At 36.0% G+C, this 117232-nt stretch overlaps 13 protein-coding genes and 1 long non-coding RNA gene across 22 annotated transcripts; 6 read left to right on the forward strand and 8 right to left on the reverse strand.

Annotated features, from left to right (window-relative positions):
* The first annotated feature begins 8105 nt into the window (after nt 1-8105).
* LOC119067941 (allatostatin-A) lies at nt 8106-33010 on the forward strand. Of its 2 annotated transcripts, none has more exons than XM_037171257.1 (4): nt 8106-8321; nt 30659-30949; nt 32033-32148; nt 32225-33010. In XM_037171257.1, the coding sequence occupies exons 2-4, from the start codon at nt 30690-30692 to the stop codon at nt 32344-32346; spliced, it is 498 nt and encodes a 165-aa protein (XP_037027152.1). In that variant the 5' UTR covers nt 8106-8321; nt 30659-30689; the 3' UTR covers nt 32347-33010. The 2 variants fall into 2 exon arrangements, with proteins under 2 accessions (XP_037027152.1, XP_037027153.1); XM_037171258.1 differs by lacking the exon at nt 8106-8321 and adding an exon at nt 19916-19957 and having other exon boundaries at nt 30654-30949.
* A 2774-nt stretch (nt 33011-35784) lies between these two features.
* On the reverse strand, nt 35785-36998 carry LOC119067838 (lazarillo protein-like). 2 transcript variants are annotated; one of them, XM_037171013.1, is made up of 6 exons: nt 36949-36998; nt 36585-36699; nt 36369-36511; nt 36223-36296; nt 36071-36166; nt 35785-36009 (listed from the first exon to the last, which is right to left on the reverse strand). In XM_037171013.1, exons 2-6 carry the CDS (start codon nt 36591-36593, stop codon nt 35873-35875), a joined length of 459 nt encoding a protein of 152 aa, XP_037026908.1. In that variant the 5' UTR covers nt 36594-36699; nt 36949-36998; the 3' UTR covers nt 35785-35872. The 2 variants fall into 2 exon arrangements, with proteins under 2 accessions (XP_037026908.1, XP_037026907.1); XM_037171012.1 differs by lacking the exon at nt 36949-36998 and adding an exon at nt 36847-36915.
* Nucleotides 36999-37483: 485 nt separating this feature from the next.
* On the reverse strand, nt 37484-61196 carry LOC119067957. Its single transcript, XR_005086066.1, has 4 exons — nt 61064-61196; nt 50981-50994; nt 42134-42141; nt 37484-37494 (listed from the first exon to the last, which is right to left on the reverse strand). It is a non-coding gene; the product is annotated as an uncharacterized LOC119067957 (long non-coding RNA).
* Nucleotides 40070-41881, forward strand: LOC119067953 (m7GpppN-mRNA hydrolase). Its single transcript, XM_037171277.1, has 4 exons — nt 40070-40484; nt 40553-40690; nt 40752-40924; nt 40983-41881. The coding sequence occupies exons 1-4, from the start codon at nt 40342-40344 to the stop codon at nt 41828-41830; spliced, it is 1302 nt and encodes a 433-aa protein (XP_037027172.1). The 5' UTR covers nt 40070-40341; the 3' UTR covers nt 41831-41881.
* On the reverse strand, nt 44740-45935 carry LOC119067956 (transcription factor BTF3 homolog 4). Its single transcript, XM_037171280.1, has 2 exons — nt 45537-45935; nt 44740-45292 (listed from the first exon to the last, which is right to left on the reverse strand). The coding sequence occupies exons 1-2, from the start codon at nt 45612-45614 to the stop codon at nt 44885-44887; spliced, it is 486 nt and encodes a 161-aa protein (XP_037027175.1). The 5' UTR covers nt 45615-45935; the 3' UTR covers nt 44740-44884.
* LOC119067952 (cell death abnormality protein 1-like) lies at nt 47961-59838 on the reverse strand. Of its 2 annotated transcripts, XM_037171276.1 has the most exons (5): nt 59823-59838; nt 50658-50908; nt 50533-50585; nt 49998-50475; nt 47961-49924 (listed from the first exon to the last, which is right to left on the reverse strand). In XM_037171276.1, exons 2-5 carry the CDS (start codon nt 50848-50850, stop codon nt 48927-48929), a joined length of 1722 nt encoding a protein of 573 aa, XP_037027171.1. In that variant the 5' UTR covers nt 50851-50908; nt 59823-59838; the 3' UTR covers nt 47961-48926. The 2 variants fall into 2 exon arrangements, with proteins under 2 accessions (XP_037027171.1, XP_037027170.1); XM_037171275.1 differs by lacking the exon at nt 59823-59838 and having other exon boundaries at nt 47963-49924; nt 50658-51163.
* On the forward strand, nt 54656-58451 carry LOC119067948 (sarcosine dehydrogenase, mitochondrial-like). The gene is made up of 11 exons (XM_037171267.1): nt 54656-54955; nt 55016-55166; nt 55227-55329; nt 55500-56190; nt 56252-56751; nt 56816-56958; nt 57020-57125; nt 57381-57520; nt 57596-57696; nt 57778-57951; nt 58012-58451. Exons 1-11 carry the CDS (start codon nt 54847-54849, stop codon nt 58410-58412), a joined length of 2619 nt encoding a protein of 872 aa, XP_037027162.1. The 5' UTR covers nt 54656-54846; the 3' UTR covers nt 58413-58451.
* Nucleotides 59794-64136, forward strand: LOC119067949 (peroxisomal carnitine O-octanoyltransferase). Of its 3 annotated transcripts, none has more exons than XM_037171269.1 (11): nt 59794-59995; nt 61122-61419; nt 61479-61607; nt 61666-62055; nt 62118-62333; nt 62401-62592; nt 62654-62784; nt 63236-63359; nt 63421-63593; nt 63654-63773; nt 63843-64136. In XM_037171269.1, exons 2-11 carry the CDS (start codon nt 61168-61170, stop codon nt 63970-63972), a joined length of 1857 nt encoding a protein of 618 aa, XP_037027164.1. In that variant the 5' UTR covers nt 59794-59995; nt 61122-61167; the 3' UTR covers nt 63973-64136. The 3 variants fall into 3 exon arrangements, with proteins under 3 accessions (XP_037027164.1, XP_037027165.1, XP_037027163.1); XM_037171268.1 differs by lacking the exon at nt 59794-59995 and adding an exon at nt 60760-60906; XM_037171270.1 differs by lacking the exons at nt 59794-59995; nt 63236-63359; nt 63421-63593; nt 63654-63773; nt 63843-64136 and adding exons at nt 60746-60906; nt 63051-63155.
* Nucleotides 64001-65244, reverse strand: LOC119067954 (probable pseudouridine-5'-phosphatase). Its single transcript, XM_037171278.1, has one exon. The coding sequence runs from the start codon at nt 65010-65012 to the stop codon at nt 64251-64253; it is 762 nt and encodes a 253-aa protein (XP_037027173.1). The 5' UTR covers nt 65013-65244; the 3' UTR covers nt 64001-64250.
* Nucleotides 65245-67544: 2300 nt separating this feature from the next.
* LOC119067955 (60S ribosome subunit biogenesis protein NIP7 homolog) lies at nt 67545-68363 on the reverse strand. The gene is made up of 2 exons (XM_037171279.1): nt 68175-68363; nt 67545-68117 (listed from the first exon to the last, which is right to left on the reverse strand). Exons 1-2 carry the CDS (start codon nt 68228-68230, stop codon nt 67619-67621), a joined length of 555 nt encoding a protein of 184 aa, XP_037027174.1. The 5' UTR covers nt 68231-68363; the 3' UTR covers nt 67545-67618.
* Nucleotides 68364-74352: 5989 nt separating this feature from the next.
* Nucleotides 74353-90288, forward strand: LOC119067951 (sodium-independent sulfate anion transporter). 3 transcript variants are annotated; one of them, XM_037171271.1, is made up of 8 exons: nt 74353-74679; nt 85303-85480; nt 87880-88124; nt 88188-88601; nt 88672-89040; nt 89149-89281; nt 89344-89484; nt 89550-90288. In XM_037171271.1, the coding sequence occupies exons 2-8, from the start codon at nt 85354-85356 to the stop codon at nt 90050-90052; spliced, it is 1932 nt and encodes a 643-aa protein (XP_037027166.1). In that variant the 5' UTR covers nt 74353-74679; nt 85303-85353; the 3' UTR covers nt 90053-90288. The 3 variants fall into 3 exon arrangements, with proteins under 3 accessions (XP_037027166.1, XP_037027167.1, XP_037027168.1); XM_037171272.1 differs by lacking the exon at nt 74353-74679 and adding an exon at nt 77441-77528; XM_037171273.1 differs by lacking the exon at nt 74353-74679 and adding an exon at nt 85028-85102.
* Nucleotides 90289-103162: 12874 nt separating this feature from the next.
* LOC119067837 (histone RNA hairpin-binding protein-like) lies at nt 103163-105033 on the forward strand. Its single transcript, XM_037171011.1, has 4 exons — nt 103163-103348; nt 103439-103594; nt 103726-104363; nt 104739-105033. Exons 1-4 carry the CDS (start codon nt 103340-103342, stop codon nt 104899-104901), a joined length of 966 nt encoding a protein of 321 aa, XP_037026906.1. The 5' UTR covers nt 103163-103339; the 3' UTR covers nt 104902-105033.
* Nucleotides 105013-107724, reverse strand: LOC119067836 (dynein regulatory complex protein 1 homolog). The gene is made up of 6 exons (XM_037171010.1): nt 107525-107724; nt 107289-107461; nt 106645-107146; nt 106187-106562; nt 105745-106122; nt 105013-105684 (listed from the first exon to the last, which is right to left on the reverse strand). Exons 1-6 carry the CDS (start codon nt 107668-107670, stop codon nt 105040-105042), a joined length of 2220 nt encoding a protein of 739 aa, XP_037026905.1. The 5' UTR covers nt 107671-107724; the 3' UTR covers nt 105013-105039.
* A 3579-nt stretch (nt 107725-111303) lies between these two features.
* LOC119067964 (peptidyl-prolyl cis-trans isomerase FKBP8) lies at nt 111304-114864 on the reverse strand. 2 transcript variants are annotated; one of them, XM_037171296.1, is made up of 10 exons: nt 114686-114861; nt 114401-114575; nt 114053-114331; nt 113915-113997; nt 113721-113853; nt 113527-113651; nt 112717-112759; nt 112564-112653; nt 112343-112486; nt 111304-111437 (listed from the first exon to the last, which is right to left on the reverse strand). In XM_037171296.1, exons 2-10 carry the CDS (start codon nt 114560-114562, stop codon nt 111357-111359), a joined length of 1140 nt encoding a protein of 379 aa, XP_037027191.1. In that variant the 5' UTR covers nt 114563-114575; nt 114686-114861; the 3' UTR covers nt 111304-111356. The 2 variants fall into 2 exon arrangements, with proteins under 2 accessions (XP_037027191.1, XP_037027190.1); XM_037171295.1 differs by having other exon boundaries at nt 114401-114864.
* Between the last annotated feature and the right edge of the window lie 2368 nt (nt 114865-117232).

Consider the following 117232-nt stretch of genomic DNA (forward strand, 5'->3'; position numbering starts at 1 on the left):
AAAAGAGAGAGGATTGGTCGGATGATTGTAGCATGTAGCAAATCCTGCTAAAGACAATGCATGATTACATGGTAAACCGTGTGAGCCATCCTTTTGAATCATAACACCGCAAATGTCTCACATAAATCAAAATTCAAACGAAGACCAACAGCAATTCAAGCAGAATTATTATGATGTAAATTCATCATGAGACCGGTAGTGATAAGAGAAAGTAGTTCTTTTGATGTTGTCCTTGCGTTTCACCGAAATAGTCAAATTTCTACTCTTTTATACTCCGAAAGTAAATGCAGCTACCTTTCTAACGACACCCCACACTACCTTTACCTCCCACTAAACACCCTAGTATCGAAGTATTCTTTTGATAGTAGTTTTGGCTTCTACGGACCAATACCTTTCTAATGCCACTGGAGGCAGTGTGGTGTCGGGGAATCTCGCACACGCGATCATAGTATGCGTCCTTTTACGACATGTAACGAAAAGTCATGACTGTGCGAGATTCACCACTTAGATGTGAATCTCGCACACCATGAATTTGTGTGGTGTGCGAGATTACCCTACCCCGGCAGTGTTTCACCTAGATCATCCTTAACAATTTTAAATAAAGTTCGTAATAAATTGAAGCTTGTTTGGTCGTTTCGGGAGCATTCTAAGACTAATAAATCATAGAATAAAGGACTTTAGTGAATTTATTTTATGTTCCATTGCAATTCGATATGATTATTTGAAAGTGATCACTTTTCCCCAGGGATTTTGTAAAGATTATATTATGTCAAAGCTTGCATGCGTTTACTCTACTTCTAGAGTAGGTGGTTAAATTTAGCATAAGTTTCATCATTATCTATCCTTTGTCAACTAAATACGTGGTATTTGATGGCAAAAAAAATTGTTAGAATTTTTACAATTCATTTCGTTGCTATTGACGCCACAGATAAATGCAGCACGTATGCACTTAAGTACACCATTATACTGTGTTCAACGCTTTCGGTCACAATACACACATATGCTATCATTTTTCAAGTCAATGTTAGCATTTCAAATTATAGCAGAGCTTTTGTACATCGTAACAAGTTAGTAACTAATCCTTCTATTAGAGTATGAAAGCCTGACTTATTTTATTTTTAACGACAACAAGCCTGTTGGCAACAGAACTCAAAATTATCGTCATAATTTAGATGGAGAAAAAAAAACTTCATTGCGGTCCAATGTCAGTTCCAAGTTTCTGTTTTGCAAATCTAAACCTGACTCCTCGGAAAGCTTGGCCAGGCTACGTGAACCACTGAACCACTGAACCTGAGTATTACAAAAAGATCCTTCTCAATTTCAGTTAGTTCCAATTCTTACCACACTGCACCAAAATGTAAAAAAAAACAACATTTAAGTACATTCTATTCGAAATCGTTAGACGTGCTACAGACACACATTTCCTTTTATAAACCTGATTCGAAACAAATTTATTCCGATCTTGCTATACGTTCTTCTTACCCTAAAATGTCATAAATAAGCAAATGAAGTCAATATTTTTGTCTCAGGCGTGTCACCAAACACATTTGTAAGATAAAAGGAGAAAGTTTTGTGTTTCAGATAGGGTTGCGTTGAGTAATTTTCAGCTCAATTTTCTTTGAATACGTTGAGAAACTTCTTAAAAATTACCAAAATCTTATTGAAAGGTTAAACTACTGTTTGGTGGTGTTAAAACGAAAAATGCAGGGTTGAGTTGTCTCTTGGAATCTGGGTGAAATCTAACTGAATTTCTAAACAATTTGTGAAGCACAGCCCCAACAAAGTTGTTCAAATACGATGCCTGTCCAATTATGTATATTTGTTGGCACATACATAAATTCATAAAGAAGTAAATATACAATTTTGTCGCATAATCTTTGGATAATATTCAAGTATATTTCGAATTCAATAGTTCAAAAGAATTCAAACAATTAAAGTATCAACCGCATTTCATTTGGATTTCAATTCAATTGGACTTAGACTCATTTTCCACATTTCATTCATGTCGATGCGATGGCTATGTGGTTGAATTCTGTAATATTCAAGGATATAATATCAGCATTATGCACTAAAAGGATATATGAAAAATATGATGTCAAAGACTGGATATAAAAATGGTAAACATCATTATAATAGGAACTACTTTTCGAAGTACCATTGAGATCCATGTAATGAATATTTCTCAATTTAGTGACTAGCTATTTTGCTAGCTAGTCAGTAAATGGGTTTTCTTTGCACAATAGACGTGAGCCGAAGGCGAGTTCGGCAACACATCGTATGCATAAAACCTTAATTTACTAACGTGTAAGCAACAAGATTTTATGGATAGCAGTGAGATCATCATTTTTTACAAACGTCAGTTTGCGCACTAGTGCCTAAATATATACATGAAAATTTATTTATCTACTTTGATCGCACTGATGTACACAAAGTAACATTTCGTTGGCGTTTTAGAGAAAAACGTTTCATCTGTACTTTTAGACACGACATATAATTTTTATACGTATGTGTGCATTAGCTCGGATAGGGAGTTTAGGTTTATCTTTGCATCACATTACTTATCAGGCAAATAATGGAAATGGTACTTCTTGTGTGAAATTGGCCGATCGAGGTGTAGCCGAGGTCGGTAAAGCGGAACATGCACAAACAACAGTATATTTTATCCAGAAAGGGAAGAGTAAGTTCTCCTGCCCATTTCAATAATGTTCGCTTATGATTCGTTCGATAATAACATTGAGGAAAAATCATCGCGCGTAGGCCTTGAATAAACGGTTAATCACATGTTATTGGCAACGGCGTCAATATCAACAGCTAGAGTTCTCTTCTAATAGCAAAAATTGTAGTAAAATCACGGCAGAGTAAAATAAACCAGGCAGGAGCGGTTCATTTTTGAAATAAAAATGAACTCAAATAAACACTGACATCACGACCGAGTAAAGTTAACCAGGCAGGAGCGCTGATTTGACTACTTACCTGAATAATCTAGTAGCCCTATATTTTTTGCGAATAAAATTTTTCAATTTATGTCAGTGTTCATTTGAGTTCATTTTCATCCCGTGTATTAGGTCCCTTATTTGACGTTTCGAAAATGAACCGCTCCTGCCTGGTTTATTTTACTCTGCCGTGCTGACATAATAAGTTGAATTAATTTGATTCGCAAAATATAAGGTTACTAGTGAATTCAGGGCCCTAGTCAAATCAAGAGCTCCCTGCCTGGTTTACTTTACTCTGCCGGAGTAAAACTTAAGAAGAGTAATAATTAAACATTACGCGATGATTTAAACCAATGAAATAACAGATTGATTCTTTATGTTGCAATACGCTTGCCGTTTCTAAAGGGCTACAAATTGGATGTATATAACAGCTCTAAGTATAATCCAGATATTGGTGGAAATTGAGTGATATAACGGCAGAAGGCTTAAAATATTTACGTAAATAAGCCATCGGTTTATAGAATGATAAACGTGTGTGTCAGTCATTTTTTCTTCAAAAAAATGAGTGACGTGATTATCCATAAAAGACATTAGACAAACAGTGGATTCATATCTTCAATATGTTATCAGAGTAGAATTACAATAATGATGTAATAGGAATAGGTGAAACTTAGTTGACGAGTCATGCAAAGTACTTTTCCTCTGATTCATCCATCACCTAGATTTAACAATTTTCGCTGTCGAGATAGCAAAACTCGATTCGACTAAAGAAATGTACACATACGGAATTTTGAAAACGGACAGGTTTTTTGTTTCTGAGCTTTATTTGAGTTTATGATGTCTCTATTTCGAAATTGCGAGATTCACAAAAAAAAACAGTAAACCACGAAACAGAAAATGTGTCGGTTTTCAAAATTCCGCGAGTGTATGCGAAATCACATTAAAACCACACTTACAATAAATTATCCAATTATCATATTGCGCTCTTCCCCCGTCTATAGTATATGCAATTGGTATTTTTCCTATCCTTTTTTTGTAGGTACAATAATAATTCCAAACAAAGCGTGACGTTTATTTATTCCTTTCCATGGCACTTTTTTTTCGAAACATCCATCTGCCCACGACAACGGCACCATTAAGCTGTGTGAACGCAACGCAACATTTTATATTTGAAATATTTTTTGGGTAGGTAGTTTCATGCAATGGTTTCACGTTTGAAAGGGTTTATGAGAAATGGCGAAGCTTTTTTACGATTTTCATATTTGTTTTATTTGTTTGTCATTCTCCATTGTACACTTATCCGAGACAGCAATAATGTGAAATCAATTTTGCATTTTTACATGGGTGCATGTGTATGTCATGTATATATATTATGTGTATCGCTTCTGTAGTTGCATCGTGTCGATTCATTGCTATTTTTGTGCAAAATAGAACAAATATGCGACATCGACACAGGGAACTCCTCATCAGTTAATAAAACGTTAGATGAAAAACGCTTTAAAGTTAAGAGATCTTTAAAATTGCACGTATAATCGGGTGAGCAATTGCTTAACAGCATTCTTGTGGAATGGAATGCACTTTTCGTAAATTGATGACTTTTCTTCGACAATTTTCTTATCCTGATCTGGCTCATTGACTTCGTATGTTTCGCTAAATCTTGATTTTGTGACCGTGTCTATTTCAAGATATTCTTAAAAAGATTGTAGACCGACGGTTACCACTGTAACCTGACAACATTCCGACTCGCATAGTCATAGCTTATTTTAAGAATTAAATTCGATACAGTCAGGGGCTGTGGAATTTCAGCGTGAATTTGCTTCAGCTATTTTTCAGCTGATCATGCTCAAATTTCACGGTAAATATTTTGAAAATTCTCAAATTATTAAATTTAAGAATTTGCACATTTAAGTTCCAACAATACTCAAAATTCTTTCACCTGTCACAGACGGCTATCATCTGCTATCGACAACGATAGCAATAATAAACGACAAGCTCCGACAAATGAAGTCTTATATAGCAAAAAGCGTGGTCAAAACAAATGAAGTAAAAGATTTCTGAAATCAAACTTTGAAAATCTTCGATCAAATGAAGTAATAGATCAGATTGTAAAACTGTTAATATGCTTGCCGTCTGTGACAGGTTAAAATTCCTATAATTTAGGTAAAATTCTAAATGATAAGGAAATTTTTGAAAACATTCACTATAAAATAGGCCAAGACAACGCACTTCAAGCAAAAGTGATCATAGTCCACAGCTGCAAAATAGATTACTTTTTTGTATAAAACTGTTTTTTACAGTGTTTTACAGTTGTATGACACACTGTCCAGTTTCAGTACCCTATTTAGAGTACCACTCATGCTTGAAGTGCGTTGGCCAAGCGGTTACACATAGACATTCAATTTCTGTGACTTTTAGTGCTCCAACCTACTGACATCGTAAATGCTTCCATACCTTTAAAGCATACAAAAAATATGACGGAAGATATTTGAAAGCCCTTAATGGTGCTTGTCAATGTTGAGATCAGTTTTGCTGACAGTTATGTCATGTCTTCTTCAAAATAGAATGGCTTTAATTATTTGACAAGAATCACTATTTGAGTGCGCAGTAAATTTATATAGTTGTCGTTCAGCTAATGCAGTCAGTACGTGCACATGTACGTACATTGGAATAATTACTAATATGCAAATAATTTCTGCATGAGCTAGAGATATGAAATTTTGAACTCACTGACTGAGTCTCAGTCATATTTGATGTGTACACACTAAATAATTGCATAGATGTTTTGCACCCAAAAAGTTAGTAATCTTTGAACTTTCTGAACCATTAAATTTAACTGTTGACTTACAGTGTATTATGGAATGATTTTGTCACGCAACAACAAATTTAGCTTATTGTAATGTAAGAACATATTTTGTGTGGTATACTCAGTCATATGTTGCAGTTTGTGTAATACATGAATTGTTCAAGCCAAAGATGTGTGAGCGAATGGTATTTTTGTCCTTAAAATTAAAAGTGTAAGAGAATAAAGTGGCCGTGATTATTAAGTTAAACGTAAAAGCTATTCTAATTAGCTTATACACTTGGCTTATGCAACGACAAAGTTTTTTTTTTAAATATTCAAAGAAGAGAATATAATCAGTCTGGTGCAACAAATTATTTATGTGATTTTGATACATTGTACTTAAATGGAACAGCGGCATTTCCCATCAGCAAAACATGGAACTCATTTTAATTCGTGAAAATGATAATTTTATCAATCTCGTTAACAATGTGGGTTGTTGTTTTTGTCTATGTTACAATTTTTTAATTATCGTCAATTGAGACCATTTACACAAACAACAAGGGTATAGGAAGAATCCCATTCAATAATAGATTGATTCACTTCGGCGACTATGTAAATTTTTATTTATAATTCAGTTGATTGATTCTGTATCTGATCTGAATTTCAAAAACCTATCAGTTCAGATTTCAAGTTGATTTGAAATTTTCAGAAATTTTTGTACAGTGAACGTCACACGATTTTATACACGATTTTGTTTCAGCTGTTTTATAGTCAAACAAACAAAAGTTCTTGTATACTTGCAAAAATATGGACAAAATTTCAGGTAAGCCTGATTTTAATTAATAATAATTACTTTAATTTCAGATTTCAGATCATGTTGCTTCAGTACAAAATTTATTGAATTAGGTTTCGGTCAATCAGGTAAAAAAAATCTTACATACAGTGGACGTCAGTGATATTTAGACATAATATTTACTGATCAAAAACTCTTTTTGAATCGATTTTTATTTCGCCTTTGAGTTGAGTACTAAACGTACGGCAAATTAAACTAAAAATTTTTAAAACCGGCGATAAGGAAGCGCTTTGACCTGATGGAAGTGTTTTGTTTCCTCAGATTATGTGATGAAGATAGTTAGCGCACCAGTCTGAGATCCTGGGCAATAAGTTTTGGTGGCGGCTCAAATCCAAAACCCAAAATGGTAAAAAAAAAGTTTCTTTGAAAAAAATGTAGAGCTTCAACTTCTGACCAAAATTTGTGGACAACACAAAAAAGGCCATCACCGTCCATACTTCAGTTCGTTTATTTTTTTAAAGTGTAATATTTTCTATAACAGCTTACACTGCATATTTTTATCAAAATTAGTTTGTTTACTAGAGAGAGCATACATTCATTCGTTCATTCTAAAAATCCATGTCTAAGAACTCGCAGTCAAAAAAGGATTTTATCGAAAGATAACTCGCTGCGTTCCTATTGAGGTTCTTCAAGGTCAATGATCCCATTCCTGTCAATGTTTTTTGTCCCTAGCTTTGTAAATTAATATCACATTAAACTGTTGAAAACACTTCAATCAAGACAAGTACATACTGTACCCGTTGCTCTGGTGCACAGAATTAAGATTCGAAAGGACACTAAGCAGTGCAAAGTCAATTTGATACAGTGATTATCACTCTCGGCGAAGAAACCAAGTACATCAAAGACAAATTAATTTCATGTCCATTCCGAAATATAATCAAAAATAATGGCTAGCCGCTGTTGGCGATGCGATGGTGTAACGTCATAGGGTACATTTTTAGAATAAGAGCGGAAAAGAAATGTTTTAAAAATAAAACTGATTCCGCAATTATTTCATTAGAACAACTTTAAGAATTCTCAAAAAAAAAGCAATTATCTTATATTTCAAGCATTTACACTCAAATCCCCAATCATTAACTTCGGTCAATATAATTTAACGATAGCTATTATAGCTAATTAAGTGCGAAACTTGCAAACAACTTACGTCTTCCCATTTTCACGTAATAAATTTTTATTTAACAAAAACAACGAAACAAAAACGGAAAATCATAAATACATCATCCAGTGCAGAAATTTTAGCAGAAATTTATAAAGACTCTTTATCATTTTTTGACTGTCGCCGTTCGTACAAACAGCGAATTCGAAAATCGTCATAAAATCAATTAATAATGTAAATCTCAATAATAGCAATAACCATTTAAAACAAAATGTTAATAACAATGTCCAATAAATTTTCTTTTTCCATATTCTCGATGACTATCCACATTATAAGAATTTTTCGAAACGCATGCGTTACATTTTCCGTTACGTTTTTGCGTCTCGATATGGATGAATATAAAGGGATTTTCTATGAGATATGTTTTAAATGTACGCAAACCACAGCACCTAAAACAAGTTACAAAAAAAAACACAAGAACTGAACTAATTAGTTTGCCGATACAGGATTTCTGAAGTGTGTTTTGTTGAACGGTAAAAATTGTGTGCGGACTAAAAGCGTTTTGAAAATTGTTCTTTTTGAAATTTGAAAAATAAAAGCGAAAACGATTGTTAAGTGCAAACTGTACAGAAACCGGACTAATATTTAAATTAATATGTAAGTAATGAAAATGATGACAACAAAATAGTCTCGAATTACAACTATCCTTACATTCTCAACTTCATAATAAGGATCAGTGACTAAGAATTCTTTTAATTTTAATTTAACAAAAAATGTTGAAATTACACTTGCCAAAATCTTTGTAATTTATGACTGAACAAATGTTAGCGGAATTATTAAATTTGACCACGATTAACAAATTATAATGAACAATTTTAATTAATCGTTTGTATAACCGAATATACTGTATATGTGTTGTCACATCTAGTATAGAACCTATTTTTTTTTAAATAAATAATCTCTAGACATTCTGCAAAATTTTATGAAAAGACTCCAAATATTTCTGCGATTCGCTGATTATTATTTTTAGAATTTTCTACTGTTTTGAAAAAACACGAAAAAAATCCCACTTTTGTGGGAGTTAAACTGTTCTCCTTGGTTTCGCCGATTTTTCTTACTTTCCATTCGAAATAACATACGAAATTAGTGAAATCAGAGAAACGGAGATGAACAGCAGTAACAGTTTGGATTCAAAAGTGGGATTTTTACATTGGCAAAACTGTAGAAATTTTGTAAATTTTTTTGATTTTTTTAAAAATTGACACCAAACTAGTAACAAAATGTATAATCGAGTTGCTCGTAACGTGTTTCACAATAAAGGCAACAAATATATTTACTCGTTGAGTTTTAAGAAGATCATTTTTGAAAGCTTTACAGCATTTTAGAGCAATTTCCGTAGTTTGGAGATACGGGTGGTAGTCACTAGTCTTTAGTCTTTTTAAAATTTCCACAGACTCACTCATTCTAAGCCGATGCATTATTTTTAGTCGGATAATAATAGCTGACTCTACGCCAAAATTATATTTATCTGTGCCCCAGAACGGGACAAGTTGAAAAATCACTCTAACTGTTTTGCTGAGTGTGTGCTTTTCGATAATTTGGATAAAGTCATAAAACCGATTCGCCATTCTGATATTCCAGGACATTTGATCTATGAAAATATCAGAAAAATAAATAAAAGTGTTTGCTGATGCACACTTCAAAACTTGAACATCTAATATTGGAGGCGGCTACATGGTGAATGGAACGAAATTTCCTAGATTATTCTTTTGCAACAGAAGAATATCTCAATTAATCAGTATAATTGCACAACAGCCGCAACAGTCCACGTTAGACACTTGCACCCGCTGGCCACTATTGGCAAAATTCACTTTCTTCCCGGTAGCAAAATAATTCTGAAAAATTTCCGCGTTTTAAGAAAATTTTGGTCGCCTTGTGAGAATCCAAATTTCCTACAAGCATTGCTCTTGTGTGGATGGCGACTGTTGGTAGATTTAAAGAAATCTGAAGAAATCGGTCCGTCATATCATATCAAAATAATTATGAACACTTGAGAACATCGTAACGCCTTTCACCCATTAAATATCAATTTAATGAAAACGCCACTAATGATATTTGCCGAGTCTCAACCTTTTGATTCGAAACAAATTAGTTAGGTTAAATTTTAACTTTTAAATTAATTAAAGTTTTACGGCTGATGCCTTTGCACGGAAACGCAAAAGACTCGAGTCTACAACACGTATATTGGTGTACCATCAAAATCTTCTGTTAAAGTTTTACCACAAATTCTTAGTGCGTGGGTTGATTGGCATGAAGACAGGGAATATTTATTACTTTAGCCTACACTATCCTTTTGCAAATTTTTTAAACGATGAATAAAATTAGATAGAAAATTTTAAGGAAAAATATAAATTTTGACAGATTAAGTGAACTCAGTTCATGTAAATAATGGCACGAATAAACAGTAAAAAGATCAAAATTGTGTGAATGGATGTTTGTATAAGTTAGGACAAATTAGTTGTATCACCGAACCGAAAAAGTCAATTTTTTTGAAGATAATTTCAGAAATAATTAAAAATGAACGTTGACGGGACGTGGGAGTTGACTTAATTCATTTCACATTACTTTATCACACTTAATTTTTCGGATATAATATTTGGGTCATTTATTTCTGTTACGTCTTTCATTCCTGCTTTTTAAATGTGGAACGTAGAATATTTTAGGTGTTCCACATTATGTCAATTAACGAAATAAAGTAAATAAAAAAATGTAATAAACTCCTGCCATCATGTTAATAATTTTATGTTCCTTGGTATTACAAATTAGAGGGATGGTTTTACAGTTATGCATCTGTTCCAATTAACATCCCACCACCCAGATTAGATTTCATGGATCTATTTTATAAAATCGTACAAAATCTCAACAGAAAGGTAATTTTAACTTTAATTAGAAACAATTTGGCCCCATATAATGAGACTAACTTATCGCCATAAAATATAATTTTCTTACGATTATTTTCCCACACAAGAAAAAACGGATTGTATTTGAAGAAAAAATGTAAAAAAAAAATTGAAAGAAAGACACCAGACTCTCCACTCCACTCATTAATGTTAAATATGTACAAACAAAATTCACTTGAGATTCTTTTACAAAATTTCATTTGATACCAGATCTTACAACAATAAATTGTTTTCGTTTTCATCTGACTTCTCACCTCATTATATGTTGAAAATATGCTTCACCAGGAATTATTTTATACGAGAATTTATCGTTATTGTGTTTCCTTTCCTCTCATCGTGTCGTACCGGAATGCTAAAAGCATTTTATAGCCAAGAAGAATATAAACGAAAATTTGGAAATAAAGAAAAACGAAAAACCGCATCTCTCGCAAAATACAAATGTTTGAATTAAAACCGATTTTCTGTTTGCCCTTCCCTGCATCATGGGTGTACCACTTTACCATAAAAATTGTCGTAAATTACCATCGATTGCCGAAGACAATTAAAAGTTACTATTACAGAAAATCGTTGTTGCCCGAAAACTATAACATTCAGAAAATTAAAAAACGAGTCCGATCATTTTCAACGACAGACATTCAACAGGGCTGATACAAAAATCAAAAATGTACTAAGCAGCGACAATAAAAATTGTTCTAAGTTACACCCTGTGCCCTTCTTGCATCACTGTTCATGCTTTTCTTGGTATAAAAAAAAACGAAAAGAAAATTTACCTGTTGATTAACATTCATGACCGTGAGGATGTTGGTTACAAAAAAAAATAAAAGGTTACACCGGTTACAAGCGTTCATTTTTTTGTGTGTTTGGTTATTATGACATAATTTACGATACTCATTTTCATTACACACTCAACATTTGAGTGAACAACAAGTAAATGCGTAGGATTAACTGAACCAATTTTACGAGAACACGGCCGTAACAAGGCATTATATTATGGTTTTGTTCGGCCGTATATTTAACCCTTTATAATGTTAATTTTTTAATCTACCCATCATATTTGCACTTACCATGTCATACGGAATTAGTCACGTTTGTGTATATGTTACCATCATAGAAATTTTCATTTCATAAACCAGTAAATAGACCGAGCGAGTTCTGTTGATTGATGTTGATGATTTGGAGCCATTTGGGAACAGAACAGAATATATAGAAATTTCTTATCATTTAATTTTGTACTGAAATGAAAGAGAGTTTATACTCTCTTCACCGCACCGCAAATCGTTCATGTATATCACTAAAACAATTTGAAATAACATCACTTGAGTCCGAACTTTTTCATTGAAAAACTTTAAACGTCCTCGATTATGTTAACCATATTCTTTTGCGTCTTTAACATAAACATTTGCCTGAACTGCAAGACATATTATTCAATCTATGATGAATAGCAAAACACTTTTTTTTTCTTATTAAAAGAAAAACCTTAAAAGTTACACTTTCGTATGATCATGAAAGTGCACCACAAACTTAATTATCATAAAATTTGCAATCTCCTCTCATCATCTAATGCGAATAACGAGACGATGGCATTTAAAGAGACGTCCATCTCCGTGCAATTCATTTAAAAAACAAACCGCATATTCTGTAAAAAGGAAGCCATTTTACGCGCTATTTTAAGTTTACTGGTGCTGGAAGAAGTTGTTTTATCTAATTTTCATTTCTCTTTCGTCTTTTTTCCATTTTCTTTTCTTTTCTTTTTTGCTACGACAAAAAAAACAAAGACTGATACGTCTGAAAGTGTTACCATCATCGGAATAATGTGGAAAGATTTCCATTTAAGCATGACAAAATGAAAACAAAAGTCAGTAAAAAAAAGTCTGTTACAGTAATACACACACACGTATTTACACAAACATTCGACATTTGACAAAAGGATTCCAAGGAATACAATTACTTCTGAATTCAGGAATTTACCATATTAAAAAACCAAACCGATATACACTACATCACACTTGACATCCAGATATTTTTTGTTTTGTTTTTTTTTTTTTTTTTGGTGGGTGGTTAAAAGTGATGTTAATTTGAGCGCTTAACACTGTAAAGTAATAGCAGTCAGTTGTAATAACAAAAAAAAAAAATGCAAAAAAATGTGTGATGTATACTGTGTGTAACAAAGGAACAAATGAACGAAAAAAGGGGATGATCATTTCGGTTCGATTTCCTTGAACGAATTAACCGTCAGCGTAAAACCATTATATTGTAATACTTCATAAACTTATACAGCATATTGAGTCGCGCGATGAGTTTTCAAAAATTTTCTATATTATTGTTTCATTTCATGGAAAATTGACTCATAATGGGATTATCTACAAATGGAATGATTTATATTTAATTGGACTGCTGACATTAAATCTATTTCAAGTTTTTGTTATCATTCGGATAGGTACTGTTACATATATGTGTACAGTACACATTTCGTGCATTACTATAAAAGTATTGGGACATAGTTCGTAAATTTTCGTTTTAATTTTAACGACATTTACCCAGCTTCCACTTGCATTTAATGGTAAATTTTCAGCACCAGTACGGTCTCCCACACAAAATAATTTAACATTTTTCGATTCACTTGCGTTCCAAAAGGTTCATTGTAAATGTTGGACCATATATTGTTAATACCCCAATTTACTTTTAAATGTACTTGAACGAAAGAACATGTAGAATATTGCTCTATCTCTCTCTATTATAATCAGAAGATTTGTGGAAGGTTATTCATAATAACGAATTCAATTTTATTTGAAAAGCATAGCTCTTAAAGTACTTTTTCGTTATAATTCAACGAATTTGAGATGAACGTAACCTTTTTTGCTATAAACATATTATATGTGCATTGTATATGGATGAAGGGGTCCTTTACCCAATGAATAATTTTTAGTTTTTAAATCGAAAACCTTCATAACTTCACCACAATTTTTGATTAGGAATCCTAAATTAAGAGTATAATGGAAAGTATCTGCAACCAAATTGAAAATAAGAAGTCAGAGCAGCAAGGGAATTTCGTGTATGCATTACCTTTTTGAGACTTATTTGTCTATACCGATTATATTTTGTAGCTTTTTCTATCAATATTCAGGTCCCTGTAATTGGATTTTACAACGAAATATTATTGGCACAAATTTCTTAGCTTCTTGAAGGATTTTTTTGTTTTTGAAAGAAATTTATTTCGAGTTACATTATTTCTCGATGGCCTATCATCAGGCCCGGACTGGCCATATGAGGTGACTTGAACAGGTGGTAATTTTATTGAATTTTCAATGTTATAGAGCTTTTTCTTCACTTTAAGCGCATTCTCCTACATTTCACAGGAGAGCCTTTTGGGAGCCAGTCCGGTCCTGCCTATCATGTCTTAAAAACATATTTTTTATTGAAATTATAATAATCAGTTCCTGAGTAGAAGCATATTCGATTCACCAAAATATTTGTTTGACTTTCTGTCAACACTTTCTTCTACTTTTGAAATGGTAAATAGGGGTAAATAAATCGAAATATGTCACGCTAAGCCCAACGTTTTTTATAATAGTCATCACGAGCAAGACAATGAATATCGTCAGAAAAAAGAAGGAAAAGTATTGAAAAATTGCTAATAAATTGAAATAGCTGGAGACCCAAGAATACCCAAGAACTTTCGCTTGTTTTTTTTTGACAAAATAAAATCTTACCAAAAACAAGCAAAATTAACCTAAAATTAATTTGTATGAAAATGTCTTCCAAACAATCCACGCCATTAGTCGTATAAATTTATACGTCAGAGAGAGCGTTTTTCTCTTTTGTTACGATCTGTCAGTTTTTCTATTTTGCGATTTAGTATGGAAATGAAAACTAAAATTGAGATATCTTTGCTGTTTCAAGTGGTTTTTCATATTTTTTTGGACCAAAATGTTTTAAAATGTGTTTGGAATCGATTGTCATTAACAGATTGTGTGAAAATATTTTTTTCTATTTTATCATTTTGTTAATGTTAATCGATTCCAAACACATTTTAAAACATAAATATGAAAAACCACTTAAAACAGTAAAGATATCTCAATTTTAGTTTTCATTTCCATACAAAATCGCAAAATAATCGCAAAGGAGAAAAAAGCTCTCTCTGACGTATAAATTTATACGACTAATGGCGTGGATAGCCCCTGCCTCTAAACTGCCGTGTTAAGTCAAAATAACGTATCACTTTGGCGAGCTTTCGAAAGCTTTGAACTTTTTTTGGAAGATTTTCAAATGGAATGAAAAGTGTAAGATTTCAGTGGAATACAAAAGGAGCTCAAAGCTCTCCATAAGTGAGAACCTCAATCTCCGTAACAACAGTAGGTCCGACAATTTTTGAGATAAATGTTTAGGGACATATTATAAGGTATATGAGAAGTGAGGACAAGGTAGGGAGGGTCTAAAAATCTGAAAAAGAGATAGTGTTGAATAGGTTAAAGACGTTCAAGAGGAGTCATTCTTCGGCATAATGTTGAAAAACGCATTGCCATTTCATTTCTCTGCGGGAAGTATAGCTTAAACCGTATTGCAAAACTTTCAAACTCCATTTCTTTTACTTTGAATACAACAGAACCATGTTCCTACACATCTGCGATAGTAATTATTGTATTAAATTTTTATTATATTGTCAATTAATATGTAAAGTGGAAAAGTTTTTCGTTCCACATTCCCTACTTAGTACTTACCGAGTGGTGAGAAATTAGAGTAAACATTTGTTAATTAATTATTCAAACGAAACAAGAATTCCGTTCCCACACTGTGTTTTTTTTTAGTTTATCCATTCTCGTTAGTGTTTTTGTTTACGAATAATCCTAGCAATAAATAAAGTTTGTTGTAACGAAAAGACAATCACGCATCATGTAACTTTTTCCGATTTAGGTACACACTTGACAATAAATTGTGTCTTGAAAATCGATTTCCAAACAACATAAATCCATTAAGCGGTGGAAAACTTTTCAGTGCACATTTCAAATTATTTTCAATTATGGTTTTAAAAGATTATTCCATAAATAGCATTGATTGATTAATCAAATTACGGCACCTATAACATGGAAAAATGTTAAATTAGGAAGTTGATTTATGAATGAAGAATGTAGCAAAGTTTTAACGGATTGGATGTATCGCTGTTGACTTATATAATTATATTACACTTACACTTCAAAGTTAGAGCATGTTTTGGTTTTGGAAAAGTAAGTTCATAATTTCGATGTACACTCGTTACTCAAACATCGAAATGTGTTATGCTTTTTTCTCCCTGCAGAGAAATATGAACCAACCCCTGATGTATCCGTGAAAATTCGTTAATTCGGTAATAAATATTTCTCAGAATTTCGGTGTTTAGACATTGTCTAACCAATTTCATAGGCAAACACTAGTCACTTTATTTTCGCTCATATTTGGCGCATTTCGCACACATTTAGCGGTTTTTGCTCACATTTAATATCTTTCGCTTACACTTACCTCTTCGCTCATATGTTTAGCCCATTAAGATCAATACCCGTTCATTGACCAGACTCAATACTTTTTCCCTAAATTATCATTCTCCATTTTATTGATCAAAAATTTAACTTTTTGTTCGAACGACATACTATGCAGTAATTAACCACAATATATTCAATTAAGTACGAAAAACTATTTTTAGAATTTAATTTCGCTTACGTTATGCAACTACATTTTATTAAACATGTAAATATTAGTGAAAGGTGAAATGCAGCCGGTATGTTTAAGGGTAGATCATGTCCGGTCCATGTCCACTTTCAGATAGAATAAAATGCAGTAAATTTGTTCGTAATTGTTTTGAAATTGTGTTGTTTTAATTGGTATCATTGCTTGGCACATCCCACTCATCGAATATCAGCAATATGAAAGTATTTTTCCATGTGTGCGTGATTAGCCCTATTTTCTCCACTCGAATTGTCATGAGAGCTGATTGTTGAAGTTTTGTCTGATGACAATTCAAATGAGAGAATTTCTGCTTATCCGTAGGTAGAAAACCGAATTTTTGTCATGTGAACTGTAGTTTTATTTTGATTTTCAAAAATGTTATATGAATCGATGTTCTCATTTCGTGGGGGAAAACGATAAGTCACTATAAACTTTGTGTTGAATGAACACGGTTCAACTCGAAAAGAATTAGGAAATTTCAGTTTGAACGACGAACCTCGCTACGCTCATGTTAGAATTGTCTGTTTTCTCTCCTCGATAAACAAATAACTGTTTCCACATTGAAATATATGTGTCCATATTTTGCATGCGTAATACCTTTATAAAATGTGCAAAGCATTTTAATACAAGCCGCAGAAAATCGTTCCCCCCTTTTTTTGGAAAAGTAAATATTGTTATTTTAATTGAATTTAAAACTTTTTGAAGTTATTGGAGAAAATATTGCGACTCGAATCTCATAAAAATAAGTTTCCATCGCAAAGGCACGAAAAAAGTTTCATTCCTTCCCGTGAAGTCTTTAGCATTTTCTTTTTTTATTTTTATATATTGTAAACGAGGATATTCGTGTATAGTTTAACGGTTACATTCACCACAAAAAGGGCACACACATAATATTTCGAAGTTACTTTCTTCTTTCGCATAAAAAATTCTGTGGCATCTTCTCACAATCTTTTTTCTCCTTCACAAATATGCTAAACGACTCGTTTTATTAGATTCCATGGTCTTCTTCCTTATTACACTGAATATGCAAAGCGTTGTATTGAGATTTATTCAATCAGATATGTAGGCGAATCGGTAAAAATGGGTGATGACGATCTTTATATGGTTTCTAAATACGGTTTTGACCATTTTTCACTTACAAATTTGGATTGAAAAGTTTAATAATAAAAAAAATGGAAAATTATGTTAACTTGTTAACGTACAATGTAAATGAAATTGGTAAAAATGGGCATTTTGACACTAGAAAAACGGAAATTGCAAAAATCTTCGAAAATATTTGTTCTGCGTTATTTTCACCTTGGTACACAGAACGAAATGGAATGTTGATTTATAGGGTGTTTCAATTTTTTCATAATATTTTCCCGGACCGTAAAATCTGAATTTGAGTAAGTTTATGTCAGAATGCTTGGTGCGAACAGATTGTATCTTTTGATTTTTTGTATCGATAGAATCATAAACTTGAATGACTCAAAGTCATGTCCATATATATATTCGCGGGTGGCAGACATAACCTCTTTTTCGTTAAATGTTTCGTTCATTCATTCATTTGTATGCATTTTTTTAAACGTGGATGGCATCTCAAACGTCCTTGAAGATGATCTTTATCAAAAATCTGAAGTAGAAGTGAACTTTTTTTGTGTGTGATAAGTCGTGTGATCTGTGTGACCTCCCTAAGGCTTACAGCTTTGGAGTGACTTGTACTGTCAAACTTGACTGGATGGAAAACATAAGAAAAATTTGAATTCGGGCTTTTTCGAGTCGCTAGGTGTAGTTTCAGTTATTTTCGGCTATGATGACGAAAAACGGAGGAGACAACGTTATCTACGTTTTTCTTTATTTGGCCGAAAATTGACCCTCACGGTCGATTTCAGTTTTACATTCAAAGCAAAATATTTTTGTTTCAGATCTAGAAAAGTCATCGTTTCAGATCGTTTTCTAGAAAAATAGACATATCCTAGCATGTGCTACATGTTCTATCAGCCATCGAAAATTATCTAAACTTTAAATTGACACAGTCATTAAGGAAGCTTTTTTTGGGGGGGAATTATACGCACCGTTTATTTATTCTCAGCACATTTCACAAGCAAATTCGAAAGCTAATATTTCGTTCAATAATGAAAAATGTAAAGCATGCACGTCTCATTGACTTCAAGTATTCAATTTAAAAGGGGTTGTATCGCTTCGTGGAAATGGGTTAAGCATCAACCGTCTTACAATAATATGACAATTTATTACGTTTGACATTCTTCGCTTAAATGATTCAGAGTGACGAAAGGTTAGGTCAAGTTGGGCTATAACATTTGTTTGTATAAAGATAGGTACGATGCATAAAGGAAGGAGTGTATAATATTTATGTTATCTGGCCGATTCGTGGCATATGATTTATTGAGTGACATTCAACAAGTGTGTTTATCAAAATGAGTATAAAAAAACAAAACAAAATCATAATAAAATGTGGTGACGAAAAGGCGACAATTTAATTTTATTTAAACCGACAATGATGTGTCGAAGATAACAAAATAATAGTGTTTCGTTTCGAACACTTTTATTTCCCTCATGCAATAAACACCATTTAATATCAAAATGATTTATCATAGTTATGTGTCATTTTGGATTCATATTTGTGCCGTCTGCCATATAAATGCGTGCATATACACACATATACCAGTTATATATCAGTAAATGAATATATAATGATAAAATCTTAAATGGAAGTGTTGCTTGTATTTACAGGATGGTTCCTTTTGTGTGAATTTGCATTTATAATTAACGCGAACGAAATGTTTATTCAAAGTTCAGTAGGGTCACATTTTTTGTGTGTTGGGTTAGTTGTGGGTAATGGACCGCTAAATAGTTTTAACACTTTATCTCGGTTATTAAAAATTGATCTTCAATCAATCAAATGATGAAGAGGAGATACACTGACAAAAGAGAGTTGAAAATCTTACATGTTGCAGGTAACTTTGTCTCCAGGTAATCTATTTTATCTGCTACAGCTGTATTTGTCATATGGGGAGCTACAGCTGTGGCAGCTATTGTAGATTACCTGGAGACAAAGTTACCTGCAACATGTAAGACTTTCAATTATTTTTTGTCAGTGTCAGTGGTAAACTTAAAACAATCTGTTTTTCATAGCTGTGATGTGGGCAGCTTTTTGAGCTGGTTGAACAAAAATAGTATTTTACAAACAAAAAATCGATAAGTTTCCTTCCTCTTTCCTATCACCATACAAACTGCAAAGTCAAAAAGGAAATTTCCGCTACGACTAAATTGATTCGCTCCAGCAGCAGACTACTGGCATCAGTGAACTATTGCACGACTGGAAGATATGTAGGACAATTAATTAAAAAAAGTCTAAAATCATTATGAATTTTGCATCTCAATATCTAACGATTTAAGTAAATTGATGACTTAGAAATGACTTGCTATTTGCGATGAGTTGTTGTGTACTATTCCAGAAAGGAGATAGTTTTATGCTTAACTTGATGTCAACGAAGTTAAGAGGTGTAGTGGCTTTGCTGAAAGTCATACATTTAGGCGTCTTTTATTTTCTGAATTTTATGTACATTTTGGATAAACTGAGCAGCTGGTCACAGTGCTACAACCAAATCTGTTTTTTTATTGAGATCGAACCCATTTGTGGTCGGTATTGTCGTCGTAAATTTTTCAAAAAAGATTCCGGTGAAAAGATAAGTAAATGAAAAACACGAATGCAGGCTACAGTTTTCGCTAAGCAACCGTGCCTCTTCAATCATCAAATGTTAATGAGAATTGATTACCTTCTTGTCACGGCAGAGAAAAGCAAACCAGGGAGGAGCGGTTCATTTTTGAAACGTCAAATAATGCACCTGATACACCTAGTGGAACAAGTGCTCATGCCTGGGTTACTTTACTCTGCCGTACTTCTTATTTATATCTTATTATCGTCTTCCCGGATGGATAACTTTCGATATTTTAATTAGTTTCCAAACTTTTATTGATCTCATTTCGATCTTCGACAAATGTTTGATTAGCTTCGAAAAATAGGAATAGAGTGATATGATGAAAGAGAAGAAGATATTCTGTCAAGTACCCCAAGGCACGTTAAAATAAGCTGGTCTTCTGTCCTCTCGCTCTCAACGCACGACGTTGAAAGAGAAGCAAATACTTTGAAAAGTACTCTAAGGCAAGTTATAATAACTAGTCTTCGGTTTTCTCGCTCTGATCATAACAGTCTATAAAAAAGTGACTCAAAATTCGCATACAATTCGAATGAATTCCTGTTTCTTTTGTGAACAGCCGACAATTCGGTTGTCCCAATAATTCCAAACATTCCAGTACAAGTGTTGTAACCCCTTAAGTTAATATTCCTAACAAATCCATCCACCTATTTTATAATATTCAAATCCCTTAAATTAATGTACAAAAGTAACACATTCTGGGATGTGGCGGCAATTTAATTTAATATATAACTGAAGTTTCAATTGTTTCGCACATCATCGACTATTTAAAGTGATTTCAATCCGTTTATGCCAACTGTTCTTTCTGCTGACAAGAGTTCAATACACGAACCTCATCGGATCCATTATTGTAATGGTACACATCATTGTATTGTCTGTGGCATCTTCTACAATCGAAAAGCGACGAGAAACACCAAAGTTCAATGATAATCTAAATTAATTTGGTTCAATGAAAGCTAAACAGGACACTCTTCAATGCCATTGTTTTACCAAAGAAAAAAAAAACATTACAAACGGTAGAATCCCACGCACGAATGCAAAACCTCTGGGTGTTGTTACGTAGGGATATATACATGATTTGAACTATGAAGTGAAAACACAAATATTTACTCTAAAAATCGATTAGACGACTAAAATTTAAATTTCATACCTTCAATTAAAACTTAAGTTTTACATCAAACGTAATGAATTTGGATTCCTTCTACACCATAGCAACATATACTGGAAATTCAACCGAAATTATTTCGTGCTATATAAATGCTTTATATACATCGAAAGCCTCTCAGCCTCGGTATTATAACTACAACGAAACATGATTAACAGTGGTTCATTGTACGACATTTAAGTATAAGATTTCCAATTAACAGGAGCGATATTAACCTAATAAATTTCCTTTCCGTCATAACGGCTTGGCATCTGAAGTCTCACTAGTTGCAGTGCTGCCTTCTCCGTGCGGATACTGTGATGAACATTTGGACGGCCAAAATAAACATTTAGCTCTCAGAATAAACACTTGTGGCGCCCAGAATGAATCTTTATGGAACTGATACCAAGTTTTTCCACCCTGTGTCCTGAATATTATCGTCAAAATGCTCGTATTTAAAATATAAAATATTTTTCATTGGTTTTTCGTCATCGTATAAAATAGAAGCCCCGTGCATGGACGTAAAAACACATTCGCGCTGACATTATTTATATTATAAATATTGCGGGAAATGTTCTAAGACGTTTGTCGCGTATCCACAGTTATTATGAAAGCTTTCGCACACGTCACAGAAACAATTTAGATTTCCATAGTTTATTACTTTGGTGTTCTAGATTTATGATTATTGCGAAACGACGATGAATAACATTCAATACAATCTCCACTCTAATCTTATATATACATTTATGTATGGTAGAGATACGGTCGAATATAATTGCAGCACACTGACGAAATAAAGCAAAAGAAGAAAACACCGTATAGTGACGTCGCAGACATAATCTATGTGAGGAAAAAATATTATTTTTTTTTTGAATAATCTTTACATAAAGGATATCCCATCCATCCACCTAGTGACACATAAATTGGGTCATCTCTGTGAAAAACGACACCGTTGAAGGGAAATTCTTCAAAAATTTGGTAATATCAAACGAATTTTGTTGCTGCGTTCCGGTATTTGAAAGTACACGACACCGTAAATTCTGTTTCAAATTTTCCAGTTAACGGAGAACATGCAAAATATGTGTTTTAGGGTAATTCTTCGATGTTAAATTAAGCATTTTGAGAACATAGTCAGCACGAATGACCTCTAGACCGTTTTTTTGCCTATCTAGAGTATATATATCTAACGATTTCACAGAGTATTTCTTTAACGATACTGTACTTAATAGAATTAAATTCTTTTCCGCGAACTTATGATTTCACCACGAAGGTAAAATGTGTTTAAAATTCTCAGAAAATGTGTCTCAATCCGTAGACCAATGAAAGTTGGAGAAGTATTTGGGCTCATTGTCTTTGTGTTTCTGCAGAATGTTAGCAGGTTAAAATATTTTTGGAAGAAGTATCTGTTCCGCTTTACGCTAGTTACACTTAACGAAACAACTAAGATCCATAGAACTTAGTAGACTTAGTTCGACGTATTTTTTGGCGGAAACATACTGGACATCTTTTTGGTTCTTTGGACCGTTGTCAAAGAGAAATGTTATAAAACGCCAGAAACACCACTTCAAGCACTTAAGGTCGAGACAGCATATTTCATCCTATTTATTCAATTAACATGAACCATAAAAGGAAAGGGAATTGCAACAAAATGCTCTGTTTGATTTTCTCTTAGGAAGTCATTTAAATCAATGAAAGTAGAAACCAGGTATGGTCTATCCATAAAAACTCACCTTTCACTCAATATTCACCAAGCACATACAAAATATGCGAAATCGCTACGTCCTCCGCTTCATACAAATTTTGACATTAGACCATACCTATAGAGTATATTTTAATTGATGTAGGTTCCCCTGTTACGTGATCCGAGTCCCGAGTCCCGCGTCGAGGACGATTTTCTTTTAGTCACATTCAGTCTGTTGTCAAAGCGTATTTTGACGAGTGGTGACGTCATAGCCCGACCCGAAGGGGAGTAAAAAAAAATCTGGTTCGAAAATGAGCACAAAAAAATGCATTTACCGACCAGAAGCATGTAATAGTACATTACTGTATCGCTGGGACAATTGTCGAGGTGTGTGGGAAGTTTGCCGATGGCGAGGATTCCACCCGTCGAATCGATAAAAATCCCAGTGTGCCACTATGGTATGTTGTCTTGCAGCCAGAAAACGTGAAAAACTGGTTTTTGTTTCCTGGCCGCAAGACAACAAAATGATTTGTCCTATGGAACTTTCAAAAGTTCGTTACCGAAAATGATGAATTTGAGACCAAGAATGTACGGACAATTTTTTGAAAATATATGAAGCTCATACTTTCTGCTGACCTCTCACTGACCACCAGACCACTCAGCTACCAAAGTTAAGCAAAGAGGTTGTTTTTAACTCGAATACATCTGTGTCATTGTGCGTGGAAGTATATTAAATTCAAGCGGCTGATCAATTCAATGCAACAACTATAAAACTATAATAGTTTTTGTTATGGTTGCATCGATTAATTGTATGCGTTTATTGCATTTTATGATGCTCCGCAATGAGTGTTATGGGATTATACTTAAGAAAGTGTATCAAATAACTACAACGAATATCGAGTTTCCGGAGGGTTTTGTCGTCAACCCAACGATTTGAGTTCGTTATACGATATGCTTATTGGCGTCAAATAATTGCAAGTTAATTTAATTGTTTATTCATGAAATGGAGTAGCATATCAAATTATGCTTTGACCTTGACGGTATACAAACATAAACTTGATTTAACAAGCAACAACGAGTGATACAGTCCGTATAGGCATTATAAATTATCACTTACTGTATTTGGTGTACATTTTAAAATAACAAGACACACTCACCTCTCGCCTTTGTTGTCCTGAACCTTTGTAGCTAAAAGCTAAATCATGTCACGTTAAACCAACAAACATTATTATGACTTCAAAAAAAAGTGCTGAAATATAATACCACATCTGAAACCTACTATCTACCATCATGTAAATATAATAAAAATGGATGTTTTAATCTCAACTCGGATATCCTTTGGGATAAAATATTAGATTGATGCAAAGGGATCGAATTCATCTACTTCCCTTTTCGCGTTTCTACCTCAGTGTGACGTTATTTCCACCATCATATATATATATACCCTCTGACTCTCCCCATGATTAACTCTACTTACCTTTTACACGTAATTAAACGCCTTTTTTGGCTCTTCCTATCAAATTTTTAAAGAATTTCGACAGCACTCGTACGTACCGACCACAATTTGGAGAATACATGACGTTCCAAAACGTCTCTGTGGGAGTCTGGGGAGTCGTTTTCAGAAAAATATTTCACATCATTATTTCCTACCGGTTGTGTCTAACCGTATACGGTTATGAGTAAATTAAACAGCATTGTAATTGGAATGTTAGCTTGTTGGAGTCGGGTTGGTCTTGAGGATACAGGAGACCGAAATTTTGACGGAATTGATAATCAATAAAACAAAATCAATTCATATTCTGTCATTGATCCGGAATACTTAACCTAAATCCAATCTAATCTTCTTGTAAAATGATCGTTTGAAATTACTTGTTTCACTATGCAAAGAAAAGAAATGGTTGGCAATTATTTGAAGAAAATATGCGGTGTTGAGCTGGGCCACAGCCCTGCTTCTAGCATGAACATAGAAAACATTCGGAGGCTGATGAAATCACAGTAAGCCCTGTGTTACTGTTGTACAGATAGATGACTTGCTTTCGTTGTATGAGTTCAAACATACAATACAAACATTCCTAAGCGGTAGCTCGTATCACTAAAGCCTCCAAATTTGTCACTTGTCAATTCAGTGTTCATGCTAGTAGCAGTGCTGTGGCTGGGCGCATTCCAATGTTTATTGAACTCATAAAATAAAACTGTAGAAAATGTTTCAAAAAAAGTGGTGTTTTGACCAAGCATAGAATGTACAGTGCACCCGTGGAATTGTAATATCAAAATTACGTTGCCCCACGTGTTGTTAACACGACAGCTGGAGTAATTCTCAACCGATTTAAGTTCTAAGATATATTATGTTGGTCTAACGAACAAGCTGATGTTGCTAACAGAATTTTTGTATCTATTTCAATAGTATTTTTCTTGTTAAGTGACTTTGCCTTGTAAACAAAACCGAATAAACAGAACACTTGGTAGTGTGAAGTTTGCGGCCAGGGCGAAGCGAGGGCCTAAATTCACACGAGTTAAAATTTTATTGAAAACATACGTCATTTTTTACCGGGGCATTTTATATACAAAGTTTCGAAGATTTTTAGTGAAACTATAAACAGAATTAAATCATCAATGAGAGATTTATTAGACCGTTCTAGTAGTTCTTCTTCTAAATGCGTTTTTGCGGCCATCAACATACAAAATTACATTTCATTGAAATAAATCAATAAATCATTGCCAATAAAAATACCAATGAGAAGCGCAAATAACCAGTCAAGGGATCTGTCCACCCAACAGGTGGGACCTAGTTTTATATCAATTGAAAATGACACTGTTCCGCTATGAATGCAAAACTGCTGGAAATAACAAGGTAAAAATTAGTTAAAACTGTGTGAAATTTCGTTGAAAAGTTCTTTTGTTAACTGGAGAGGAGCAAGTAAACTTTTTTCTTTCAAAAACATTTTTCCCCGTCAAACATTAACCCAATAGTCATTTGTGTACCTGTTTTGGACTATTGATTTTAGGCAATTTCGCGGATTGTAGGCCGAACGAAGTGAGGTCTACAAGCGAAAGTGCCTTAAATCAACCGTCCCAAACAGGTGCACATGTGAGTTTTCATGCAGAGGGCCGGAAACCCGAGAAAATTCGAAAAATTGCCCTCATTTTCGGCCCCGAAGCATGAAAATAGTTATTTTCATAACACATGCTGACAGTCTTTTTTTTAGCGAATGAGAGGTTTCCAGCACGAATCAGAGGCGAGCATGCGTTAGGAAGAACATTCTTCCCAAGCGATTTGCCCATTTAGAAAATGATCGATTACATTATGGAGAATTTTCGATTATTTTTTTTAAATTTTCCTATGTCGACATCAACTTTTGCATGGTGCAGGTAGTAAACCAGAATACATTAAATGTCGCTACGTACTTCACTACTTCGAAAACAACTTTGTGATCCTCACAAACTCACTTGTGTGTTCTTGAGCAACCTGCCTCGGCAACTGTTTTTCGTCAAGTGTAGTTGTATACCTCGCCTTCGACTCGTCAAATAACGAAAAAAAAAAAAATTTAGCGTTTTCTTCCTTAGCAGTCGTTATCCCAGGTTTCAAATCTTTTCCCCGAGAATTATTTGGATTGAAGCTGTTGAATCTTAAAGTTCTGATTCTGTCTTTCGATCAAATTTACAATAATCATATAGAGCCAACTTTCTGGAACAAATCACAACGAGAACTATCACAGACGGTAACCAAATTGCAATACTTCTCTTGTCGTTCCTTTGGAGAATATATTCGTATAGCTTCGTTCGGAAACCTCATTACTTGGAAGAGTTATTTTGAATTGCATTTTTGTATTAAAACGGGAGCAATAACTTGAAATGACATTTCTCATAACTTTTGTATATTAACCTTTTTCGCTGTTGTGCTGAACTGAGGAATTCATTTTCCTCTTAATCTGACATTTAGTAATTTGGCTCTATAGTAATACCCTGTGTGCGTATAATACACTTAAATAAAATTGCCCCTAATATTTTGACAACAGTTATTATTTTAAGTGGATGCACCAGTTAATGGAATAAATTGTAGATGGTAAGCGTTATTCTTCCGTAATTCGCACAAGAGACATAGTGAAAATTTTAAACAAAAGTACGAATTGTTAAAATTCTAACTCAAATATTTAAGCGACAATAATTGTATGGTTGTTAGAGATACACCTGACATCGCACACAAAAAAGAGAAATATTTGATCGGAAGTATTTAATCCGACTTGATTCATTCTTTCTAGTATCAAAGCAAATTTATATAACTCCGGTAAACCTAGTTTGATACATGAATGAATATAGTATTTGGTTATTTGTCCCCACAATGTTTAAAATCTTTCCACAAACTATACGTCGTCGTATTGCGCTTAGAGTAAAACTCGTCCTATTTGTATAGCATTTCACTGATAACAAATTATTTCCCTTGCAATTACTTCAACCATCTCTAGTTTAGATATTTTACAATGACGGTACAGCTGCTGAGGTTTCACCAACATCTCGCTCTAGTCTAGTTCATTTATGTGTTACTAACAACTCGTTACATTACAATTGTTATTTTAAATTACATTTACGGATATTTCATAAATTATTGATTTCGTTTCAAACATTAGCCGATACTTTAAACAAAAGAAGTAGCAGATTCAACAATGACTACTCGAATAAGCAGAGGAAAAACACTAACAATAATATAATCGACCTTAACAACCCACGAATGATTACCGGCTATAGATTACTATTAACTAGTTTCACTGATTTCGTTGTTCCACTTTGAGATCCTTTGATTATATAATGGAAATGAGGAAAAACACTACACCTAGCAAAACTATATGTTACAAACGTTTTTCCTTTCCAACAAATTCCGAAAGATCAACCCACATTTACTTGTATTCCATAAACTTTGAAGTGCTACGTTTGGCATTTACGTACCAAACGCGAGCATCGTGAATATTTATTATACTTTGGGCTTTGTTGCCTGCACAAAGAAATCCTACGTATAAAATGCCTAGCAGAGTCGCATTTTTACATTGTCTAATGTCTATTGGAAAAATTAATAATTAAAGGCAATCAAGAGTTCTAAAAATAAATTCCCATGCGAAATCAAAAATATCCATTCCGCATACACCATCCATCCTTTCTCGGTATAAATATAATGCATGACGACTTTCTAGTGACGCAGCAGATGAAACAAATTTCGGTAAAGTTAAATACAAGGAAAAAAAGTCATCGAACTTTTTTTCTTGCTGTAATAAAAGTAAACATCATTAATTCGGCACCCTTTAAATGTTAACAAATCGGTTTCTGAATTCCACAGTAACTATATGGATGGTAATATCATATCGACATTTTCGCAAAGCACTCCTCTAGATTGTGGTATTTGTTTATTATAATATATGAGCTTATCGCTGACAATCTTTTTTTTTTCGTCGATAGCCATGTTTAATTCAGAATGCTTGATAAACTTTGGTGAATTATATAACTAACTGTCTGTTAATTTAGATTTTTAGCAAACATTCCTTTCAGCCAAACTGAAAAAGAAAAACTGAATTTTCCGTTTTCTTCTTAAAATGTTTCTGAGAAATGAGAAACTTGAAACTCTCCATTCTTCTTGTATGTACCAATACCGAACCGATACACAAAAAAATTCTTAGAACAATTACAGCTTACTTTCCACCGTGACTTTTATTTAACTTTGTGATCTATATTGACCTTTTGTATCTAACTGAATTCTGTGACGAAAAATAGTCGCTTTTGCAGTCAGTTACCCACTAATTTTTTGCTTCTAAAAAGGAAGCACATCAGGGAATCGTTTTATCTTCCGGCATCTTTCAAATGGGTCAACGGAATCATAAATAATTAATTTCTTAAATGGAACTACTGCTCTTCCATTACCTTATCATTCTCAAATTGTGACAGAAGATACTATGGAGACGACGACCCTGTGTCGGCCTGAAAATTCAGCAAGATCTTTAATTCTTTCATTAGAGAATTCTTGAATCTATCTTCTGAAGGGAGCTATAAAAATCAGCTGATGAAGATGGAGCCGCTGTAAAATCCTGAGACTGAAAGATCACCTTTGTCTTGACATCAGTCTTCCAGAAGCCTGTTGATAAGATGAAAATAACATAAATAACTGATAGACTTCTTCTAGCAGTTATTTGAGTTCTTTATTGGTCAGATCCCACATTGACTTCAGAAACTTACTTGGTTTATTCAACTTAAACTTTATAGCTTATTCTTGTTTTTTACGGGTAAAACAGTTCAACGCGTACACATAGTATTGGTAAAACCTTATAAAGACATGTAGGCAGTTGCTGAAAAACAGCTGACGCAAATTAATGCATAAATTTCACTGACGGCAAGTGAACTTATCCTATGCGTCAGTTGAACCATTTGGTACAAGGACACAATGATGTACTTAAGGTGGCCTCACAGTCATCCGTTTTCATTCCGTGTTGCCTCCGTGTACGCGACAGTTGTCATTTCAAACAATGGGTTCTATAGTATGAAATGACAACTGTCGTGTAACGGAGGCAAAACGGAATGAAAACGGATGACTGTGAATTCAGACTTTTTTTTATGCATGACAAAAATGCCCATTTTTTCAGGTCATTAAAAAACTCTCCCATGTTTGACAGAAATAGGAACAATCAAACTAAATCGTAGAATAACGTTTTAGTTTTCTTATGTTTAGTTTTCTTAAGTTTATAAATAAATGTACCGTGAACAGCCACTTAAGATTTAAACCCTTCATCGAAATTGCAAGGTCAGCTTTGAAACAATATAGCCTCGTGTCGAAGTAATACATTTCTTCTATAAAAAAGGAAAATTAAACGTTTTACTGTCTCCTAAAACAACAAAACAATCGAGTGAAGGAAGTAAAGTCAACAAGATTGTATTTTTTATGTGAAATCACAAAAAAATAAGAATTCAGAAAGAGACATGGTGCGTTCAATTCTTAAGACAGAAATTGTACACCACACACAATTCGGTGTATATATATATATATAATGCTAGTTTATATATGAAGTCTTTCTCAGTTTTTCATTTCCATTTTCCATCAATGATTTGATAAGCACATGCATGGACGTAGAGCTATTTCTTTCCATATTAATTCAACGAAAATTCAAGCAAATTTTGAATGAGGTCAAGCAGTTACGTAACAAAATAATTCTTAACTTAATTAATTCTCAAACGTAGGAGCAAGTAATTATGTTTGCTTACGCTTCTAGGCTGCAAATATTAGTAATTGATAAACAGCTTTTGTAACGAAATATGTAAGTAGGAAGTATAGAAGAATTAACTTCATTTTTTTTTCACCTGAGAAAGAAATTTTCCCTTTACAAAACTTTCCTTCCGCCGATGTGTATACACCTCACGACTAACAACGGAATCGAAAAACGATTAAGTTTATTTACTTTTTTGTTGAAAACGGACGACAAGACGTTATCTGCTGGTTATATCTTTATGAAATTTAATCGTAAAAGTTAAATCTGTTTTTAATTTGTTCAAAGTGGTTAAAACAGAAAACTTTTTGACGATTTTAAATGTTAGCAATCATCTTTTGGGTGGGATAAAAAGTAATTAATGTGGATGTAAAACATGGGCTATTCATTACGCGTTAATTTCACGATTAAGTCGTTATCATGTCAAGCACATAATCGTATACGACCGATAAACAACCGATATTTTATATATATTTACATGCAATAGAATAAATATAAGCTTACCATAAAACCGTCAAACAACGGTACAATAAATTTTCTTTGACAACTTTTCAGATTAGGAAAAATACCCGACACATTCACAAAAATGAAAAGCATCGCTGTGCCGATTATATTGTTGGGATACGTATTTACAATATCGTGTGAGACACAGCAATCATTACCTGATTACGGTCACAAAAGCTCATCCGTATTGTCGGGGATCGATGACATGACATATAACCTAATAGAAAAACGTCCAGAGAGGTATGCATTCGGTCTGGGTCGGAGAGCATACACGTACACTTCCGGTGGATCAGGAGTGAAGCGGCTGCCAGTGTATAATTTTGGTTTAGGGAAAAGAGCCAGGTAAGTTGAGCGAATTGGTTGGAGAGGAGATTGAGAAAAGGACGGCAACTTTCTTATGGGAAACCATTTTTCCGTTTTTTCCCAATTTTTTTAAATATTCTTAAATTTTTCCAATTTTATTTTTTTTAAATTAGGGAAAATTAGACAAAATGTGGGAAAACTTAAGGAAAGTGTAAAAAGTGAATGAAATTGAATTTGAAAAGAAAAATTTGGTTCACGGGTGGGGACCGAACCCACAATATTCAACTTGCCGGGCTGATGCTCTAACAATTGAGCTACCGTGGACATTTTCTTTTCAAATCCAATTGTGAACCGTTCTTTCATGTTCTACGTCACAACTCGTATCGTGTGTTGCACACAAAGCTGATCAATTGTCGAACTTTCTTCAACACACACATACTCAACATGTAACGCTGTCGTTTTCCGTACATACGAACATTTACTGTCTCCTGCATTAATTCAAATCAGACATGAGAATAACTCCAACTAGATATCAAATTTTGACAAATGGTTAGTTAAAGTAACTAGAACTGGTACAATAATTATTTTACCAGTTCTAGTTACTTTAACTAACCATTAGAGGCTTAATTTCCTTAAATATACAAAGGAAACCATACTCGTTTTGCGCCAGAAACGAAATCATTATTAATTTTCTGTCACTTCAATATGACTTGTGGCTTGAAATGTCACAAGCTTATTTTAAACCAATTTTTTCGGTACACAGTCAATGTCAACCAAATTTGTGTCTAAGATTTCGTCAGCTGTTTTACAGAGTCCACTCACGCATGACTGATTATTAATTATACATAGTCACATACCCACTCGGAAAACCTTATAAGCACGCATAAGCAGTGCAATTTTCATTTTATGAGTGGACCGACTGTCTGTTATACCTATACTTGATGTTTCGATTGAAGCCTAGAGTCGAATAGCTGCAACATTTCAGACTGAAGATATCAAATTACTTTGTTCAATCTATGTTTCCCAACGACTTGTTTCATTTATATCGGGTTTATTGTATCTTTAAGAAAAAATGTTGTTGTCCCGCAATTTAACATTTGTTTATTTTTTACTGTCACTCAGACCTTACGGATTTGGATTAGGCAAACGTACCCAAGACGACGATCCAGACTCCTATCAGAACTATGACATTCCCATGGATTTATCGTATTTCGATAACCATAATAAAAATTCTGAAGGTAAAAACACAAATGGAAGGAAACATTTCTAATTTCGTTCCAATGTTCACTGTTTGCCTTTATCTCAATATTATAGCATCCGAAAAACGTGCCAGACCATACAGTTTCGGGCTTGGTAAGCGATTATATTCGTCAGACGACAATGAAGTGGATCGAAGACAAGAGAGATTGTACAACTTTGGGCTAGGAAGGCGTTAAAAATTTTTTGGGAAGAAAATTAAATAAAATTAAAATTAAAAGCTGTAAATAAGAACCATACCATTTACACTGTTTGCTGGAATAAAAATATAAATTTAAAATGGCGTCGAAAGGTTTTTCGTATCTACACTGCAAAACAAAAATTATTGACAACAGAATAGATAAACCCAACAGATGCAATCACTTCGAACAAGTTATTTCTTTAAGATGTAAAATGTTGTAAAGAACGATACAATTAACTAATTTAAACAAACAGTTTTTAATAAAATTGAAGAACTTTCATCTTTGTCTTATATTGGATATTGGAAAAATGAAATGGAAATGTAAACGAATTTTTCGCATAGAACGTGAACATAAATAACAAAAAAAAAAATTGAAATCAATAAATTTACTAAATTGTCTATCCAATCCATCTAAAACTTACTTATAATATCTATAAAAAAAAATAAAACTCAATGTAAAAGCATAAAAAATTTATTTTTTAATTAAAAGAAAATCATTTCTTTACGAATATAAAAACAAAACAAAAAAAAAATTAACAAAAAAAACTATTTATTCAACATTCCAGTGAAATGCCCTAGATATAACAAATTATCACTTAAAACTTAAATATATTTTTCGGATTGTACTTGTGTCAATAAAATGAGGTAAATTTAACAAAAAAGAAAGAAAAAAAAACTCTAAATCAAAACGTTTCTTTAAATATACTTTTTATTACCACACGTTGATACAGGCGGCTATATACGCTATATACCATCTGTTATCTACGGCAATGGCAAAAGTAAGTGATGCGCTCTCTGAGGCGACCAAAAGTTATGTATATTATGCACCTCTGTCCAAATGTCCATTATGACAAGTGGGTGGGTGATTGTGATCCTAAGTCGAAGCCGCGGATCATGATCACACTCTTCAAAATGAATATTTGGACAGAGGTGCATATTATATTTTATGTGTCGATCCAAAGATCAACACAAACTCCCTCTCCGAGCTGATGCATAATGTTAGTCTTACCACACAGAGACATATAAACTATTTGTATCGTATCTGCCTAGAACGGTAATCTAGATTTAGATCTCTGTCTAAATGGTAATTTCTGCACCTGCGCGCTGCAAAGACTGAACTTTTTGATTACGTGATTTGGGTGGCGATCGAATGGTCTCTTTTTCTCTGGTTTTTTATGTTTTACTTTTCGATACTAGTGGTGAAATGGATTTTCATAATATCCTTTTCATCACTAGTGGTGAAATTGATCTACTTTTCACCATTCCTTCTGAACATCTGAACCATAAACCGTAAATAAAAATTCTGCCCTGACCAAATCTCGAACCACCGACACCAAAACCTATAAATACAATGCACTTCAAGCATGAGTGGTAGTCCTAATAGGGTACTGAAACTGGACAGTGTATTGAACAAATTTTGGAACTGTAAAAAAATTCCGACACTTTTTTCATACAAAGTAGTACTCTATTTGACAGCTGTCACTAATAGCACTTTTGCTTGAAGTGCGTTGGTAAATAGAAAAATTCAATATCGCGTTACTTTTGTATTAATGCGCACAGTTTTGGTGATAATCTGTTAAGTAATTTTTTTTTTCGATTAATTAAGTTAGTGCATCTCCGCAATCAATTCGGTTCGGTTGAGTTGAATTTTTTTAAACGATGCTAACCGTTCAGTAGATTATATTTACTTGGCTTTAGTGATGAAATGTAGTTGCTTTTTCACTTGCCACAAGTGACGAAAAGTAACTACACCAGCGAAAAACGACCATGCATACGTACGTCACCCAAATCAGGCATGAGAAAATTCACTTTTCGCAACACCGTTGCAGAAATGATTATTATTAAAAGCCTTTGGCTCGGTATATAATTTCTTTAAATCGTCAAAATAAACATTTTAGACAGAGGTGCATAATCTACAATCAAAGCTATGGGATAAAACATTTAGCTCGCTGAAGACCATAAAACGCATTTTTCCCATCTCGGCAGTAATAGCTTGGAAACAGAAAATCGTTCAGTGAAAAAAGTCTGTCTAAAACTAGAAAACGCGTCAAAGCTGTGATATTCGGTAAAAGTTTCGTTCCTGAAAAAAATACAGGGGACGTCAGCGAAATTTACACATGAATTTCCTTCAGCTCGAAAAATAAATAAAAAAAAGTTTGGTATCGTCTTGTAAATACAATATTTTGTGTCGCGTGTTGAATCGACATTTGAACATACATTTTTTTCATACAAACTAGAATCACACTAACGCACTTAGCAGTGGTTGTATAATCATGTAACTAACCACAGCTCTGCTTCTAGCATGAACATAGTAGGCACTGCGTTTCTGTTGTACAGATAGATGACTTGCTTTCGTTGTATGAGTTAAAACATACAATACAAACAATCCTAAGCTGTAGCTCGCTTCCAAATTTGACACTTGTCAATTCATGCTAGTAGGAGTGCTGTGAACTAACCAATTTATTCTAATAACAATGCTCAATAGAATAATTCATTCAAACTGTGTTGAGAAAAAAAAAAACAGTTCTGTTTGTATGGGTGGACCAGCAGAAGTATGTGAAAATTTCATAGACGTCCGCTATATTTGTCGAATGAAAAGGATTCGGCTTTTCTGAGGTGTATTTGTTAGACAAGTCCCTCAAGAATTAATTGAACTCATATTGCTGGCCATCGACCTAGTCAGAAACACTTTTATAATGAGACTACTTAGTCTACTCAACAAAATTATCTTGCCTGCAAGCAACATGTTCCAATTCTTTCAACAAAAAAATTAATGCTTTTCTACTGAGTGTACACTTTCTAGGAGAGTTTTACCGTTTGCAAACAATTTGGGAGCGTATAAAAATGCAGACTGTGACCCTCCAGGAGAGCAACTTTAATTTTTTTTTTCGAGCATAGATGTGAGCTGTGATATTTACACTCCAAATGTGGGGTTGTATTGTCACTATAGATACGTGTAGGGCATGATTAAAAGAAATAATCAAAAATGCGTAAAAATTCGGCTTCGCAAGCTGCAATAAGTAAAGGACGTTGACATTAAAATCGGCTCACCCTAATCAAACAATTTTAATTTTCTTAAATTAAATGCTACGAGTTTGCATAAAATTGAAATCAAAGGTTGTCAAAAACTAACCTATTACAGACGGCTGTCATCTGTTATCGACAACGACAGCAATAATTAACGACAATGTCTGACTAAAAAGGCACTTTATAGCAAAAACCATGTTCAAAACAAATGAAGTAAAAGATTTCTAAAAAACTTCTATCAAATGAAGTAATAGTTTTATTAGTAAAACTGTGGATATGCTTGCCGGCTAATATACTGTTACTTCTTTGTATTTTTTATATTTCGTATTTTTGGTGCGAAATCTACTACTTCATTTATTTTAATTTATTGGAACGAATTAGCTAGAGCAACAAAAACCACAAATTTCCACAGATTTTTTATTAGCACAAAAACATTTTGGTGATGACTCTCGAAGGACTTGCCATGGAAAAATATTCATCGCGTCAACCAAATAATTTTAACTACAAAGCGCCTGATTTTGATTTATTTTCCGAATAGATGATTCGTCAATGTTATGACTTCTTAGAATTTTACTAATTCGAGCGTTGAACAGATTATCTACGTACCGTAATCTACTCAGCACCCATATGTAAGCTGAAAAAAAAATCAATAACGAAATCGAAATCAACCTACATCCGCTTAACATCACACTCACTGTCAACCGAAGTTCCGTTAGGAAAGCAACTCCATTCGATTGAGTAACTTATATAGTCAGTTGACAATATATTAACTGGCCAGTCAGCAACATTATCTAAAAATTTGAGGAGAAATTAAGTTATTCAATCGCTCGAAAAATGACCCATTAACCTGATGGAATTTCGTATGTGTAATGTCCTCTTGTTGGATTATCAAATATCATCAGACTGTTGATTTGATGTGGCCTACCAAAAGGAATTTAAAAGGATGAATGTATTCCTTGCACTTAAGATAGGTAAGTTGCTCGTTTAACTTACGTGTTTGTCGTCAGAATTTTGCTACGTTCAGTAATGTCAGCATGTCCCCAGGATGTCTTTCTATAAACAGATGTCATGCAGTCAGCAAGTTCGGGTGTACTTGCATAGTCATATCTTCCTTGTATAAACCATAGTCCCATATACTGTAAATTAAAAGAAACGAAAATATCTCTACGCTGTCTGTCCGTGATAAGTCATAATGCTATATTGTCATACCGAGAACATATTAAATACTGGTAACTGAGTTCTTCCAAATTGAGTACATGTTCCGGTTACTGATTTTTGACCCGAAACTGTCCAAGTGTTTGTGATGTATAGCACTACAAAAAGCCTAAAATAGAATAGATAGCCGAAGAATGTCAAAAGCATGTTAGCAGCGACAGAAAATATATATTTAAACAAAAAAAATCACTTGAAGTTAGTCGGAAAAATGAATAGTGGCAGAGACTTTATGCTCACAAAAATTAATTTGTCTCACCCAACGAAAACTTTCATCATTTTAGGGTCAGTTTGTGTTCAGTGTTGTCTATCAACTGTGACACAAAAAATTGAATCATTGACTAAGAAAGAGAATAAGTACCTATCTTAAGACCGGTACGACGTGTAAAATCGTGTGTGTTTACTATATCACGATAACTATTATAACTGATACTGATCACATTAGCACGACGTTTATATTACAATGTTACTCGATACAACACGACGTATTGAAGTTTTTGGACATTATGAGGGGTCAAGCTTTACAGAGTAGTGCAGCAAATAAGTCTGTTTTCTTTATGCGCCGAGCCTGTTACAGACGACCAGTCGGGTCTATTACTTCCATCGCTCAAAGTATTTTAAATCTGTTGATTTCAAATCTTGTACTTCAATTTTGTTAACATGCATTTTACTATATAAAAGACCATATTACCCATAGCTTGTCATTATTTTGGTCGTTGTTATCGATAACAGATGAATAGCCGTTTGCGACAGTTTAGTGCCCGATGTTTTCTTTCACAATGTAACGGACTGGCCAATATTTTCGGGACAAATGATGTACAATCACGAAAACTTTTCAGGCTTCGAGCGGGCGATCATTATTTTTATAATTCTGAGCCTAGGCTTATACGTAGGTCCGCTAGCAGAGCTCTATTTTCAACTTTATAAAAACTCATCTACTCGTTTTATTCCCTTTTATGTTTCACGTTAATCAGTTTGTACGGTTCTCACAAACTCAGCAACGACAACTACTTTTCCTTTTTATCATTTTATGACTTACACGTTTCAACTAATTTTTGAAGAAACAAAACCGGTACATCTTTAAAATTAAGACAAGATAATAGGTCAATCGCCTATTTTGTTAGTGCGGTTGACATTGATGAAATAAATACCTTTTTACAAACGGTTATATCATTTGTTAATGGCAACAATGATCAAAATAGCTAATTTACTCAGGATGATGCCGCCTCTATTGACATAAGACTCGTACAAAGTACTGGGGTCTTATACGTTTAAGCTCAGCTGTTGTAACACGTCGAGATTCAAAGTATATGAACGGTGTTTCTATACTTTGGTCGAGGTTGACCTTCTGCGAAACAACAAGCGCAGGCCTCTCACTCTAAATTTGGACTCCTTATTAAGGAATTAAGGAGGTTTTAGCACAAAAATAAGAAGAAATAACGAAATTGTTAGTTAAAATTAAGGAAAATTGATAAGTCTTTTCTCCCGGTTTGTCATTGCCAAAAAGACTGCACGAAATCGCTCGAGGAAGGCCAGAGATAGGGTCGGAAAAGTGCTATTTTATCAAGATCTTTTGTATTTAAAATCACATGCTGAGTGCCAGTCTGGCTACTCGGCCTTACAGTGAAGGTAGTGTTTTTTGCTACTATCTCGAGTAAATTTCCATCGTTTTCACTATTTTCAGTTTCCTAACAAAATGGTTGACATCTGCCATATTGGATTTTACAGTGGAAGAATTATAAGAAGCTCCATTTTCAACAATTACAATCCAATCGACGTTATTCATTCCACATGCGATTTACCGTGGATTTACATAGCAACGTAAAAGTGACAGATGCAATGTTTTTTAAATACTGCAACCCGAAATTTCATTCATAAAATTAAAATTATGAATGAAATTTCGAGTTGCCGTATGAGAAAATTTTTGCATCTGTCACTTTTACGTTGCTATGTAAATCCACGGTTACACGTTATAATACATATACATACGTAAATGTCGTAACGTTGGCAATGTATGTGGATTGAATTATGAGAATTGGATTGTAATAACTTCATTATAACTGTAGGAAAAATGAAATATTTTGGTAAAAGGGAGTAGGGAGTTGCTGCCAAGAATGAAGTGACTGGTTAGCATAGGGATAAGTTTAAATATTGAGACTTAAAGGTGCAGTCCAGTTTCATTATATAGGACTTCAATGAAAAAGTAACAATATTACGTATACTATTCGTACGGGTCCCTTTTTATTTTTAGTTTTTTGTCGCTTCGACAATACCTTTGTCTATATCAAGATACTTATATATACCAAGCTATGTAGACGATGTTAACTTAGACAAGCTAAAGGCTTGATTTCCACTTACAAAAATACCACTCCGTTTAGCTAAGGTAGCATGTTAACACATTGTGAAACTGCTTTCTTCTCCTCAAATCATATTAATAAAGAGGGTGCCGCAGCCGCACTTCTCCAACTGAATTAACTAAATCGGAATAAATCTTTCTAAGTTTAAATCGTATGGTAATTAAGTGAACTAAATTTACTAAATTGAAGTAAGGAATCCCCGAGGAAGGCTAATCCCGTTTAGTCCAAGAAGTGTGGCAATTGTAATAACACAGTTGAAAGGGGTAAATTAATGGCTTTCATAACTAACCTGGAACTTTGCGCATACGATTTATGTACAGTAGTTGGATCCCCAATTTTACAAACGTCACTATTACGCACTGGTGCGTAAATATGTATATGAAAATTCATTTACATTCTACTTTGATCTCACGACGGTAATTCCTTAAGTATTTTCATTCTTAATGTAGAAAATCGCGGTTCGACAAAATTTTGAAGATCTGAGTTTGAACTCAATTTTTTTCTGTTTCTCTGAAGTAGTATGTCCAGGGCGTGTTCGGAATCATAGGAACAACTAATTCTCTACTAAAATAGCCTAATTACGTTACGTTTAATGTTAACTTCAGTTAATTATTAAAGTTTTAATCCATACCTACCCAAAAAAAATGGAAAATCAGCATGGATTTTTCGGCTTCGGAAACTCTTGGACAGCAGCAACCAAAAAAGTTTGTCAATGGATGGTGAAGAGTAGTCTACCAGGAGTCCAACGATACTACGGGAGTCGTTGGTCGTTGCTGTCCAAGGTGGTGACAAGAAGTTCAGAAAATTTGACTACGTCGGAGAACTTTTAAGGGCTGCCCTGCAGCCACAAAGCCACTAAAAAACGAAAAATCTATCAAACATCGTCACTACGGGTCTCTACTTTCCAATCAATACCAAACACGCGTGGGTAGAGACTCGACGAATGTATTTTTATGAGGAATAATCATGGAGGAATTGAAATGCCGAAAATTCAATTAGGCAGCCTCAATCTTATTTTAGTGTACCTAAATACAAATTTCAAATTTCCACCCAATTTTAAAGCGCCACCTGAATGAAAGAAAAGAAAACTTGTCAACGATAAACACGTTCCACACATAAACACAATTCTGACATTTAGGTTGGTAAAAACTTTAGGAGTAGAGTAAAAAAAAACCTATTGTTCGACTCGAAATCCTTATATTGGAATTGAGTAGTGCGACGATCTGGGGACGAGAAAAAAATATTTTTGTAAAAGAAAAGGTGGAAGCAATGCAGCAGTTCATCCAATGCTCCATCCAGCCATGAATTCGTAATAATTATTCCCGGTCGCGACAGAAAAGGATTTACTTTTGTTATTATACTCAATTTTCAACAATTGTTTTTAAAATATCGACATCATGGATAGTGTAAACAAATACAAAGACAATTACAAAATACAGAAGGATATTTTAGACGACTTGGCCAGCCGTTTCATAATTAATGTACCGGAAGAACGGTCCGATCATATTCGGATATGCTTTCAAATGGAACTGGCCCATTGGTATGTACACAATGGAACCATTTCTATTCTGTTGTTGCGTATTATAAAACCATTTTTGCCTATTGCAGGTTCTACCTCGATTTCTATTGTGTTGACAAGGCCATGAGATGCAACATAACGAGCTTCGCGAAACAACTATTCGAACATATTCCGTTTTTGTCGACACAGGCGGACAAAGTGAATGATATTTTAAATCAGTTCAAACAGTAAGTGTCAGTAGATAATGCGATTGATCCGACTGAACTAATCATTACCATTCATGTGTAGATACAAGAAAAACGTTCCAACTTACGGTGCTATCTTGATGAATAGTGATCTGGACAAAGTTCTATTGGTACAATCATATTTTGCGAAGAGTTCATGGGGCTTCCCAAAAGGCAAGGTCAACGAAGATGAAGATCCACTACATTGCGCTATACGTGAGGTCTACGAAGAAACTGGTACGTAATTTGAGCATACGAGACCATTTTCATCAAATAACGAAACATTTTCTTTCAGGCTACGATATTTCGGACCTAATAAGACCGGACGTATTCATTGAGGGCCAAAGTCGACCGGAAGATCATCAGACCACACGACTGTACATCGTGCAAAATGTTCCAACCGATACGGTGTTCGTTCCGCGCACTCGAATGGAAATAAAGTCGTGTGAATGGTTCAGCTTGGAACATTTGCCGACGCACAAAAACGACACCGTTTGCAAAATACATTTAGGAATCAATGCAAATTCGTTCTTCATGATCATGCCATATGTGAAGCGATTGAAGCGATTTTTACTGGATGGCAGTACTACGCAAATCGTGGATGTTATGGTCGACAATCAATTGCAGAAAAGCAAGAAATTTTCAAACGGTGTGAACAGCAACGGAAATGGTTCGACAGACGTGACCAAGAAGCGACAGCGCCACAAATCATTGGGCGACCTGGACGGAGTGAAGCCATTAAGTGGCGTTGCAATCGGCTTCCAACAGCAGGGTAAATTACCCACAAATCCGGTACAAAACGTCGGTTCGTCTGTGATTTCATCCAATGGTAAAAGGAAGGTGAAGCCAAACTCAAAACGGCAATTATTCGGTGGAGATGGACTCCTAAGTGGTGGAAACGATTATGCTGCCACCGGTCATTATTTCGATGACAATGCCAATACTACGCCAACAAATTACGGGAAATTGTCGAATTTTAAGACGCATAGACAGAGCACACAACATCGCCCAAAGAATCCAATGCAGAAAAGGGCTATGGTTCCCATTGACGATTTTCTCAACCGAGACCCGAACATTGACCAGTGGAATCATTTTTCATTCGACCGGTCAAAATTATTTGTAAATTTTAACTTGTTAGATTGACGGAATGGATTTCATCCGATTCGTTAATTATAAACAGAAATCATAAATCCATACGGCGCCGTTTCATTTCGATCGATTTTGGTGGATAACATTGGATGTTCAATATTTGTGTCGGTAAGTTGAAAATTGTTGCATATCAGGCTGCTAAGAACTGACCAGAAAGCAGTAGCCGAATCGGGTTGCTCCTCGTAGATCTAGCGTTGAAAAGTTGCTCCTCATATTGCGACACAGCGAGTGTTGAATTAACTTAACTACGCGTAGCATTCCAAACCTTTTCCTACTGCAAAGCCGCAGCATCACAACACATTTTCCTTTCAATTCTACCCATGATACAAAGTTCCTTAACCTCCCTGACTATCATCTATCGTTTAGTTTCAGAACATCGTTTTATAAGTTTTAATTTCTTATACATCGCAGCGTAGACACAAGAGATTGGGAACTCTTTGATGACCGTTCATTCGAGCACAGTCCACTCAAACTTTGAATTGCCACTGCTCATGATTCTCCAAGTCTAAAGTCTCTCGTATTTAAGCGATACGATTGTATGACCTAGGTTTTACACGCCCCTCCTCAACAAAAAAGAAGTTTTTCCGAAACTCACCCAAAAACTAAGAACGCTCATCGATTCAGGGATCCATTGAGAGTTCAGAGCAGCATTCAGTAAAATCGACCCAGCTTCTTCCCCATACAAAATTTTTCGTTTCATGAAATTTCATACACCTCTCTGAAACCGGTTTGTTTTGTCACAAAAGTAAAATGAGTGAACAACTTTTTCGAAAATTCGAGTGGACTACACTACCTGGAGTTAATATTCAGTCCTACTGCATCTTTTCACAGCTGAAACTTATGGAACCTTTGTTGCGAAAAATGTTGTGTTCCTTGATCGAAAATTGTAAACTTTCTCGAGATTACCTTCTCGATTTTTTTATATTGCTGGACAGGTGGAAAATTATGTTATTGAACGCAGAATGGTAATGTTGGATTCCAGTTCAGTTTTGAGCAATACAACAACTGGACTCCTACATTGCCATTCTGCGTTCAGTTGTAACCAGGGCCTACTTTAAGGGAATTCTCTAAAATTCCTAAATTTTTTAGTCTTTTTTTTGCTTATTTACTTCCAAGGCCACATATTGAACAAATTCTGGATTTTTTAGCTGTTTTCGTGCATGGAAATAATGCGGTATCCTGGATGATACCGGGAAGTCGTCGGGGCGAAAAATTAGATACCATGAAATTTAGCCTTCGCCGAAGGCGATTTTCTTTTTTTTACTGTAAAAATTAGACCTCACAGGGAAATGTCTATCAGCGGGAAGTACTCAGCGGGAAATATCTATAAGCAGGAAGAATTCATAACTAACCGCGAAATAGCTGTCACCGGGAAGAACTCACACCGGGAGATATGTATCAGCGGGAAGTACTCACTGGGAAATATCTATCAGCGGGAAGAATTCAGAACTAACCGGAAAATAGCTGTCACTAGGAAGAACTCACCGGGAAATTTTATCAGCTCGAAGAACTTATCGAGAAGTTTCTACCAACGGGAGTGTTAAGTCTCTATCAGCAGGAAGTACTCATCGGGAAATTTTTATCAGCGGGAAGAGTTTATCAAGAAGTTTTCGTCACTATCCAGATCCCGATGAATTATTCTCTTCTACGAACTAAACTTTTGATGAGTTACTACTTCTGGTGAAACAGTTCCTAATAGGGTGCATAGACCTAAAAATTTAAAAACTTCGCCTGCGGCGCTTTTGCTCAAATTATAGTTTCATTTAGAATTTTGAGTTTGTACAGTTTCAAAGAATGGTACCATTTTTGCATCATCAAAAGTCAATCTTCAAAAAATTTCGCTCGCTCCGCTCGCGAATTTCTTTTCTTTATTTAGGTAAATTAAGGAAGAATTTCGGAAAGAACCTTAAGATAATTTTCCAATGAGTTTATATCTGTTTTATCAAAGGATGGACTCGTGCAGTTAGCATCTTTACAAACATTCTCTTCTACAAATTGATGAGTGAAAATTCATACAGAAGAAAGTCACGAAAAGGTTTTAGAATTGTAAAAACTAATGTTAGACCTAAATATGCACAAAAAGACTAGAAAGGGCTTTAGAAATAATATTCGCGCCACCGGGAAGTTTTTGTCAAAATTTTCGGATACCGGGAAGTTTTGACTTGGTTACCGGGAAGAAAACATTATTTCCATGCACGGCTGTTTTCGACCATATGTAAGCCAGTCAAAAAATTCTTAAGATTCATAAACAAATAAAATTTGTGAATTTGCGGAAATTTAGGGAATTTTGTTTCCAAAATAGGCCCTGCGCTGTATTGATCTCGGTTAAAAAGTAGGAAATTCAATTTTCACGAGTAATGTGAAACACACACGAAATGATATTTCCAGGCTCGTAACTATGACTAAATCTAAGAGTGTGAGATTCGGTAATGGACTTAATATTGTCATCCCACTATACTAACCATATACAACCTAGTTCCAAACCACATCGGTTCTGACATCTGACCTTCAATCACACTTCTTTGAAATAAATATGCGTCGCATATTATGCGTATTGGCTTTTGTTCTGTCAATGATAACCAGGCCCTTGAACTATCCCTACTCCAACAATTAGTCATCTGTTATCGATTACGCTGACAAAACGAGCTTGGGTCAGATGTATATGGAGCAGATGATGCAAAAAAAAATTTGTTTTGTTTTCGATCTCCAGTTCACACGTCGAACACAGTTTACTTGTAAACCTGGGGTCGTGCCATAAAAAGTGTTGGCTGCAGTCCATAGAAGATTTGAATCGAATTTTTGCACACATTAGAATGATAGGGGCCGGTCGATAATACACTTACACACAAGAGTGTGAATGCGAACAGAATTTTTATGGAAGAAAAAGCCGAACACATTCTATATTCATCATATCATTGAGATTTTTCAATTTGATTTTTTATTACAAATAAAATTCTATTTAAGTGTTTAATTTCAAGACCTTATCAAGAATTTAAACAGTTTTCTGTCTTCCCATTAATTGAAAGAATGAATTATGAGAATTCCTTTTCAATCGACCGCATTTTCGTTTACCGTAACCACATCCTCCGCTTTCTTATCATTGATCGCAACCTCGTCGAAATTTTCAACCAAATCGGGTACATCATCATCGTCTGGCATTTTTTTCGTCGACATCATATCACTGGCAATTTTCTTTAATTGCATCAATCCCTCCGGTCCCAATTGCGTCAAAATGCCGGGCAACATTTCCGAGATTTGTTTATTTTCGCCATGACCAGTGATGGCAAATGTATTGGTGGATAGTGATGCTTGAGTCTTTGGATTGTTGAAGTGGATGACGCTGCCATCGTTCTTGATGATGTTCACCTCCTCAATGCCCGGTATGGTATTGACGGACAGTTTCTTCAGAGATGACTGGAGTTTTTTGTCGTCGGTTGCCGGCGTGCTATGAACGACCTGAAATATTATGACAACACGGTATTGTTAGCAAATCGAATGTTTGTTTTGTGTCGGAAACAAATTGGCAACGAAAAAAATTGTCGTTGGCAGACTGATCGAGAAAATGTTCAATAACAGACGTCTGAAGTGAATTTATTCATTATGAAAATTCGCCGTTTATTTACATAGCAGCTGTGCAACGACGACACAAAAATATAAAACAAAAATTTTAACAAAATTTTGCACAAAGAAATGTCTCTACCTTCTTCTTTCTGCGAGCAGATCCCTTTCCACCAATTCGAACTTGTTCCTGAAGTTTCTTTAATTTTTCGGCGTTCATTTTAGCACACTCTTAGCACTGCTTTTATAGTAATTATTTTCTTATTTTATGCAGGAAAATTGATTTCTAACACGTGCTGCAATTTGCATAAAACTTATCGCGAATTCACCATTTTGAAATGTTTTATGCACTTTGCTCAATTCTTCGTTTACAAATTCAATCAATTTGTTTTCACTCCGTACGACCGAACGTTCGTACAAATCAGAGTATGGCTATCAAATCGAATGAAATGACTTTTTTTTCTTCACTGAAATAGGTACTGCGTTCTTTTGTGTGAATCAAAGTCGCACAGATATCCAAAAAAACCTTTTCAGATTGCAATGTGAAGTTAGCGATAGACGAATTATTTATTATTTTCAAATAACGGCGCGACATCTGTGAGAGTGTTTATGAGAGGCATCAATTGCGCGCCTTTTTTCAAAAGTTTGCTCGGGGTGAATACTGGAAAATTTCACTTTACGAAAATCCCACCTCGTTACAGGCTCAAGCGATGTAATAATAAAGGGCTGTAACTTAAATCTGACACTAAAAGCATAGAAATGTTCTAAGATGTCGTAATAGATAGTTATGGTCAGAGCGAAAAAACCGAAGACTAATTAATTATAACTTGCCTTGGGGTACTTGTCAAAGTATTTGCTTATCTTTCAACATGTTACGTTGAGAGCGAGAGGACCGAAGACCAGAACTTGCCTTGTGGTACTCGTCGAAAGATTGCTTTCTCTTTCATCATAATACTCTATTAGAATACATTTAATGTGAAAATAGTACCTGTCTCAATACTGACACAAAGGGAAAAAAGTCAGATTAAATGTTCAATCTACGGAAAGATTACAAATATTAAAATATTTCGTTTGAATCTTTTCTTAAAGACTACAAAAATTGCGCTTCGAGTTAAGTATAGTTTCCACTTAAAAAGAGCACTCCGTTTAGCCTCCGTCTACATGACAGTTGTAAAATAGAACAAAAGAACTGTCACGCAAACGGAGTAATAATTAATAGTACATTGAATGACAAGGGGCGAAAGTAAAAAAATTCAACCGTGTGCGAGAGTTGGAGCCCGCGCCGAAGACAAGGGCTCTAAGCGCACAGGTTGAATTTTTTTACTTTTGCCCCGAGTCGTTCATACTATTTTTTTTGATACCAACATTGAAAATTGATACGTATCGCAAACATCGCAACAAAATGTTGAAATAAAAAGGCATTTAGCCTGAAAATGCGGGGGTCCAGGGGGCGGCAGCCTCCTGGTATATGAAAAATTTAATAATTTAGCCATCACAACAATAACACACACAAAAATTAAGATATAACTAACAAATCATTCAGTAACAAAAAGTATCAACTTTGTATGCTAATTTCAATAAGAACACTGGCGCACAGTGTTTTACAATTTTGATCAAAGTATTCTGCATAATATGAGCGGATTTTGTTGACAACTCGACTCATTTCTCTCATTTTCTGTGACGTCAGTCACTTTCGCTGTTCGTTCAGTTGCGTTCGCTCTTCGTTAAGTACTTTCTCCCCGTGGGATGCATTTTTTTACTTTCACTCTCACTTCGTTCGGCCTACAATCCGCGAAATTGCCTAAAATCAATCGTCCAAAACAGGTACACAAATAACCATTCCACTCCGTTTGCGTGACAGTTCTTTTGTTCTATTTTACAACTGTCATGTAAACGGAGGCTAGACGGAGTACTCCTTTTAAGTGGAAACTATACTTTAAAGTAGTTAAAATTGATGGTAGCAACAAGAAATGAAGGTCAAATATAAAACATTTTGACACAAACATATTTTGTTTTTGTTCAAAGTTCGTTGTTCCATTTGAAATTTGTAATCATCCGTCATGCATGAATCTGCCTCAGGAACTATGACAAATTCTTCCCATTTAATAATAAGAGGGATTCTTTGGAAATCAATCTTCGGAAACTGGACGTATTTTTCGCGATCGATCTGTGTAATGGAGAGTCAAAGAAACTTTGCAAGTGTTCTCCGATAAAATTTACTGTTCTCCCTTGCAAAATGGCATAAAACTTGTCCCCAATTTTTGTGTTACATCAAAAAACCACAAAAATATTGAAAGTGTTCTCCTAAAAATTGCAAAATCCGAAATGTTCTCCTAGCATTGCTAGTCTGCTAGATTTCTGATCCATATCGATATAGATGTCGGTCCTAAGATGTCAAAGCTGACTATAGACATCGTATACTTCTGCGATTCGCGATGACTGGTTATCGAAGGTCAAAATCCTCGAAATTCCGTTTTTTTTTTTAATTTTCTTTATTTTAAGATAAACAAAAAAAAGTCTGCTTAAATTGCACAGCCAGTAAAAAAAACGATCTTTTCAATTTGATAATTTCAAAAATAGAAATTAAATTTGGTCCAGTTTTACTAATACTGAACGTTAGTCATCCGGATGGAAGTCGACTCATTGGTAAGTCAAGATGGAGCAGATATTGTTTAAAAAATGAAAAATTGATCATTACATAGCAGCTAGCACCCTGCGAAAATGATCCATTACATAAAGAATATATTATTCGGTTCATTTCACGTGAATTTCTTTGTGAATTTCTTTCGCATGTGGCATGGGGCAGGCAATAAGCCAGAATACATCGGGTAATTCGGAAACAATCTTATATGACACCTACAAACTCACTCGAAAGTTTTGCGCAACTTGCTTCGGTGACTGTTTTTCTCGCCTTCGGTTCTCATTTACAAACTCTACACTTGCCGAAAAGACCGTTACCGACGCTCGTTGCTCGAAAATCATTATAAGTTGACCACAACATTTGGATTGTGAGTAGGCTAGAAAACTGATTGTGGTTATTATGGATATGAAAATGAAAGTGCAAAGAGTCACGTAGTTCCAAAAAGAATATGGTCCGCGTACATTCTCAATCCGAGTATTTTGGTGGTTGACTTATATTGGTAGATTACGTCCTTGTTTCGCCCTTTTTATTATTTTGACTAATGGGAAGCGTTGATGAAGAGGGTAAAATTATCCGTAGAATTTTATTCTACTACTTCAGAAGGCTGACAAGGGCTTCAAAACCTTTTCGTCAAAATACCAAGCAGTAACCAAACATTGGATTTTGATTATCAATTTGTTCTGGACACAATGGGCCGCACGAAATTTTCCATGTTTCTACAACCACGAAGGAAATTTTAGTTTTTACAAATGCGAAGAGACCAGTTTTGTAACAGAAAAACGGCTTATATTTCTACACAAAGCGAATTTGAATTTAAATGTTGTCAATGTCGCAAATAGCGAACAGATAATCCTTCTAACGCCCGTTTGAGAGATTCAAACTGAAAATTTATCACAGATACTTAGCAATGAAAGTCATAAGTAAGATTGCTGCTACACTACTGTGAACAGAATCTGCGATGTTAATACAGGATCGCTTGTCTTTGGAGACTATGTATTTGCTTTCACATCCGCAAATCTTAAACACATCATTGACGTGTGTTTGATCATTCAAACATGTTAAATTTCCAACACATTTCATATTGATCCTATTTCCTGGCACCTCACAGCGCTGATTGAACTGCAGTTTACACTCACTGTCATCCCATTCTTCGAACGCAGCATTACAACCGCAATGACCTTCTAAACAAGTCAACATCTCCTGAGCAAAGCAATCACCAGTTACAGCACATCCGGTTCCATGTTCACCGTAACAAAGTCGGTTGTCCTCCTTAAATCCCGCCGAGCATGTGCATCGCTTCCCAATCGGTTCACAATACATTCGTTGCTGGTCGCAATTAAAATCATTGAAACACACAGTATCAGTCACATTACCGAAGCAGCTTCCCGTTGCCTCGCTGTACTGCGTATGATTCTTATCGCAGCCACAAATGCCATCACTACATTGGAAGTAATGTGAGCCCAAACATTCCGCATTTGATTCGCAAACTGTTCCGTGAGTACCGAGACACAATCCACTCGCTTCGTCCAATCCATAGCCCCGGTTACACGTGCAAGTTGAACGCTTGCAAAGTGCATTCTCAACGCATTGCTTTTGGTCCGCCACATCACATTGTTTTCCAGCCATAATTCTGCATTTATCGTCTGTGTCGTCGAAAATTTCGGTATTACGACATAAACAAAGGCCGGCTTGATCGGTAAGCACAGTTTTCTGACACGATAAGGTGTCAGCGCAATCACCATCAGCAAAACATGTTCCATTAGCTGGCTTGCCACATCTAGTGTTTTCATTGCTCGGAATATATCCATTGTTGCAGCGACATATTTCTTCCTTGGAGCATTCGGAGTGAGGGTCTACGCACAGATTTTTCATGATGCCGGAGCAGGTTTCTGTTCGTTTTGATAGTGTCTAATTAGTCATCAAACATTCGTATAAACATCCATACAAGTTGTTAGTACTTACCGCCAATTTTCACAAAACAACCGAACTCATTCCCTTTCTGGCTTCGCACAGTTCCCGGGCGACATTCACATTTACCGCTTTTCCCACAATACAGAAATTCCTGTTGATTGCAATCCTTTGACGAACTACAAATCCCATCGTACGTAGCAATACATTCGTGTTCCACAGCGACAAAATAATGTAAACACTTGCAGTGGTGGTCATCGGTACAGACGGCGTTCGCTGTACATGGTATCGCATAAGTTCCATCCCATCCCCATTTTCGGCACTCGGCATCGGTATTTACTAAAGCCACACAGACCTCTTGGTCGCGATCCCATTTGTAATCCGAACTTTTACATCCACAAACTCCACTATTCAGACAAATCAGATCGGTTGTTCCGCATGACATTGGCTCTGCAGGTGAACACTTTTTTCCATACTGTTTCAGATGTCCGTACGCTACCGTCATGTAAAACGATATTACACTTGCTGCAGCCTAAGAATAGTCAAAATATGTATATCACGTCTCTGTCTCACAATTCAGACCACTTACCGTTGCAATAATAACAACCAATGTCAGAATCACCAATCTCTTCAGTCCGCAGTCTAGAATCATAAAAATCCACCGCTCAAATTTATTACTTGTCACTGCTGACAACTGGCATCATTCGAACTTACAACCATTTCCATTGGAACTTGGGACTGATACACCATCATCGTTTTCAGGTTTAATGTGATGTTGAAGACGCCGTTCAATTAGTCGCTCGGCAGACTGATTTAATTCTTCATTCACAAGATCATATGGTGGTGGTGGACTCGGTGGTGGCGCTGTAGGATTGATGAAAGGTCTATTTTGTTGGTTGAGATTCATTGCTCGGATCGCTCGCCGATTGGTTCACCAAGAATTTAATTTATTTTATCGATGTTCACTTGCTTTATTGATTCCACCCACAGCTGGATATGTCCCTATTTCTATGTTTATAAACACACACTTTAGATACCATTGATAATGGACCTTATTCGTCCATTACTTTAAGTAACACTTTATTTACGTATTAGATCTTGATGGAAGATAATTTTCTAGCTGTTTGTTTGGAATAAAATGTAAATAAACACTGAAATCTGAATGTCAAACCATACAAGACACATTCAGGTGAATCACAGAAATTATTCTGCAACGCAACGACATTTGTAGTGTTTCCGCCGTTGTCAATAACTTTGAAGGTTCCAAAAAAATGCGCGAATTAAAATCAGCACGAAATGCCCGATCTGGTGATACTCTGCTCATGTGCGAGAGAGGTCGTTAACAGTTCCATTTTGCAGCAGGAAAATGTTGAAAAATATTTTCTTTTCAACTTTTTCCTACAATATCTGTGAGACTTGAACGGATAAAAACTCTTCCGTTTGGTATGGGTCGGTGAAATTGAATTGCTCCATTAAAATCAGCATGAAATGCCCGATCTGTTGATACTCTGCTCATGTGCGACAGAGGTCGTTAACAGTTCCTTTTTGACGCAGGAAAATGTTGACTTTTTTTTCTTCAACCTTTTCCTGCAATAACTGTGAGACTTCAACGGATAATAACTCTTCCGTTTGGTATTGGTCGGTGAAATTGAAATGTTCCATTAAAATTAGCATGAAATGCCCGATCTGGCGATACTCTGCTCATGTGCAACAGAGGTCGTTAACAGTTCCATTTTAGAGTAGGAAAATGTTGAAAAATATTTTTTTCTTCAACTTATTCCTACAATATCTATGAGACTTGAACGGATAATAACTCTTCCGTTTGGTATGGGTCGGTGAAATGAAATTGTTCCATTACAATCAGCATTAAATGCCCGATCTGGTGATACTCTTCTCATGTGCGACAGTTCGTTAACAGGCCGTTAACAGTTCCATTTTACAGCAGGAAAATGTTCATTTTTTTTCGTCAACTTTTTCCTGCAATATCTGTGAGGCTTGAACGGATAATAACTCTTCCTTTTGGTGTGGGTCGATGAAATTGAATTGTTCCCATAAAATTAGCATGAAATGTCCAATCTGGTGATACTCTGCTCATGTGCGAGAGAGGTCGTTAACAGTTAGAAATAGAAATTTTTCTTTTATTTTGTCAAAGTAGATTGTGATCATTTTACATGGGTTTGTTTTTTAAATATTTATAACTTGAAAATTTCGTCAAACTTATTGCTTGTTGGGTGGGTACCTAGAATGCTGGCTGCGTTGCCTTGTTGAATAGCCAAAGATAAACGGTTGTATAAGAATTGTTTCGCTCGAATGTCACCAGTTTCTTCAATTAACATTTTGCCAATTGAATCTACGAATAATTTTGTTTCCTTGCACCACGGGCCTAATGTTTCGAATGCTAAACCAGCCAACAGAAAACCTGACGCTTTGAGTTTCGTACGTTTCGTATAATGACTGTGCTTCTGTTGGCATGCTCGTTCAGCCGCTGAACCTGTTACCTTGCTTGTAAGGTGAAGATATGATGCTGCCATAGTGTCGACACAGGTAACGTCCCAAATCAATCGTTTCCCTTTGGACCATGGTGCGAGTGTGACGCCATCTGGGCGTTTACCATCATCACGTGAAAGGCCTATCGGTTCCAATGTATTGCCACGACGTGCAGATGTCAAAGACCTATTGAAGATCTGATTGAGGATAACGTGTCTTGGATATGTTCCCTTAGCGTTCGGGCAGCTAAGGCCATGTGTACCAGATTCGTCTACTAACGAATTGCATATGCATTTGTGTGCGGAGTAACAGTTGACACCGAGACGGAGAGCAACACAAACTTGAAAATCTTGATCGTTCATCGCCGTACCAATGTTGCTAGACGTAATAACGCGTAACCAGCCACCTGACTCTGGTGCTTGTACAGCTTTAAAACGGGCGATATCCTTGACGTTTTCGTAGTTAATTTCTTCCGCAATGATTCTTTCTACATTGATTAAATCCCACTGTTTTTGTATTGACTTGTTTTCCGGAACTTCGCCGTGGTTAACTGTATTCCAGTAGTCCAAAGATTCGTTATAATGATGTAATGTAATTTGGTTGTCCATGCTGTGTAATATGCGAGACACCAAACTACGCACTCCATGCAACGAACTAAGAAAAGCTGGAAGGCAGACATCGGATATTTTCCTGATTCCTAAGCCACCTTTTGAAATGGGTAACCCCGCCTGGGCCCATTGGATTTCGTCAATTGTGATGTTGATAATTGATTCCAAACATACTTTTAAGAAATTATCCATGTCCAATGTTAGGCTCTTGTACTTCCAAAATGCACACGTTCTCAACATGTAGGTCAATTTCGGGATAAACAAACAGTTCTTTAGTAGACAGTAAGCGGTTTGTGCATTCACTCCTTCAAGTCTTGATGCCAAAAGTTTCAGAGTTTCGAATTTTTTTCCAAAAGCAATCGGATAGCCTTCCTCAAAGATAGGTGCGCCTAATATTTCGAATTCATGTTTTTCGGTTATCCGAATACGAGGAGCAACTTGTTCGAATGCATCAACAATTTTTGGGTCCTTGAAACCAGATACAAAGAAAAGCTCGCACTTATCCGAGTTAATTGTCAATCCCAACTTCCCAGCTTCTTCAATAATCAATTTAAAATCGTCGAGAACGACTTGGTAGTTGTCTCCAATTGAACCATCATCAAGGTACCAAGAATTTAATTCTGATTTAATGTCTTGTATCACCGGTTGTATTGTTATGCTGAAAGACAACGGTCCACAGGGGTCACCTTGTTGACAACCTGTTTCCGATGAGATCACGTCCGTCCCAAAGAAAAGCAACGATGGAGCGGAATAGCTCGATGATAACAAGTGATAAATTGACGGGAATTCTTTGGCCATTCTTGACAACATTGTGCTCCTATCGATCGAGTTGAACGCATTTTTGAAATCAATTTTTAAAATAACTTTACCAGCGTTTAATGGATTGTGAACGTAATTTCGGACGGCGTGAATTACGCTTTCACCACCCAGTGGCGTTGCAACTCCAACTTGATTTGGATTCAGACGATTATGAGCATCTTCTTGGACGTGTGAACAAGCGAGTTTTCCACATAGCCTTCTCATTGCATTTCCCACAGCTATTGGCCGAATACCATTATCTTTTTTCCATAACGCGCAGAGTGAAGCGCCAAAGAAGATGGGTCTAATGTCAAGCGGAACCTCACCACCTGATACAAAATTGACGAATCTTGTTATTGCCTTCAATGCTCGTTCACCTGCTTCTCCAGCGGTTTTTGAAATCATATCCTTAAAAAATTGAGGTCTAACACCATCAATGCCTGGACCTGATCCATGTTTAAAGGAATTGATTTTCTTTTTGACTTGCTGCTCGTTAACAATGAATGAGCATGAATTCAATGGCGTTTCGACTTCTATTTTCGTTTTTGAATTTGCTGGTGGATGCTTTGACTTTAACTTTGATAACGTTGCATCATGCGCGAATCTCCATTCTTTTAGTTTCTCCTGAATTTCCTTTGAGAGTAACCCGAAACTTACTCCCCGAGATACCGTTCTTATGATGATCACTGTCTCAATCAGGTTCCACCAAAATGTTATTTTACTAGCTTATAACAGTCGTTGTTGCGACGATTTAATGCTATTTTCTTGTAACATATTTTGGTTTTGTGCTGAGATCATTTTAACTGTTAAAGTAAATGAAAAGGTCTTGTTTAACATTTCAAGAATGTTTATTGCTTATCACATATGCCCGTCGTAAATTCATCCACGCACGTTTTCTTTCTTCAATTTTGTTTTTTGTAGTTCGATTTAAAAATAGATTTTTTTGATCCATTATTCTCCGTTGAGTGAACATTGTACACCTAGAATTACGATTGTTTCGGTGTCGGAAAATGTTCAAGTGCCTGAAAGAGTATCAAACTTACACCAAGTACAGAAGTTTATATCGATCGATCAGCAACCAAAACAATATTCCAAAAAGTGCTGATGTCGTTATTATCGGCAAGTGAATTGCATTTTCGCACAAAAAGTCGCTAATTTAAAAATCAAAATTTACTGTAGGTGGTGGAAGTGCTGGTTGTTATACACTGTATCATTTAGCCAAGCAAGGAGTGAATTGTATTTTGTTGGAACGATTTAAATTAACATGTGGAACAACATGGCATACGAATGGCCTGATGTGGAGGATTCGACCGAATGATGTTGATATTCAGTAAGACCAAATAGACCCCAATGACATTAAATTGTTCTAAAACTAAGCCATTTCGAATAGATTGTTAAATCGGTCTCGAGACACAATCTTAGATATTCAGGAAAACACTGAATATGATCCCGGATGGATTCAGAATGGAGGCATATTTATTGCCCGTACAAAGGTAAGAAATTGTACATAATAAACGGTCCACACTCTACGGGAAAAAGTCGAGTCAAGTTTGATATTCCAACTGAAGTCAGATAGCTTTTACAAAATCGTTGATCACCTGAAGAGATTTTTCTCCCTGTAGAGGCTGCATATACCTTGTATCAATATAACTTTTTCCTTAAGAAACGAATGGATGAATATATTCGTCTCTCGACCATTGCCAAGGTTTTCAATATTGAACATTCAATGTTATCGACAGAGGAAACATTGAAAATATTTCCATTGCTAAATCCTAACACGTTTGTCGGCTCTCTACATTCACCAGGAGATGGAATTATTGATCCAACTATGCTGTGTAATGCTTTAACCAAACTAGCGATACAAAGCGGAAAGGCTCAGGTAATTGAAAATTGTGCGGTAAAAGGTATCAAAGTCGATCAAAACGATCGAGGCGTGAAACGCATTATTGGCGTGGAAACTGACCTCGGAGTAATAAATACAACTGCGGTGGTAAATGCAACAGGAGTTTGGGGACGCGACCTAATCGAACCACATGGAATCACACTACCGTTAGTTCCTATGAAACATTCGTATATTGTTACTGAGTCAATTAAAGGAATTCGTGGGCTACCGAATATACGGGATCATGATGCGTCTATAGCTCTTCGCATTCAAGGCGAAACTGTCTGTTTAGGTGGCTACGAAAAAAATCCGATTATTTTGGATCACGTCGAAAATGATTCGAGTTTCTCGCTGTACGATTTGGACTGGGAAACATTCGATTCGCATGTCGACGGAGCGATTGAATTGTTGCCTGCATTCGGTTCAGTTGGAATAAAATGTACTGTTTGTGGTCCGGAGTCTTTTACTCCTGGTAAAGATCATCATTCGGGACTATCGATTTACCATTTATAACTTTGTGACATCATTTACAGACCATAAGCCATTATTAGGACCCGACCCGAGATTAATTGGCTTATTTCATAATTGTGGCTACAATTCAGCTGGAATGATGTTCGGAGGAGGTTGCGGCGAACAATTAGCTAAATGGATTGTGAGTGGTCGCCCAGAGTTTCACATGTTCAATTTCGATGTTAGGCGCTACACGGCAAATCAATTGTCCAATAAGAAATGGGCTATCGAACGTAGCCACGAAAGCTATGCCGAAAATTATGCCATGGTTTTTCGAAACGCTCAATGTCTGGCCGGGAGAAATTTCAAAACAGATGCATTGCAAGAGACACTGACGACGAATGGAGCTGTAATGGAAGAGTGCCACGGCTATGAACGACCGGCGTTTTTCATCGAAGACCAAGTACCGGTACAGCCATACGATTGGTATGGATTTTATGGAAATGAATTGAATGTTGACCATAAGTACAAGCAAATTTTGAAGGGAGATGAAAAGTATGAATTCTCGGATCACTACGACTTGGTACACAGTTTCGTTGTGTTAATTTAGATTCCACACACATAAACCGTAATTTATTTCTATGCAGATTAGAAGAGAGGCGTTGAGTTGTCGTGAAACTGCCGCCGTATTTAATCTGAGCTCGTTTGCTAAATTTTTCATCTACGGACCCGAAGCAAGAGAGGCTCTTCAATGGATCTGTACTGCAGATGTTGATAAACCAATTAACTCGTTTGTTTTTGATAAAGTCATTCCGAAATGGAGCTTTTAAATAACAGTTTTAATTTTACAGAGTCGTTTATTCGTGCGCATTGAATGAGCGAGGCGGAGTAGAAAGCGATTTTACCGTGACCATTTTAGATGTTGGAAATGGAAGTGTAATCCATCCAAGCTATGAAGTAAATTTAGATTTTTTCTTAAAACAAATACCTCAATGTCTTAGCATTCGTTAGGGATTATTCGTAAATTACGTAAAGCTCTTTCAGTGCTGTTATCACATTAATTTAGGATTTAATTTTGATGACAGCACTGAAAAAGCTTCACATAATTTACGAATGATCCTTTACAGTGAGCTACCAATTCTGATCGCTGCGGTTTTCCTATGCTCTCATGATCTTATACATCACGAAATCTTACTAAATTTTATTCCCCAGGGAAAAGCTTATTACGTAGTTGCGGGAGGTTCATCTGGCACGTATCTGTCGCACATCAAAAACGATATTTCAAAGTTTAATGTTGACGTCCACGATGCAACCGATGAGATTGGTATCATTTCTATTCAAGGACCGAATAGGTTGTTACACCTCAATTGCATTAGCTGTTCGCATTTTTTTTTCAATTTTTTTTTATTTCGTGCATGATTCTACAGCCGCAAAATTGTAGAAATATTCTCAGGACTTGATTTAGGTGATGGAAATTTACCACCGTATACAAGCAAAGAGCTTGCTGTTAAAGTTCCAGAGTTCCAAGGTATGATGGATCTTTAGTTTAAACATCGTTGAATCGATAAAATTGTGTCTCTCAATTCACAACGGTTTCCTTTTTTTTCAGAAAATTTTTCAACTAGACTATCCAGTATTGGATTTGTAGGGGAACATGGTTACGAGTTCCATGTGGAACGAAAGAATTGCGTTTCACTCTATAACGACATTATGACCATCGGTTCTCAGTATGGATTGAAAAATGCAGGCTTCCGTGCATTGCGTTCTCTTAGCTGCGAAAGGGGTATTAGATGTCACATAACCAACGTTTCTACCAGAAACATTACCGAATTATCGCTTTAAGGTTATCACGCCTGGGGCTACGACTTACGGTCAGACGACACTCCAATCGAATCGAATTTGGAAGCAATCTGCCGACAAAATGGACCATACAAAGGCAGCAATATTGTTGATAAGCAGCGTGCTGAAGGTGTTTTCAAACGATTAGTTTATTTAACCATTGACGAGAAGATACCACTGTGGGGCCTGGAAGGGGTGTTTCGGAATGGCAAATGCGTTGGACATTTACGACTAGGTGAATTCGGATATTCTATAAATAAATCAATTGGAAAGTCGTACATTTCGTGTGCGAAGGGAAATTGGATCGATAATGAATATTTAAGTAATGGACAATATGAAATTGATGTGCTAGGACAACGCTACGGAGCAAAATTACATTTAATTTCACCATTTCTTGGTAGCTAGTGCTTTGTGAAGAAGAATAAAAACGATTTGATTGTAGATCTGTGAGAGATGTGTGTGGTTGTTTTACGTCTTATCTAACACACTTACATTTCACAAAAATAAGCTATGAGTCGATCTTGGTCAAGTTCAAGGATACTTTCAGAGTATAATTTCTCCTCTATCTAAAACAAGCTAATTAGTGAAAAATGTTACTTTCCACAAATAAATCGTTTATTTGTCGATTATTTCACTCCAACAATTCCAACGATGTTGCCAACAAGCGATTCGGTGCTATACTCTTTGCGCAGCATAAATAAAAGTGTCGTACATTGTAAAACGCTCTCCTTGTAATAAGTCATTGGAAATTTCAACGATATGTCTTTGCTTAGTGCTGAAAAACTAATAGCCCAGTGGCGCCCGGAGTCTTAATCCGCCGCTCTGACGTAGTGACTCGGAAGAAAGTGTTATCAATCGAGAAAGTCGGAAATATACGACACCACCATCAATGATTCTATTATGACACATCTGCCTTTCGTTGCGGCTATATGACATTTTCCATATGAGACCTTTGGCTCAATTTGCGAAATTTAGAAATGCGAAAACCTCCCTTCCAAATGATTACTTTTAGGCCCGTAGGAGCGGAGCTACAATAGTTATTTATGTAACAAGAATCGTATGGAGGTAAACTACTAAATATGTGTATCGCTGTAAAGCTGAGGCTCTCCACATTTTTAATAAATAATAATTTGATCATATAATGGCATTAGTGAGGTCACAGCACTCGTCAAAGATCACCGAGGTTCCATCGATTCTGAGAAATTTTCCGGAGTTCATATTTTTGGCCGTTTATCATCAAATTTTTTGAAAGTAATATTTGCCGCGGCAGTACTTGACCTCACCTTGCGTAACGGAAATGAAATCCGGACTACGAAACCCCATTTTTCGACTTTTGGCCGCTTACCACCAGCCAAGTATGGAAGATCAAAAATATCTGAGACTGGTTTTAAGGCCTAGGCACCAAGGCCTAACTAGGCATATATAAAAAAGTCCCGGAAAAAATAGCGCCGATTTCGGTCAGTCGAAATTCAAAAGAATCCCTCTGTGTCATATCGTGAGCCTAAAGTACTTTGCACCGACATTATGATGCTGAGTTGCATAAACAATTTTATATTTGATTTTCAAATCAACATACAGCAACAAAACACGTAAAAGCGCCATCTGAAAAATAACCATGAATTTAAACCTAAACCTAAAGCATCAACAAACCAAAGGTTGTGGAGGCGGTAATGAAAATAAATATTTGTAATGTCACGATGATATCCTAACTGTCCATCGTTGTTGTGGACGAGACCACTGAACACCGGAAAAGCTGTTGTATTGGTGTTTTAACAATTTAGCAGGTTTGTTTTGTTAAATAATAGTATCAAAAACCTTGATGTAGTTTATACGGTGACTGTTTCGTGTTAATGACTGAATAATTACTTTTTCAATGAATTCATTTGTTGAATCGAAAAATTTTTACATTTAGCGATACATGGATACATGAATGTATGAGTGATTGACATTCTGGAATTTATATCCAATTCATATTAATTGAACTGTAGGTACGGTACACACTCAGAATTTATGTTAGGACATACAAATTACCATAAAATACGATATCGACTTGGTGAAGGAAAGAAATACTTAAAATTCTCCGATTGCGGTAATTCAAATTAGTGTTTGCTTGGGTGCAATGAAATTAATTGATTAAATTACGAGTGTAAGTTAATTATGTTTGAGGTATAGTAATGCTCATTAGCTCATTAAAATGTGTCGAAAATTCGGTAAACAGAAATGAACGGACAGTACCTTCATTTATTTGTTTCCTGTTCTTTCAGTAAACAAATTGTATTGATTTTGTATACAGACATAGTTTACAATTAACTCAAGTAAGTGCTTGTAAGTACAAGCAGGAATGACAGTGTCTAATTTTCGATTTTTTTTTTATTGATGTGAATTTGCCAATGAAATAGCTGTTGTTGAATTGAAGAATTCAGGAGTCACCTGATATCGAGGACGATCTAATCCTTGAAATTCACAGAGTTGATAAACTACTTTGTAATCACAACTAGTCTTTTGATTTGTACGCCGTTTAAGCACTGTTGAACTCGATAGTCGATATCTTAAGTTCACATGTTATCATTTTGTTTGTTGACTGAGGAATGTATCCTTATGAACGAAGGCATTACATATACATCCCCGTCATGCTCTTTTTTGTCGAAGCTATAAATGACCCTTTCGTTCTTTTTCGATATTTTTCCTGGAAGTGTTTCGCTAAGCTCCTCTGTAGTAGTGATGACATTTATGAATTTCCCCTTAGAAATGCTTTTCTTTCGCGGAAAAACATTGTTTCTGCATTACATGATAAGAATTGAAACGTTTCGGATTACACATAAATGCTTTCATTATGCACACCGAGCGAGTATACGATAACGACGATAAGTGTAACTCTTTGGACTTGGACTTTAATCCGGTATTAACAAGCTTTGTCAATTGCAAATCGTTAAAACCGGTCTGAGCGATTAACACAAGTGTTTTGTAAAAGAGGAGGTATGTGAATTTCATTCAATAACTCTCTTACATTGCAACAGACATTTAAGTGTTACCGTAAGCGAAACGATAGCAGCGACAATATGTTTTCTATATCTCCCTATCCTTGACTTCTCGCTCAATACCATTCGTGTTCAGTTTTCAGGGAGCGCAACATCATCGTATCGTTAATTCAACGGTTAGAATGACAACCCGGGACCTGTTATTTTTACAACCAGCAAACGAGCCGAACACTTTCGCGAAAGACGATTTATTGCCAAACCTGCCATTGCCTGGACTGAGCGAAACACTAGAGCGATATTATGAATCGTTGAAACCATTCGGTAATGCCGAGGAATTGGCCAATTCCCAGAGCATCATAGAAAAGTTCAAAAATGGAATTGGACAGAAATTGCATTCAGTTTTGCTGGAACGAACGAAAAATCATCGGAACTGGGTACGTGTAGTGTTGTTTCTTGCGACAAATTTAATTTCAAATTAAGTGATAAAATTTAGGTCGAAAAATGGTGGGAAGATTATGCATACTGTACAGATCGTACTCCAATTTTACCCCTATCAGCAATGGCAGCCGTTTTTTTAATTGAAGCAACAGGCATTGAAATATCGCCTCAATATCGTTTGAAGGTACAGCTAAATTGCCTACACTCTTGTGTCTCTCTCACACTCAAAATGTTCTTTGTAGGGAGCTGCACGACTAGTATACAGTTGTTTGGAACATTTCGAACTCATCCGTACCGAACGTATGAAGCCCACATCAACACCAGATGGTTCCATAACATTTTCAATGGCCCTTTACCGGCGACTATACAATAGCTTCCGGATGCCGGGCGACCAAATGGATTCGATCCAATGTCATTTTAAAACGGCAAGCGAAGGAGATGCTCCGAAAAACATTATCGTCATCGGGAAGGGACGAATATTTTCGGTTAATTTCTATTGCAATGATGGCTCTATCATGAGTCATAGCCAAATCTTAGCGATCCTGACGGAAATAGCTAATATCATTGATCTATCCGATGTTGACGTACCCATTCCAGTTTTGACTTGTGATGATCGTAGTTCCTGGGCTAGTGTAAGCCAGAAAGAACCTATCGATTCGTGCTCATTATTTCATTTTTCACGTCTGTCTTCTAGAATCGTAAATATCTAATGGAACTGTCGCCGAACAATGCAAAGCTTATGAAAATGATTGAGGAGTCAATCACTGTACTGACCTTGGATGAACACAGTCCGGAAAATTGGAATGACATTGCACTGCACACAATCAGCGGAGATCTGCACTCAAAATGGGCCGATAAAAGCTGTTCCATAGTAGCGTTTCGGAGTGGCCGATTTGGGTCCATTGGAGATGTAAAAATAATTGAATTCACTGGCCATCACTGGCATAGCACTTTTAAATTTTCTCTTCCGATTGTAGCATAGCTGCTATGATGGCACGGTGTCTGTTGCCTCGATGATGTTTCATATTTTGACCTTTTCGGAATATCCGGAACCAGATTGGAATGGTGGCTCGCTGAATGTGGGAAATTGTGTAACCGAACTCTGTTTCGACGTTGATGAGCACATCAAAAGCGAAGTGGAACGCGCTACTTCTTTCGTCGAGCAAACTGTGAGATTCATCAAGTTTTTGATGTATCAGTTGAAGAGGCATCACTCATATTTCGTTGCAGGGTACCAGTGTAATTGTATCGACAACGTGCTTCAGTGGATATGGGAAAAATTTTATGAAAAGTGTTAAGTTGCACCCTGACGCATACATTCAAATGATTATCCAAGCTGTCTACTACAAAATGCATTCTGAGTAAGTAAAACGACTGAGCTAAGTGAATGTTTCGCCTCTCACTCTCTTCTTATTATTTTCATTGGTGTGTCAGTTTTCAGTTTTTCTAAAGGAATTTTGTTTGTCTTTATCGGTTAGGGTGCGCTTCTAGTTGCCGAGTCAATTTGTCTTGTTTAGTCATTCATCATACTACCATTGATCGATTTCGTTGCGAGCAATTTATTTTTCCAAAATTGAAATTTGACCACGGAGTATTCAATCTGTCTTTCTTCTTACTTTACACACACACACACACAACAAAGTCTGAACTGCACAGCACACCATCAACTACGTTTTATGTGTAGTGTTCAATGAAAACTAAGAACTCCAACGCATTGAATCTCTTCTCCTTAGATATTAGATTCTATTACCACAATGCTTTCGTGGAGTGTTAATGACCTCTATCTCATCATAGCTCAATTCATATTTTCAGAATCGTTGCCACATATGAAACAGCCCTGATGCGAAGCTACTATAACGGTCGCACGGAAACATTACGATCCGTACAATGTGCAACAGTGGATTGGGTTCGAACGTTCCTGAACGCATCGGAGAATGTAAGAAATAGGAAGAGAGAAAACTCTGAAATTTTGATCTGAATGATCTGAACCATATTAGGACGGCACTAAATTGAGAAAATTGAGACAAGCAGTCGATGCGCACAATAAGTTAATGGCAAATGCCCGTGACGGGAATGGCATCGATAGGCATTTATTCGGTCTCTGGTGTGCGGCGTATGAGGAGGATATTGACATTCCGGAGCTGTACGATGATCCCCTGTACAAAAAGAGGTTGGTAGTCTTTTGGTATACAAAGTATAAATGTGCACCTGACACAAATGAATTTTACAGCGGTGGCGGTGGTAATTTCGTTTTATCAACCAGTACATTGGGATATTCTATAAATAATGGATTCGTTGCGCCGATGGTAAAAGATGGATACGGACTGTTTTATAGCATGACCAGCGAAACGTAAGAATTCCGATTACGTATCAAGTGGTGTTGCAATCTAAAAGTATGATTAATGTTCTCTGTTTGTAGCGTTTGGCTTCATGTTACAGCCAAGAGAGACAGTACGAAGACAAGCGCTCACAAGTTCGCTAGAACTTTTGATGAAACATTGGTGGAGGTGCAAGATATGATAGGTAGAGCTGTCAGCTCGAAAATGTGATTTAATTTTTAAAGCAAAGATAATCTGCTCCAACTACTTGGAAGTATTTATTTAAGTATCTAGCCGTTTTAACTATATAATGGACACAGTCCCACTTTCGGATGCTATGGAAGTTTTTGTTTTATATACTTATATGAGAAATAAATCTGCTACACGAAAAATGGGCGGTGGTATTTTGTTCAAGACGCTAATTCAAACGCGGCATTTGAATTCAACAATTTTATAAATTTAACTTACGAATGAGTTAACATCAACAACAACAACATCATCTTAGATCTTCACTTGAATGGTGGCAGGCCAAACATTTCTGGTTTGAAATCAAGCAATGACTCTAGAACTAATGTCGCCTCCTTCCGCTGCTCGGGCGCCACTATTTTATCTGGAACCATGACAGATTGCATTCCAGCAGATACGGCCGCTCTGACACCGTTCGGTGCATCTTCAAATACTAAACATTCACTGGGACTGGGTTTCGCCTGGAAGCGTCCTGCTGCCACCAAGAATATATCCGGTGCCGGTTTGCCATGTTTCACTTCAGGATCCGTTGAACCATAAACTTTGTGATTGAATAGATCGAACAAGCTTTGGTGGCTGCTCATTTTGAGTTCACCCATTTCTTGGCTGGAACTTGTCGCTAAGCAGAACGGAACCTTGGATTGATGCAAATGAAAAATCAAACGATCAGCGCCTTTCAGTAGATCTAATTTGCCGAAGCGCTTTCGACACAATTCCGTAAATTTGTCTTGAAATTCAGCTTCCGAAATTGGGAGTGCGAGCTCCTTAACGACAATTTTTATGGTCATTTGTTCGGTAGTTCCCATCACCTTCATTCGCACATCATGCGGATAGTCTTTGTTGTATGATTTGGCGATGTCGCGCACCGCGGCTTCGTAAATGTGCTCCGTGTCAAGTAGGAGACCGTCCATATCGAAAATCACATGCGAGACTTTTTTCATAGCTACTGGACTTTTACTGGACACGTTTCGCGAAAAGATGTTTGCCACAGAAGGCAATAAAGCCGAACTGATTAAACGGTTCATGTTCGAAATTTAGGATGACGCAATATACAATGTATATTAAAGAAACTGGTGCCCTTGCTTCGAGGTTATCAATCGAAATAATCGTCTAATTTTCTGTCGTTCGCAGTGCCAAATTTATAGTAAATCGATGACAAACTATTTCTGTTTATAATTATTTGCGTTTACCTCTCAGTGACATCAAAACATTATGAAACACATGATTTCAATCGATTCAATCACCGAAGCACGTACACCATATGAACTCACATTCTTGACTTTTATATTTAAACTGAAAAAGAAGCGGGAAAATGGTTTTCATTTCAAGAAGGAGAATGCTCATTAATCTGCTGAATGTTGGAGCAACGCACTCCAAGAACAGGCACGAGAACAGAAATAAATAATGCTTAGTTTCCTCTTACCAAAAAAGTATACTCCGTGTGAGAGACAAAATTGAATATTTTCAATTTTTCCTTTGTTTATTTGACTGCTCGCTCTCTCACGGAGTACTTTTTGTTGAGTGGAGTGGACACTTAAGAGGCCTACAGGGCCTACACGACGCAGTAGTCCAAAATTCTCACCGAATTTTCACTTTTTTAATGTTGGCACAGGCCACTGCTCCATACAAAATAAGAGGCCGAATTACCGTTAAAAAATCTTTTTTTGTGCTTGAAGACTGAAATTCGACGGATTTCGACACGCATTCTAAGATCGAAAAGTTCAATTTTTCAGTACTTCTCAGAGAGAGGTATTTGCGGCCAAGAATGGTTATTTGTGTACCTGTTTTGGACGATTGATTTTAGGCGATTTCGCGGATTGTAGGCCGAACGAAGTGAGGCTTACAAGCGAAAGTGCCTTAAATCAACCGTCCAAAACAGGTGCACATGTAAGTTTTCATGCAGAGGGCCAGAAACCCGAGAAAATTCGAAAAATTGCCCTCATTTTCGGCCCCGAAGCATGAAAAGTACTTTCTCGGACGCTCTCTCCGGCCGAAAATGGATTTTTTTTGATACCAACATCGAAAGTTGATACTTTCGCCCTCGAAATCCGGGGCGAAAGTAAAAAAATGCAAGTTATGTGTTTGAGCGGGGAGAAAGAAAGAATACATAAAGCGAAAGTCAATATACATAATGCGAAAGTCGACTACATAATGTAATAGTCGACTCTTGTCAATAAGTGTACTGCGATCAAAATTGAAATAAAGCGTGCGCCAGTGCTCTTATTGAAATTAACATACGAAGTTGATACTTTTTGTTGCTGAATGATTTGTTAGTTATTTGTTAATTTTTGTGTGTGTTGTTGTTGTGATGGCTAAATAATTAAATTTTTGATATACCAGGGGGCTGCCGCCCCCTGGACCCCCGCATTTTCTGGCTAAATGCCTTCATATTTCAACAATTTGTTCTGATGTTTGCGATACGTATCAACTTTCGATGTTGGTATAAAAAAAAATAGTATGAACGACTCGGGGCAAAAATAAAAAAATTCAACCTGTGCGATTGAGGCCCTTGCCTTCGGCGCGGGCATCAACTCTCGCACACGGTTGAATTTTTTTACTTTCGCCCCTTGTCATTCAATGTACTATTTCATGCTTCGGGGCCGAAAATGAGGGCAATTTTTCGAATTTTCTCGGGTTTCCGGCCCTCTGCATGAAAACTCACATGTGCACCTGTTTGGGACGGTTGATTTAAGGCACTTTCGCTTGTAAGCCTCACTTCGTTCGGCCTACAATCCGCGAAATTGCCTAAAATCAATCGTCCAAAACAGGTACACAAATAACTATTCATAAATATTTTTCCGGCCGCGATCAAGTGTGCATCCTTTGTTGTTGAAATGGCTGTAGACTCTACAGTGCAGAGTGATTTCTATATTAATGGTGTTGTGGTTTCGTCTCATTTCAGTTTTCCACCACTCGTAACAAAATGTACTATTTTGTGCCTGTTATTGGAGGTTATTGGAGATACAGAAAAACGTCCATTCTTACGGTGCTATCCTGATGATTATTGGATAAAGTGGTCTATTGGTACAATCATTTTACTAAAAGTTCATAGCACTTCAAGGTGCGTAAGGAAGCGCGGTAAGAGGCTACAAGTGATTTTCTTTAAGTTTTCAAAAACGTTGACTTACAAAAGAGCATTTTGTTTGGAAAAATTGAAAAGGTTTAGAAGACGTCAGGAATCGAATAACAGATACCGTAAAGTAACGATGACAAAAATAGGCGACGAGAGCTTTCTGAACAATTGAAGTCGAATGTTTTGTATTAGCGAGGAAGAATTACTTTCGTAGGGCTGTTTACAACGAGAAAGTCTGTGTGCTTTTCTCTCGATAAATCATTCTTTCGTCCCTTCTTCTACTTAGGGTCGGAAGGGTCTGTAAAACAAAAATTCGGTTGTAAACGTTCTCACGAAAATGGAATTCCAGGCTGAAAACTTGCTGAAATTGTAGGCAAAAAATTCATTCACAGTTTTTTAAGAGAATTGATAAATTAATTTGGAACGACTGACTGATTGACATTGGGATAGTATGTTCGGTATACAGCTATGCTGCGCAGTGTGGTGCAATAAAATATCAACGTCAAGTCCTATTCAAAATGTTTCCGTTTTAATTTCCAAAATAATTGTAAAATTCGATTACATTATCGTCGAAAACAACGTATCTTCACTTCTAATATACTCCCCGATATCGCTCTGATGAAAGCATACAGTCGCCAGTGGATCGGCCATTTTACAGTCAGCCGTCGACCGTGCAGCTACACCGAATCCCAACGGAAGATCGTTCATGGAATACACCACAACTCCCTGGTACTTTGGTGTGTTTTCGGTGATTCGACCCAATCCAGATTTCGGAATGTGATTGCCATAGAGGAACTGTTGTTCGCAGGACGATTTTACCCAAATTTTGTATTGAGCGTACGGTGCCAGGTAGTTTAGGGCTGTTATGCTGAATTTGAATTTGTCTGTTTTGGAAAATTTGCCCATACACGTACCGACGCAAACCAACTGTTTGGGCGTTAGATTTTCGGCCAATTTTATTATCTTTTCTGATGCATAATACACTTTGTTGTTGCTCTCCCGAAAACAGTATGTACCATCCGGTCGATCTATCAACTGTTTCGCATTGGTCCCTATGCTGAAAGTGTACACAAATTACAACATACAAATCAACATACTAACTTCGTCAACTTACTATTTTGCTAATTTCTCGAAGAATATTTTGGCTCGCTCATCACTTAATCGTTTCATTTTCTTTTTGTCTTTGAGCAGCAGCTAGTGGCAAAATCCTGATGTATCTTACTCTTACAAGCAGTTTATCCCTTCTTCAGTAAACGGTATGAGCACATGTGGATATCACTGTCAATGAAGATTATGTGTCAAATGTGACAGAAATGAGTGGCCGATTTGACATTTCTGACTGTCACTTTGGTCACTTTTGAACAAAAAGTTTCATATTTTTCCGTTAGAGGCCACCTCGAAAACGAGTGAAAATTTAAAAAGGTCGACAACACACAGATAACCGTTTTTACTTCCAGAGAATTTTCATTCGGATAGTTGTTAAAGTTTTCACCTTGATAAAGGTAGAAAAACCGTACATCCATGTACGAACTTGGGTCAGTTCCAATGTTCACTCAATAATTTGTTGATAATACAATATTCTCCAATATTCTCATGACATTGTTACTAAAACTTTGCGATATAGGAGATAATTAACTTAAATTTCTTCTTGGATGTCAAATATGGGACCTAGGGCTTGACTTACACTTACCAAAAACGTACTCCGTATGAGATACAAAATTGAATTGAATTGAGAGTGAGCTGTCAAGTAAACAAAGCAAAAATTGAAAAAAAACCTAATTTTGTCTCTCGCACGGAGTACTTTTTTGGTAATTAGAAATCAAGCCTGAGACACTGTATGAAAATGAAGTCAAATGAGCACTGACAAAATTGATTTTATATGGCTCTGTGTGGTAAGACTAACATTATGCATCAGCTCGGAGAGTGAAATGTTTATTTTGACGAGTTGGTAATTGTGATCTTAAGCCGAAGGGCAAAATATTTACAATTTCACTCCGCAAAAGATAAGGCTACTACGTAATTCAGGTCCCTAGCCAAAATAAGTGCTCTTGCAGGTATATTACTCTGTCGTGTTGATAGCCAAGCTGCTACCAAATAAATTGAAAGTCCATTTTGGCTTTTAGGCTGGAATGCACTAGATTAGTAGACTGAGTATAAGAAAAGCTAGGTCACACTAATTTGGGCTCGTGGCCACAGCAGTATCGAAGAGGTAGCGAAGCGGACAAGCTTGCAAGAAAACCTTCAGATATCCCGCTATGTGGTTCAGAACCTGGTATTCCAGACTCGCTTTCAACTGCCTACTCTTTTAAAACGAAGAAGAATCGGAGAGATACTTGTATAACTAGACATTCAATTTCTTTTATCGCCACCAATCCGAAATTTTCCAAATGCCTTCTCTCTCTAAGTAGGAAAAATATTAAAAGCCTAACTGCTCATCGAATCACCACCTAAAATCAATAGATTTCAAAGATTCGCTAGATTGCGATAGATGTAGAGACATTGAAACAGGAGAATACTTGACTGTTTCCCTTATTTGTTAATCTTAATCTTAGAAAATCTTTTCTGTTTCTACGAAGATATCGCGAATGTTGATTTCGAAGTACTAGATTTAAGGAAACTCGATGAGAAACACATGTGAATGTTGTGGAACATGGGAAATTTTTAAAAAGAAAAATTTCTAAAGCAGTTTTTCTTAGCCGTAGTTGAATGATGACGACATAAAAACTTTACGTTCGCTCATATAAATAAGTTCACGCAATTTCTCTATCCTCTCCATTATATTCAATTTGTCATTTAATAAATTAATTAATTGACTTGATGCATATAAGGTATATCGGGTATATCCCACAACAAAAATGTTTCATTACATACCAACAGCTCGATAATATGAACTTTCTTCGATAAACGTGTAAGCTTATGTACACCGCAAGGATTTTTTGTTGCTTGAACTTAACATTCCAGTTGCATATATATAACGAATATTATATACACACATTTTGTCATGTGACTGAAATACAAGCTGAAATGCCATTTTTCATTTATTGCGCTTCACAGACTTTATATCTCAGAATCACGTGCTGCCACTATACAACAAGTTTTTAATGGTAAAATTTATTAATTGATCTCTTCGTATTTTGTATGATGATGGTGTATTGTGCGTTAGAAGAAAACATCAAAAGTGCATTGTTTTGGAATGTTTTGTTCGTTTGGTATGCGATCTTGGTGGTAGAATTTCTATAATGCTAGGGAACAAACACACAGTCATTATATCCCTAACTTTCATCTGATGTGCTTTTCCCTTTTTTTTGAGTGCTGAAATAGTTATTTTCGTAACTAGTGTTGAAAAACGTTGTTCCTAACTTATGCTAAAATGCTTTTTTAGCGAATTCGATTCAGCACTCGCCTCCGGCTCGAGCTGGAAACCTCTCATTCGCTAAAAAAGCATTTTAGCATGCGTTAGGAGATAGTTATTTTCCTTATGTATACTAAAGTGCATTTTTAGCGAATGAGAGGTTTCCAGCTCGAGCCGGAGGCGAATCCTGGAATCTAATTCGCTAAAATAGCCTTTTAGCATTAGTTAGGAACAACGTTTTTCCCAAACGACGTGGGAAATAGGTGACGAAGTCGATGTCAAAAAACTCACGAAAACGTAACTTTTATCCCGAGTTTTGTAAAGAATTATCGAAAGTTCATTAAATTCGATGAAAAGAACGTTTTCGCCCCGCCAGCATGTAAAATGTCACATTCAATGGCAGTTTTATTCGGGATTTTCCACGTAGAAATGACAGATGGAAAATTTTATGATTAAGATGTATAACGCACCGTTTAAGAGAAAAATTGCAATGGATTGATTCATGTGTAAATCGTAGGAACAACAAACAGATAACAGTTTCTACAAACATTCAGCTCAGTAGCAATGTCTGACTAATCGATTAAAAGCAATCTTGTGGTATCAAAACCTCAATCGAATGCAACTGTTTCTGAGTCTTACAAAAAGTGGGTAAAATGAAAGTTGAAATTGGGTAAATAGAACGGATGATTTTGTCAAATGGACATGAACAAAACGAAATGGAATGATAGAAGATTAATGTTCCGATTCAGGAAACATTAAAAACATTAACATTAAAACGCTGATATGGTCATGTGTGAAACTACTATCTACTTAGTGGATTCGTAGCTCTATTCTTTTCTCCACAATGACAGAAATTCAACACCTAGGAAGATACCAATCTTGACAACATAATAGTTTAGTTGTACAGTGCTGGCGTATAAAATATGGAAATAATAACTGCTGCTCCGCTCTGCTGCCAACCTTTCACACCCGGAAAGTATATCGCCAGTGCAATTGTGGAAACTAATACTTCAATATTGATAAGGTAAAAGCAAAATAAAATGATCGACTCTGGTTTTTGACAATTGAAATTCAATTGTCGAAAACCAGACTCGATCATTTTATTTTGCTTTCATTTTATAAGTATTTTCAAGAGACTCAACTCAAATCTTTTGCTTCATTTTCTGACCATCTTTTTTTATTAGAGAAAGCATTAGTCATAGACTGCCGTCTATTCCTTACAAGATGACAGATTCGGAGAATTAGCTGAAAAAGTGAAAATCATGAGAATTGCTTTGATACGAAAAAACTATTGTGACGATCTTTTAACTGACCATACCTTACTGATAAGGCTGTGTATACAGTTGTGGAGGTCTGATCAGTTCTTTTATTATATGCGCAGGAACATACTATGATGATTTTACGTATATTCATCACATCCTCGCGGCAGGGACACACTAAGTAAATTTTTTGAATGATAATTCGCATCTTGTCGTTCAGTGTGGTAGAGACCTCCGAGCCCTATACAAAGTTAAAAGAATTGCCTCAGTTGCTAGGAATCTCGCGCCGCGTCATTCACAATAATTCACATTTTGACACATTTTGTAAAAGGAAGATGTCACTTTATGGGCTATTGTGAATGACGCGGCGCAAGATTCCCTAACACCCATTTTAGAGGTACGGTACGAACAATCCAATTCACCTACCTATGCAGACTTGAAAATAATTAAATTTAAATGTTTCAATCAATGTTTCAGGACGCTACGAATGACCATTAAATTATGATTTTACATTAGGGGTTAATTTGATGGTTAATCAGTAATGGCATCCAAATTCTAATTCTAATGCGTCGTTCAATTAAAATGTTTTTATTTAGATTGTTTACTATTCGGTAAATAAGTTGATTTGTGTACATACATTTTGATTTAATTGAACATGGAATATTGTTAAAAATCCATTATTCCGAATTAAGTCTTGGACGAAAAAAAAGAAGAATTTGTGTGTATGCTGTGTATGTTCTCGTTCACTTCGGTATCTTCTTCTACTATATTGGAGTATAATATTCTGATGAGATGTGAGAATTTATTGGTATTGTTATTTTTATTAAAATGGATGTGTTTATCGCCGTCGATTATTACCATGTCATGTGGTTGAGCTTAATTAACTGAAGTAGTTCGGCTTAATTGCTATTTTGGAACTACATTCAATATTGTCTTGAAGTTGTTTCGTTGCCTCGTATACACACACCATTCATTTAATGAACTACTATAAATACTACGATCGCTATAAGAAATTGGAAATCGTTTTGCCGACTAAAGACCTTTGTCATTTTGCCGAAAAGAAAACGCCGAGTAAATATATTATCGTCCGAAACGGATTTTTGATTTTCGTGGTTGCATATAATGGCAAATGATTTCTCTGGCATGTCATTTTAATGAGTTAACACTGGCATATGAGTTAATAGCTTAAAGAGATCTCTATTCGCCGTTCGATCTGCGTAAGTGAGTTACTATCCTCAACCATGGCTTCACAACCAAAACTTGTGATCTTTTTTTCCTGATTTACGTGGCATATAAAACCGTGTGAGGTATGTTTCCAAAAATCAAAGGTAAAGTACGGCCTACCCTAGTAATGGTACATTGGTACAACGTATTTATAAAGTACGTAACTGCTTATGAATATCGAAGATTCGACTGTAGTGGAACCTCAAAATGAAAGGGACGCAGGAACATGCAAAGTGCGACCTCAACTGTCTATTAAAGATAATATTGCAACAATATCGAAATAGTTATTTTCGCAGGATTTGTAAAACTTTCAAAGATTTTTCATCGAATATCAGGCCGTCAGGAATTTTGATTTTAATTTGAACATTTAAGGTATACATCAATTCTGATACTGTGGATGGGCCTAAAACACTTTGCACGAATTGCGTGCGTACAGTGAAGTCAACCTTCGAATAAATTTGCGCAGAAATCGTTGAAATCTATTTTCAAAGAATTTGAATGTAATATCGTCGTTTGATTAACATTTAATATACATAACGAGCGATCGAACTGACGTCACTAGAATTTTCCATATTCAAACAGCATTTTACAGGAAAAAACCCACTGGAGAACCTAAACTGATGCACGATGAAATGCAATTATTTTTACGTGGAAAATAGTAAAAACAAATTTTTGCTAGGTATCGTAAACGATTGCAGGGCCTGTTTTTAACAAAAAAAATCTCTTTAAATTATCGTGAATTTCTTGATTTTGTCGAATTTTCTTAAAAATTTCTTCTCAGAGGTTTCTAAATGTCAGGAAAATTCAAGAATATCAAAAAAATAATATTTCTGTAAAAACAGGCCCTGAGTAAATTTCCACAAAATCCCTACAGACAAAAGCAGACAGATTCTGTAACAACGTTTGCATAAATTTCTTTCTTGTAACAAAATATTGCAACGACATGTTATGGCATGTCCATCGTAAGGCTAACAAATTATGTTTCATCTCGAGTATCTTCATCTATCCCAAATGAGTTAGAAAAAGATGTAAATTTTGCACACTATTTTCTACCTTCTCTTAACTTACCTACTGTAGGGACGCATCCTTATATGTGTTATATGCGTAGGCGGCATATGTAACATAAAATGACAAAATAATTTACAAAATTTCCAAATTCTTGAAATGTGTATACCTCACTTAGTCACAACAAGACGGTTATTAACCGTTAATTGTTCTGTAGGTAGGTATACAAATGGGATAAATGCCGACATCATACAATAACAACCACTATGTATAATGTGTATGTAAAGTTGTACTCTCTTTTTTTTCGATTTAGAGAACTTATTGTAAAAATTTGGCACATTTACATGCCATATTGATGTTTATTGTTTATTATGTACCAGATTTCTCCCCACTATTTAGTTTTCGTTTTAAAATCGATCGGTATGTGATGTGGTTTCATTCAATCAAAAAAGCTTTAACGTTCTTTTATACTTCAGTTGTAAATAAAACGGCGTGCTCGCAAGTTTAAAATTGATTTCGCAAAAATATTTTCAGTATAATACAACGCCGGTGTCGTTTATTTTTGATTGTTCTTTTTTTTAAGTTTTAAAAACGTATTTTTTTGTGAGGCATCTCCTGTGTGAAATTTATTTTTAAACAACCAAAGAAATTGCAGTAGAGTTTCAAGTTTTTGATACTGACCGACAAAAAAATGATTTAAAATTATTTGACAAAATTGCAAACGAAACAATTGGATTATACTGCAACTGTACCCTTCATTTGTCTTCACAATATTAAAGGTAAAACGAATAAATTGAATTGTTTGAAACTAACAACGAAAGGGGAACTTTGGCTTGTCGACAGAATAAGTAAAAAAAATAATAAGCGCAACAAGTCAATTTAGGAAACAACTCTGTTTTGCCCTGGAACATACTTCGACAAATTTTTACTTTTACCCACTATTTTTCTTCAATTTTACGATTTCTCCATAGTCAAATGACAATAAACAATATAAACATGCAGGGTCTGCTACCAATTACGTCTGTTAAAATTACAAATTTATGTTTCATTCCATTTTTATTTCAAGTATTTTAAGTTAATTCTGAATTCACCGTCATCCGTTTTGCCTCCATGTTCAACGACAGTTGGATTTTTTTTTTAAGTAATAATTTACATAATTGTTTTTATAAATAAAATAATTCCTTCAAATTCTTGGATGGAGGTATTGTTCCCATGATTGACGCCGCATTACCTTTTTGTATGGCTACACTTAAACGTTGTATAAGATATGACGTTGAACGTTACTCATTTGTGACCTCTGCAATTTTGGTGCCAATTTGTTTGATGAATCTCAAACCAATATCACCAAACACTCCAGACGTTTCAGTGACGACAGGAATTAAAATAAAATGATCTGCTAGGTCACTGTAGTGGTCAATTTTCTTTGTTTCTGCTTGATTCGCTGCATGATCCGCTTGTTGTGACGTTTTGTTCAAATACGATTGTGCCACGGCAGAGTAAAAGTAACCCAGGCAGGAGCGCTTGTTTGACTAGGGACCTGAATAATCTAGTAGCCCTATATTTTTTGCGAATAAAATTTTTCAACTTATGTCAGTGTTCATTTGAGTTCATTTTCAAACAGTGTATTAGGTCCCTCATTTGACGTTTCAATAATGAACCGCTCCTGCCAGGTTTACTTTTACTCTGCCGTGATTGTGCGAAAGTGTCACGACATGTGAAATCCCATAGTGCTGATTTGCCTCTCGCCCAAGGAATTAACGTCATTCCGTTAGGTTTTTTTTCCGTCTGGTCTTGAACAACCCGGTGATTCTCGGACTGCAGGGATTTCCGCAGATTTTAATGGCCCTTTGGATAATTAATGCCCTTTGCACTGGATAAACCATTACGTCCGTACTTATCTACAGTGTCGCCACTGGCATTTCATACATGAGAGCACATTGTTTGAAATGACAACTGTCACGTACACGGAGGCAATAAAAACGGATGACTGTGTGGCCACCTTTAGTGAAGAATAGATTATAGATTTGAGCACTACTTCACAGGACCGTCAAAGATTGACGCTTTCGGCAAGTCGGTCTTCTGTCACTTCACATGAACAATATTTTCATGGATCGAAAATTTAAATTTCCAAGCAAGTGAATTTGCTTTTTAAATTTCGTATCTTAAAAGACCGACTCGACGGCAGTGCCATCGCTGATATGAGTGACGAGAACAATTCCCACAATCTGCTTTAAAAATAGCATTTGCGGACAGAAGATTATATTTTAGACGAACAATTGATAGCGTTTTGTTTGGTCATTTAACATGTCTCAATTCGTTTAACCACAGAAAAATGACGAACTAACAGAGGTGAACGGTACTTCCCTTTATATCTCGACTTGAGCTGGTTCCAGGCTCTATAGCTCAAACAAGTCGATTGTTTTTTTCAGCAGAATCATACGTAGAGATGTTAGTCGAAAATTTTGTAATGTTCATCAGTAAGGCTCAATTTTCTTAACGACTGAGAATGTTATGAGAAATGTGAAATTAAATCGTATCTGATTGTTGACCTCACCTGCGTTTCGGATCTAAAAACCAGCAAGAAGCAGTTTTTCCTTTGATATAACATTGTATTCCTTTACCGGGCGGTCACTTTATGTACTAAAACATCTACTCACATTTCAACATTAATGCACGTACTCAAAATGTTCATTTGATTGGTAATCGTCAACTCATTCATATAACTCAATTAAACAAGCAGCTGCTTTGAAGCAGATTCTAAAATACTGCAACAAGTTTAGAAACATGTACGACATATTCTGATCACAGAGTTTCCTAAATGTTTTTGTTTTTGTGTAATAATGTTTACGAAACAGTGAATACCTTCGGAAATTTACAGTAATTTTCCATGGAAACGTTTTTTTTTTAGAGAGAATCTTTCTGAAAATTTTCCATCTCCAACTAGATTGTTAGTCAGCTGTTGCCTCACGATATTGCGTGCAGTAACTGCAGTAAAAAAAATGAACAAAATTTATTGGGAGAAATTTGACGAGTTCAATTCTGTGAGCGAGAGATTATTGTCAATAAAATCACATGACACGCAATTGTCTTCTGTGTATAAAATAATGAAATCGATAAAATACAATAACATCGTACAATCGTGTTCTTTTCCTAGAAGTTCCCGAAAGGCTTTGTTTTTTTACTATAATACCAACCACAATGTTGACTGTTGTACTGTTGATCATTAGAAGTTAATTATATTTTCCACTATTTTTCTTGAAAACAGGCAATAGAGTCAGCTAATGCCAATTTAGATAAGATAAAAGATGTCATTTGCTTATTTGTATAAAGATGTAACGATAAACCGTTTATTGTTCCCTGGCAAAATACAATTTTAATTAAAATAATCAAAATTCACATGCATTAAGAGATTGCGCTGATAACTTCTCGTCAAATGTCCATTATCTCGATTTTCTTTTTAAATCAGTCTGTTTGAAAATATATAACAACGGTTTTCCGACTCAAATCTTAGTCGTTCATTTTATTATAAGTATTTAAAAGGCGGGCTGGCAGTATACATTAATTACTTTGTGTAGACTGTATGTCTCACAGTGATTACATTGGTAGTTTTGGGAACACAAGCAAAATTGTGAGTACTCCGAGCATATCATAATTTACAGTGCACAAACGAAATAACTCGTGTAGTTGAACTTCATTTTCTGTTTAATCGAAAGACTGAAAATTTGGAATTTCAAACATTCCAAAGAAAAAACATTTGAATCTTTGTGACGACGACGCTTTTAAATAAAATATTATCAGATCATCAGACTGTTAGAGAAATTTCAATTATTTTAACAAATTGGTGCAGGTAAATAATATTTCCGAACAGCTGTTTAAACAGTTCTGAATCTGGTTATCTGGTACATGTGAAGGAAAAAAATGTTTTTTGTGCATTCTTAGGATTTGGCAGGTTGTGCACATTCAATTTTTTTTTTATTTATTTAAGAAAATTTCCAGAATCTCAGATGAATTCGATTTCATTTTCATTCGCTAAAGTATTGTTGTGGAGTCAGAGTCCTTAAAAATAAATCATTTCTGTGAATTTGCAAATTGATTAAAAAAAATTGAGATTGAAGGTACCTACTGGTTGAAGTTTCTCTGTACTCGTGGTTCGTGGTGTGAAGAAACAAGATTGATTTGATAATTGGAATCTTGAGGAGGTTAACAAAAAAATAAAATACAAATTTAACGACTGTGGACATTGTATATTTTTAACGACTAGGGTAAAAAGGTCAGTAACAAGCCACCTTTATTATAATTAAGAGCCACCCGCGTGAAGTAGTTCAAAAGTAAAAACAAAGGGAAATTTTTTTCATGTTTATTTTCTATTTCTATTTTTTATAAGGCTAATCTTACACCATTGGCCAAGCCAATGTTTGCTGTGCTTACGGCATGTGTAGCTTCATTTTTAAACCGTTTAATGTGGGAAAAACTTTGTAGCGATTTTCATCTTAATTGGAAGTAATCAGTATCTTCCAGTATCTTCCAATCAACCCCTTCAATAATCCAACACACAGCAGATCCAACCAAAATGACTTTGCCTATATATGTGCCTTTCCGTCTTTTTTCAATTTATCCTTAAATGGAAACACATTTCTAATCTCCCTCGGAGTTTCGGTTTTCTTTTTACGAAACTCAGTGGAAACTCTTTATTTTTCATTCGAAACTCGACAGTAATGCACCTGTTTATCTTGATAATTTTGCATTCGATCGACGATGTGTTGTCCATCATTTGTTGACAAATTTTAAAGAATTTTAAGTTCAACAAGCTACCTACATACGCAAATCGGTTGCATAATTAACTATTCAAATTTTCAAAATTTAATAATTTGAAAAGAATGTTCGTTTATTCGATCATGTGATAGAAAAAAAAATTAAGTTAACAAAAACTGATAGCAATTCAACAAAGATTATGCCAAAATTAGCATGCTTCAACCTCAGCTTAAGCCATTTATTGTGTAATAAATCGATGATCAGATATACCAGAGAGAGAAAAAAATAATTATGGTAATTTTTGCAGAACAATAATATAATTCAACAAACTTGATTTAATTGGGAGTCATGACGAAGACGAAGTGATAAATTATCGATAAAACATATAAATTTTATATTCAGCTGGAAAATCATGCTGTATCATTCTTCTTCTTCATGCTTCTCAATTTGATACGTAAAATGTGGTTGATAATTACCCAAAAACACTAACGTCGTGGAATCAGATTTTGTGAATTTTTCAACTTATTGTACCATTCACAGTATAAATTATTCAATCGCGTGTCTAAGAAAACCCAACTACTTCATACACTAATTATCTACATATCGAATGAATATTTATAACATGAAATTCCATAAAAAGACAATCGAGTACACTTCAACGACACCTCAGTAAATATATAGTAATACTACACGCGTACAACACGGCATACAGTATTAATAAAAATAACAAGAACCCAAAGAGAAGATCAAGTTTATGGTCGAATGAGATAAATTACATGTTATAAACTATACTATCAAATGCTTCTATTAGATTTTTTTTCTTTCTTCTTCTCTCGATTAAAACATGATTTACGTATCAAAGTGTAAGACTCGCGCGCTTTAAAATAATTATGACGACAAGTATTATGCAAGTATACAAATCAAGTTTTTCAGTTGCATATTAGAAACGGGTAGTAGGTTTTCCAAAGCTTTTGTCATCGAAAGGTAAAATTGCACAAGAAAAATGTAAAAGTTCAGTATACTTGCGTTACAACGCATTCCCGTCCATTCAAATCCACTCAAGTCGTACTTCCTGGGGAATCATAGTTCTTGGAGAAACGTAATTTCTGTGGAATCATAATTTCTAGGGAATCGTAATTCCTGAGGAATCATGATTCCTGTGGTCTACAACTGATTGAAAAGTTTATTATTAAAAACAACAGACGGTCATGCGCTAGGCAGAACGTTTGCGGATCGTAGGCAAAGGGGAAAACGGAAAAGCCAAAAGCTCGTATGTTCGTGTTGTTTGATCCTACAAATTTTTAGCCCCGTACGAAGTACAAAGGGGCTCATAGGATTACGATGCCGTGTGTAATTGATGGAATTCGAAGCAGACAGTAAGGGCAAAGTGTTTGCCTATGTTCATCTGTCTGTGACGTCGCTATCTTGAGTAAATCAAATCTGATTTCAAAAATCTGAAACATAGTCGAAATAGTGAGGCTAAGTTCGAAGATGGGCATATTCGGGTCGGCCCTTCGTGGGTTAGGGCCACCTAAGTGATTTAAGGCCTTTTCGTGATATCTATGGCAAAATAAATGATGTAAATGACACATCAATACCAATCCCCCCAATATCAATCCAGGAAAAAAAAGTTTTTTAAAATCGGGTGAGTGGACCTAGAGTTAGGGCCTTAGAAGTGAAAGGCTACTCGGCCCTATTTGTATTTTGCATATAACTCGAGTAAATTTGAACCGTTTTTCCTAATTTTTGTTTCATTTAAAAGGTAGTCGAACACCGAATGGAATGTTATTAAAAAAAATAAATTTGGGTCCTTGGACTAAGGCCGCTACTAGGGCCCTATGTGTATTTTACATAGAACTCGAGTTAATTTCATCCGTTTTTCGTAATTTTTGTTACATTTGAAAGGTAATCAAAGGCCAAATAGAATGTTGTTGAAAAAAAAAATGGGTCCTTGGACTAAGGCCAATACTAATATTTGTTACATTTGAAAGGAACGTCGTATGGGGCTTCGTAATTGCGCTCTGCGTAATTTCTAGGGTAACAGACGCACTAGGGTCACGTACGCAATAGATAAATGGGTTCGTACGGGGCTCAGTCGCAGCAAACGCTCCGACTGTTCTGATGGATCGTTTTCTTCAAGTTTTCTGTGTGTGAGGACTTGCACCACGTCGCTGTATCATCGTGATATACCATGATTCCGGGGGAATATTAATTCCCGAAATTGTTATCACTGGGGAATAGAAACTACCATTCTATTAAAGAAGTTACCGCTATAGGAGTTTTATGAGAATTTGAATGCTACAAGTCTACTTATCACTGTTATCATACCTACATATAGCCCCTATTTTTGGAACAATAAAGAGCTATATAACTACACGTATTTTTACTACACATGTGCTTCAAAAGTTGAAGTGAGCTTTTTATTTAAATAAAACACGTTTAGGAATAAATGACCTTCCAACACACGAGTTTCAACTCTAATGAATCGGACCATATTATTTGATTTGTAGTAATTTATCATATCGAAACCATCTCTGATTCGTTCCTAGTGAATATTTAATTATTTAAATACGAAAAAAAAACTGCAACAATTTTCCTGAACAAACTTTGATAAGTTCGTTTAGGAATGCATATAATTGGAAACCACGAGTTAAAAGAATGTTTTTTGTCTCTTTAGATGGAATGACTTTTTTTGTTGAGATGTAAGAATGAATGGAACTACGAGCACATCTAAACAAACAACTATTAAATTCGAAATAAACGCAAAGAAAAAAAAATTGTTTAATAATTGTCGTTGTAGATAAAGTGCATTTGATGCAAGTTTTACAAGGTAAAATGATATTTCGTTGTTTTGATTGTATTACACTTTTTCGACATGCTGTTTATGGCATTAATTTTTCCGGTTGAACTGCAAATATGAAATTAAAAACGCCTTGAGATGTAATTCAATTTATTTATCTCGAAAGGTGTTTATTACTTCTGTTTCATAAATCACCACATTTTCTAACATCTATGGCATTTTCCAATCGAACCCCAGCCAAATAAGTATTTATTATCCGATGGGTTAAAACGCTAGTTCGAATAACAATTGGTTGGCAGAAGATAAATACATATTTCTACTTCAAGTTCGAGTGATTGATGCACTACTACTATATAAAACTAAATATTTTGGTAAATTTCAATTTTACTTATTTGGATTAGATAACCATTCAGATGATGTGTTACATCATGTAGCTGACATGTGTGTAGAATAGAATAACCAGCTAATGATTAGTGCACTAAGAAAATATAAGTTAAGTCAAGTTAAATATGTCTGGAAATGTAAAGAGAGATTTTGTATTTTATGCAACACCGTTGTGAAAATTGGATTTTACGTGCCAAGAAATTTTAACAAGAGCGAAAGTTTCCAATTTCTTATTTCTCCCCGAAGTGAACACGTAGTATTTCATCCGTGCGTGTGCGTGACGTGAATCACCGTTTTTAACCAAGAAACAAACACTTCAATTTATTTCATCATTTTCCAAATAAAAAAAAGGTGACAGTTGTACAGAGAAACTCTTGTCACCACATGGACAACAGAAACTTTTCCACCTGAACTGTTATCAGATAGAGATCGTCAGACAATCGAAATGCAAGGTAAATGCAGCTTTCGGCCTCGTCTCGTACCAATAAACTTAGCACGAATACTAGACGTTTCAACGTTTCCTCCCTAGCTATGTTTTCTCTTCTCATCGTTTTCACGATTTCCACAGATGAAACCTAAATATATTCACAATTTACAATTGAACGCAAGCTTAAAACGAGTTCAAACAATTTCTCGACTAAGTGTTAGGATTGTCAGTCAATGCTTAAAAACAAAAATATTATTGAAAACTTACCGTGTTGGTTGACGATTTAAAACGCAAAAAAATAAACAAGTTAAAGAAAGTTCACGTGATTAATTCATTCCAGATGTAGCTATGTAACCCAACAATTAAATTAAAATTGCAAAAAAATATTATTTCAAATTACTATTTGCAAGTCATTCGCCAAATTATGTAGTTATGTGTTCACGTTCATTGAGAGAAATTGCTGGCAAACTCAATTTTAATTACGGTCGAGTCTTGTTTAATATGTTCATCCATCAATTTTTTTTTGGTTACATATATATATATACGTGTGTTGACGCGATCGCAATGGTTAATATATTCAGTTAAACGATCAATTGACTTCTAATTATCAATTCTACAGCCGGTAGATAAGAGCGAAAGATTTTTTTTTCATTCTACAACTACTGATGTTTATCAACAACAGAAAATGGTATTTTTCATGTCAATATATCAGTTAAGCTGCGATATATGGTGGGAAACGTTAATGAGAAAAATACGAGAACAGAACGTATTGTTTTAGCTTCCTCAATGCGGAATAAAGTCTGAAATTCCCGGCTTGAGCTTACAGTCTTAGATAAACAGGATATTACAAAGATGAATGAAGTTCGAAGACTCGTTTACTGAAGCCAAGATGCTAATTTCCTTTGCAACTAGACATCAAATTATACAAAGCAAATATTGTTAAAAATTAATTATTTTGTTAAAAATCAACAAATTTTAACCATGAGATTGTTTCTCAATTTATTTTTTGTTTCTCTTACTTCTTATTCGAAATGAATTGTCAATAATATGTTGATTAGCCTGCATGTCGACGAGATCCTGTACCAAACATAAAAAAAGCCGATTTTGTTGTTTTCATCGAATTAAATTGCTATTTGCTTCAATAAATTCAAATTCAAATTTTTGCACGCGCTCGAAAACCGCTTGAAATTCCTTGACTTTGATGTGTCTTACGATAAAAGTTCAACGATTACCATCCATCGAGTATAGTTACATCAAAATTATAATCATATCGGAATATCGTATCGTAATGTTGTGAGGTTTTTTTTGTCGGTTGAAAATTTTTAACATTAAAACAAACATGCCGTAATGTATACATAATGATGATCTACCTATAATCAAGAAAACACTGAAATCAATATCGTATTATGTTTGTTTTAAGTCGGTTCTTTTAGCAAGAAGTTTTGAATTAGAAAAAAAAACCATTTTTAGAAACAAAATTTTTAACAAAACGATTTTGGGCACGCTATTACAACGCAATGACTTTGATTGATAATTAGGTATCATATTTAATTTCACAGAAAATTATAGGAATTAGTGTTAACGACAATTAAAATACATTTTTACATGTGTACCATGTCTTGTTAATTAACAAATTGCAGCTGCATAATTATATAAGAACTCATCGCTATCGATAACATTGTCACACCATCAATTAAAATTGATAATTGCACGTGATTAGTTTTGTTTTGCTTTTCGCTGATTATTGTAACGATTACGTTACAGTCAGTAGCGCCCCATTCAGTTGGAATTATGGAAACATCTATATTCTAAGACGTTAGGCAGACATACGAAGAGGCATTAGAAGCCAATCTATCGCAGATGCCAGGAGTTCACTGGAAGTCGTAACAGACGAGACATTCAACTCAACTATTTGAATCCCTTGGCAAACTAAAGTAAATGCAACTATTGGTTTTAACGTTGCTGGTTTAGTGTTAGTTTCGCTCACAAGATGGGAAATTAGAAATAGAATCCGCAGGTGACTTTAAGAAAACGTCTTGTGCACAATGTAACTTAATTCGACATTATGTGCGAAGTAGTTTCATCATTACTTTTAAGAATTTGTGGTGACCCAATACCATAAAAAAAAGGATTCCATCTTACACGTAAGAAGTAGACTTTTTACCATTAATAAAATGTAGACTGCTTTCGCTGGAATGTTTTTAGCACATTACTTACCAATGAATGGATTCGAGGCGAAGCTGCAAGCCCCAAACTACTCAAAAACTTGAGGTAAATTATTAGCATCGTGAAGTGAAGTTAGCTTTATCTCACGTTTTTTGGTTAAAAAAAGCTCGGCTACGCCTCGCTCGGCAAATTCACACAAGAAGTGCCATTGTGATAGGTAATGTACTATATTATATTTCCACAATTTGAGGTGCTATTTTGCACCTCCTCTGCGATACATACGATACATATTCATTCGCCGAGTTTTATTATCACTGTGTCGATGTATTGTCTCCAACCTACACAAAAGGTGATGTTGTAAAGCGTTTTTTCTATTTTGTTTTTCTTCAAATTTTTGATGATTTAACAGGTTGAACAGAAATGCTTGTAATGCCAATGGACTTTGTAATTGATTCACTTCATTTCTAATATTGTTGTTTGCCGAAAAGGTCATTTGCATTTTTTTTTAAAATTCTATCATTCGGTTTAACACGAATCTTATCGTTTCATAACCGTTACTTGCAATATAAATTATTCATTTGCCAATGCTACTACACAGACATAGTGCACTTTAGTACATTGGTTATGGGTTTTGTATGTTCCACCGTAACAATTTCAATTTCAATTTCAACTGGTAAAATGATTTTGATTAATATAATTGTTACGCGTTGAATGTTCGGTTTGGATACTTATTAGTTAGAAACGAAGTTTTAATTTTGATTTGAAGGAATTCTGTAGGTCACAGAAAGACTTTCTATCCGATTTATTCGATTCTAAGACATGCGACGATGATTTAAACAACAGGACGTAACCGATTTTTGTGTTCTATTTCAGTTTACAACGGACGAATTTTATTGATTTCTGAGTACCTTAACTTAGAACAAAATGAAAACCGACACAGCATCAGATGGTGCTTACATAAACGAAGCTCTAAAATGTTCCTCCTTGAATATATCAAACCCGAAAGAAGACGAGCCCCATGGTGGATTAAAAGGATCAAACGAATATATCTGTAAGTAACCAATTTCTGTCTTTACTAATCAAAGCCTGTGTAAGTGTATATCAGTGCCACGATCAGTTTTCACAGGATACCATTCTCTTAAAAACGTATGCTCCACGACTTTTATTTATGAGTGATTGTTAATATGCCCCTTACAGGAGTGTAGATCTAGTGTATCATCGTAGAAAAATAAATTGGATGTCACATTGAAGACATGACGGATGAAATTCGAAAAAGGATTTTTTTTTAAATCAAACGCCAATCGTGTCTGGCACGACAGACCTTTGATCGAAAATGTTGTTTTCAAATAACATTCGTTTTGTTACATACGAGAACTTTTAGACAGAGCTTATCGCTTATTTACATTCGGTGTCCATAACAGATGACTAGTTGTTGACGTTAAGAAAGTAGCGAACTTCTCTATCTACACCGGGATTTTCGTTGATAATCATTGATATGTTTACAATTTGAATTTTCTTCGTATCGCTGTGTAACAATGTCTTTGTTTAAGAGGATAACGTAACATTTGCTTGGATTTCGTACTGGAATAATTGCTTGTCATTCAGCCGTTATATCAATAAACATAAGTTTAGCTATTTTACATTTTGATGCAATGCATTTATTAAAAGTTTTGCTATTTTAATTGCAAATAACACTCTCAACTTACCGGTATAATAAGCATATTTAGCATTGTTAATAGACCAAATGATTGCTTTATTATTTAATCAACAAGTAGTAATGAATTAAACATGCCAGGTTGTATACTGGGAGCTTGCACTGAAACGTCATTATGCTAAAGAGAAGAAAGGTTAAATGATAAATGACATAAACATGTTCTTAGTTAGTTTGCTCAATTTATTCCTCAAATAATGTAAAATGTCAGACCCGACGATAGCAATACATTTTAATATTAAAATTATTTCAATTGCATGGACTTTCACGTTTAGTGTAGAGGTGCATTTAAGCTGTCTTAGGGGATTCCGTTTTCATACAGTTTTGTCTCCGTTTACTTGACAGATGTGTTTGGATAATAGAATTGGGGGCGTGGTTGAAGTAAACGGATGGAAAAGTTTTTTTTTGAAGACTGATGACTTATTTTAGTGTCCGGGACACCGGGACACCTCACAGCTTTGAAGTAAAAACTTCGACTGACAACAGATTAAACGGATGAAATAGTCATTTACATACCTAGGGATGAAAAAATGAAAATGGTGATTACGGTTCTGGTTCTGAGATTTTGTTTTGAAGAGTGTTGTCCTCGAAGGCCGAGCTGATAGAGAGAGAGATGCTGCGACCACACAAGTGAAAATTACAAACTTCAACCTATTACGTAGTACATTTTACTCGTGAAGACACTCTGAAACGACGTTTAACCCTGCTATCGTTGGACAGAACGGACAGATTGGCTCAGTGCTACTGAGTTCGTAAGCAAACTCAAGCTTTATAATTTGGGTATTTGGAGTGCTTAGAGTTTCCATCTAATAGTACACAGTTGAATGACGTATGTTATGGGTGACTTCATACCATGAATTCTGTGTCCATAATATCTGAGTCTAGTTCGTTAGTAATGTCTTATTTAGTTAGTTAGGCGTAAAGCCCGTTAACAGTGCTGTTGTTATGAAGAAAAAAATAATTGTCTATCGAGTGCTGAAATATGACCACTTCGCCTTTCATTTTCACTATACTTTAGTCAAAAGAGTGAAAAGATTTATTGATTTATTACAAACCTTGTCTTCGACTCGGGCTACAAACACCACTAAAAACACATCAAAAAATATTAATCATCAGCATGAAAATGCATGATTATTAACGGCCTCTGTCTCGGATCAGGTTCAAAAATGTTCGTATCAAAACGCGACTCTTTAACTTTATCTCTCGTGATTTCTCGGCTATACATCAAGTTAAATTGAAAAGATTTTTCCTGCTCATCGAATCATTTCACTCAGTTTTCATATCACTTACAATATCTTTACGATCTGTGGGTTACAGTTGATTAAATCCAGCAAAAACATTCGTTTTTCTCTATCGAAAATGATTATGACGATGAAAATTGAGTCGACCTTGGCAATGGTTGGGAGATTAATGTGTTCTATTGTCAGTCAATATTATACCTACTGATATAATCGGTGTCGTTTTTGAAAAACAATCCAAACAGATTGTTATGCAAACTTTCATGCAATTTCATTAATTAATAACAAAAAAAAGTCGGTTTCGCAAAATTGCGGAAGTTGTGGTCATAAAAACAGTATCAGTATCATACAGTAAAATTGCTCAAAGAATCAGGTAGCGAGAAAACCTGATATAATTTTGTAATGTGACCCTGTTCGTATTTCAATTTCTATATTTTATCTATGCCAAAGAGAGTCTCTTATTTTTAACCCCTTTTTCCTTTTTTTTTTTGCTAATTGCAGTAACCTCGGACGATGATCAACCATTAAAACGTTTCACATTTAACAATTTCAAAGACTGGACGCGACGAAAGGCAAAGAGTACCCTGACAAAAAAGTTATTGTACAAACGTCTACCAATTTTACGATGGTTACCACAATACAGTGCAGATGATGCTGTGGGTGATCTAGTAGCCGGTATCACAGTCGGCCTAACCGTAATTCCTCAGGCATTAGCTTATGCAGGAATTGCTGGTGTTCCGGTTGCAGTGAGTTTTTCACACGGCCAACACAATGAGCACTTTCAATTTAAATAATTTTCTTTTTCACAGTATGGCTTGTACAGTTCCTTTATCGGTTGTTTCATTTATATTATTCTGGGTAGCTGCAAAGACATACCAATGGGTCCAACGGCCATTGCATCATTGTTAACGTTTCAGTCAACTGGTGGAAGTTGGCAGAAAGCGGTACTGTTGAGTTTTGTAGCTGGCATCATCGAATTGCTGATGGGAATTTTCGGGCTTGGTTTTCTTGTGGACTTTGTTTCGGGACCAGTTGCTTCGGGCTTTACGTCAGCCGTGGCATTGATTATTGTTACGTCTCAAGTCAAAGACATACTAGGCATTAGTGCAAAGGGTGCAACATTCCTAGATATATGGAAGTCAATTTTCCAGGATATTCACAATTTAAGAGCATGGGACACCGTTTTGGGAGTAGTGTGCATAGCCGTTTTGCTTAGTATGAAGGTGGGGAGACAAATTGGATGAACCATTGACTCTTGCGGAAATTAACTTATTTTTCTTCGAATATTTGCAGATTTTAGCTTCAATTAAAATCGGTCCACAAGAAGACGACCAAAAAACCAAATCTCAACGAATTTTAAACAAAACATTTTGGCTCATCGGAACATCCAGGAATGCGATTTTGGTCATTGTGTGTGGTGTTGTTGGATACTCATTCAAGAATGCTAAAATGACGCCATTCAAACTGATTGGGGAAATACCGCCCGGTTTGCCCAGTGTCCAGTTGCCACCGTTTACCATGCAACCGGATTCGGACGAAACGTTTTCGGATATGATATCGAGCATGGGATCTGGATTGATTGTTGTACCGTTGATAGCGTTGATGGAAAGCATAGCCATCTGTAAGGCATTTTCCAATGGAAAGTCTGTCGACGCAACGCAGGTAAATGAGGATTAGGCAATTCGTTGGCATGATTTTTTTTTTTTGGCTCAGCATGATAGGTGTCTTAGGATTAACAATTTCTGAATCTCTGAATTCTTCTCATTTCAGGAACTAATTGCAATCGGTACATCGAATATCGTCAACTCATTTTTCCAAGGTTTTCCAATCACCGGATCATTGAGTCGAGGAGCTGTGAACAATGCTAGTGGTGTGCGAACACCCCTAGGCGGATTGTACACAGGTTCGATTATTAAAGAACAAAAAATTGAAAATTGTGCGATCGTTGACGATTGACTTTTGCAGGGCTTTTAGTTATATTCGCGCTTCTGTTTTTCACGCCGTACTTTGCATTCATTCCGAAGTCAACTCTTGCTGCTATCATAATTGCTGCCGTCGTTTTTATGGTTGAAGTCAAAGTACTTAAGCCAATGTGGCGTAGTAAAAGTATGTGAGATTTGTGGTCATACTTGTCGTTGCATCAAATTAATTTAATTTTTTTTTTAAATTAGAAACGGATCTTGTTCCTGGCCTGGGAGCATTTATCAGCTGTTTGGTACTTCGTTTGGAAATCGGAATCCTTGTCGGCATTGGCATCAATATGGCGTTTATACTGTACCATGCGGCTCGTCCGAAAATCTCCATCGAGACACTGGTCACCGTTAGCGGCACAAAGTATCTGATAATAACGCCCGACAGATGTCTCATATTCCCATCAGTCGATTACGTTCGCAATTTAGTATTGAAACAATCACTCCGACAGAATCTACCGGTTGTCATCGATTGTTCCCACATCTACGGAGCCGATTTTACCGCAGCCAAAGTGGTTGAATCGTTGACAAACGAATTTGCGGCCCGCCAACAACCATTGTTTTACTACAATTTAAAGCCGAGCGTTTGTGCAATTTTTGAAGGACTAAAGCCGATCGATTTTGTCGTATATTATCGTGAGGATCAATTGGATGATTTACTTAGAGAAAGTGCCTATAAGCCAAAGTCAGTATTAAATGTTTAGTGGAAGGAAAGGACACTCTCGTACCTAATATTTTTGCACAGTGAATTTGTACTCATGATAATAATTATTGTTATATTGTCTGAGTGTTTTCTACTTTAATATAAGGATTTTAGACATTACCGATTAACTTTCAATAATTCGTAGAAACGTAAGAAGGATGTACTTAATTTACTGATAGATGAGACAATAAAATGAGTTTTGTATGTTTATGTTTCAAGTATGTTTTATGAGTTTCATTCATTTTTTTCCTGCCGCATATATACGAGTTTTACACCCAGAATGAGTATGGGAACGGTTTGTGCTGTGGTCCCATTTTTTATATTTTCGCTGTATTTTTCACTTTCCGCTGATGTACGCCAATTGAAGTAGTGCCTATTTATTACTTTATTGTATCTGCGTCTCGAGTGCATCTTCAAAAACTTGTAAAATGTACTAAAAACCCTTTTTCATTCAGGCGGACCAAAAACGTCACATTCTCTCACCAGAAAACAACAACAACTTTCTCTCACTTTTTTTACACATTTCGTTCCCGGTCACGTCACTTTTCGTGTCCAGTTATGTCAATTTTATTTAGAAACTTCTTACATTTTATTTTGTTTTCATGCCTTGGGCATAAATTACGGAATTTTTCTCGCAATTTAGGCCCTCAGCATGAAAAGTTGTATTACAGTCTTTCATTATTGGAAAGCAGTTCCAATATTTTGTTGAGATAATTTCTTTGTTTATTCTTCTCATTGTACTTTCTTTTGTCGAACGTAGTTCAATAAATAATTCGATCTAAAACAAAAATCGTATGTCCAAAATGGAAAAATTATTAAACGAAAACGAGAAAGTACGGCATTAAAAAGTAAGACTGTTGATTCTTCAACACTAACTAGTACGACTAGCTACCAGCTAGACTCTAGTTTCTTCGAATAGGATGTGGACTTTGGGGGATTTGAGGATAAACACTTAATTCGGGCGTGTTGCCCTTTCAACGTTCGTATTTATTCTGAGGAAAACTATTTTTACTTCCACAAATCAGTGCCAATTCGATTGTTCTTTTTATTTAACCGAGCACTTCGATTGCAAATGAAAACCATTACCGTTCGAGATCCAACATCCTCCCACTATTTTTACGATAGTAAAAATACATAAATCTTGAACGGATCCCACTTCGTCGTAGCTGTCCTTTATCGACTACCAATTGTCCAGTGTCTCTATCGACAACCAATTGTCTACTGTCTCTATCGACGACCAATTTCTTCGGCTTTACGGAATCAACCAACCACTTCTTCTTCGGACTGATAAATCTGATCGAATGACCAAAATCGACACGCGTCTTGACCAATCGAATGCTTTCAATCAAATTTACGAACTTTCCGGCTTTACGGAATCGACCAACCTTCTTCGGCTTTACGGAATCGACCAACCTTTTCTTCTTCGGCTTTACGGAATCGACCAACCTTTTCTTCTTCGGCTTTACGGAATCAACCAACCAACACTGCTTCGGCTTTACGGAATCGACTAACCATTTCTTCCTCGGCTTTACGGAATCGACTAACCATTTCTTCTTCGGCTTTACGGAATCAACCAACCAACACTGCTTCGGCTTTACGGAATCGACCAACCTTCTTCGGCTTTACGAAATCCACCAACCTTTTCTTCTTCGACTTACGGAATCAACCAACCAACACTGCTTCGGCTTTACGGAATCGACCAACCTTCTTCGGCTTTACGGAATCGACCAACCTTTTCTTCTTCGGACAACCAAATTGCTGCTTCGCTATGACAACCGAATTGCTGCTTCGCTATGACAACCGAATTGCTGCTTTTTTCAGACAATGTTGCTTCGCTCCTACAGTCAATATTGCTTCGCTGTGACAGTCAATGTTGAGCCATGGAAAAAACGTTACTCGTACACCAATTGACGATTACGTAACGATTTTCACTTTCCCATTACAAAATCACCAGCCCCAAAAGTCCACCCGGGGGCGCCAAATGTTGACGCAACACAACAATTCGGGCGTGCTGCCCTTACAACGTCTGTATTTATTCTGTCATAATTTCTTTCTACGAGTAATCGATAGGTTTTACTTAAACCGCAAACTGCGATCGACATACTATCGGAGTTTCAACATCCTCCCACCAATTATTTTCCCGAAATAATTTCAACGATTTTGTTCCTTGCTCCCACCGTTTAGAACGACTTATTTATTGGAGAATGAGCTCCTCACATTGACGAGTTGCTATTTGTCCCTTTGACCGGTTGTCCCATTGACGAACGCCTTTTTTCGCCATTGACAAACGCATTTTTTCGTCCCATTGACGACTGATTGCGCGTCCCACTGACGGCTGTCCCATTGACCATAAACGTTTGGTCGTTCCAATGACGATTCCTCTATGTCCCATTGACGGTCTCTTGATTGCGTCCCACTGACGACTTTCGGTTTGCGTCCCATTGACGACTTTCTGTTTGCGTCCCATTGACGACTTTAGTTTTTTCGTCCCATTGACGAGTGCTTGTGCGTCCCATTGACGGCTTCTTGTGCGTCCCCTTGCGACCCCTGTATGATTGTCGAATTCCATCGTTTCGTCCCATTGACTGTTTTTGGTTCCCACATAGGTAAACATTCGACATTGACCAAAAACCATTGCCGTTCTATTAACCGATTTGTTTGTCCCAATGACAAAAAACACAGCAACGGTTTTCCAATTTCTTCAACCTCAAAAGTCCACCCGGGGGCGCCAAATGTTGATTCTTCAACACTAACCAGTACGACTAGCTACCAGCTAGACTCTAGTTTCTTCGAATAGGATGTGGACTTTGGGGGATTTGAGGATAAACACTTAATTCGGGCGTGTTGCCCTTTCAACGTTCGTATTTATTCTGAGGAAAACTATTTTTACTTCCACAAATCAGTGCCAATTCGATTGTTCTTTTTATTTAACCGAGCACTTCGATTGCAAATGAAAACCATTACCGTTCGAGATCCAACAAAGACTCATTGAAACAAACTTTTTATTGTTTACCTGTTGTCTTCGGAAAGACGCACAGAGTTTAGAGGATCTATGTACGATACGTGAGAGAGAGAGAGAGAGAGAGAGAGAGTAATGCGTGAGAGAGAGTAATGCGAGAGAGAGAGTAATGCGAGAGAGAGAGTAATGCGGGAGAGAGAGTAATGCGTGAGAGAGAGTAATGCGTGAGAGAGAGTAATGCGTGAGAGAGAGTAATGCGGACCTTCCATTTAACCGTGTCATTCGTTTTTCCAATACTCTCTCTAGCAAACAAACTATCAGCTCTATGTGTTAAATTCACACCTTATTTCTTTGCATTCTACAAACACTATTCTACATTTTGACTGACTACGCCGAAATTTACATGTAAATTCTAAAGGCTACTTGATACTTTCACCACCTTAATAAAAGTAGTTTGCTTGCTAGAGAGGAGAGTATTGGTTTTTCGCAAGCCTAATCTCGATTCGTGGGAACTCAGGCAGCTGGGTGAGTTATTACAACAACACTGCATTCAATCCAATTTTACAAAACTTTTTTTTTACCTGGAAAATTGATTATCGGGGGGTCGTGAAGTCTAAAATATTGAAATTTACAACACTTAGAGAACACACGACCTTTCTTGTTTTGAACGACAAACAGAGCTGTAGCTCTCCTCTTACCCAAACGGATCATGTGAAGTGAATCAAATGAAGCAGAGACAAAACAAGACTACAAAAAGCAAAAATTTTACCTAACGAAATTAAAAACGGAATTACTTTTCTTTACTGGAAATCAATGAAAAGCGCCCTTTGTCAATGTGCTGATCTTGCCAAAGTGTTAGTTTCGTTTGTGTAGTGATCCAAATTGGATAAAGTCTTCAAATGGCATAATATATTACCCATACCCATCTATCACATGGAAGAGGGTATGTGGTGTTGCTTAGCCTTGACTTAGAACAAGGCATTTAGTAGTGTTACCATTTATTTTTTTAGACACAAAGTATGTTGTTTTACCTATCCTTCACGTCAAACAAAATACATATGTACTGTTGCATTCCCAAATTTGGAACCATTCGGGTTGTGTTACAGTCAAAGGCAGTCAATTTACAGCATAAATTTGCTTCAGCTGTTTTTCAGCTGATCTACACATACAATCAAAACTGGTTTTCCTTGTTCATACGGTTGAAGCTGCAACACGCACGCGCATGATAGTGGTAAAACCGTATAAAGACGTATAAACGGTTGTGATTGTTTGTATGGATCAGCTGAAAAACAGCTGAAGCTAATTTATGCTGAAAATTGACTGCCTTTGACTGTACCCGTTCTTTTTTACAATTCTATCGATCATACACCAGTACATATTCGCGACAGGTCTCAAATCCACGCAATGTTAGGAGCTTCGACTATATTCCAGTTCTATCATTGTTCCATTCGTTCATCCATTGAGTGCATTTTAAGGATATGAAGGCAATAGATTTTGAAAATTGCAAGAGTTTTAAACATTCAGTCTGTCCTTTGTGCTTTTCGTTTTATTTAGTCTCATCCGATTATATTACTCGTGCATCTACATTTAACTGTGCAATATGTGAGTTTTATCGCATACGCGGTGTGATTCCCCGAAAAAATTATTCACCTAGGATATATAAACAAACATTATACTTTTGTAAATTGTCAAAGTGTCATTCGCATATCTTGTTGTCTCGTTTTCGCTTATGCGATAATAGGAGATTATTCACCTCTGTCCACATGTTTATTTAGACACTTGGGGAGTTGTTGCATGAGCCGAAGGCGAATGTTATAACCCCAAGTGTCTAAATAAACATTTGGACAGAGGTGAATACGCTATTTTATCTACCGACGGCGAAATAATAGCACTTTTTCACTGCTATTATTTCACCTAGGTAGATAAAAAAGAATATGCACGTATGACAAGCCGTCTCGGCAAGCCTCGACCGCTAAATCATACGTGCATAATATTTATTAACATGGAATGTTATACCTTCTCAGTTGAAGCATAAATTTCCCTTTTTTTATTTTGCAATAAATTTCCATTCATTCCTCTTATTCTCTTGCTGTAAGTCATGGGTTTTACAAAAGAAAATACACCGTACGCAACACGTTCACTATGATTAAAAATGTATGGAAATGTGAAGAAACGAGCCATCAGAACAGTCGGAGCGTTTGCTGCGACTGAGCCCCGTACAAACCCGTATATCTATTGCGTACGTGACCCTAGTGCGTCTGTCACCCTACTTTGACCGTAAGCCTATGCGCCGGTTAAAGTAGTTAAAGTAAAATTATTATGTAATGTGTACATCTTAGAAATTGCGCATAGCTCAATTACGAAGCCCCGTACGACGTTCCTTTCAAATAAAACAAAAATTTCAAATAGCCCTAAAATTTTAATTTATTGAGTATAAATACACATAGGGCCTAGTATCGGCCTCCGAGGATCCAAATTTAATTTTTTTTTCAACTACATTCTATTCGGCCTTTGATTACCTTCCAAATGAAACAAAAAATACGAAAAACGGATGAAATTTGCTCGAGTTATATGTAAAATACACATAGGGCCCTAGTAGCATTTCACTTCTAAGGCCCTAACTCACGGTCCACTCACCCGATTTTTTCCTGGAATGGTATTGACAATACCTATCATTTGCCGTGTCATTTACATTTCCATCGTTTATTTTGCCATAAATATCACCAAAAGACCTTAAATCACTTAGGTGGCCCTAACTCACGAAGGGCCGACCCGAATATGCCCATCTTCGAACTTAGCCTCACTATTTTGACTATCTTTCAGGGATTTTTTTTTTTGAAGTCGGATTTGATTTACTCAAGATATCGACGTGACAGACAGACGGACAGACGGCCCAAATTTTTATTGCGGATTCGTCATCTATGAACATAGGCAAACACTTTGCCCTTACCGTCTGCTTCGAATTCCATCAATTACACACGGCATCGTAATCCTATAAGCCCCTTCGTACTTCGTACGGGGCTAAAAACGTTAAATGTTAAAATTTTGTGCCCCTTGTTAACACGATAATTTGAGTAAATCTCAAACGATTTTCAAAAACTTTTTCGAAACCTCAGGTCAAGTTCGAAAATGGGCGGTATCGGTTCAACCATCTGGTAGTAGTTCTCGAAAGAAGCCTTTTCTGCTCCTTGTTAACACGATAACTGGAGCAAAGTTCAACCGATTTTCAAAAACTTTTTTTTATTCGGCGAAGTATTGAAATCCCCAGGTCAAGTTCGAAAATGGGTGGCATCGGTTCAACCATCTGGGAGTAGTTCTCAAAAGAAGCCTTTTCTACTCTTTGTTAAAACGATCTGGAGTCTTGTTATTTGATTTTGCCTTGTAGACAAAACCAAATAAACAGAACCAAAATTAAAGAGTGCGAAGTTGGCGGCCAGAGCGAAGCGAGGGCCGCCATTCTCACGAGTTTAATTTTTATTGAAAACATACGTCATTCATTACCGGGGATACAGCCGAAGAAAAATAGATTTCGGTTTTTTCAACGAATACAATCCAAACGATGTTATTTAATCCACAAGCGATTTACAAGTTATAATACATATACATACGTAAATATCGTAACATTGGTAATGCATGTGGGATAAATAGTATTGATTGGATTGTATTGCCAGTTTCTTATTTTTCTTCGACTGTATACAAAGTTTCGAAGATTTTCAGTGAAACTAAACAGTATTAAATCATCAACGAGAAATTGATTAAACCGTTCTAGTAGTTCTTCTTCTAAATGCGTTTTTGTGGTCATCAAAATACAAAATTATATTTCATATTTCATTGAAATTAATCAATAAATCATTGTCAACTAGTCTCTTATACATCTTACTCGCTGCTCATGATCAAAACATTGTGGTATAAACTCAAAAGGAGATACATCCGAAGCAGCTAAAGCTGCTTAACCATCCTCCTAGGTTTTCTTTATGGGACAGATAAATTGCTTGTGAAAACTTTTATACAGACTACAGGATACTAACTCAGTGCAAAAACTTCAGTCTGTATAATCTGCTGGAATCAAAGATTGCGTTTGAACATTTATTCAAAATTAATCCTCCTAATCTAATTTTTGTATAGGACCTTTAATAATTTTACATAATAAGAAATTCATTCTATCATCCCGACGACGATCATCTCGGTAGGTGAATTATTTGTATTAGAATGAGCAATTATACCCTCTCCATAATTTACGCCTCTAACGACTTTTCACATCATGACTCCGCTGAACATTTAAAATAATATGAAAATGGACAAAAAATCACGAAGATTTTAACTCTTTCTTCGAAAGAAGTTTTACAATAATAGCCGAAGCGCATCGGTACTACCTTGGATTAGCCTATTTAAATTTTCAATAAATAATGGGAAACGTTTAATTGGTAATCATTTATTTAAGATCCGTTCAAAAGTCGCAAAATATTTTTAAAGACGTAAATTGAATAAATTGGGTTTAACCGTGAACAACCGTCAACTTTATTAATTTGTAAAAGGATCAATTCACTTTTCCCAAAGAAAATGTTTCACTTCAACATTTCTTAAAAGTAAAATAGATAGCGCAAAAAAAAACAATCACAATCGTCACGTGACAACAATCCCACGACATCGATGTTCAGCAAATTACCGGAAAAAATTGATATTTTTTCCATATGAAAGTTTGCAATGTTCGATAAATCCAAATCAGTTTCCATTTGCATGTGAAGGTTCGAACATGAACTTTTTAAAATTTTAGCGCTCACAAAAAGCGTACCATTTTCGACACCTTTTGATCTAGTACGTTTAGCACTACCATTTTGACGTACATACATCAATCAGAAACATCAGAAACATTGTTGATGTTTACAAACCACAAAATGGTTCTTTGATGCAATTGGAATTTTGTAAAAGTTGAATCGAAAATCGAATATTTTAATATAAAATGTTTAGTGTTTGATGATCAAATGTTGTGCAATCGATAGGCCTTATCTTTTCGCAGGTAATTTAATTCGTAAACATGCACTGATCCAAATTTTTATTTTCGAAAAATTGTTTTAGGAAAATGATCCAGCATCAACTACATTAGATTAGATTATTGCGGTCCGAACTTTAGAAAACAGATTCTTTTTCTTTGAATCGATGCGTTATGACGATATTGTCTCCGTAAACACGAAATTCAAGCGACGCAAAGATCTCAACTGTGAAATAAAATTTTGGTGGCACACCTTGAGGCTCTGGAAACATCGAGTGACCTAAAATCTAAAATCGGTCCAATGACCTCGGACATAAAAATTTTGTTCTAGGACCCCCCTCAACTTTCATTTTTGAACATTTGTCCCGAAGAAACCAAATCTCTACGACGCCATCTTGTGGCCGTACCAACATCAAAGTTGGTACCCTGAATTGACACATTTTGCATCTTTTGTCGGAAACCCTTCCGCCGATTTTTTTAATATATACCTCAATCGATAGGTATTTTCAGCGGCTATCAACCATGGAAATTGCACAAAAATTCTATGTACCGTTTTTGAGAAAATTGAGAAAAACCACTTTTTGGTAATTTGCGGTGGCTCACATGCATGTGGCCGCTCTCAAATGTTTTTATTCGGAAGCGCCGACCTCGAAAACCCTTTAGACACAAATTTCACTACAATCCATTGTATTTACGCGAAATGGCAGCCATTTTTCGTTTCAAAAATTCCGACTTTGAAGCCACCTAGCGGCCAAGCGACGCATAAAATTTTTTTTTGACCTACATTTCCTGAATCAGCATCAAAAGCTCTACCGAAATCAACCGTAAAATCGTTAGGTCCGAGGTACGGCCTCAGTCCTAACCTAGGTCCGAACTCAACTTTTTCCCATCTCGCCACCCCACAAAACACGCCTATCTACTTTTTAGATTTTTAGAAAGTACGATGCCCTGCGGGCATCGTGTAATAGATGCCGGGACAGTCATGTATTAAGGCGCAGCGCTGCGCGCTGCGCTTGCAATAAAAGTACCATTGAGAATCTCCGACAAACAGTCAAGGGATCTGACCCACCCAGGTGGAACCTAGTACAATACAGACTTAATAAAACCCACTTTTGGTCAGAAGGGTCCCAACCGAAATTGCAACACGAATATTCTGTTTAAATCCGATAGCCAACAACGATTGTAAAACTTAAACATTACCGTAAAAAAGGACTTATCTCACATTTAAAACCCACACATCGAATGAGGATGGTAGTCCGACAATAAAGTAAAATAATAAAAAAAGGATATCAAGTCAACACGATGGAACTAATCCTCACCTTAAAACAGTGTTCTCGTACTGAATTAAAATAACGGTCATCGATATTAGAGAGATTGTGCAACTGAGTGTTGACTTACTAATGTTTAACCCGGTTTGCACCTTTCCTGCAGCTGTTTCCTTTGATCGGTTGTTAGATTAGTTGCGCCTTCGGCTGATTGTATGTCGACAATGTGCGCATCATGGTAGGCTTTAACAATATCTCACAATATCTCTAATAAATGTAGCAGTTTAGATGTAAAAACTTGGTAAAAACGACTGCAAATTTGAGATTGTTTACATTCATAAGTGGGTGGAGTCATTTCTGAATTTTCATACCTGAAAACTCAGAATTTAATTTTGCAGAAAAATTTTATGTTTATTTTACGAACCATGTAGATGGTTTTACCCCAGAAAAATGTCACTAGTCTTGGGCTTCAGCCTACTTTTAATTTCACAAATTTTGATATTTTGATTAAATTGACGAAAGATTTGCGGCATCTTGAAGAGCTAAAAATTTCTCTTATGCTTCCCAATTTTCCTGAGCAAATTATGTCAATGGATCGGATTAAAGAAATGTTGCAACATGCCAAAAAACTGACTAAACTCAACATACACTGGCCAAGAAATCATTTGTGCCATTTTCAGGAAAAAGATTACAGTGAAATACTGCTGACCGTAAAATATCGCAGCGATTCACTCAAATTGATCATGAAATCAATAACTTCGGGGAACAAATCCGTCACACGCAATATCCAAATAACATATTTGAATACTGATGCGCGTTTTCTGACTATCACAAACCGGTTTCATAGATCATCTTCAAGATACGATACTTTCAGACGTAACCTCACTTAAGTTTCGTTAAATATTTCGTTCATTCATTCATTTGTATGAGTTTTTTTAACATGGATGGCATTTTCCTAACGTGGCCTTGAAGACGATCTATAGATAGAAGAAAATTCATCAACACCAAAGAATTCAATTTACTGACCAGAACGATTGTATACGTACAAAATGACACATAGAAAATCTAGCAAATTCATTTTCCAAAAATAGTCTTGTTCGAGTATATAGTTGTGTGAACTGAACGCTACATCACACGCCCCAAAGACACATCCTCCGTAGGTTAGTATCCTCTATTATTATCGAATACGAATTGAAGATCGTCGGAGAAAAACAATAAAAATTCTACTGACAGAAAAAATATTAAATCTTTAAAGTCCTATTAGATCTCGCCGCCTGTTCGAATAATTGTTAAAATGAATCTTAAAATTGGTGTAGACGGCAAGGGATGCAGCTATTTTCATCCGAAGTTAACAATATTAAAATTAACGGTAAACCAAAGCATAGAACAGGTCACTATTCGCGATTTGCACGTGATATAGGTTTGTTCCAAGGCCATATGAATTGTCAAATTTCATCCACAGAACCATAACCTCAATAATATTTCTGTGTAAATCGCGTAGGCGACGTTGCTCGATTTGTATGAAATATCACGTAAGCGACGTTGCTGTGGATCAAATTGTTGTTGTTCGGGTTGTCAAAGTTCGTGTTTACAGTTACTTGGAACAAACCTATAGGTGACACTACTTTCTGTGTTGAATGGGTTGAATGTCGCCATAATTGGCGATTTGCAACGAAGGGTACGAAGCGTAGCGGAAATAAATCGAAAATACCTGCATCCGATATTCAAAAATTTTCAACATAGAAAGTGGTGACATCTGTTGAACATTGAAATCGCGACTAGTTACATATTATAACTCGTTAGGTATAAGTACTGAGTTGGCAATTAATGTTTTCAGGAAAGTGATGCATCACCGAGAAGAGCTGAAATTGACTCATTGCCCTAAATAATTAAGTTGCATTGTGCTCAACATTGATTGTTTGAGGTTTTTATTATTTTTGTCAAGCCGATCATATTTTCACACGAGATTGTGATAATTGATCAAACGTACTCCGCCTATTCATAAAATTGGAACCAATAATTTCAGTTATTTGTTTAATGAAATCACAGTGAATGACATTTTTCATTATATTTACAATAAGAAACGCATCAACGTTGCAATTAGAAAAAACTTTCTATGTCAATGGGAACCAGCAGGGCATCGATGGGTCAAATATACAGACATGATTCACTGAAATATTTAGTAGGTCTCAGAATTATGAAAAATTTAGCGGGAGTAATTATACCTAAGTAAATCAGAAGTAAGTGTGTTTGTGTGTGTGTGAAATCTGGTTAATATCGAGTGTAGGCACACATCTACTGATGTTAAAGGTTCAGCGCCTTTGCAGTGTAGAAGGGATTTTACTGTTTTATAGATCCACTGAAGATGGCGTTACGCAAGGTATACAAACACTGAAGGTTATACAACCAGAGAGTTGCTAATATGACGACTGGGTCGTTTCGACGGATAGAGGGAATATGTCGAATGACAGTTGGGTTTTTGAGAGAAAATTCAATACATTTTCGCTCAACCAATTTCAAAATCATTCGACATATTCCCTCTATCCGTCGAAACGACCCAGTCGTCATATTAGCATATCTCTGAATACAACCCCACAGCGGAATTCATTTTTGTATTCATAGTCATGTTTAATTGTGACGTTGGTTTTGAGTTTGTATGGGATCGAATTCGCCTTATCCATAGAGGTGCTAATATGACGACTGGGCCGTTTCGACAGATAGAGGGAATATGTCAAATGATTTTGAATTTGAACGATAGAAAATGGATTGAATTCTCTATCAAAAAATCAGCTGTCATCCGACATATTACATCTATCGCCTCTATCCGTCGAAACGACGTCCCAGTCGCCATATTAACATCTCTCTGACGTTACTAAGAGCTGCAACTCTGCGCAAACGAATTTAGAAATGTGCTACATAATGAAACAAAATTCCAGTGAAAGTACAGTGTGCAACTGCGAATTCGCATTAACTTCAGTGTTTATATACTTTGTATTGGGTTTTACGTTCGTAAAATTAATTTAATTTATGGCAGTGTTCATTTGAGTTTATTCTGGCAGAGTGTATAAGTTCCCTGATTTGACGTTTCAAAAATAAACCACTACAGCCTGGTTTACTTTATACTCTGCCCAGAGAGGTGCTAATTGCTAATATGACGACTGGGTCGTTTCAATGGATAGAGTGAATATGTCAAATGATTTTGAATTCGGTCGAGAGAAAATGTATTGAATTCTCTCTCAAAAAACCAGCTGTCATTCGACAAATTCCCTCTAGAGGGAATATGTCGAATGACTTTGAAGTTGGTCGAGAGAAAACGTATTGAATTATCTTTTAAAAAAATCAGCTGTCATTCGACAAACTACCTCTAGAGGGAATACGTCGAATGATTTTGAAGTTGGTCGAGAGAAAATGTATTGAATTCTCTCTAAAAAAAACAGCTGTCATTCGACAAACTCCCTCTATTCGCTCTATCCGTCGAAACAACGTCCCAGTCGTTATATTAGCATACTGACTCTGCCGTGAATCGATCCAACTTTTTCCAAATATGAGCAAGTAGTGCTAACCTTTACATGTCAACGTGTAAATAAATAAAATATTCCGACATAAATGAATCTCGAATATTGTTGTTTGTGACGGGGGGCCGCAACAAAACAACAGAATATAGCAATTGGAATTATTTATCGTTCGTGAAGGGTTCGCTAGCGAAGTTACACTCACACAACGACAAAAATCTTGTAAAGTTGCTGTCAACAATTCAGAAATATTGCAAATATGTGTGTATGATTGTGGCATGGTCATTAGCTTGATTTGAAAATATTAAACCGCCAAAACTATTCCAATGATATTTTATGATACACTGCCATCTATCAGAAACACGAAGGTCATTTCACTTTGGCGCCTTTTGTTGAAGTCATTGTAAACACAAACATTGGAGTGTAAGGATCGAGACTGAGAAAATTTAAGTGACAAATTGTCCTACGAACGGCTTATTAATTTTATAAAAAAGTTGTTATTTAAGTGACTGTGTCTGCATAGGCACTGTAAAGAAGTGTACTGCAAAAAGAAAGCGATTAAATGAGCAAGGTATTTACACGATAAGCGTCTGGTGTAGCTAATCACTTTTCAAATTTATTGTGGAGCTCTAATTGTATTTTTGAATTCATTTATTTGTAGATGCTGTGTGATAGCAATTCTGTGTCGCTTATGTCAATTGACAATAGTTCGTCTTCCATTGTTTCGGAGCCAAATAAAAAAATTTCGCCGGTAAAACGTGCTGTCAATAGCTGGTGGGATGAGGTTGAAGCAGCCGAACATAATGTATTCGAACAGGTAAGAGCTAAAATTTCACGATTCCATGTCAGGCTAGATGGAATTTAAAACGATGCCCAAGTCTAAAACAGAGAGATTTGATGATTGCCTGCGATGTAACTGAATTTAAAATTAAAAACAAAATTTTTTAGGAAGACGCCGTTAACGAAGTTGCACTGCAACCAATCAAGTGTGAGACATCGGGCACTGAACAGAAAATTGTCGTAAAAATGGACCCCGATATGCTCACGTTTTCCAATAAAATCAAAGTCATCAAAGAAGAATCCGCCGTTGTTGACCGGGTCAATGTCAAAGACGAAGAATCGACTGTTGTTGACGGAGTCAAAGTCAGAGACGAAAAATCGAATCGATCAAATGAAGTCATTAAATCGAATGATTTAAATAAGCGAGAAATTAAGCTCGAGTTCGTAGATTCAAGTAATGACGAAAAATACGATCGTCTCGTCCGTGAGGTAAAGTCCAAAATACCATTTAAACGACGACTGTCTGGTGACAGTCGTTCCAACAGTCCAATATCATTTTTTCCTATGGAAAATGGCTACGAAAATAACGATGCTGCCGAAGCATCAAAGTTAAACCAATATGATCAAGAAGACGGCGCCACAACGAGTCAGACTGGTTCGGGCACCACTGGACGTGGCCACGGTAAGCGTCGTCGCTGCAATCAAGAAATAGAAACAAGTGCCGAAATTTTGGCGAGACGACAAAAGCAAATTGATTATGGGAAAAATACCATCGGATACGACAATTACATCCAACAGATACCGAGGTATGTGTATATCGAGAGCGACATGCTGATTAAATTTCGTTTCTATTTTTAGCGGAAAATTTTCAATTTTCTGAATCGTTTCCGTTCGCTGAGTCGTAAATGATTTTGATTGTAATGCTTAGTTTCCTCTTACCAAAAAAGTACTCCGTGTGAGAGACAAAATTGAATTTTTTCAATTTTTCCTTTGTTTATTTAACAGTTTCCTCTCTCACGGCTCTCTCACGGAGTACTTTTTGTTGATTGGAATGGACACTTAAAGTTATAAGTACCATGCCTTCAAGAGAAGATCATCGACCTCTCACCCTCGCAATTTTTATCTTTTTGTTTTCGTTTCATTTCTTTAAATAATTTGTGATTCTATACCTTTCCAAACAGAAACAAACGAACGAAAGATCACCCATGGACTCCACCGAAACAGTTCAAATACAGTCGACGTGCTTTCGACGGATTAATAAAAGTCTGGCGCACAAAACTCCATTGCTTCGATAATGCGACCAATGATGCAGATGGATCATCTGAATCGGATGACGTTAAATGATTCTGGTTTTTTTTTTCGCGTTTATTATTATTATTATTAAAACGAAAAATTAGTCGAGTGAAAAGTATGTTAATTTTGCTAAAAATTTCATCGAAAATTTATTTTGTGACCATAAATTTTACACGCAAGAAATTTGTTTCAATTCGTTTGCAGCACTTCCTGTAGCATATATTTGAGCTGAGCATTTTGCCGCCGTAGTCTATCACAATCCCCATGCAGCTTCTCTCGTATCTTTAATTGCACCAAATAATCGGAAAGACCACATTCCAACGACGACCACAAGTGAGCATGTTCTTCGGGAAAAATTGTCCGATAGTTGGTCCACAGCAATTCAATTTGATCTTTCCGTTGTGCCGGATTGATGCACAAATCAAGTATGCCGTTGCGTTTCTTCTTTTTTCCATTTTCGTGCGATTTTTCCGTTTCCATCGATTTAATTGTCATTTCCAGCGCTGAGAGAATGTGAGCATAATTTACAGATAATTGATGAATGGAATCGGTTGTCGTTTGATCGGTAGAATTTCGATTCAAATCTTCAATGAGCCTCATCAAATCCAAGTCCAAGGAAACATTGTCGATTTTATCGTCAGCATTCGGTACTACAAATGACGATTTGTCTGAATCGTTTGACAGTGATGGAGATCCTATTGTTGAAATGGTTTGTGCCTTTCCTTGACCATGGATTTCGATTACTTTTTCGTCTTCACATTGCGAGCAATGTGCTAATAATTCCAAATTCGTAAAAAACTTCCTTAAACTATCTGAATTCTCTAGACCAACAGCCTGGAAGGAAAGTAATTATTTCTCTGGAGCCAATGTCCTTTATTATCTTTCACGGCTTACTGAAAAAATATTGGCCAGCTGAGCGATCTTTTGCTCTTCTGGCGTCATATTGCATAATTGGAATACTTTAGGAAGATCTTTATCGATCATGTAGTTCATACTGCCGACTATTGTTTCGAAGACATTCTGAATCAATTTCCAATCATACTTCTCAGTCAAATTTCGAGTAATTTGCGCCTCTTCACTGTCCGTGCTACCTGAACGTGGCGATTTACCACTCATTTGCAGAGATTCTAAATTGGAATCCACTAAATTATTTAAATCGGGTAGTTCCCAGCGGATTCCCAGGTGCTCTTTGAAGAATATTTTATTGAAGGCGCAAATTTGAGACAACAAATCATTGGCTTCTTCTAGGTTCATTTTCAGGATATTTTGGAACTACAAACAGAGGGGCAAAGTAACGTTCCGACGAATATATGGATAAGCAAACTATTGGCCACACCTTTGACTCATTGTCCCTGATTGCAATTTTAGCCTTCACTTCCAATTTTGATAGACGGTCTCGAATCTTTTGGCAGTTATCCTCAATTTCAAAGGATTTCGTTTTGAAAGTGTTCTTAGTCTCGCTAATTTCCTTCCTCAAATTTGATGCTAAATTGACCAACTTCAACCAAATTTTCTTCTGTGCTTCGTACACTATTTGATTGGCATTTTCAGTGTTTTTCTTCTCCAACACTTGATAGTTGTAGTTGAATTTGAGTGAATTCGAGAAATACGTAGCCGTTTTTTCCTCTAATTCCATTTCCATGTTCTCTTGGTCCTTTTCCATAATCATGCGAAACGAATGAGTCACTTCATCGTACTCGGTGCGCAACTCTCTGAAAGAGTAGAAATCAACCATTTCGGCTCAAAGCTCCCTCGCAAGAACGATTCTACAAACAAAGCAACTTTCTTTGGTACCTGAATTTGATTTGCAACGATGCTTGATACTCCCGTTCCGCATCGTATTTCTTATCAATGTTGTCCAACATACTTGTTATGTCCTTGCCCACAATAATTTCGTTGGAAAATTCGTGACGACACTTATACAGTCTTTCGTACTCATCCTGATGAAACTGATTGATTGTTTCGTCCAATTTTAAAATTTGTCGAGCATAGCACTGCTTCAAGTGTTTTAAATAGTTATTGACCCGTTGCATGAGATAATGTAGATCGTAGTCCTGTTTCTCTAACATCGACGTGTGCGATGCATTGATTCGAATCAAATCATTTTTGATCGTTTGAATGATGTCGTCCCTTTCTTGCATGACTTCTAGAATTTGAGTTTGAAGAAGTTTCAAAGTTTTCAGAAATTTGGACGGCTCATCATTATGTCGAGACCTGAGCGTTGCCCAACGATCGTGTATTTTGGATAATTTTTCTTCTATGCCGACAGACTTCTCTTGCATGTGTTCCAACATACCTTGACAGAGTATACAGAACGTTTCATTAGTTTCAACCTGTTTTTATCGTCAAATTTCTAATTCTTCAGCTGCCCTTTCGACTTATTCAATTTTTCGTGGCAACGAAAAAATAGTTTAGTCTTAACACCACCTTTACAGTACCTTCCTCATATGTCTTCTCTCGTTTTCTTTGCTCCAGTTGACGCTGTTCACAAGAAACTCGGATATTCGTCATTAGGTCATTGCCTTTTTGGTGCAACTTTTCCAGCTCTAAGTTGTGCTCCAACATTAGTACTTCAACAACATTTCCCTCTTTCGCTTTCTGATCATATGTTCTGTAAAAACAAATTTAGTTGGTTCAAAAATTGTGTTCCGTCGAATGTTGGGACTGTGCTAACCCTTTTCGGGATGCCATGAACCGATCTTTACACGTTTTGTCGATTCTATCAACTTTGGCATCCAGAGGTAGATATTCATCTTCTTTAAATCTCCTATATAAATCGTGCGGATAGGTTAGGGTCAATGACTCTCTCGTCTTTTCCATATTCACGTTTTCGTTGCAGTCAAATGGTGGGACAACCTATTTTTTGACTTAAAGTTTCGCTTACTGTGACGCAAATTATTAATTTAATTTTGCTTCCTCAAGATCCGTAAAATGTTCTTAAATTCAAAAAAATCAGCACTTCCTGCTTAGGTTGGTTCTGCTTGAGGCCTTACATCGCATGTAAACATTAAACTGCTTAAACCTGGCCTTAAGAAGTCAACTATAGAGAAAATGGATGATTTACACCGATAAACTTACACAAATATTTGCATTTTATGTTTGGGTTGCTGTACGGAAAACATCAATTTTACCGTGTCGCGACATTACATCACCAACACATTAATATCTTCCTGAAATTTACCGTTTTTAGGGCTACATTTCCTGTTAATCTAAACGGTCTATTGGCGTAGTACTTCGTCTATTGATACCGTTTTGCAAATAGGAGAAACTTACACATCAAAGGTACATTAATCGTGACGCTAACCATGTCTGGTGTCATGGCAAAGAGACCATTACGGATCAGGAAAAACAGTTTTTTGATTTTTCCATTTCGTTTCGGTTTTCGGGGAAACGCTCACGGTTGGTTTGAAACGAGATTAAAATTCAATAATTCTGTAGGTTTTTGCTTGTTAGGTCTTTTTTAGTGAGCCAACAATGATTTATCAATCGTCTTAAATACAATAGCTGCAATATTAATTGAATTTTAGAAGAAACCAGAATTTCCGCATCAGCCCAATAGTGACATCTACACCAAAATAAGTCATATCTGACTTCTTCGACACTCAATTGTTGTCTAATAAAAAGGGTGCGCGTCGCGACCGATGCGTATCTTGTTTGGAATTGTTACAAAGCTTAAGCTTAGGGATAAGCAAATGTACATATTTTGATTTTAAAAATAAGTTGGAAGTGTTCGAAGATATCGCCCATTGAAAATCGTGATTTTTCGACTACTTGGGGCTACAGCTGCCCAACCAGATGTTCCAATGTGAATTTTTTTTTATGAAAAGTCTTAGAATTAGTCACACTACCGATCCCAATATATGTCAGAATTAACTGCTACTCTACCTGTCGTGGAAGACACAGCAGCTGGTTCTCGGAAACGGCCCAGCCGTTCGGTCTGATTTTTTCCTGTGTGATGTTCTTGTCCATCACTGATTAATATAAAAAAGAAAAAAAAATTATTGGTGGTTGGCGTTCCCTATTTAATCTCGTTTCAAACCAACCGTGCGCTAGCAGTTCACCGATATTGGCGAATTTTTTACCACTTTTCAATTGTTGTCACATCTCAGTGTAGATGTTTTTTAATCCCAATGAGACATGCAATTACCTTTCTACAACCCTTCTACCCCACACGACCTTGTACATTATGTGAATCTGGAGAGATTTCCATAATGAAAGTGCACCTTTTCGGTTTTTGATCACACCTTGCATTAGCCACAAGTATCAAGGGATCCTTTTTCTGAAAGTGGTTTCCAATACGTTTCTAGGCAATATAAAAAAGTCAACTGGAAAAGGGATTCCGATTTCGGTAGGCAGATTTTTATTTCAAAACTTTTCGCTCGCCGTTTGTTACTGACAAAGTGAAACACGTTGTCGTTCCATGGCATGGAATGAAATAAAAGACCCACACCACACTTAGCGTATATAAATCATTTTTATTTTTCCTTTTTCTCATTTTGATATAATTGAATCTGAGTCAATTTTCTCTTTTGTTATATATTTACAATTAATCCATTACCGTTGAATAATGTTTTTATATGGAATGATCACCACTTTGTTATTGTTTTAATCTGTATTGCTGTGTAAAGCGTTTTTTTTAAATAGATCTGTGTGTTTTGTGTATTATAATAAATTGCGTTATGTTCTAGTTTTCACTTCTTCTACGCAATTGACACAATTTTATCTTGATTATGTACAGAAGTGAAAATGCTCGAGGGGTGCTCCGCAAAATCTGGTGGAAAGGTTCGTGATCATGTAATCATACAATGTTTGCACTGACATTGATACATGTGCGCCGGCTGGCACCGACAAAATGTTTTCATATATTGACGTCATTTTGCGCCGCCAATCACTAAAACTGACTGAATTTATATGGAAATCAAGCCACCCTTTTTCACTCCAAGTCCGGCGCACATATCTACCGACATCAATACAAAATCGCAAAATTAATGTCACAAGATTTTCGGATAGTTGGTCCACCCCTCCGAAAATAATGTTGATGTCTCTCTCTGTGTAAATGCAATAAAATTCTTGTTCACTACCAAAATCAATCGATGGACGTTCGTTTGAGGTGTCTTACACAATTATCACAAAAAGAATTTTGTTTCCAAGTTATATCGTGAAAATACGAAATTATTCACCGAAATCGATTTAACCTCTCACAGACGTTAAGCATATCACCTGTAGGTATAATATCGAGTCACTGCTTTTGATTTAGAAATTTTCATCGGATTCATCTACTACTTCATTAGGTGTAACATTTGGGTGAATCACATAACGCTACAGCATATGGTACAGTATGCAGTATACAGTAACTTATCTCGTTGTCGATAACATTAGCAAAGCCGTCGGTAAAAGGTTAAAGTTTGATAAAAAGCTCAGTTTATCGTAAATAGTTCGATTAAACGATTAATGAAAGCACTATGCAAGCAATACGAGTATCATTCGATTCGTAAAAATTCTTGCCTCTTCAAAACAAAAAAAATTTGAAAGTTGTGCTAATAGACCAGTGCTCCCACGCCACTTTTAGTTACTCATAAGGCGGTTTGAAATCTGTGCCATATTATTACATTTTGTTCTCCAATTTTTATGAGTCCTCGAAGGGCGCTGAAGATCATTATATATCGTAGAAAAACCAAATTCGTGTCCAAATGAAGGTATTGGCGTGAAATGATTAATAAATTGTTTTTTGAAAGAGTTGTCGTAGGTCTCGCACGACAGGCTTTTTAATAAAAAAAAATATTTTGATTCTTCAGTTGACACCACTACCTTCATATTTTGACATCGACCTGGACTTTCTGCGGCCTCAATAGTAAAAGTCGCCGAACAAAACTGGTTTTCGCACCGGGTGATAACATGGCACATGAACACTGTAGACTAATGAGTGCCTCAAAGTGCCGTGGAACACTGGTCTTCAATCAAAATGGCGCGTAGATGATTTTCGGTTTGAGTTTCGTTTTTTTTCCAAATACACCGCGAAAAGTACAATGCACCACTGGCACGTTCTAAACCGGACACACCTTATCAAAATCTGATAAATAATTTGATTTAAGCAAAATTTAAAAAAAAATAATCGAAATTTATGCATCCAACAGACAACGTCCACTGGACATTATACTTGGTATTGATCCCGGTTGTGTACATTCGTATTCATTATATATAATTCAATTCAATGCAAACAATTCATCACAACAAAGATACTAGACAACATAAAAGCAAAAATTGTTTTACATAAAAAAAATGATCGATGAATGAATGGCAATGCGACTGTTAGATTGAACAATGTTTCGGCAAGTGTTGTGTAATCGGATTTATACTAACGAACAACAAAGTTAAAGAAAAAAAATTAATTGAAATTCTATCGTCGAAGTGATCATGGAACTAATTTTGAAATTTTTTTAAATTTTTAACATTTTTTTTAAACCAATTGCAAACGAAAATGTCGTAGAGGTTTCAAGAAAAAATCATTAAAAATATTTGTATCTGTACATAGCCACGCCAGCAACACCAACTAGAATTGATCCTATTAAATATCCCCAGAGTTTGAGCTGTAAGGTTCAAACAAAAATTTCAGTTTATCAATCGACGGTTCCTATTCAGACTATAATGAAGGATCCTTTTAAAAAACAGCTGACCGAAATCGGACGTGTTTTCTAGTGGAATTTTTTATATGTCCAGTAAGGTATTCGACCCTAGAAGCCAAAACTACTTCAGAAAAAATTCTTCGAAGCTTGTGTGGCCTGTGTAAGGTGAACAAAAACCGAAAACATGCACTTTTCTTACCAAATTTTCTCCAGTTACACAAGCCGTACAGGGCCGTGTAGGGCGTCATTAGAAAGGTAATTGCATGTACTTTAGGTCTTATTGGGGTCCACACTGAGATATGTGCAGTTGAAGTTTTCAACCGAAAAAGACTGAAAAATTACACTTTTCTTACAGGAATTTCTTGAGGTACACGAAACGTACAGGGCCGTGAGAAGTGTCATTGGAAAGGTAATTGCAAATAGGGTCTTATGGGGGTTCGGAAGCATTTACAATGAAATATGGGAAATTGAAATGCTTAAGTGCTCACATTTCATCGTAGATGATACCAAACTTCCGTAAGACTCACTTGCCCTAAAACAACATAAAAATTACCTTTCCATTGACACCCCACGCGACCTTGTACCTTTCGTGTACCTCGAGAAATTTCTGTAAGAAGAGTGCATGTTTTCAGTCTTTTTTTCGGTTAAAAACTTCAACTGCACATATCTCAGTGTGGGTGCTATTTGCTCTGGAAGTACATGCAATTACCTTTCTAATGACACCACACACGATCCTGTACGGCTCGTGTAACTGGAGAAATTTCTGTAAGAGAATTGATGTTTTCGGTTTTTATCACCTTACACCCACACAAGTCGAATACCTTCCTGTCGACTGTTCATCAAAAGAATCCCTCAATTCATTCGCATACTTTCGGTACATCCTCATTTTTCGACATTCGTCCCGGTCGACGGTTTTTTTCCTCAATTCTCTGGGCTTGGCCCAACATTTTCTGGTACATGTCTTTCTCGTTGCGCGCCTCACGTTTCGATTTCAGTATGCATTTACCCAGCAACTGAGTGAATATGAAGCAAAAGAGATTTTAGATAAATTTGAAGTTCGCGAACACATTGTTGTAATAGAATAACTTACTTGTTGAATGGCTTTACTATCGGGATCAAGTGTTGCAGCTTTTTGTAGTACAGGAATCGAAGCGTTGATTTCACCCTTGGCCTCGAGAATCTGATGGAAATGGTCAATGAACATTCATTTTGTGCATTTTTTTGACTTTCAAATATAACTCACTTTTCCCTTTCGAAATAGCGCTTTGACGTTATCCGGTTGGCATCTTGGAAAATGTAAAAAAAAATATTTAATAAAACTCTGAGTTCTTTTTATCGAAATTTCTAGGCAGTGGAATTATTCTCATTCAAATCAAACAGTTACAAAAAGGGTCAATCAAACGTGAAAAATAAAACAAACTCGAAACCGGTTTTTTGCTAAATACTCTAGGCATGCAGAGCTAGAATGGGTAAAAATACCACTCGGTCAACTCATTTGTTCAGCCAACACACTTCAAGCATCTTCTCAAAAGATTTGTTTCTTCTATAAAAAAAGTGCCGTGGACACATAAGAAGAGATAGATGCATATGATACAATCTTTGTAAACAATTACAGCATCATGACATGACATCAAAGGACTGAATGAGCTGGACAACTGAACATTTCCCGGAAAACCGTCAAGTCTTTTCGCAGTTATCAGTTTAGCAACTTCCGATTGGTTTCATTCGTTCGGACTTGACTCTCTGACATGACATGACATCAAAGGACTAAATGAGCTGGACAACTGAACATTTCCCGGAGAACCGTCAAGTGTTTTCGTACTTATCAGTTTAGCATCTCCCGATTGGTCTCATTCGTTCGGACTTGACTACTCTGACATGACATCAAAGGACTGAATGAGCTGGACAACTGAACATTTCCCGGAGAACCGTCAAGTCTTTTCGTACTTATCAGTTTAGCATCTCCCGATTGGTTTCATTCGTTCGGACTTGACTACACTGACTTTCCCACAAACTGCCTAGTCATGACACGCACACATATTACGCCATTTACCTTAAAACATTTTCAACAGACGATAGAGCCGCTTCGTACGCCGATATTTTCATTTGAGCAGCGGCCAAATTATTGTAGACCTTAACACGAATCTCTAGCAATTCCTGGAGCTCAGCATTGGTAAACTGGAAATTGATTGGTCGAGTTAAAAATTGCGGCAAAGCAACGAACAACTAGAACGCCAGAAAATTTACATCATTTTTGGTTGGAATCTCAATGCCGGGTCCATTATCGTTTAAGTATTCCAATGCGCGCCGGTACAATTGAATTGCCAGATTACTTTCGTTTCGTTCGTACCAAAAGTTTCCTCGTTCACGTTTTCGGTTTCTAATCGAAATAGAACATTGGTTAGTTGAATATACGGTCGAAACGAATGTCACACCCTTACCCAATAGATTTACGTAGTTCGAATGATTGATCCTCAAGGTCGCCCTCTTCATCACAACTTAACAGTTCAACGGTATAAGTGACCTATCACGGAAAACTGGTTTGAATCAGAAATCGACAACACAATTTTGTTTCATACTTTCGCTCCAGGTGGTATCGATGCCGATGGATTTTGTTCGTTTTTTAAACCAATTGTCCCATAAGCGAACCGTGACTCACATACAACTTCCGCAGTTTCACCCAATCCCATTAACGGTAATGCCATGTCAATACCCTGAACCACTTCGTTGTCACCAACATGGACAATCAGATCCTGTTGATTCTCAACCACTGTTCCATTCTCCAATTTTCCAATCGCATTTATTTTGCATATATCGCCCCGTTGTGGCTTTATGTCCGGATGACCTTCGACAAGTACCTAACCACAACAATTGGAGCAATCATTGAAGCGACAATACGCTCGACACAAAATTGACTTTGGACTCACTTTCTTCGTCAACTGTCCAGTTCCAATAATGTCCATTACATCATCGACTCTTTTCTCTGATGTGTCGGCATTTGTGGCTGGTAAATTATCAGTTGATTCTTTCAAGTCATTGGCTAAACTTAAATCTTCAAATGAACTGCTATTGGATTTTTCCGTATCCATTTTTTTTGTGATCCTACAAGTCAACAACAAAACTTTTATCAGTCCAACATCAACTTTTTGGTTGACTCGAAATTGCGAAATAAAATTTATAGAAAGTTGCGTTTCACAGACGATGATATTTACTTTACGAATAAAAATTGTTCGGTCGAATCGCTAACCCTACAAGTGAATTAACGGAAATGATAATTTTATTGTCGAAATGGTCTCGGGTTAAATCTTACAGCAAAAATATTTCAGAGAAATTAAACAAAAAAAACTGATTTTGACAATTGAAACACTCGCAGTTTCATTGATACGTCTGATCATCGTCCCAGCTGGAAAAATTACAAACGAACAAAGATTTTTGTTTTTGCTGCACAACGATACTCATCGAATTGAAAAATTATTTTTTTCTCATAATTCTTCTTTCAATGGACAATTAAACAAACAACAAAATATTTGAAAATTGCATAATAGAAGTCACGTTCTGGATGTTTCTGTAAATAATTATCGATAAAACCGAGAAAACTCATGGAATCATTAGTGTTGTTGAGCAGGGTCGTATTAGGGGGAATAATTTAATGCTTCATGGTTCACTCAAAATCGCTTCAAATTTTTCGGTGTCGTTTCGTTAAGTCGTCAAATTGAAAAGGATTGAATAGTTATTTACGTCACAAGGGCATTTCATTTTCGCGTGACGTATTACGTTTTTCATGCTTCGAGTCGAAAATGAGGGAAATTTTTCTCTCGAGTTTTCGGTACTTTGCATGAAAACTCACATGTGTACCTGCTTTGGACGATTGATTTCAAGCACTCAATCCGTTCGGCCTACAACTCGCGAAATTGCCTAAAATTAATCGTGCAAATCAGGTACACAAATGACTATTTCATGCTTCAGACGAGAGCCGAAAGTGAAGAAATGTCAAAAATTGACATTGACATTTGTACTCTCGGCTCTCGTCTGAAGCATCAAAATATTTACTTTGATTTGATTGTTTTGTTGTATACAATGAAGATCATCAATAAATGTGTCGATTGGAACAAACTTTAGTTTAAAAATTGCGTAAAATGTATCAGATTCAAAGAAATATATGCACCGTCAACCACTTTTTCCGTTACGTAATTTATAAACATCACCTAAAACAAGAGTTCAAGGCTTTCTGTTAAAGATTCTTATAAACAATGAAAACCAGAAACGACGATCTAAATCAACATTCTGGAAGAACATATCAGGGGCTTGACATAAATTACGTAACACTTGCTTCTGTGAGAGACTTATCCAGGTCATTCAGAACCTAGAGCTTAACTGTGGGGCAAAATTGAATTGCATTTCATGCAAGGCTATAGAATGTTGGGGAGGTCATGAAGATCGCCAGCATCTGTATCTACGAGACCTCACCAAAGTTTACAGCCTTGTTTCGTGCAACTCGAACAATTTTTTTTTCTCTACCTGTTGATGTGAAGGTAGAAAACGGAATGAGTCTATTTATCTAAAGTCCGGTGTATTATTGACCAAAATCATTTCCGAGCGTTCACGCCGTAAGTGCGCTTAAATTTTTTTTTTTAAATTTCACCTATTGTGATGATTTTTGTTGACGTGATGATGTGGTCAATTTTTTATAAAATGGCGATCTGCTTGCCCTCTCCCAAGTTTACAGCCTTGGGTTTGGGAGTCGGGTTTGGTTTTGACATTTATTATTTTGCAACAGTGCTTTGCTTAAACCTTTGCTTAGAACCCCTTCCCCCCGTCCTCTCACCAGTTAATCCTCCTGTTTGTAAAATTAAGTCTGTCAGTTGTAGTCTTTAGTTTTTAAGTTAAGTCAAGTATTAGAAAAGGTTTTTGTCTAGTTTTCCTTTCGCCCTCTCGCTCGTGAGTCGCCATTTATATAAATAACTAACACATTAACGCTGAATTAAGTTGAAAAGCCGTCCTTAGGCTAAACACTTACTGCAAGTGAAACATTATTATTATATTCGTAATTTGTATTTTTTTTGATAATAAAGTTCGTTAAGCCTTTGCTTAGAATATTATTGTCAAATAAAACGCCACTCAGTACCAGTCTTCCAGTAAATCGCAGAAAACGTTCAAAGTTGGGTTGGAAATAAGACTATGAATCTAAAATATTAATAACATTTAAAATAAATTTTTTAAGAAAAATGCAATTGACGCCGTAACTATGGTCGAAATTCAAAATGGAAAGTACGTGATACTTTTTAACGCAGCGTCATTTTCATACAAGGAAACGTTGAAATTTGCTTTTCAGTTCACTTTTTCATCGAATCGTTCACTTGAAATTCAAGGCGCACTTACGACGTGAATTGTTTACTTTACTCGGGAGGTAATAGGGCCATTCACTTCCTTGGGAAAACCCATTACCTCGCTCGTACATTAAAATAGCATACTGCACACGGGAAATATTTTGATATCTACTATCACGATGAGTAAAAGTACCTCGGGCTGAAGCCCTCAAATCAAATATTATCTGGATAAAAGATATCAAATTACTTCCCTGGTATAGTAATCTACTATAATCATGCGTCTATAACTAAACTTCCTATAAGTTCATTAGTCTAATGTGTAATCTTAAAGAACATGGTCTGAAATGACGCTTTTCTCCTATATTATAGTCACATGTACAAACTTATTAGAATGATCAGTGAGCGTAAAACGGACCAGCTTAAAATTTAATC

Source organism: Bradysia coprophila (assembly GCF_014529535.1).
Source record: "Bradysia coprophila strain Holo2 chromosome X unlocalized genomic scaffold, BU_Bcop_v1 contig_130, whole genome shotgun sequence".
NCBI lineage: Eukaryota > Metazoa > Arthropoda > Insecta > Diptera > Sciaridae > Bradysia > Bradysia coprophila.

What these genes read in the sequence shown, in the direction of transcription:
- LOC119067836 (XM_037171010.1), bottom strand. Translation starts at nt 107,670, where the DNA reads ATGGAAAAGACGAGAGAGTCATTGACCCTAACCTATCCGCACGATTTA. An exon ending in TTCATGGCATCCCGAAAAGG is followed by an intron (nt 107,462 to 107,524) that starts GTTAGCACAGTC and finishes TTGTTTTTACAG; the next exon opens with AACATATGATCAGAAAGCGA. An exon ending in TCAGGGACAATGAGTCAAAG is followed by an intron (nt 106,123 to 106,186) that starts GTGTGGCCAATA and finishes CTCTGTTTGTAG; the next exon opens with TTCCAAAATATCCTGAAAAT.
- LOC119067955 (XM_037171279.1), bottom strand. Translation starts at nt 68,230, where the DNA reads ATGAAACGATTAAGTGATGAGCGAGCCAAAATATTCTTCGAGAAATTA. An exon ending in TTCGAGAAATTAGCAAAATA is followed by an intron (nt 68,118 to 68,174) that starts GTAAGTTGACGA and finishes GTACACTTTCAG; the next exon opens with CATAGGGACCAATGCGAAAC.
- LOC119067953 (XM_037171277.1), top strand. Translation starts at nt 40,342, where the DNA reads ATGGATAGTGTAAACAAATACAAAGACAATTACAAAATACAGAAGGAT. An exon ending in CAAATGGAACTGGCCCATTG is followed by an intron (nt 40,485 to 40,552) that starts GTATGTACACAA and finishes TGCCTATTGCAG; the next exon opens with GTTCTACCTCGATTTCTATT. An exon ending in TGAGGTCTACGAAGAAACTG is followed by an intron (nt 40,925 to 40,982) that starts GTACGTAATTTG and finishes ATTTTCTTTCAG; the next exon opens with GCTACGATATTTCGGACCTA.
- LOC119067837 (XM_037171011.1), top strand. An exon ending in AACATAATGTATTCGAACAG is followed by an intron (nt 103,595 to 103,725) that starts GTAAGAGCTAAA and finishes AAAATTTTTTAG; the next exon opens with GAAGACGCCGTTAACGAAGT. An exon ending in TACATCCAACAGATACCGAG is followed by an intron (nt 104,364 to 104,738) that starts GTATGTGTATAT and finishes CTTTCCAAACAG; the next exon opens with AAACAAACGAACGAAAGATC.
- LOC119067949 (XM_037171268.1), top strand. Translation starts at nt 60,830, where the DNA reads ATGCTTTCATTATGCACACCGAGCGAGTATACGATAACGACGATAAGT. An exon ending in GATTTGGGTCCATTGGAGAT is followed by an intron (nt 62,334 to 62,400) that starts GTAAAAATAATT and finishes TTCCGATTGTAG; the next exon opens with CATAGCTGCTATGATGGCAC. An exon ending in GATCCCCTGTACAAAAAGAG is followed by an intron (nt 63,594 to 63,653) that starts GTTGGTAGTCTT and finishes TGAATTTTACAG; the next exon opens with CGGTGGCGGTGGTAATTTCG.
- LOC119067838 (XM_037171012.1), bottom strand. Translation starts at nt 36,866, where the DNA reads ATGATGAAAGTTTTCGTTGG. An exon ending in ATGATGAAAGTTTTCGTTGG is followed by an intron (nt 36,700 to 36,846) that starts GTGAGACAAATT and finishes ATTCTATTTTAG; the next exon opens with GCTTTTTGTAGTGCTATACA. An exon ending in AAAATTCTGACGACAAACAC is followed by an intron (nt 36,297 to 36,368) that starts GTAAGTTAAACG and finishes TCCTTTTGGTAG; the next exon opens with GCCACATCAAATCAACAGTC.
- LOC119067954 (XM_037171278.1), bottom strand. Translation starts at nt 65,012, where the DNA reads ATGAACCGTTTAATCAGTTCGGCTTTATTGCCTTCTGTGGCAAACATC.
- LOC119067952 (XM_037171276.1), bottom strand. Translation starts at nt 50,850, where the DNA reads ATGAATCTCAACCAACAAAATAGACCTTTCATCAATCCTACAGCGCCA. An exon ending in AAGTTCCAATGGAAATGGTT is followed by an intron (nt 50,586 to 50,657) that starts GTAAGTTCGAAT and finishes TTATGATTCTAG; the next exon opens with ACTGCGGACTGAAGAGATTG. An exon ending in TTGTTTTGTGAAAATTGGCG is followed by an intron (nt 49,925 to 49,997) that starts GTAAGTACTAAC and finishes CAAAACGAACAG; the next exon opens with AAACCTGCTCCGGCATCATG.
- LOC119067941 (XM_037171257.1), top strand. Translation starts at nt 30,690, where the DNA reads ATGAAAAGCATCGCTGTGCCGATTATATTGTTGGGATACGTATTTACA. An exon ending in GGTTTAGGGAAAAGAGCCAG is followed by an intron (nt 30,950 to 32,032) that starts GTAAGTTGAGCG and finishes ACTGTCACTCAG; the next exon opens with ACCTTACGGATTTGGATTAG. An exon ending in CCATAATAAAAATTCTGAAG is followed by an intron (nt 32,149 to 32,224) that starts GTAAAAACACAA and finishes TCAATATTATAG; the next exon opens with CATCCGAAAAACGTGCCAGA.
- LOC119067948 (XM_037171267.1), top strand. Translation starts at nt 54,847, where the DNA reads ATGTTCAAGTGCCTGAAAGAGTATCAAACTTACACCAAGTACAGAAGT. An exon ending in TATTTATTGCCCGTACAAAG is followed by an intron (nt 55,330 to 55,499) that starts GTAAGAAATTGT and finishes TTTTTCCTTAAG; the next exon opens with AAACGAATGGATGAATATAT. An exon ending in TCCGGAGTCTTTTACTCCTG is followed by an intron (nt 56,191 to 56,251) that starts GTAAAGATCATC and finishes CATCATTTACAG; the next exon opens with ACCATAAGCCATTATTAGGA.
- LOC119067964 (XM_037171295.1), bottom strand. Translation starts at nt 114,562, where the DNA reads ATGGATACGGAAAAATCCAATAGCAGTTCATTTGAAGATTTAAGTTTA. An exon ending in AGATTCCAACCAAAAATGAT is followed by an intron (nt 113,652 to 113,720) that starts GTAAATTTTCTG and finishes ATCAATTTCCAG; the next exon opens with TTTACCAATGCTGAGCTCCA. An exon ending in CGCTATTTCGAAAGGGAAAA is followed by an intron (nt 112,654 to 112,716) that starts GTGAGTTATATT and finishes CATTTCCATCAG; the next exon opens with ATTCTCGAGGCCAAGGGTGA.
- LOC119067956 (XM_037171280.1), bottom strand. Translation starts at nt 45,614, where the DNA reads ATGAACGCCGAAAAATTAAAGAAACTTCAGGAACAAGTTCGAATTGGT. An exon ending in CTGCTCGCAGAAAGAAGAAG is followed by an intron (nt 45,293 to 45,536) that starts GTAGAGACATTT and finishes ATAATATTTCAG; the next exon opens with GTCGTTCATAGCACGCCGGC.
- LOC119067951 (XM_037171271.1), top strand. Translation starts at nt 85,354, where the DNA reads ATGAAAACCGACACAGCATCAGATGGTGCTTACATAAACGAAGCTCTA. An exon ending in CCGTTTTGCTTAGTATGAAG is followed by an intron (nt 88,602 to 88,671) that starts GTGGGGAGACAA and finishes GAATATTTGCAG; the next exon opens with ATTTTAGCTTCAATTAAAAT. An exon ending in CCTAGGCGGATTGTACACAG is followed by an intron (nt 89,282 to 89,343) that starts GTTCGATTATTA and finishes TGACTTTTGCAG; the next exon opens with GGCTTTTAGTTATATTCGCG.